Source organism: Chlamydotis macqueenii, chromosome 27 (genome assembly GCF_036417535.1).
Source record: "Chlamydotis macqueenii isolate bChlMac1 chromosome 27, bChlMac1.mat, whole genome shotgun sequence".
In the NCBI taxonomy this organism is placed as follows: Eukaryota; Metazoa; Chordata; class Aves; order Otidiformes; family Otididae; genus Chlamydotis; species Chlamydotis macqueenii.
Window position 1 is genome coordinate 3132312 of NC_141582.1, and position 144179 is coordinate 3276490.

A 144179-nucleotide genomic window follows, 5' to 3' on the forward strand; every position below is an offset into this window, starting at 1 on the left:
AACCCGGCTCTGGCGTTTGTTCCTGGTTTCATGGCTGGCTCTTATTCACGCAGTCTGTTTTCAGACTGACTGCTCACCCTTCTGTAAAAGGAAATTGATAACATGTGCTTCCCAGATTTGTTGTCAGACTTCCTTGATGCATGCAAAAAAAAAAAAAAAGTGATGATCAAAGAAACCAGAGCGCACTTCAAAGCAAAGCAAAATGGAATAAAGCAGGTGTATCACAAATAGTTTCGAGTAGAAGCATCCAGCTTATTATCTAGTCCTATGCAAACAGAAGAAGAAATGAGATTCTTTAAAATTCAGATAAGCAGGGATAGTTTGCAGCAAAAGATTCTGAGCACACTGCTTTTGTGTGATAATGTTTTAGATTTATTTCCACAACTTCTTGCACATTCATTTTTTGGAGTTTTCATTGCAGAAAATTGCCAGGAGGAATGGATTTTGTCTTCCTCAGCTGGCAGAACAATTTTCCACCTGTCGCCCAAATATTTGATGAGAAGGATTATGGTACAGCTGCTGGAAGTTTATATCCATAGGAAGCAAGAGGGTCTGATGAAACTAATACACTGATATCCAAAGTTGGTTTGCTGAGATGTATGTACAACACTCATGACTTTCAACGCGTGCTGCAAATTTGGGAGTCCGTCTGCTGAGATGTGAAATACAGAAATGATCGTGGTTGTGTTGTACGCTTTGAAGCAATCCCTGATTTCCCAGCAGTGCTCCCTTTTGTTCAAAGGAACACCTTTCCTTTCCAGTGCCTGACGTAGTTACTGAGGCGGGTGGGGTTGCACAGTCAAGTTTTCCCAGTGCAGCCGGGGCTCGGACCCTGCCAGCGTGGCAGATCTCATCGGCGCAGCGAGAGGAGCTGGAAGGGGTCCCTTCGCCCTGCGCTGCAGCTTTTGCTGCGCCGTCTCCACGAGATGGCATCCTGTGAGATGCCAGGTTTTAAGAGGGTGACTTAGAAACAGAACTGGTGACTACCTCAGATATGTAACTTAAAAGCAGTAGCGTAGATGTGAATATCCAGTTAAAGAAAGAAAGAAAAAAAAAAATGCATCATATTATTGGGTTGCAAAGGCATTTAAAATTCTCGCTGCTTTGCAGAATGCTATGAAACTGCTCAGTCTTTTTATGTTCTTAGTCTTCCTTACTCCTGGGTATAAAAACATCATCAAAAAGAGAGGTTTTTTCCTCACAAGCCTTTTTTGGTAGATACTTACACTTAAGCCATGAGTTTCAGTCCATTCTGGAAACTGAGTAGAAATAACTGAGCTGTAATATCAGCTTAGAATCTTCACTGTGCTGTTTGCCACCTTTATTCAGTAAAACAAAGTTGATAATAGAAAATTATTCTAGGTTTGAATTTCTTTGATTTTTAGGTTATCTGTGTTTCAGAACTCTGAAAACTGCAATTAGAATACACAGAAGCAGAGAGAACCAGGGCAAATATCCATTATTTTGATGTCTGCTACTGCCAAAGGTATTGTTTATTCAAAAGCAAGTTCATCTGCTTGGCGGTGCTCCGGCTGTCTCTGCCCTGGTGTCACAGGAGACCCAGAACGCTCCTGGTTCTGTGTGTCTCAGATCTAACTGGTAATTGTTTTGGGGTTCGGTTCGTGAGGCGCTGTTCGTTAGTGAAGCCCCGCTGGGCAGTTACCACATTGCAACGGGAAGTTTCCTTAAGTGCCTTGTCTTACACTGGAGTGTTAGGATGAGAAGTTTGTCCAGATTCTTAGATGTTCCTCTGGAAGGTTTCCCTTCGTGTGCAGTACACGCCTGCTCGGCCACGCCCTGGCCGATGCACAGGAATAGATCGGAGAGAGATGCTTTTGCAGAAATCACATTGATTGCCACTGACATTGCGCTGTTTCCTGTAGAGGAAATTGTTGTGAATGTAGACTGGCGTTAGCACTGATGTTTTTGAATTACTATTGTGTCACTTGCTCTACAGACATGCACTGAGACTGTTTTGTTTTGTTTTCATATCAGAGAGTCATTTCGGTTCAAACATCAGTGACATCTCTATGGTTTTCCACTTTGATATTTTATTATTGTCTTATACTCATGGGATATTGTCTTGGCAACCTAATTATGATTTCAGGCCCTACTGAAATGAGAAGTGAACAAACATCTCAGGGAGAAGGAAAAATGCCTCCATATATATGTACTTACGATGTATGTGCGTGCTTCAGTTCCCATTACCTGTTCCGTATGCCTGAAGGTGTTTCAGCTGTCTTACGACCTTTGGTTAGACACAGAAGTCACATTAGGAAGGGTTCTTAATTCCATACCTTTCACACGCAGTGAAGGTTCCTTCTAATGTTGTCTGGTTTCTTTATAACACGGTTCATTTACCACCGTAAAGTAGGCTTAATTCATAGTTACACAAATGTAAGCAAACAGAGCTACCCTTAATCAGATCATACCAACAGGAAAATATGATGCCAAAGATTCCTCCCAATCCATTATTGATTTAATTAAACCCAGATTTTATTAATCTATTAAATCTTATGTGGAAATTTTACAGGAATTGTGAGAAAACCTGTAATGAGAAAAGGTTTACCCACATTGTAGTTCTTACCTGCGAAAGCATAGTGTACTTACAGGTGTGTAAGCACATTTTCTTTCTGAAAACATTCTTCCCAAACTGTTTTTAATATATTCATGTACTGAATTAAATATTTATTATTTAAGCAAATCATTGTCATGTGGACTCTGCTGGCAGGAGAAACACTGGACATTGGATGTGTCTGAATGTAAGCGGTACGGCTTTCCGTACTCTCTCTTTTGCTGTAGCACATTCATACCACATCTTGGTGTTCTTTTGTTTTGTGGGAACTGCTAACAGGTAATGGTGTGGATTCTTCATTCCCGACTCCAGCCTCTCTTTCCCAACAGAACTAGGAATAAATGAGGGCTATTTGTGACATTTATGTTGAGAGTCACCAGTGGCCGAGGTGTTGGTACAAATATTTAAAGGCATCAAGGACAAAATCTTGGGAGTTCCCTTGGTAACAGAAATTATTTTGAAGCCCAAGTTACTGGAACAGTTTTGGAAATTTTACTGTGTAGCTCATGGGCACGTTCCTCAGCAGGACCGCGTGCTAGTAACCAGAGATGACTCCTGAGCACACCGTTCCCACATTGACTGTGATCATCTTAAATATTGAGGAACAGGAGGAAGAAAGTATTTTTCTATACGCAGTAGCTAATTGAAGTTTGGAATAGCAAAGACTATTTTTCTTAAGACCCAATCCAGTGAATCAAGTATTTAGTTTTTTGCCTTTACTAATTTTTCTTGAATTTGCTGAAAAGTAAGGGTCTTTGGGGAAGAGGAGGACCAACAGTGGAGTTTTCTGTTTGTGTGAAATTACGTCTCGGGTTACACAGATAAAATAGTTTGTATTGAAAGAAGCATGTAATGTAGACAACAAATGCAGTAACAGCATAGTCGTGGTCACACAACATGGGTGATGTATACAGAAACCTGCGCATTGCCACGGTGCTGGGGGTGCACGCAGATGTGTTCATTAATAAAACTGGATCTGGCTATAGAGTGGCCAGGAGAAAACAAGAATTCGGTTAAAAACATTAAAAATAAACTAAAGCATTTCTCTAAGTTTACAAATTTGGGGAATATACTGAAGAAGAAAAAGCAGAAAGCACTGACTCTGAGCTTGCAGTCTGGAACAGAGCGTCGCTTAGTGCCACTTTCCTTGCCCCATCCCTGGAAACGTTCAAGGCCAGGTTGGCCGGGGCTCTGAGCAACCTGATCTGGTTGGAGATGTCCCTGCTTCTTGCAGGGGGGTTGGGCTGGGTGGGCTTTAACAGTCCCTTTCAACCCAAACTATTCTATGATTCTACTGTGTCACACGTGGATTCGGATTGGCGAGGGAATGGAAAGGGCTGTACGGTAGGTGCTCTGTGTCAGTCACGGCAATTAAGCGGTTCTGTATCATTTACCAGGAGTGCTGAATAAGTAGTAATTGGCTTCCCCTTCAATGTATAGAGTTTAAGAAAAATTATGCGGTGAAACTCATCAGCATGCGTGTTTTATTACTGACCATTCTCGCCGCTCCTGTATTGTCAATCTTCGCTAAATACCACGTCCCTATAGGCTTTAGTAAATCTGTGTACTAGAGGAATAACAAAGGCATTAAAGGATTTCATGTGGGCAACAAAATCTCGTGTTTCCATCAATATTGGAGTGAGTTCCAGAAACCCTGCATCGTGGCAGGTGGGACGGGGTCGTCTGGTTAAAAGCATATAGGGAAATGGCTCTAAGTTGGTTTTCTGACTGAATAATGACTCAAATTTCATCATGAAAACTGTTCCACGCATAAGGAAATTATGTGTTCTGTAGTGTGAATTTCTTTCATCTCCTGAGTGTCCTGTAAAAAATGATCGTATGTGCAGAAGGCAGCTGGCATTAGTTTTGTAGAAATAATGGCAGCAGGAGGTTCAAAGTTCAGCAGGGATGGGCAGCATTAGATACGTGGAACAGGAAGAAAGGGAGCGTCTAGAACTTTGATCATCACTAATTGTATTTCAGCTAATGAGTAGCCTGACCAAAAAGAGTGATCAGGGTGTTTGCATCTGGGAAAAGTTGGGGTTTTTTTTTCTCCTGAATTGCCTACAGGGCAGTAAGGCTTGGATGCAGAAAATATCCAAAGGCTAATAAAGAAACCAAATGCTGATGCCAGTATTTATAAATTCAGGGGACTTGGGAGAAGGAAGCAGAAGGGGAGGAACTCCTGAGCAAGACAAGGAAGTAAGAGAGAGAGCTTTTGTGTCGGAATGGCTCTTGTGTCCCTGTGGGCACAGCTAACAGCGGAAGGAACTAAACTCGAAAAAAACTAAACCAAAAAAATCCCACAGGCAGAAAGGGAAAGCAGGGATCCTCTGATCTTAGGAATGCTAAATTAGAGTGGGAGGAAGCTAAGACAGAAAAATAATAATGCTTGTTACTTTGTCTAGAGCTTTGTACTACCAAAGCTGAAAAGGGTCGGTGTGTAGAAGCTTGCAAGAAGTTTCTGTGTCTGGATTTCCAGCTGTTGGACAGCTGTTTTCTGAGGAGACAGAGAGATGAAGGGAACAGAGAATACATCAGCTTATACTGGGTTCTATAATAATCTGAAAGTGGTGGTTATAATAGTGGAATTGTCCACGATGCGTAGCATTAGCGGATGTAGTAATCTTATGAGGATTGCGTAAAATACAAAGGATTCCAAAAGGATTATTTGTGTTTATGGCTTGTTTGGGATGCTTCTAAGTTTTGTTTTGCTTTGGGTTTTTTTTGTTGGTTTGTTGGTTTGTTTTTTTGGTGGTTTTTTTTTAATATAGAAAGTAATGCTGCTTTTACTCATTTTAAGTAATTCTTAATTTGGGGGAAAAAAGTTTAGTACTAATTTTTCACTGTTTTATTAAAATCTCAATTTAACATCTAAATTGTATACTAATCAGTTTTGAAATACTGAAGGATTCATGTCTGCTGCCATCAAGATTTTCTAATGTGATCTGACAGCCAACAGCAGTGTATTTACTGTGTAGAAGAATTTAGTGTTTGTTCCTGACTTTTTTTTTTTTCTTTCCTCCTTTCTTTTTTGTTTCTATTACTGTCCTAAAAAGATTTAAAGTCCCTATTGGACTAGTGTGCAGAACATAAAACACAAAGCGCTTCCTGAAAGGTAATTTTCCAGGAATGCAAAATACAAGAATGGTGTTTGATAGTTTGTCTTCTGTCATTCACTGTTGCATTAAAACAAACATTTTTCTGTAACTATGAATGGCCTGAATCTTGAACACTGACAGTTACAGATGAAAAAGCATAATAATTTGAAATCAAAGCCCTTACAGAGTTCCAGTAGGCTCTCAGATGAATTTGAATACAAGTTAGGGTACAAAAAAAGTTGATGCACAAAAGACAGATGCATTAGGTTAAAATTCCAAGTAAGACATGCACCTTAGGGGAGGGGCTTTGCTTTGGGCAGCAGCCACTGTCGTTATCTCAGCTAAAATGTTATTTATTGTATATTTATATAACATCAGTAATAGCTTTCTGAATGATATTTTTTAGGACTTCACCCTGGGATTTGTTCTACCTGATTAAGAACAGGCAGTATCTGGTTCTTAGAGTGTCAGGACATCAGTCTAGGCATTATCTTCCTGCAGCTTATCTAATTAGCACTGATGTGATTACAGTCTGTGACAGCTCCTGCTGTTTACATATTTAATTGCCTGTGTGTATACATATACTCATAGAGACATAAATATGGTGGGTTTATTTTATGTTCTGGAATGGCTGGATTCCGACGCGTGCTTCCAAGAATCATACTTCTGAACCAACAAATTGCTCGTATTGAATTTGGTCAAGTGATCAGATGGGATACAGAAAATCGTTCCTCCTCTTGTGTACGGTGATCTTTGGTTTGATTTTCAAGGGCACTTAATGAGTGCCAGTCACATTCAGGTGAAAAGATGCACCTTGACTTCCCTCTTCGTGTTAAATGTTCTTTTCAGGACTGAGCCACTTCCACAGCCCCAAACCGCTCTCCTGGTGATACCATCACACATCTTGGGCTTCACCCAGTTTAGCTGCTGGTGAGGCGGGCATGGCAATCCCATGAGAGGTGCAGAATCTGCTGTTTGCAGGTGCTCGTCGGTAACACTTAACTAGACTGTGAAGCTGTATCGTTAAATCCAGATGCCACTTGAGAGGAGAATTGTGCCCTTCATTTCAGTGGGGCTGGGATTTCATCCTTTGTGTCTCGCCCTAAATAGCAAATTTAGTGGAATAACAATGGGTCATTCTAAGTTCTCTAGCTGAATGGTCCTTATAAAATTGTCTGCTGTTCTTCACCAGCGCAGGCGCGTTGCTGCCTTGTGAAGCACTCAAAGCGTTGATGGGAGCATGGGATTTCGAAGCCTCTCCAAAATCTTATAATGGCATTTTTGTTATTTCCTATACAGCATGGATTTAATAGCGCCTGCAGGGACACAGTATTACTGAAGATTGACAAGATGGAAATTGGCATACGTGTTCAGTAGTAAAATGCTAAAAATCATGATAATATTTTATAAAGTACACTGCCAATGTAGTTTAAAACGTTGAGCTCGTTTGAAAATCATAATGATCTGACAGCACATGCACAGTGTATGTTTGCACACAGATACTCTGAGTACTGAGAGACATCCCTATTTTTAGTAGAAATAAAGATAAAGTAAGTTCTCATTATTCTGTAATCTACCAGACATGTGGAGGTTTTAGACTTATTTCATATCATCATAACTTCCCTTTCATCCATTTCAATTTCATTGGTTTTGGTTAAATCACGTATATATTGCCCTCAGCTATTCTCCTTTCTCTGATCCTGTGTTCCCTTCATCTGCACGGAGACTGTGTCCTCCTCTGTTATCGTTTGGCTACGCTGTGTGTATTCAGTACTTTCTAATCTCCCTTCATAAACTGATCTCTTCTGACTTATTTTGGTTGCTGTTCTCTTAATTTTCTCAGAGAACTGACAAACTACTGAAATAAATCCCAGTTCTGTGTTCATGTCTAGGACTGGAGTTCAGAGAATAAGACATCTGGGCTTGTGCACTGCTGAGCAAGCGTGCTTGGATCCCGCTGTCTGTGATCTGAGCTGCGAAAGCTCACTAGCTTGCACCTTCTGGCCCTGCAGAAACCACTTGTCCACTTTTATATCACCTTAAAGGGGCTTCAGTAAATGGGAACAGTGTAAAACATTGAGAATTTCCTCCAAGTGGGTATGAAATCAGGGTTTGCTTATGCCACTGTTGGGTGCTGCAGTAATGCTGTTCGTATCGATATATTGATGTCCCTTCCAACCCAAACTATGCTGTGATTTCTCTGTGGTTAACCCTCTGATCCCTGTTAAATCTGCAGCAGCTGTCAAAAGGAAATTAAATTCAGTGAAAGAGAGGAAGATTTGGTAGTTAAGGCACTGGGCTGTCACTCGAGAATAAGGTTTGGTTTCCACTTTCACAGACTTTGTGTGACCTTAGGTGACTCATTTAATCTTTCTGTGCTTCAGTTCCTCATCTATAAAATTGGCGATTGTGATTATGTGTTTTTTTGATGATTCTGATTCTTCTTTTCTGTCAATTTTCTTGACAGTTCTTACACTTAAATTATTTGGTGTTTTTGTATGTGTGTGTCAGATTCCTTGCAAAGCACAATCCTGACAGCTATTGAGTTCTACCGGTTTTTCTGTAGTAAAATTAGTTTTTAATAAAATCCAAAGCTATATTTAATCAATTAAATGAGATGATACAAAGGGTGCAACAAGATGAGAAATGTTTATTTTCCTTTCCTTCCCTTTCAGGAAATGATAACAGTGAAGCCCTTCCAGAGTCTGTCCCATCTGCTCCTGGAACACTGCCTCATTTTATGGAGGAACCAGACGATGCCTACATTATAAAAAGCAACCCCATTGTCTTACGCTGTAAAGCCATGCCAGCTATGCAGATCTTCTTCAAGTGCAATGGTGAATGGGTCCATCAAAATGAGCACGTGTCTGAGGAAAGCATGGATGAGACTACAGGTAAGGGCCGCTGCGTCCTTCGGGCAATGTAACGATACGCAGTGTCTGCTGACGATACACGAAGTAGAACGAAGAACAGGAGATCACATTCTGCGACTCACAAACAGGAGAATCATGTGGCTTAGCGGGTAGCTGCAGGCTGGCACTGAGCTGGAGGAGTGGGAACCAGCTCTCATTCAGAAATCACACGACGGTGTCGGCTCTGCCCTGCACGCAGCCAGTAAGCTGTGGTAGGAGGGCACAGCGTACCAGTATAAGCCTGCTGCTGCCGCAACTTGTCCAAAGGGAGACAAAGGGTCTGACCAAACACTACCATAGACAGTGAGCTTTCCAAAAGAAAATAACAGTTCTGAAGGGAACAGTAGTTCTGTGTATTCCGATGGTGTAATTTGTAGTAGCTTCTAGAAACAGACACAGGGATGCTTTTATGAAATCCCTATCAGGATGCGCCCTGAAAAACTGCGACGTGCTGGTTGAAATTTGCCTTCACCCTCAAGCAGGGATAGGCATTTGGTAGGTAATAAAGTTAAGCAGGAGAAATCCATTGTGTGAAAGTGTGTGTCTAAAATAAGAGAATGCGAAGGGAGAAAGTTGAAAATGATCAACAGATTTTATCATGCTCCCAGCACACCCTGTATCTTTTCTCATTTAGAAGCATCTTGATAAGTATTGCAAAGCAATTTAATGCTGCACCGTCTTGTAATTTCACAATTCTGTTTTGTTATTGCTTTCCTCTTCTTTTTAAATTCCAAGATTGCTAGGCAACTCCATGTCTTGGAAATAGCAGTGTAGGCATAATATACCCTCTATCAATACAAGAAATTCCTTTTTAGAGGAAAAAAACGCCATTTAAAAAGAAATTACATCTCCTAAAGTGGTGTTTGGCATTCTTTTTGAGTGACACGTTCTGAAGAAATTTCGTATTAAAGACTTTGTAAATGCTAATCTGGATGAATTTTAATTTTTACAGTTACCTTTTTGAAAATAATTTAATAGGCATAACCTTTACTTCTAAAGGCGTTGCTGAATCAATATAGAAGAAATGTCATCCCTAAATGTTTTTCTTCCGTATGGTTAATGAAAATCTGTCTTCTGAATTCTGCAATTACGTTTTCTAAGCCTTGGATTAATAACAGAATAAAAAAAGATAAAGTAACATGATGTGCTTTTTTTTTTTTTTAAATAACACCAGTAACATTGAGGTTTGAGACATGGAGGCTTAGCAAGTGAGATCTGGAATTTAAATGTTGCAGTTGGAATTTAGCCCAGGGATGGAGCTAACCCTCCAAGTATTCTTATTTAAACACCAGTGTGATCCAGGCAGTTCAGCGTGTCTTTTTTCCAAAAACCACCATAATGGTCCTTAGGACGCAGCAATGCAAGTAAAGGCTCTGCACAGTGTAATGTTGAAGGATGGGCGTGGATGTTCTCTCACCACGATGTATCCTTTCCCGTAAATCATTGTGGAACCCTTCCTTAGCCTTCAGCAAACAGGAGACGGCTCTTGGGTTTGGTCGGAATTGCTGTGCATGCTGGCAGTGCCCTCATTTCTGGAGTCAAATCTGGGGCATAAACACGTCCTTACCAGGCGTGCACAGTGTTCTGCGTACTGCGTGGGCTCCATCTGTGGAAAACTGCACTAGAATTGGTGCCAGGAATGGTGCCCCTGGCTAAAGGGGGGTGCTCGCTAAGGGAGGTTACGCTGTCGGAAAATGGGCCTGTCCTTTTCCATCCTTCCACTGTTTGTTACGTGATTAAAATTCTGAGAGGGCCTATAGAAAAGCGGTGAAAAATATCCACAAGAAACCCGAAGAAGAGGAAATTTAATGCTGAATATAAGAAATCTGTCTTGACATCTCTGTAAGTTCCTACCAGCAAGGAAGGAACCAGCAAGTTCCTACCAACAAGGAAGCCAGGCATGTGCAAGAGGGCTTGGCAGTGGCATCGAAGGCGCGCTTGCTGATGGATTTTACCGGCAGCACCGCACTGTGTACGTAGAACAGAACAGGAGGGACAGCTGCTAGTAGACAGTGAGTGTGTTTTGTCATTGTGATGAATCCAGTTTCGCATCATTTTGCAGGACAGAAATAAAAATCCTAGAGTAACACAGGAGTCACTGTTAATCTGAAGAGGAGGAGCAGCGAGAGAGGAAGGATTTTGTAGCTTTGTAAGCTTTGTAGTTACGGGCTGCAACACGTACTGGCTGCCTGAGAACATTGAGGGGTCCTGGTGGACTTGAAGTTTGCCCTGAAATCTCTCCTGTTGTGGATTTGCTGCTGGTTGTGCAGAAAATCACGGCAGGCAAGCCAACACGTGCTGCAGCTGCGATGGATGTGGGTTCCCACGCTCAACTGGTTGGTTAGAGACCGAGTTATTTCATCTTCTCCTGCCTTGTTTCCTGAGCTGCAGAAAAGAGGCAGTAATCCATGGTCTGCCCTTTCCGTTTGTTCCATAACCGCGGCAGAACAGTAACTTTGCTCCCTGACATACTCTTCCTCATAAGTGAGAGCCTGAGCTAGCAGAGGCTACTGTGATAAAAATGTAATTATTACAGTTTGATGAATTTCTTTCTGCTTTATTTCTCTTGCCTGAACATTGCAGCATGCACCGCAGAATTAGTTTACAAATATTTCAACTTTTGGTTTCAACAGAGGATCAGACCTGCGAAGAGTAACTGGAGTTTTCTTGCCTGATAAATAAAAGGATTACAGCAATAACCGCTGTCAGCGTTCTTCTCGTTTAAACAAATAAAGCTGACAAATGCTGAAGTTCTGCGCAGCTCTGTTATGTTTAGTACGTGGAGAGCAATTACTCATCTGCTGCCAGCATTAGTCTGTCTGCAGCGGAAGCATCCGACGGTGCAGAAAGCTGATTAGCGTATCAGCACCGTAGTTGTGATTCTGTATTCTGTAAGCCTGTGCTGGGTCACAGAAATGATGGTTATAATTTGCGCAATAATTTAAAGGGCTGGACTTGCAGTGCTTGTTAGAGTTATGCAAGTCGGATGAAATGTTTCTCTTGTTTATTACGTGCCTGTTTTTGTTTGCACGCTTTTCTGCTCTGTGTCATTTCCTATGAACAATTCTTCTGGCATTTCTTGGGATGCAGAGGGTAGATGAGTATATTTGTTGGTGAAATACAGTGAAGATAAATGAAGAATATACCTCTGTTCCCAATGGGCCTGCTTTCTGTAGTTGCTTCCAAAACAAATGAAAAGAGGTGTACTTTCTCCATAAACAAAACATAGCTTTCCCCAAAGACTCCGTGTTCTCCAGAGGTCCCTTCCAGCCTCAGCAATTCTGTGATTCTGCTGTTTTGGATGCATTTATTTTGTCTATTGGCAAATTGGGAGACCTTTCAAAGGACCTGAATTCCTCCCTGTCCCATTCTTGAAACGCTGAACCAGCAGCTTCCCAAAATCTGTGCTGTTTGTTTGCCTGATTCAAACCACATTAAATGTTGCTTCAGAAGATACAGGCTGATATATAAATTAATTAAATAATGTGCCAATGAAAGGAAGAGCTGGGCTGGAGAATATTCTACCTCAATAAATCTGAAGCTGTAAATGCCTGTATTCACTGATGACTACTCAGAATTTTACAGTTGCAACGAGCCTAAAAATGGCTTCTGCTTCTCAAAAAATGAATCACCATGTGAAGATCTTTTTGTTTGGTGTCAGTAAAGGTTCTGTCGTCATTAGCATGGGTGCACCAGTAAGCTGTACAATATGCAGTTCTTACAGCCTTGGTTCTGTTTGCTGCTTCCAGAAATTCCTAGAGTAGCTCAGAGATGGAGAGAGATCAGAAGATGGCGTGCCAGAACCAGGCGCTGAACGGCAGCGCTGGCAGCAAGGCTGCGGTTAGTGGCTGGTGACAGTGTTCTCTTCCCCAGGATGGTGCTGCTTAGAGGCCAGGGGTGGGAAAAGCTGGTGATGGGATGGGAGGATAGGTAGAGATACTGCGGTACAGCAAGAGGCTGTACCTTCCCGGCACCGTACAGAGCAGCGCTGCGCTCGCAGGCAGGTACAATGTGCGTGGCTACGCAGAAGCGCGTGTCGGTGAGGTGGATGCTGGATGAGTGACTCCTGACTGGAGACAGGCTGTCTTGGAAAGGACACTGTTTGTCAAGGACTTAATCATTTCACACGCTTGTCAAAGAAGTCTTCAAGTAGATGGATTGCAACCTTGTCAAACATGGCTGCAAAATTAGCTTGGATTTGGAGGCTCTGGAGCCCTTCAGGGACTGCACACAGCTTGGTTTGCCGGGGGTGAGTAACAAGAAGGTGGCGGTCTGTCAGCGCAGTACAGCGTGGTGGGTCGCCCGGTCTTCAGCCAGGTAAGACCTGCCGTGTCAGGTCACCAGGGCTCAGATGCTCTCTAATGGAACTTACTGTAGCTGCTCATATCTTTAGATAAAAACTTAATGAAGATCACTCTACAAAATGAGAATATCAGGATTTGTCAGAGCAGCTTGGATGTTTGGATTGGGACGGTGCGTTTCTGTCGTGGGTTCTGCAGTCAGTGTGGCAGCAGGGAGAGGAGGCTCTGCCGGCGCTGCGGAGCTCCGTGTGCTGTGTTTATATGGCTTGGTTTTACCGTGGTGGAAAATAAAGGGATGTTTGTGAACGGTTTTGTTGAAAACTGCATTGATATGTTTAAAAAACAAAATGCAAATAAAAGTGACCAGGAAACCTCTATTTGCTTACTACCGAGGGAATAAATATTTGAGTGACTGAAATGATTATTGAGACCACCTAGGAAGCTGTCGCAGGTTTGTCCATGACTTTAGGTATCACTGTGAAACATGGCAAGCCAAACAAGGTAAATTAAAAAAGTAAACATCTCCTTTGCCTGTTACTGAAAAAGTAGCAAAAACTTTGTACTGCTTTCTAGTGTTTAAAGCGTGTCTGACCGACCCACCCCTCCTCGCTGAGCATCCCCAGCGGGCCTCTTTTCTCCTGCTTACCAGGGGAACACATTGACTTCCCCGTGCCTTTCAGGAGTGAAGTACCCAGCTGTTAATGATGCCTGAGATTAAGTGGAAGCCAATTTTGATGGAGTTCAGGTTTAGAAATTTCTTGCTGCTTTATAAACTTCACAGGCATGAAATATTTTAAGATTGAGTTTTCATTCATTTCCAGTGAAGGGGAAATAAGTATCTTGGGGCGGCACAGGAGGAGAAAGAAGAAAATAGTAGGCATGAATGTTTTCTGTTTTCAAATTAATGTTTTTCTGACTAGCTCTTTCAGAGGATTCCTAACGCCTTTTAACCCAGATCTGGATTGCGTTGCCTCTCCCCGAGGCTGTCCTGCGAAGGTGTAGCTGCAGATATAGCAAACGTCCCAAGTATGAAATAAAGGGTCAGGTTTGTAAGGCTTCTTGATGTCTTGTATTTACCTTCAAACTTTGTCTGAAGGGCAATACCACTAACCTTCACCTGTGCCCAGGAGGTTAAGCTAATGATAGCAGGCAAAGAAAAAGCTAAACGAAGCTTTTGCCATCTTTACTTCTGGCTAGCCTTGGTTGTTCCCTAGATCCTTTTCTCAGCTCTTTAGGTGTAATGGGTTCCTGCCTCAGGAAAGAGATCTGCATTCATTTTGATAAACACCAAGCAGATTTGCAGTAGGCAGCGATGACGTCACACTACAGATTACTTTAGCAAAGTTATATGTTGGGAAACCATGTAAAATGAGCAAGGTAGACTTCAATTTCGTAGCTGGTTCACTCGCTTCCCAGAAAGGACAGGGTGGCGAAGAGGACCGTCTCCATTTGTGAGCTGTGACATTTATTCCCCTCTCTTTGTTTTCTCCTCCTTCCAGGCTGTAATTGCCTGAGCTCAGCTTTCTCTACTCTGCAGTATAAGACACAGCTTTTCTCTCCCGTGTGAGGAAACAGCTGCTGGGTGGAACTGCGGTGCTAGTGACTGGAGCAGACTGGGATTCAGTGGGGCGTTTGATTAGTTCCTGTTGGACACACGTAGTTCTGGCTGTTTGAATTGATGGAGGCCTGCTAGGATACTTCAGAAAGGTTTTCAAGGGCACTGTGATGTTAGATGGAAAGACAATTTTATTGTATATTATGTTATAAAATTCCAGATAAACATTCTGCGTGAAAAAGGCGCAAGAGAGAAGGTTTCTGAGGGAGGTGTTCTGTTCTTGCAAAAACAACAGTGGGTGGGTAGTTCTTGCAACTCAGTGCATTATGACCTACTCAGCTTTTAGAATTTAATTAGTGGCAATATATTATTGTCAAAGTGATTAAAGCTTTGCCTTGATTAACAATGGAATTCTTTAATTAAAAGAAAAGGTTTATCTACCCCTAGCTTTATGCCCAGGTAAGGTCGCCTGTATCAGGTAATCTGTGTCTTTCCCCTTCAGGACTGAAAGTTCGAGAGGTGTTCATCAATGTGACCAGACAGCAGGTGGAGGATTTCCATGGCCCAGAAGATTACTGGTGCCAGTGCGTTGCATGGAGCCACCTCGGGACCTCAAAGAGCAGGAAGGCGTCTGTCCGCATAGCTTGTGAGTAGAGTGAACGTTCTGCTGCTCTGGGTTTTGTAAGGTGTGGAAACGTGCTGTTCTTTAGGGTTAAACGTGAATGGTGCTGGTAAGGATGCTGTCTTGGCAAGCCCTCTCTATGCAATGCTGTCGGAATATCACGGAAAGCATGCCATGGTTTTTTTTTTTTTTTTTCAGAGCTCTCTTTTATTTTAGTGTGGATTGATTGATTTGCGTTTACACTTACCAAGTTTGGTTCAGAGATTCTGGATTGCATATGCACAGTGTCACAACAATGCAATGTAGTAAAAAAGGTTAATGCAAATGGAAAATACCCTGAAAAGTGCCCCTTTGCTCCATGTTGATCACAGGGGGATCTAAAAAATATGAAAAACCGTTAAACAATGTCTATACTTTGCATTTAAAAAAAAAAAAAAAACCCAAACAAAAAAAACCCAAACCAAGAATACATTAGAAGCTTTTGTAGCAATTCTTGATAAGTCTTTTAACAGGATAACTTAAAATAAACATTTGGGATAAGTAATAGGAGAATGTAACAACTCCTTGATTTTATAAACGATGGATTTTTTTTTGTTGGCTGATTTAGTCTGAATGTGTAAATATGCGTAATTTCAATTTTTTTTTATTTTAGTGCATTAGCTGTCATAATATTGAATGAGCTAATAATTCCCCTGTAGGGCTAAGCTGCAGAGGACTATTATTCTGAATTGAATTTTTATTGACTTTTCTCCGCACTGTGATTTCCCAGCCCCACGGCACGGCAATATGAGTAAAAATCAGAATGAGCAGAAGCAGGTGGAGCCGTGCGTTGGGACCTTTAAACCCATCAGTGTGGTACCACATCCCCGCTGCCGTCCCGAGCTGTGATGTTGTGTTAACCTAGCAGGCGCCCCAGAGAGCTCCCTTCGGTCCCGCTCCGCGCCGTGGGCTGCGTGGGGCTGGGTGTTCTGCCTGGGAACTGCGTTCCTGTACTGGCCGTTTGCTGTGCTGCTCTTACGTGAAGCTGTGTTTTTTTTTTTTTTATGAAAAGAAGGGCAATTCCTGAGTGCAGAGCTGATGGGACTTGTTATGACTCCAGACAGAAAAAAGGAATAGCTGCCAACAGATATGCGTAAACCACGCCCCGTGACTCTCCGGGGCTCGCCCGCTCGTGGACCGGTGTCATCCTCTCTGTGGTGACCAACCTGGCTACATCACTCAGGGCCTGGAGCTCTGGCTTAGGGAATTCCCTGTAGAGGACTTGAGATGAGAAGGTGTTGGTCCATTTTGTGGCAGCAAAGAGAACCCACAACTTTTTCACAGCAGCTGTCGTCGTGATGCATAGTAGTGTGAGTTTGTTTATTTATCTATTTATTTTGCACTTAAAGCCTAGAGGTGCTGAATTGTGAGTAGGTCCAAAGCATTACAGCACTCTGTATTTATCTGCAAAAGCAGGTAAGGATTTCTTTATCATAGTGTGGAAAGCATGGCTCTTACTCTATTTTTCATCCTAATAAAGGCATTTGTAGGCAGAACTGCAGCATCGCTGTTAATGAATGACTTTTTAAATAGGCTACTGGAAAAGATATTGATTATCTCTGTGGGGAGAAAAAAAATCACCATTAACAAAGAATCATAAAAAGGAGAATACATGCACTGCGTGCATCTTTCTCTAGTGACCGGCTTGCTAAAATAAGTCTTAGTGTATTTTATAAAATATATTGAAGTGTAACTGATTCAGAGCCTCTGCTGTTTAAGGGGGTGTATTTCATGAACTGTAAGCAATGGAGAAAATTAAATCAGTAAATCCACACTGTGGAGTCTGAGACACTATTTGAAGAAAATGAGTGTGTCTAATGGAGACATCCTAACTCTCAAAGCACGTGTAGTAAGTAACAATCCTTCTGTTTTGTTTTCCTGTCACAGCAAGCAAAACTTCACTTATCCACAGGCGTTTCTGGGTTAGGCTGATGGCATTGGGCACAGGTTTCCTTTGCGTCTGTTCTGCTTTACCAGACACTTGTACATGGAAGTGCTGCGGCCGCATCAGTGTGACTCTGAGCCAACGTGCCCTGTTCCTTATCCTGAATTATTAGCTTGGCCATGGTATCGGAAGTGAAGCAGCCTTGCAATCAGGCAGCTTGGAATGTGTGGAACTGCTCGCAGTCCTTTCCTTCCATTCCCTACAGCACGCACTACGTAGGCGATCTGAACAAAACACATCGCTTAGGACGTTTTATAAAGTATCCTGGCACTCATCTGAAGTAGCATGAACTAGGAAAATTATTCACCTAATCTTGGACACTAAGTTGGTTCTAACAGCACCCTAACACCACCACGTTGTTGCTCTTGCATTTAATTCTCCTGTTTTGGAAAGGCAATGGCTTGAGAGATTGAATACACAACTGGAACCAGAGAGTTTTGTGGGTTCTAACATTGATTGTCTCTGTAGTCATACACAGAGTGTTTCTTAAAGGTGGAGAAACCCAACTGAAGATGGTAGGATCTCTCTGCCTCTCGTCTGGGGAGGAATTAGTAGCTCTCGGTTGTCCATTACTTTACACAGACAGTTAAGAACTCAGCAAAGCGGTATTGTTGCTCACTTCTGCAGCCTACATAGCATTGTTTGGGGAGGAATGGCTTTTGGAGGTGTAATGAATTATTGCATTAAACTCTGCAGATTTACGGAAAAACTTTGAGCAAGACCCCCAAGGGAAGGAGGTTCCCATCGAAGGGATGATCGTTCTCCACTGTCGGCCGCCCGAGGGAGTCCCTGCAGCCGAGGTGAGGCTAAAACTGTGCTCTCCTCCTAACTGCACTCTGCTGCGTGCTCTGGGGCGTCTTTTTGGTGAGTAAGGCAAATGGTTTCACTCAGGAGTTGGTTTTGCCCCTTGTCTCCACTGTTGCTGTGGTATTATCTAGTTGAAGGAACAGAAGCAGCAAAGAAAAATGAACTCCAGAGAAACATGCATCCTTTTTAGTTAGGGAGAAGCCTGTTGAGCAGATTTAATTGAAAATAGAGGAGAAATGCAGCAAACTGGGGTGCAAAAGATGCTGAAAATCAGATAGAAGTGTTAAAGACCAAAAGGAAAATGAGTTAAAGATAAGAATGGTGAGCAGATTAATTTGTATCTTGGCATCTAATGTGCATTACACTGTCATTCAGCTTTCTGCTACTACATTCTCTTCAGCTGTGCATTATTTTACTCACGTTTAGCGTTATTAAAAAAATGAATACTGCATTGCAGAGAATTGCCGAAATTATAGAAATGTGTATTCTGGTAAACATCTATTTTGGAGACAAAACAGACTTCCAGAGGTGTAATTGCCTAAATATCCTTGGTGTGTGAGGGATTCTCTGCAGAAGCGCCGGTAATCACTGCCTGCAGAGACTCCCCAAGCCACCAGCCGCCCACCTCGGTGGCCTTTTTCTCTCAGCGTGCACTGCTGAACTGCTGAACCAGGTTTTCTGAATGCACGTACCTCCAGACTGCCAGTGTATCCCGTCTCAGATAAATTTGCTATCTCTGTGGTGAAAGTTTCCACTGTGCTTATTCCTTTCACCCTGGTTCTCCCTGTTCCACAAAACTTGACAGACTTCGTAGGAAAACAGGTGAATGTTTATTAAGAAAATGCCCAAAGTCCAGTGCAGAGTTAAGGGGAAAAAGGCTGGAAACAAGCAGTTACAAAGTGAAATGAAGTGTGATGTGGCAACTACTTGACTGCAAAACATCTTTCTTAGCTGTGGAAGTGTCTGACCTGCAGTCCTGGCGGCGTGCGTCACATGGGAGCTGGCAGCCCAGTTTTCAGGGAGGAACCCTGCCTTGTCTGGTGCCTTCAAATTCTGGTTGTCTTTCTCTTCCTTCCCTTTCCTTTTCACTCACTACCATTTTTTTCCTCTGTGCAGTTGCCTAATATGCGCTCTCAAAGCTTTGTAGGCTCAAGTACTCCCTGTGCCTTGCATTACACTGTATGTTCACTGAAGGAATGTTTTTTTTTTTTAATGTGATATGGATCCTAGCACCTTCCCGAAGAGATTATACTACGTTTTTCTACATTGACTGTTTTCATAGTCTGAAGAGGATGTGTGCCAGTTTGGTTTTGTTACTCATTCTTAAAATGCAGCGTTTAAAGGTGAGCAAAAGGTTTTCAAGTGGAAAAAAAAAAACTGTATAAAATCTATGTGTATTTTCTTTGAGACCTAAAGAAACAAATAATGATGGGTACACCTCTACCCACCAGGTATGGTTTGCTAACTGATCACATACATCTGACTGTTTTCCAGTTTCTGTATAGCTAAATAGCCCAAAATGCTACCGTTTTGGGATTCAGCCATTCGGGAAAACATGCTGACTCTTCTCTACGCTGTTTGAATTTTACTGAGAATTTGATTTGAACCACACTGCTTTACACGCAACAATTGGGATATCTGTCTTTTATGAAAGCTAGGAATTATATCCAATGAAAACCTGACACTTTAGTTGCTTTCTACAGATAAAAATTGTAGAGTTCTCAATAAACCCTAATTCACTGATGTTGATTGTAAAATGGTTATTGCTGCTAATAAAGCCTGTAAATCTTAACAGGTCATATTTGCTTTGGCCAATAAAATTTGACATACAGACTCAGGATGCAAGGCTAATTCAGCGCTCATCAAGGTAAACAGTCTACTGGAAATAATTCGGTGTCTTTAGAAACTGGGTACCAGATTCAAATAAGTAATGGCTCTGGTCTGTGGCAGTAAGTGTGAGGTTATAAACTCTTCCGGTATTTTCAAGTTAAAGATGACCTGCCCTGTTAAACATGTGGATGAGAAATAACTGAGATACCCAGTAAGTCTTGCTCAGTAATTGTTACGTGGGTACTGAGAAATGTAGAAGGTTTCCAAACTCAGTGCTGGCAACAAATATATGGTTCTGATCCAGGAATTTATTTCATTAGAGCTTGGATGAAGCCTTGGATGAAAACATAAGGCTTGAAATAACTATGGACAAAGAAGCTCGTCTTCTGTTTCATTAGATGCAAAATAGATGCTAATTGTGGCATTGTTGTTTGTTTGTTTGATCCATACTCTGCATGGACCTGGAAATGCAATCTGAAAACAAAATGGATGGGAGACTCCAGCCCCTTTCGTGTTACCATGCCCGTATCTGTCTGAATCCCTGGTGAAGATGTCGATTATTCCACCGAGTGCAGAAGTTCAGGAACATTATTTTCCCAAAGAGCACGCGTTTCCCGTGCTTGCCATAGTCACAAGTTAATCTAGTGAGTAGTTTCTGACAGTGGCTGTGAATGATACAGTCAAACCTCGAATCATGCCGTGCTGCTCAGTGAGAGGCAGACACTTTACAACTGGAATGAAATTTAAATTCAGCTCAATTATTTATGTGAGCCTGCCTCATTATGAAGAATATAAATCTTGATCTCTGAAATTGTTTTTCTGCGGCTTAGAGGTGCTGAAGATTTCTTAAATCTAAGGATAGAAGCATTAAAATTAAATGTTCTTGATCAATAGTATAGCTTAATCTGAAAATTCCTGTTGTAAGTCCTATAAGAAGTGGAAAACAGGGATATTTTTTAGTGATGGCTGACATCATAGTTTCCTCAGAATTACCAGGAGGGAGAGCCTCTTTTCCCCACTGTTCCTTACTGCATTTCTAGCCACTACTCAGATATTTTCCCCTAAGTGATGTTAGCCACTGCTAACGCTTCCTTGTTTGAAACGGAGTGAGTGGACCTCAGCAGTTCTTGAGAGGCAGAGGTACTTGTTCCTAAATACGTCAGCATTTCCCAGGCATGTTTGTGCTGTTATGTGACATCAGTGGCAACCCCTCACTGTGCTTTTGTGCAGAAAAAAAAGTAGCAGCATTAGGGGCCCACATCTGAGAACTCCTGAGCTGTCACCACAGTCAGCATCTTTGCCAATGGTGCCTCTCAGCAATAATCCTTTTTAAAATTTATTTTTTATAGAATCATAGAATCACATGGTTGGATGGGACCTATAAGATCATCTAGTCCAACCGTCTTCTCACTACCATTGCTGCCACAGCTACTAAACCATATCTTGTAGCTCCTCATCAAGCCGCCTCTTGAACACTGCCAGGGACGGCAACTCCACCACCTCCCTGCGCAGGCCATTCCAGTGCCTGACCACTCTTTGGGAGAAAAAGTTTTTCCTCACGTCCTCTGGTACAACTTGTGGCCATTTCCTCGGGTCCTGCTTGTTGCCTGGGAGAAGAGGCCAAACCCCCGCTCATCACAACCTGCCTTCAGGAAGCTATAGAGTGCAATGAGGTCTCCCCTGAGCCTCCTCTTCTCCAGACTAAACAATCCCAACTCTCTCAGCCGCTCCTCATAAGACTTGTGCTCCAGACCCCTCACCAGCTTTGTTGCCCTTCTCTGGACACGTTTCGGGGCTTCAATGTCTTTCTTGTAGTGAGGGGCCCAAAACTGAACACAATACTCAAGGTGCGGCCTCACCAGTGCCAAATACAGGGGGATGATCACCTCCCTGCTCCTGCTGGCCACACTATTTCTAATGCAGGCCAGGATGCCGTTGGCCCTCTTGGCCACCTGGGCACACTGTCGGCTCATGTTCAGCTGAGCATCAACCAACACCCCCAGGTCCCTTTCCTCTTCACAGTCCTCCAGCCACTCAGCTCCGAGCCTGTAGCGCTGCATGGGGTTATTGTGGCCAAAGTGCAGGACCCAACACTTGGCCTTGTTGAACCTCATCCCATTCAGCTCAGCTCAGCTGTTTTGGGGTGGGACAGCAGAGATGACACAGAGATCATACAGCGATCGAGACCAGACCTCACAGAGAGGTTCTCTAGAGAGAATTCCTCTAGATCAAGTTTAGTTTTCTTGGGGGAAATTTCTGTTTCTGCCGTCTGTTTAGAATGAGTAAGGCTTCATAGCTCATCACCAGTAGCAATGAAAATACTCAGATTAGGTTTGCTTATGTGTGTTAATTTCCACACACAATGTGTGGAAAAGGAATTAAGAGAATATAGATTAAAGGTTTGGATCCGTAGTTTAAATATATCTAAAGTATGTATGGCTTAAAATGTGACTTGTATAAATTAATTTACAAATAATGGAAACTCAATGCTGTGCGTGTTCGTCCAGTTCAGTTCTAGTAAATAGTCTTTAAGCTGAACGGCATATTAGTGACAGAACACAATCAAGGAGGATTACAAATAAAGAATGGCAGTATTCTGATTCGACTTTAATGTGATACAGGCATGAATCAGGAGACCAAATCCTGCTGAGGCAAGCACTGATTTTAGTGCTGCTCAGCAATGCGCTGTGCAGTCTGGATTCATTTAGCAGCCAATTTCAGTTGCTTGTGTCAGCTTAGTCTTAAGTAAAAGACATAAAGGAGCATCTCTAAATCTGCATTCTCTTTCCAAGAATTTGATTACACTCTTCATGGAGCCGAGGCCCATCTCTTGTGTGTGAAATACTATTATTTTACCATTAGTAAAACCTTACGTGGCAACAGCAGTCAAGAGAGCTGAGCAACGGAAGTGTTAGCTGTTGTTTTACCCTTTCCAGTAGTTTAGACAGCCTTAGCAAATTACAAAACCATTTTGAATTCTGTATGGGCAGCATAGGCGCCTACCTCTAAATGTGGCAGTCCTGCATCCCATCTCTTGGAGCACCATGGCTCTGCTCTAGAACGTGCAGGTCCACGTCAGCCGTCTTCGGTCACTGCGGCCCAGCCTGCTTTCTGTCCCTGCGGCCTTTGTTAGCAGGTTTCCATCTCCTGAGTTTGCTGCTATGAAGAAGGGAATGTGACAGTATTCTGCATGTCTCTGCTCTGGGAGGCTGCTGAGGGTTTGAGATGTTCTGGGTGCATTGCCACAGCAGAAAGAGAGTAAGAAACCAAATCCTGACACCAGGCAGGCTGGAAAAAGGTTTTAAATCCTCTTCTCATGCATTCACATGGCAAGCAAAACAGAGCTGGTGAGCAGCTGTGCTTGCAGGCGTCAGCACCCAACCCAAATAAATTCAGTTTTTTATGAGTTAAACATCAAAATAAAAAAGAAGATCCAGCATTTAATTAGAGCATCTGAAAATCCCCTGCTGCAGCAAATGTTGATTTAAATGTAAGAGAGTCTCTGCTGGCACAGGCTTGATGGGACCAGAGCCATTTCCTTCACTATTGATGCAGAGTTGGCCTAGGGAAGAGACAGTTCTGGCTTTCAATCCCCACAACAGATTCTCCCCATAGATGTGTTTATTAATTGTGTGCAATAGAGGCCTCATTTAGCTTGGAGTGTGTGCAATGAGGCGGCTGCTGTATAGTACAGGGATCTGCCAAGCTCTCTGAGGAGCCCTTGGCTGCTGGTCGTTTTTGTCAGACTGCCAGGTGGGTACCTTGGACTCGGATCTCCGAGCCCAATTTTTGTATTGCTGAGACTGTTTCACTCCATGGATATTAGAGGAAGTATTTCTGATTTTCATTGGCATGATGAAAATGAGAGGAAAGGGCCGAGTTCTCCTCTCGGAAAATGTGGAGCTGAGTATTGAGTTTGCCAGAGCAACCTCTTTGGCCTTGCTCCTGATGGTTGTCTGCATCCCTTCACCAGACTAACCTTGCTCATTGTGTACAGCTAGTTGTTTTGGGAACATTTTGAAGAAAATTGTGAAGGGAAGAAGGACTTCTCTATTAAAAAAAAAAAAAAACAAAAACAACCCTTTTAAAAAACACTTTATTTGACAGTGGCGTAATACACGATGCGCTTCTTCAAGCTACGTTGTCTACTAGTCTGGCTTCCTGGTGCCCTCCCTTCACACAAACTTCTGTTGTTAGAACGAAATCTTTACAGCAGCTTTAACAAATTCGGGGTCTGGTGCAGAGCAGCGTAGCTAGGCTGAGGTACTCCGTGCCTGTTCAGGCACAGCTGCGTGCCAGGCTCCGTGGGCTCCGACAGCCCGTCTCTAGAAATCCATCAGCTACATCTGCAGCTTCTCATCCTAGTGGGCAGCCATCCCCGTGTATCACTAGCTTCAGCTGCTGCTAAAAGCACATCGTGTTGTTGAGGTAAAATACTTGTCATACTTGGGTTGTATGATTTTTTTTCACAGTGCTATGTTTTCAATAAATGTGTTTTGCGCTTGTTTGTTGTTGTTCTGTAAGTTTATTTTATTACTTTGCATTGTTCCTAGGGAGCCACAGCAGTTGTTGTCTTACAACATTTGTCTTACACCAAGAAAGCATTACACTGCTTTTAGATGACTTTTAGAGCACATCCTTAACCTACAGCCTTGGATAAAATACACTCTGCATCCAGCTTATAAATGGCCACAGCTCAGCCTTGAAAAGGTGAAACGCAGACTGGCTGGGGCGATGAGCCGTAGCTTAGCCCGTTTCAAAAAGAGAGAACGTGTTGCATGGTGCCTGATGGAGTTCAGTAGTGTCTCTGTTTGCTTCGCTTCTCAAGTTCTCAGGCATTTTCCCTTCTTTCGTCCCAGTCCTGGAAAAAGGTTTCTCAAGAGGCAATTGCGCAGTCCATCCTGGGAGGACACAAGCGGGAATTCTCTGAAGTCAGAGCTTCAGTCTGTGGTTCAGTCAATAAGTGGTATAGATTGATTTTGCTTTCTCTTCATGTAAATCTGATGGGTTTTAAGCAGTTTTATAGAGTATAATGTGTAAGACCGTTTATTTCTTCTCTACATCTTCTCAAGGGAATTTCCTGACATACACTTTCTGTATCTTCTCAGCTGACTTTTACTTTTATACTTTTTTTAAAGAGTTTTTTCTCTAGTCTATGTTCTCTTCAGTTTCTTGAAACTCTTCTTTTTTGGGGTGGGCGAGGGGGAACACATCAGAAATAGATCCTTCCGTCTGCTGCGTTTGACAAGCTTGCTGCTGGTTGTGTATATGCTGAGTATAGCATTTCCAGTCTCTCCTTCATTCTGTTTAATACTTTCTCCTCCTTCCGAGTTTAATTCTTCTCTAAAGCGTGTCCTTGAAGTCCTTTTAATCTGTCCTGTATAATCTGGTGATAGGAGTTTTAAATGCCACCACAGTATCTAAGATTCTGTAACCCTTTGGATGTAGGTTCTGAAAGATGTTTAGAGGAGTTAAACGTGTCTGGACCCCTAAGCCAGCCAGCCAGGCGAGGTCCCCCAGCTGCTTTTTACAAATCTCAGCTCTGAATCGATACACAAAGTGCAACGCAATGGAGATGCAAGCTGTGGATTTCTAAAGAGGTATTAAGCCCTCATCCTTGAGAAATACATGTTGTACTGCTATTTTCTATGTATTACAGACCCGCCGTTAACATGATAGAGTGCTGTTTGTACCTATTACCTTGACTATATGAGGCAACTGTGGTAAGGTGTCATATCCATAACGCTGGCAGGTTGGTAACCCTAATCATACCTTAGTGCTTCCCTCTGCTCTTGCCAAAGGATATTTTTCTTTCTATTAATTTTAAGAACGTACTGAGCACCGGAGTCGCTGCCTCTCAGTGACACAATAATTTTCTTTCAAAGTGAAACAATGAAGAATGTGGACGACTTGATTCTGTCATTTTATGCAGCTCTGTACCAGCTTAGGTGTAGCATCTGGAATCGATATGACTAATAGATCCTGCTCGTTTGCAACAGAGTCAGCAAACAGAATAAATTATAACATCCTCTCTACTTCACTGGTGGTAATTCCTTCTTACTGTCTGGTTCTTGATAGCCGTGATTTTGCGCTCCATGGCTGTTGTCAACCTGGTCTTGGAACTGTAGCCTGGAAAATACTCAGTCAATACGCATTGAATTAAGTGCAGGATAGTCTCTCTTCTGTATGTTCTGCCTGATTAGTGCTTCAGAGAGTGAAATATTATGGTACAGGAGCAAAAAATGGCTTGCTTTTGTAGCTAGTAATCTTTTCAGACAACTAGTTTTAAGTTCCTTTCCCTCTTTTGGACAGGTGCTGTAGTATGTTGGAGGCATATTACTACTGAATCTTCTGTCAGTGACAAAGGGCTTTACATTTCTCAAGCTGTCGTAGGTTGTTCCTGTTTAATTCAGTGGACTGGACAGTCAGGTTTTTAAATGTTTCTTTAATTGAATAGTGAAATTCCATATTCTGTACTGAAATTAACCGTCAGAAGGAGTTTCAATCACCTTCTTGAGACCTGGGTTTAATGTGAACTTGGTACATCTTAGATTTGAAGAAGGGTGTGAAACCAGTAGTCCTGTAAAAGGGAGCACCTCCTAAAACTGCCACTGAAATGCACCCAGTCTGTCTGTGGTGAATTTAATAAATTCCAGGTGCTGTAGGTTTTTACTGTTTCTTAGAAATGTCAGTCCCTTTGTACTGAAGTGCCATATAAACCATGATATTAGAGAGAAGTGTTTATAAACGACTTTCAAATAAATAAAAGCAAAACAAAAAGTCTTTAGCTCGCTAGGCTCTGCTCATCTGTGCTAGCACAACGCGGCGGTGCTTGGTGTGTGACCGCTGGCTTTGTGTCGCGTATGGCGTTGGCTCGGGGCAGCCGATTCCCAGCTGGAATGCTTCATGGGTGACAGTACGGAGTCACTGCGATGCGCGAGGTGCAAATCTGAGCAGAAGTTGACCTTAAAATTTATACTAAATCCCTTTTGTTATAAATAAATACTCTGTGAGACTGAATCTCTGAATAGCTCATATTTGAGCATTAGTAGCAAATTGCAGCCCTTTCTACATCTACTGTCTGATTTTTGGGGGTTGTGGGGATACTGGGGGTTTTTGTAATAAAAGGGCAGCTGTTGTGCCAAACTATTGCTGCTGAGTGTGGACTTGTGCTGAGTGCTCTGCAGAGGCTTGTGCAATACTCGACAATATCTTTATCGTTCAATATTGCATCTATTTAAGTTTTCCATGTGCTGTATCCAGTGCTACTTTTTCAAATGTTTAACATGGCTTGTGACATTTTAATGGACTGCTGTGGATGTTCCAGAGAATATCTGCCTGAGTTCTGATGGTTTATTTACCGCTACAGCTTTTAATGTAAATGGAAAATCATTTCTCTTCTGGGCAGTACGCATTCCATTGCGAACACATCAACAAAATGTGAAACTCACATAAAATTCAAAAGCTGCAAGTATTCCAGAAGTAGCGAGAGTCGTTGCTGCCTATTTTACATGGGCGTTTGTATTTATGGGGCTTGCACGCATACAGTAAAATGTAATATGGCAGGATAATGGTATTGCAGTAAAACACCGTGGCAAAAGGGGCTGATGAATTACAGTCTTCAATGAATCTTGTTTGCAGTTACAGAAAACAGACTATGATTGCTAAATGCAAACAGCATGCATTTTATCCAGTCAGTTATAGATCCTGGGTCTCGTGTCTGGAATATCAATATTTGTTTTACTTTTAAAGTACGTTAGTTACAAATACAAGAAATGTGTTTCATTTTTCACCAAAGACATTTCACTTTCAAGACTGAGCTCAAGTATGCAGCATGTCTCGATGATTATTTGTCTACGTGTAAGCTCTTCCTATAGACTGGTTTTACTTTTAAGCAACCACTGTAGCCAACATTCACATCTTTAAATCATAAAGTTATGGGAAGCCGCAAGAAATTTAATAGTTAAGTTAGAAGTGACAGAATTAGATGACATTGCATTTGGAACAGTGAAATAAGTTCCTCTTGCTTTGTGAAGGAATTATGCAAATAGTTAACTCTTGCTGTTAGTAATGACAAGCAGGTCTCAACGTTTCGGGAGCCCTGACTGTCTGTAGCTGGTTGGCAGCGCCTGTGCCGCCGACGCTCTAAGGTCTCTTCGGCAGCCTGCTCCGCAGGAGGGAATGTTCTCTTCTGCCTCAGATGTTCAGCCTGGTACTGCACCCATTCCCAAACTTAATGAGCAGTGGTGTTTCTGGAAAAAAAATTTGGTCGTATTACAAATCCAAGTTTAATGGTAATTGGTAATGTCTCTAAACAGATACATTCACCTTGAAATTATGAAATTATGCCGTATTATAATGGTTAGCAGGTCAGACATTATAGAATCATAGAATGGTTAGGGTTGGAAGGGACCTTCAAAGGTCATCCAGTCCAACCCCCCTGCAAGGAGCAGGGACATCCCCGACTAGATCAGGCTGCTCAGAGCCTCATCCAGCCTGGCCTTGAACGTTTCCAGGGATGGGGCTTCCACCACCTTTCTGAGCAACCTGTTCCAGTGTTCTATAACTCACATTGTAAAAAATTTTGTCCTAATATCCAAGACTTCTAAGATATAAAGGTATTAAAATGATTATTAAGGACTTCTGAGGCCCTACACTTACGGTAGGGCATGTGTAACCTTCACCTCATTTAGGTGGCAGCCAGCTGGCAAATACACGATCTTAAAATTCTGGTTGGATGCTCTGTGGTATTGCTGTTTATGAATTATACCTTTAAAATACTGACATTAAAATTCTGGAAAGCAACATTTTAATATCCCACAGCATCTTCTGGAGATGTTAAGAACTGCACAGATATCTATTCTGAGAGTTTTCTGTGTAGGATTCTATACTAGATCAATTTTGGCATAAAGTAGTAAAGAGTTATGAAGTACAGACATCACTTTGGAAGTCACAACACACACATGAATGCTAGAAACATTTCCAGAATGAAGCCACATGGTGTGATCTTTGATCGTGATTTTTCATGGACTTGTGTAAGTCTGTCTTTGGGGAGTGAAGGTTCTGTTAACTCCAGCACCACTTGCAGACCAGAGGACCAATTATTCGGTTAGCTGGGGAAAAGAGGTAGTTCTTCCAGGTACGTACATCATTAGTGCTTTTTTTTCTGTTACTCCTCCAAGGCTCTGAAGAAATTCAGATTATTATTTTTTTTTATTAGCCACTATCCAGCACTGTACATACGGTGAAAAATGCTGCAGATTAAAGCAGCAATTACTAAGCAAATGAAATGGAATGGCTGGTGGGTGGACAAAGCAGTTTTGAACCTGCTTAGAACATAAAATCCTATTGAAGAGTCGTTACAGATTTTGGAAGTATCAAATTACCTTCCCTGTATCTCTGTTTATCAGTGCTTAACATACCTACCAAATGAAACACAACAACCTCTAAATGTTGATTCTGTTCTGCTGAAACCATGCTGCAGCTGCCTTGTAATTGCTCATTTAATTATTTGTGTAAACTCTTCTCCCATTTTATTTGCTCTGCATTTTAAAATTCTGCCATTTCCCTCTGTTGCATACAAACACACGCAGAGACCCAAACATGCCCTGCTCAGTGCAGATTTTTAGCTACTTCTAAGAGCAACATTGTCATTTTAATTTTTCATACTTTCTGCTCTTATTATGGGTAATACTTGACAGGCTGCTCTGAACTGATTGTGTTCAGAAAATGACACTGATAATATGTAGAGCCTGTTTATAAAATATCTGCTCAGTTAAAGCCTTTTTATTTTAAAGCCTGTGACTGCTTCATAGAAGCATGGACAACAGAAACACGGAATCGAGATTTAGTTTATTTTATATGCTGTTTCATCTTTGGTCAAATCCAGTGTTCGTTCCTTGCCCTTCATCACCTGTTGTCTTTGAGAGAAACGTCTGCTTCAGTGTTGCCTTTCTGTCTTTTTTCCTAAATTACTTCATCTTCAATTCTCTGAACTTTCCTCAGTGGAGATCGTGGATCAGGTATCACAACAGCGGTTGTAATACATGGAGTATAGAGCCCAGGGTAAAACTCTGCAGAGGCTCAGACAAAGACCGGGTTTCAAAGGCCAAAAAGGCTTGAGATTATCAGTGCTTGTAAAAACCGCTTCAATGCCATTGCTCAATGTGCTGAAATAAAAAGCCTTTTATTTCCTAGTTATTCTGTGTAAGTGGGGAATAAAAAGGACGCGGTTTTGCATAGAACTGGCAGTCTTTTAAATACCTTCCAAGACATGTCAGTGGGTTTTGTGAGCTGTGTGTATTTCACAGCAACACAACCGATCACGTAAACTGGGATATCTGGTTGTGCAACTTAGGTTGGTGGGGAGTTTATTTTTTTCTTTTTGCTTTGTTACAATCATGTTTTATTAAAACAAAAATTATTGTTAAGCTATTTAACGTTGAACTGGATGTATTTTGGGTGCTCTTTTTTAGGCATTGGCAACTCTGAAATAGTACGGAGAGCCTGTGTTGTCAATGCAATGCTTTTTTCCTAACGTTTGTCCCTGTTTCCACTGCAGACAGCTGACTAGCAAACAAACATCCCTTTTAAACATACCTGAGTGAGCAGCCAAGGTCAGGCAGGAGTGGCGCGCGAGTCACGCGTAGCTGGCTGGTGACCCTCTGCGCGTAATAACGTGTTTGGAGACTTTGCCTGTCTTAGATTGTTTTAAACTGTAGTGTTAACAAAGTGACGCTGGCAGGTAAAATAATGCCTTTTGAGTAGTTGAGTCAAGAGGAATTCCAAAGTCGCTTCTTGTAGGGGTGCCCTGAGCATTTTTCATGTATCCAGTGTTGCTGCCCGTTCCTCAGGCTCATCGTAGAAGACCTGCCGATCTCCATAGCCTCAGGTACAAAATCCAGTGTATTGTGTGCGAGCAATCTCAGGGAGTCATAGCTTGTGTAAGATCTGCGTGAGACTAACCTAGTTATTAGGCTCTGTGTGTTAGATCCACGCTTTGACTGTTACTGGTTTTGTAATAAACGCAGTTTCCACCCCTGTGCCTAGGAAGCAGTCTGTTGGACTGGACCAGTCGTTTCAGCACTGGCGCGTCCGCCCGCCAGAAGAAATACCAACACACCAGTGTTGTGGAAACCCTGCTTCTGATATGTGTTTGTCATTTAGCGAAAAGATAATTAAGTTCCAGGTAAGCGCGTTCTGTGATTTATCTCGGAAGCCAAGCTCAGGGGTATCTGATATGGTTTGAACTCGTGTGCTTTGCCGTCAGCGTGCGGGACTCTCCCGGCTGCAGTGAGAGCTGTGCCTTTAGCTGGAACCCACCACAGCCTTTTCATTCCTGTTCCGACCAGCTGCTAGAGAGAGGAGGAACACTCACACTCTACTTGTTGCCTTCTGCCATCCAAATACGCAGTTTGAGATGACACTCCTCTCTCCATTATTCTGCCACTGCATTGTTTGAATGTGTTAAATCTGTCACTTCATTTTTCACCTGTAGCCCTTCTGTACCTGTGCTGATTATTTGGAACACTGGTGTTTGTCAGCTTTCCTCTTGTCTCCTCAGCAATACCTGCAGGTGCCTCTTTTGTTTATTTTGTGCATTTTGCAGCTATTGGAAGCATCATAGTCCCTGCATGTACACCCTTTATTTGAAAAAATCTTTGGATGTTCTCTCCAAAATGAGTATATGTGCTGGTTTTCATGCAAGCAAGTGAACTCTGTACTGTATTTTCCTCCAGCAGAAAAAGATGTTTGTTTTCCTTCTGAGTTTTGGCTTGTTCTGAGTAAATCAGTACACCCAGGAGCTACTGAGATCATGAAATAGAAATGCTGGAGCAAAACACTTCTGAATTAGATTGCTAAAATGAGATGGGGGGGAAAAAGTGAGATAACTTTGTAGTTCTCCTGAATAGATAATTTCTTTTTATAAAGACATGTGCTTTGGGGCTTTTCTGTTTGATGTACTGTTTTGCAGTGGCAGATATTTTTCTGGTACTGTTTTCAGAACTGTTCTTAATTTTGAATGCTTGAACATGAAAGGATAAGTTTTATAAGACTTTATCCTTATGTTTATAAATATAAATAATAAAAGTAATTTTGTGAAAGAGTCCTACAAGGATTCAGAAACTTTACTACAGTGTACGTCTTGACCGAATGAGATAGCGGGCGGTTTTATCGATGCTGGCCTGTTGTTCTGGTCAGCAGGAGGAGTGGCTGATGTGATTGTTTACTGCTGCTGTGTCAGCACCTAGAGGTCTGGTTTGCTCTTTCTGTCCCTCATTCCTGAAGGTGAGATCTTCAGCACGTTTGGCAATCTGTTCTATTCCACGATTCTGTCTTCTCCTGATACTTAAAACTTCTGGTACGTACAATGAACCTGCTGTATTCCCGAGTCTGTGGAGAGCACGTTGCACTTCCACACAACACTTTCATGTGCAGCTGCTTTTATTCCCTTTTCAGTGGGATTCAGACTTCTGAGTTTGGGCACTGAAAGGAAAGGTTTGTGAGCAGAAAGATCAAATCTGTTTGGTAGAAGGCTGCATTATCCTCTGATTGTTGGTTACAAAGACCTGACAATGTCATATGCGCAACTAGAATTCGGAAACATCGTCTCTCTTGCTCAGGGAGCGGGCTGTTGTGCAAAGAAAACATACAAGGTTCGTTGAGAAAGAGAAGCACGGCAAAGCATTTCTCAAACCATCCTGATGTTATGCATTCAGAAACAGGCAGGAAGAATGTATATGATGTCTCCAAAGTACAGAGAAAACTTTTGTCCTAGTGTAGTTACTGGGAGCTCCACTTAGAGATACAAATGTAAGCTTCTAAGAAGAAAATTTACCACCTTAGAGATAGATTCCTTAACATCAAAGAGGGGGAAAACTTACATCCTTAAAAAAAAAAAAGGCACATTATGCTGTTTCAGAGGTGAAAAGATTGTTGATAGGTTGAAACATTCAGCCTACCCAGCCAGCCTGATACGAGAAAACACCCACTGGTAGATACCAGTTCCAGGATCTCTGATAACTTCAAAGTAGCAGTCGTTTTTTTTTTTTTTAATGCACCTTCTGGTTCCGTTTCTCTTTACAACATGCCTTTTATGTCTAATGTTGTGAGGGTTCTCTCTTCAGATTCTGCTGATGCAATCTACTTGTACTGATCCTTTTATAAGCTGGAATAAATATTAGAGTACTGTGAAACTGAAATGCTGTAACATTAAAGGTTTAGGGAATGTTTTACCTCTGTGGACATAGATTACACCACCCTTTGTAACTGCAAACAGTGTCATTAGAGAAAGCAGTGAAGTTGTGAATCTGGGGCTCAGCTGTATTTAATATCCATCTACTGATGTGATAGAGCATTATGCATTTGTTAACTGATAATTGTATTTCTTTAGAGAGTTTGAGTTTAAATACTTTTTCCAGTGTGTCGGGAAAGATGATTCACTAATGATCTAAAGGATGTTTCCGTTAGTAATATCTCACAGGTACTTTCTTGAAACTATCATCTCAGAAGGCTGCTTACAAAAAAGAGTAACGATATGTATTCATGATTCACCGTAACTCTTGCGAACAGTAAAATTATAGCCGCCTTTGCTGTGGTGTACCAGACAGGAGCGCAGACGGTGGTGTGATATTTGAGATGAGGAGGCCAGAAACCCCACCGCACGGATGAGAACTGCCCAGCTAATCCCAGGTGCGATCACTGACAGCATGGAACAGACTGTTGCTCTCAGCAGGATCGTATCCACGCGTACTGGTGTGCTATCTGAGCCGTGCTCCTGACATTCAGTTCCCAAAGCCTTGGACCTTTCTTCTAAATTTGCTTGAGACCAATTATCTGAAGCATGGGTAGAGATGCTACTGGGTTATTGTAACACTGCGCAGGGATGTTAAATCAGAAGCAGAAGTGCAAGAGCAGCGATCTCTTTATTTGCACTTTGTTTTCGATTACTATAAGCTTTCTGAGACAATTTTCTTATCTCTAAGAACTTGGTATAAATGCCTATCAGCATGCCATGTTAGCCAAACACTGCAAACCTCATTTCCAATAATCTTATCTAAAAATGTTTTTTTTTCAGTGTCAACTGTGCTTATAATTACTTTCCAAAGGTCTGTGCATCGAAGAACAAATAAAACATCACCGGTGTGGCCCCATGAACACCATCCCCGGAGCCCTTAGCCGTTTGCTTCTTTCTCACCATCCTAATTCACAGTACTGAGAATTGTATAGTGTGGATTGCATGCTCTTAAACAAGATCTGTGGATTACTGTGTATCCTTAGATTCTGAGTGCCTAGAAAAAGAGAAGCTCTAGATGAGTCTCGTCTGCTCATCTCTATTGCTGAGCTTTATAGCCAAGGGACTAAGATTTGAGTTTCAACTAGATAATTTATTTCTGCTTACCGTAAAATAATTGAAGTCATTTGTGTGCACTGCCCCACTGGAAAACTACCAGCTAAGCCCACATGATAACCTTCGGGTTTATTAATGCTGATTCATTCAGAATTTCTGCAGGGAGGTAAAAAAGCCGTATTCCCATTAATGTTAGTTAGCTATTCCTCCAAAAAGAGGCATAAAGATGAACTTATGTGGAGATCTGATTATATCTTTAACAGTCAGACAATGTACCGTTAGCTATGGCATATTCAGCAATGTATCTTTCTGACTGTTTTAAAATAGCATGTCTGAGTCAACTCCTTGCCCACCTTAGCGTTATAAATTGAGATATACGTAATATGCGTACAGGCTGTTACCTTTCCCATTATACTTATCCAAAAGCATATTTGAACTTCATTTTGACTCCCCCCCTCCCGCCCCCGACATTAGCCTTTTTCCCCTCCTCTGGATTTTTCAGCACTATGAGTTTTTGGCTGTGATTTTGAAGCATACAGACAAAAACGCTCACTGAATTGCGACCCAGACACGGCTCAGTCTGAGCGATGGTATGCAGGGTCCCGTGAGTGAGTATCCCGAGTATCCTCTCTCTTGGCTGCTCTGGCTGCTGGAGGTTTATGTAGCAAATACGCTAGCTGCGTGCCACGTGAAGTGAAATAATAAGAAAGAAAATGTGCATTAGCAGCCTGCAGCACTTGAGTTTTTGGGTGATGCCCCTTGCAATAACTGGGTGCATCTCTTCCAAGAGAAGATTCCTGTGCCGCTTTCCGCGGTGCAGCCAACAAAAGCCCAGGCTGATGTGTGAGTTAGTGTGTCGGATTTCTGTAATGACATTCTGTATTCGGTCTAATGAAGGAAAAGTATGCTTACCAGAGCAGCACAGCAGCGCTGTGATTAAACGATTCGGTAACAGTATTCCCTCAGTGGATTAATGTGGAAAAATGCAGCAGGTGCAGCTGACCTGCTTCTCGGGTGTTGCTAGCGATAGGCTGCTAGCGAGGAAGATTAATGTTTTCTGATTGTGTTGATAAAATAACTGTGAGATCATAAAGGTAGATACGAATGGCTTGTATCCACCAAACTGACTTTTGCTTTTTATTAATCTCCCGGTGATTTATGCTGATGGAGGCTTCTCCTACTTACTTGTTTGAGTCTGAGGGTGGAAAGCCAAATAAAACTGTAACAGAGAGATGCTGCCGTCCTAATGCATCACTGTAATTGGAGCACCTGCCTGCCCATACCCATCCATTCGAACTGTGACATCAAGGGCCGTTTCTCCAACTTAGACACACTTGAATTTTTAGAAACAGGAGTTTTCAGCTAGATCTGAAAGGAATTGAAATAAATGTATTTTGTTCTCTTCCGCTAAACACCACAGGTCACTGAAAAAGCCATTTTTAATAAGGCTTTTAAAGATTGGGGAATAGGAGACCTAAATCAACGCTAAGGTAGAATAAACTTTTTCTAGCCGGAGGCCTGAGCTGCTCCGTGGCGGGGGGATATTCAGATTAGTGGCATAGTCAGGATGTCGGGATGTTCCTATTAGTGGCAGGGGTAATATTCAGAAAAGGCAGTGTTAGCCTGGTGACACAGCCTCCCTGGGCTCGCACTGCAGTCAGCGGAGAAAGTCTCAGAAGCCTGATACACCCGCTGTTAATCATGATGTGGAGGACAATCTATTGCAAACATTTTATATTAAAAGAAACTTTTGTAGAAAAGAAACCAGCCTCAAACATGTTTTCTTCTCTGGTTAAAAAATACCTCTTCCTCTAGAAATGAGATACTATGAGTTTTAGAATATCTCAGCCTTTTTCTTCCTTCGTTTTAAATGTAAAGTCAGATTCTACAGGGGGAAGTATGGTATTGTCTAGTTTTTTTGTGTATATAACAGTATTTTTGTTCTTAAGGAACTAAGAGCTCAACTAGAGATGACTTCTGTATTATTTATAGTGAATTAATTAACTGCCTTCATGGGCACCAGCAAAAATGGTATTGGGATCTGCTTCAAGATAACGTTCACTGTTCTGCCGTTGTCTTTACAGCAGTGCAAGGAGAATTAAGATCCAAAGAGGTGTCTCTAGGAGACCTATTTTAATGACTTTTTGTCAGTTTGGGTAGCTTGGTTCTGTCAGGTCAAAATTTCATGTGCAAACCTTATTTCTCTCTATTGAAAGTTGCGGGGGACGATTGTTTAATTAAAAAACAGATTATGTATATGTCAAACAGGTATTGCAGACAAAGGACACGGACATAAAAATGCACCTATGTTCCCGATTATTTCCTGTTACATTTTCTTTAAATGATCTACGTGTCGAGACAGATCTCTCTCTCTTTCCCTTTCAGCTCTGCGACACACGGGTTTTTTTGTCCTCTGTATCATAGGAATCTTTACATTTATCTTTAACATATATAGGTATTTTTAACAGCTTCACACTAAACATGTATTTCTGCTAGCGTTTATTACCAGATACAGAGTTCTGATCCGTGCGAGGTTAGAGCCGATGTCAGTAATGACAAGCCAGTGTGTAGGTAATGACAAGCCTCAGCTGCAGCAGGCAGATGTGTGGAGGAGAAGGAGAAATTTGAGAAGAAAGAAATCAGAACAAAAGAATGCTTGAGAAATATGTGAGTCACTGACAAAATGTGGGGTCACAGAGCACTTCATCTCAGGTCAATGGTTTTAAATTAATGTCTCTTTCTGTCTGGTTCACAAAAAGGCAGTCGCTGCCTCGCTACAAGGGAAGCGTGAGGTACCAGAGAAGAGAGGTGCATTTACTGTACTTGTCTGCAGTCTCATGAGCAGCAACATAGCTATTTATTCATTGCGTTCTCTACCGTACTTTCTAAACACTAGTCTGTTGTACTTATATTTAAAATATTAAATGAATCTGGGACTGACCAAAGAGTTATCCAAAAGATACAAATATTGGCTTGTTTTCTAAGAACATAATGAACAGTGGTATTGGCTTAAAGGAAGGTTAAGGATGTATTTGTTACTTTCTGAGAGAAAGAATATTTAAAATCCTGCATTGACTATGCTACAGGAAACATTTGTGCTGCTGTAAGTCAGGTGTTGACCTTTCTGACCTTAAAATCATGAAGCGTTTATCCTGCATTGAGAAAGCAATTGATTCTCTCTTCAGGAGAAGCCAACACTGTAACTAAAATATCTTTGATCTGTGTGTACTCTGGTTATTGCCCACTTGAGAAAGTCAGGTGTTGTATTTAAAGGGCAGGATAGTATTGTACAAAAGCAGGAGTGCTAAGGTCTTCTGTCTTCTGACCTACAAAATTACCATGTGTGCCCACAGGAACTCAGAGTTGTGTTGTTCCTGTTTGGTACTGAATCTCTTCATATTTTCAGACAAGATACACTACAAATAATAGAAAATTCCGTCATGGGCAGCCGGCTCTCACGATGTTTAAATTAGATCACGCTACTGCTGAGGAACTCCTAGCGCGTCAAACCATTTAAGGTCTGCAACTGAGATCTGACCTACTCTGATCTTCCAGGTTTGAGTAACAACTTCGATATTAAAACCAACCAAACAAAAAAGTAATTTCTGTTACTGCAAAGAAGAATATTCTTTAGTCTTACAGGAGGTTTAACAGCTCTATAGCCACCCTCTCAAATTTGGCAAAGGAGGAGCAAGGCTTAGCCGGAAGAATGTTACTGCCTCACCTGGAACCGGTCAGCTTTTCTCCCTGAATTACGCAGGTGAATGTCCGTGCAAAGGCCTAACACAGTGCCTGTCAGTGCGAAAGAAAATGTTCCCAGTGACATTGCTATCAGGCTCAAAAACTGCTGAGGTTTTGGGGCACAATGTTATGTTCCCGCAGAAGCCACGGCTGTAACCCATAACACGGGATGAATTTTAAGGGAACTGCAGCAACCTTTGCGGACCCTTCCTACAGTTCCTGCCTCCGTCGATATTCCCATGGGTTTTTGCGAGTCCCCAGCGTGTCTGAGTTTGCTATATGGCAGCTTGGAAGATGGATGTCCGTGGTATCTGTATGGGTACATAGGCAAATCAGGCTGCCACGCGCGCATGGCTTATTTTGCACATACGAAGCGCAGTGAGACTCCATCACCTGCAGCACCTCAAACAGCGGTGGTGTTCCCGTGATGTGGCGCGGACCGGCTGCTTTAGCGCCGTATCCATAGACAGAATTACGGATGAGTTGGGATAAGCTTTATTTTTAAAGAAAAGGAGTTTTCTAACTGACATTGTAATCTACCTAGGATACGGTGTCTTTAACTGATTTTACTTTGATAATTGCTTTCTGTAATTGGAACAAATTTATGATTATGCTAATTCCTCTGCTGGCACCCAATATGTAGTAGCTGAGTTAATCCATATCCACCCCTGCATTTCTTCTGTAGATCATTCATTATTAGCCCTTGTTAGAAATTGATGGAGGTATTTTAATTCTGAGCAGATTTAATTTCAAAGTAAAAAAAAAATCAGATATCTTTATATAAACTTATGGCATATGATAACAGTTTTTAAGTGTAGTTCAAGATAGAAACATTTAAGATCTTCAGACAGACTGATTCTTAAAAAGAAATGTATTTCATTGCGTTACAAGCAGCTGTATGACCTCCGCTGATGATAACGCAAGAGACGTTAAATGCGAATGAGATTTGAGCCCGCTCCTCAGGCATGGCAGGCTGGCAGTTCAGAACACCATGCCTCATCTCGGTGTGGAGGCGTTGGGGGTCTTTCTGCCTGTATTTTGCTTGGTTGCTTTGTACGCGTGTGTGCTGAACCCTTCCAAAGGTTGCATCACTGCAAGTGGCAACAGCCTTTTGTAACCAGGACCTCCTTTTACCTTTATCAGTTTATTCTATAAATTCATCCCTTAGTTCTACATCTTTGAAAGCATTTGTCTGCTGAGGCAAAGGCAGTGAAGGGGTTTGAAGCAGTCTGGTTTTTCTGCAAGGGAAGGAGAGGCTGGAATTAGAGATGAGTGTTCGCAGTGTCATCGAGCCTCCAGACATGCAGAAGGCAATGCGTGCCCTCACTTACAAATCATCTCTTGATCGCACATCTCTCAACGCTTCCATGTTTATGTTCTGTCTGTTTAATGTTCTCCCTTCACTGTGATCATCATTCTTTTAAACGCTTTGCATTAATGTAAATGTTTCTCATTCACCACGCCTCGCAGTCCGACTCAGCAAACAGCAGATCAGTGCACAGTCTCTGCTGAAAGCGTTACCTGCAGGACAAATATCCAAAGTGCTGCCGTAACCGTAAGGAGGACCTTGAACCCTCCTGCGCACCCCCCGTCACCCCGCAAAAGCACCTGAGCTGATGAGAGTCAAAATGCAAAATTTATGTATTTACTTTTGAAATAATGAGCTCTAGTAATCCTAGACGTGTTTGTTGTTTCTTCAAACGTTACTGTGTTGGTCATTACACTGCACCTAAGTGAGTTCAGTGCTCACTGTGGCCATTGAATTTCTGTCGCTTGATTTATGCTCGGGCTGCCGTTCCGTAATTTAAATTACATTCCTAGTTTCTTTGCTGAAACCCACACTGGTAATTAGTATTACAGTTAACTGCAGATGGGAAACTGCGTAGAAAATGGGTTGGTTCACTGCTCCTTGTCTCGCTTAGACCGGGGCGAAATGTAACACAATCCAAGAGGTGTTCCTGAGGAAGGAGTTCAGGCTGTGCGGTTACTGCTCCAGCGTGGTGCTTGGCCGTCTGCGGTCACAGAGGTGGAAGCGGCAGCCACGTCACTTAGCGCGGGGACTGGAGGGCACCGAGTACACGTGCTACCCGTGTGATCTCCTGGGGTGCTTCTGGCAGTGGGAACGAGGATGCCTAAGCTACTGGGCTGTGTTTTGTTCATCACAGAACGTTATTGCATCTCTTAACAACGCTAAGGGAAGAAAATTCAAGGAGTGAGACTTTTGGTGAAAAGTGCCCTCTGGGTTTAACTAAATAAGCGTACCTCCTTTGATGCCACGGCGTGTGCTGTAGAAACTCGCTGTCTTGAAATTTGCTCTAAATGTTCATTCTGGTGTGTACTGTAGCATATGAAGTCATGTGGTCCCAAAATTCTTCAAACTTTTGTGAAAGAGATTGTTTAACAAATTTTTTTTAAAAAATTAAGATTTGAGAGGAAAGCCAAAACAAAACAGCCTGATGACAGAGCTTTGTAAGAATGCAGAAACAGGCAGGTGTGTCTTAAATGCTTAATGTAAGCTTTGATGGTGATGTTCTGTCTTTGTTATCATTTTTTATTAACTTCATTTTGAGGAAGAGAAAATAAAGCTAAAATCTTTTAACTGCTTTTGGTATGAAATGTGTAATGTATTTAGTGCTCAGGTAATGCCTCTTTTGACAGATGTGTAAAGTAATCACTTTATTTAATTCGATAGTCACCATGTAGGATAACAGACCTAGGTTCTCCTCAAGGTGAGTTTCCAGCTGGCTCTGCAGAGCAGGGGCAGGAGAAGCTGTGGATGTCAGTCACGCACCTTGGGGCCCCAGCTCACCAAAATGACTGATGCTACTGGAAGGGGAACCTGCTGTCTGGCACGAAATCTAATTGGCTTTGATGGTCAGCTTTTGCAGATTTGTTTATAAACTGGAAAATCTACAAATTGCAGACCATCTGCACTGAACAGTGTGCTAATGAATGCCTGTAGCTAGCAAATCCATAAGCTCATTACCGCAAGGTTCCAAGTCCTTCCACGAGTTCCTCAACGAGGTTATTCATCTGAACTGAGATGAGAAGGGCATTTGACTTCAGGGTACAGCCATGCCTCCTTCAGGTCTAGAAAAGCTATTAAAACAACTCACATTTATTCAGTCTTTTAATAGTATCTTTTCATTCTGCTTCTATTTTTAATTTTTCACTTCTGTGACAGCACCTTACTATACCTTAATTTTTTTTTTTAATGTTGCAAGTAGAGAAATGCCTTGCAGATAATTCCTGGGTCTCCTCAGAGGTAAACTGGTTGGTAAACTAGGGAAGATGTATTGAAATGTATTATACACCACATCTCACAGTATTTATGTACCTTGGCAACACATACTAATGGCCTCTGGTTTCAGAATGTTTATGTAAATTGGGAATCTGTTGTGATGACTTGGCTCTTCCACTCTGTGTGAGGTCAAGCGATTTCATCCTTCTGTCTGTTTCTCGCTCAGAAAAAGTGGAATTAATACTTGTTACACCTCATCCCAATGTATTACAAAGCTCAGCTGATCGTTGTCAAATTGTTTGAACGTGCAAAGCCCTGTATATCGAGAGCAGTATTTTTAAACATTTCTTGTTCTCTCTTGGTGGAGATTTTCTTCCATTTTCTTTGAATAAAAATCAGCCTTTCTAAGTTACCAGCCCGTACCACCTTCCTCAGAGGTTTTGGGGTAGAGGAGGAAACAAAAAAAAAAAAAAAAAACAAAAAAAAACCAACCACCAAACCCAAAACAAAAACCACCAAAAAAAACCCCAGTGGCAACCATTAGCCATTAAGATCATTAGCCAAAGGCATGAAGTGCTTTCGTTTGGCTTTTCAGGTTTACAGACTTTTCCCCTGGTTTTTCATTTTCTTAGGGAAGCCAAAAGGACTCTCCTAAGAGGACAATAATTGAATAAATGAATAGTAACAATAAAAGCAAAATGCACGTATAGATTCAAGAACAAATATAGATGGAATCATAACATGGTTAAAATTGTTTCATGTTCAAGCTCTAATACTTATGGCGTAGAGAACCAGGAGGTAAATGAAATATATTCAACTAGAACGATCCGGTATTTTTAATCATCACTTCTTGATTCCTTCGATTAAGTATTAAAGCCTCCTAACTACCTAATACCACAAGGAAAAGTGTGATTAATGATTCTCCTCCTTTTTTTTTCCTACCCTCATCTTTCCTTCCTTTTCGCCCAGTAGAACAAAAATAACTTTCCCTTAGAATCCACCCCTTGCAGCTCTGAAAAGCTCTTTGCTGTTTTCTTTTTGTTATTGTCTTTTTATTATGTATTATTTTAGGATTCTAGCATTTCACTTGGTGTGCCTTTGTTAATAACTCCAGGGTCTTCAGAATAGCAATAGTTTATTTTCTGAATTTCTGAATGTCTACCTTTTTGGGAATCCTATCCTAATTAATTTTTATTTTAGTGTTTATAATAAAGATTGCAGTGATATTTATTCATGAAATATTGAAATACAATTTTTCAGACTTTCCACTCCCATCTTTTCTTTTCCTGCTTCATGTTCTCCTCTTCTCCATCCCTCTCCAGGTGGAATGGCTAAAGAACGAGGAGCCCATAGATTCCAACCTGGATGAGAACATTGACACCAGAGCAGACCATAACCTCATCATCCGACAGGCGCGTCTCTCTGACTCTGGGAACTACACCTGCATGGCCGCCAACATTGTCGCCAAGAGAAGGAGCATGTCTGCGACGGTTGTGGTGTACGGTCAGTGAAAACATGATAATTTTGGAAAAACTTAATGTCTGTGCTTTTACTGCTGGAGTACTTTGTATTTTTAACATCCAGCTGATTCTAAACCAAATGGCTAACGTCCTTCCTGTTATGAGGAATTTGAATTCCGTTGCTCAAGGCTGAGGTCGTGCCTGCTTTTAGAGTGGTCAGAGTTATGAGGTTTTTGTTCGTGATGGATTCCCAGAAGTTATGTCAATAACAACAATCCTTGCTCCAGATATTAAGAAGATCCAGTTGTAAGCTGAGCCAGGTAAATAACCTTTCCTGTATCAGGAGACCCTGCAGCACGCGCCTAGGGAGGGACGTAGAGGGCAGCTGTACTGGGATTGGTGGGACTGCAGTGTCCACGCACTAACTGGTGAATCTGGATGTTACCCAGCGTGCTTTATTGCCATCCTGTGTTGCTCTCCATGTTTATTACTGTAGATGACATTTTATTGGCAGAGGCAGAGCATTCCTAAATCACTGTTTTTAAAATAAAGAGGTCTTATTTATGACTGAAGCAAAGCATATTTTATGAGAATTGAGATGCCTGCTTTTTATCTCCCTCCCAGACTCTATCAGTCATTGCACTTCTTAGCATATTACTCTTCCAAAACAAACATCTGTGTTCTTTGACACCACGGCCTTTATGCGGTTGTGTACTGATAGGTAGCAATGCTCCTGCTTCAGCTTGGAATTTACCTGGAGAATGTAAAACCAAAATTCTGCCTTTGAGTGAAATGATCTGATCAGATTTGTTGCTTGATATCTCTTAGCACACCTACCGCAACCTGAAGGCCCTTTGTGTTTTGCAGTTAATGGAGGCTGGTCGTCATGGACTGAGTGGTCAAACTGCAATGCACGGTGTGGCCGGGGCTGGCAGAAGCGATCACGGACCTGTACCAACCCCGCTCCGCTCAACGGAGGTGCATTTTGTGAAGGAATGTCGGTGCAGAAGATTACCTGCACTTCTCTTTGCCCCGGTGAGATATGCACAGCCTACTTAGGAGTAACTCTGGGTGTCATATTTTTGGGAGAGCTCTTTCAGTCTGAAATGCCAGATAGACAGTTGTGTTTGAAGAGCCCACTGAGGTAAAAAAGGAAATTGGAAATACTTGCAACCTTGTTTAGACTGGGGTTTAGAGCCTTGTGTAGGGTCTGAGCAGTAGTCACAAGCACCTTGTGGCCTGATCTGCCAGGTTTGTCAGTGCTTTAAGTTGCACTGAAGTGAACTAAATACTGAAAAACCAGAACTGGTTCAATATGAAAAATCCTGCAAGTGGATGGGGGTGTAGGGAAAGGGGCGGGGGCCGGTGATGTTCGTAATGCTAGAAACACAGAAACGTAAGCTGAGAACTTCACTTGAAGGTATTATTTACCTTGCAAAAGTTTGCTTTCAAGTATATGACCCGATGAAATTGAGCTTATGCTTTACGTGGGGCATGGTGTGACATCCCTGGCCACTGGACTGTTCCTTTGTTCACCTGAAACCTCCCTTGCCGGATTGTGGAATGGATGTTCCACGTACACCGCTAAAGGAGGTCCGTGGGGTTGTACACAGGTCTGGTTTAACAGATTGCATTTGCCTGCGGTCACAGCGTAACTTGTCTGGATTCTGGCAAATCTCTCCTCTAGCTTTTGTGAGGTTTTAGTTGTAACATGTACTGAACTGGGATTTAAATAACTTAGTATTATTTATATATTTCTCTGTGTTCATCTGACTGTTCTTCCATCTGATTTATCCCTGAAAAAGAAAGGAACTGTGGAAACCCTTCTCATTTGGGACAGGGTCAGTCAGGGGTAAATCAGTCAGCAAAGCATCCCCTTGATCCCTTGTCTTGCCCAGGGCATTAGCCAGAAGTCTAGCAGGCCAGCTATGCTCTTTCTGTAAATGTCAGCATCATTGCTCTGGTAGGAAAGCGTGTGGCTTCTCTGCCTCAGCCTGTTTTAAGGTAGAATTTGTGTTGAAACATTAGAAGCTAATAGCGAGGTGGCAAAGGAAGTGTTTCCTCCTGCAATTGAATTGACTGCATTTGCAGAACGTTACAGGCCGGTGCTCTTTTAAAAGCTTCCAGATTGCAGGCCTGAGGTGGTACATTCTGATGTTGGACTTTAACTTCACATCTGATGGAAGTATATTTATTTCTCCTGAGAATTATACTGTGTTTTACTTGCTGTGACCTGAGGAGAGATATGAAACAAGTATTCTTGGTAGGACCTCTTGACTACACCAGTTTGATATGCAGTGATGGTGCTTTTTTCTTCTTCCTCCCTATTCAGTGGACGGAAGCTGGGAGGTGTGGAGCGAGTGGTCTGTGTGCAGTCCGGAGTGCGAGCATTTGAGAGTTCGGGAGTGCATCGCGCCACCTCCACGGAACGGAGGGAAGTACTGCGAGGGCTTGAGCCAAGAGTCAGAGAACTGCACTGAAGGGCTTTGCGTCCAAGGTGAGTAACAGTTGGCACTGGATTGCTTTTAGGAGGTACGGCCGAAAACGTCTGCTGTGATCCAGGTAGCGTAGCACCTCTGCCACACGCTCATGTCAGTAGAACTCTTCTGGCTGAAATATGACTCTGGAAAAAATAGATTGTTTTCAGAGGGTTGCACGTGTGAAGCTGGAAATCCACAGTGGTTTCTGAGTCACTGGATTTGTGTAGCATGTACTTACCTATTAATTGTCAGATTATTCTAAAAATCCAAAGAAAGGGGTTTTGCAGTGTGTAATTACGACCACCTGCTACAGTGTATTCCCCAGAATGTACTACTTGGCCTTCTACCTTTTCTTGCAAGTAAATTGGCAAAGCACCAATGTGATTGCTCTTGGTGCAAGAGCTGTTCAAGGTCAAAGTTTACTCCATTTGTTGCAGGCAAATCTATTTCATAGTGAGTTCCCTGCGAAAGGATTTGCCCTTGATAAATCTCTGGAAAGCATCTGACATTTGGTAGTTGCTACTATCAACAAACAACAAGGAGCCAAGAAAATCAGCCCCGCAGCTGTAGAGTTGCAGAACACCTGGGGACAGCTGCGTAGTTTCAAAACCAAGAAAAATTCAGAAGTTTCTTCTTACACTGATTGCTGCTCCCTACCCATGAAGTGATGCTGTCACCTCATTGCTTTTAAGCGATGAAATGGCAGCTGCGGGAGCAGTCAGGAATGCTAGGGCTGAAAGATGTAAACTGAAATAAGTTACCTTTAAATTTATATTTAAATAGTCTTTCTCTGTTTCTATCATAGTGCATTACCTTTCCTTCTTGATCTTTTGCATGTATGTGTTCACGTTATGCCTAGCAGTCATTTTCTTCTTCCACCATGATGCACACAGTAGAAGGAACGTGGCTATAAATCCCTAAGCTTTGTGCTCGAACCGTCACGTACATGCTCACGGCAGTGTAAGTGCCTGTGGCCGTCCCCACGTGCGCCTCCCAAACGGTTGGCTGTTTCAGAGGGAAGGAAACGGTCACCATGCCCATCCAGTCCTTCAGTGAAGTACATCTGGTGACATGAGGAAAATAATTTTCTAAACAAAATGAACTCTGGTTTTTGCCCTGAGGTTTCAGTAATTTCTTAATGGCAGATAGCACTCTGTGTATCTCTTCGGCCTTCAGAAATACGTGTACCTCAGCTGAGACATTAAATTATATTTTGTTTGGATTTGGAGGGAGGGAGTACCCAGTCTTGCTATCTGTGTCTAACTGCTTGAAGTTTCCTGGGTTACAGAACAGCTCTCTGGCTCCAAGGTGCCAGGCAGGCAAGCTTAAAGGGACATAAATGAAATTTAGACTTCTTTCCATCCCTGTGTTTTAAAAAAGAGTAACTACTGAGAATTTGTGAGCACCGCAATTCATTCAGCTTTTGAGGACCAACACGGTGATCACATGATGCTTTCTGAGGTCTTTTTTCTTCCTGTACACAAAACGAATGCCCTTCCCTGCAGATGGCTTAATAAATCCAGAATCCATCCATGTGTGCGGATTGACATATCCGTTGGAAGACTGGCAGGAGGATGCACTGGAGTGCATGAAAACATCCAGCTGAGGTCTGCACAGTGGCCATTGTTTGTGACAGTCATGAGTTGACTTACCATCTAGTTGGCTCCTGTGATTTTCAGCAGTTAATAGAAGGGAGCCCCATTCAGGGCGCTGCCTCCGAGGAAAGCCTTAACGACGCTGCAGGGCGCCGCAGGTTACCTGGGCTACCCTGGGATAAAATCCTTTCTTACTGCGCAGTGACCTGTCAGTGCTGCGTGTCATCTCCCATGCTGCGCTTGTGCTTCAGAGGAAGAAATATGGATTATGCTTATTTTGGTAGTTTGAAGGTGGTGTCCACCTTTTATTACCTCTGGTGAAACCCACAGAAGGAGCACGTTGGATTTCTCAAGCCATCTGTCAGTGTGCCCTGTTAAGAACTCCAACAGCAAGCGCTGAGTGAAAGCCCTGACCGCCAAATTATTTGAGAGATGGGCTGTTGGAATAGTTACAACATGGCAACTAACTTATTTTTAATTACTTTCTGATTTTTTTACTATTATGGGTTTTTTTAATCTGTCTCATGCTTCGTATAAAATCAGGCTCTTTGGATGAGGTGCTGTCTCTCTGCTTTATGTTTGTACAGCACCTGGCACAAAGAATATTGTTATTAATGATCCACTCACTTATCTGACTAATGGCACTGCAGTAAAACAGAAAAATGCCCCAACGAGTTGAAATCCAACTAGCACAGGATTTCATCAGCGCCTTTTCAGAAGAATTTTAATTTTTCTTTGCTGTGACATTTAGAATCACTTTATAGATGCAGTTTTAAGAAAATGTAATTATTTTGCACAACCATGTGCAAACAGAAGTGAAGTAAGCAGGGTATGGCTGGAATACAAAAGCTCTCTCTTTCAAAAGTGAATCACTTTTCTATACTTGGGACTTAAAATGCTCTTAATAGGCGTAAAGGGTTCTTAATACATTATCTGTAAAGAACTAGCCTTCTTTACAATAAGTAAATTTATCATTGTGGGTAAAAAGATCCAAAAAGCATTTTTTTTAAAGTATGACTGTTGTACAGATTTAATCAACTTAGTGTCAGCTCTGAAAAACAAAGTCTGTAAAATATAACTTTGATGTTGAAAATGAACTATCAAAATCATTTTACAATGGATAAGTGGCATAAGTAATAAAAACTCAATTTTGTTATTGAAATGAAAAGCCATTTAAAATCTAAGCCTACTAGAGATGCGTATGTTGACATCAAAGCAATGCTATTTAAAATTTACAAAATTAAATTCTCAGCTTATGCTGAATATTGGGAGGGAGGGAGGAGACGGGAAGTCAGCTGCTGCTGGATTTTCCGTGGAGAAATCTCATTTCTGTTCCTTCTATAAGGTGACATGGCAGTTAGCGGAACTGTGAACTAACAACAATACTCTAAAATTAATGGAAGATTTCTCTCTGCACACCAGCTATTCTTCTCCTAACATTAGAATCAGAAACTGATCTCCAGGTATTTTCTCAGGGGAAAAAAAAAAAAAAAATGTACTCTAGTATAATTTGGAGGTGGATGTGTTGTCAATATTCTCCTTCCAATATGTGAGTTCTTCAGTGGAGCGGAGTGAGCAGAGTAGTGAAAGAGGAAGCGGAAGCCCAGTGCTGTAGAAGCCGTTGCTGGTGGGCCGCGAGCGGAGCCGAGGTCAGCTCTGGCCAGCGCGGTCTCTGTTTGCCATAAGCCCGGCTCCTCCTCTGGCTGCGGCGGCAGCGCAGGGAGCGCGTCCCGGTTCTGAAAGCTGCATTTCCGTTTGCATTCAGGTAGTCCGAAGGAGTACGTGCCCCTTGCTCCTTTCATCGTGGAGCATGGTACCATTGCTCCTTTATGGGTTGTGCTGTAGGTATATACTTAAGTCAAATTATTTTTAGGACTGTAACTGTGTTCTCAGCCAATAGGAATTGATGCAATTACCCTATTTTAAAAAATCTTTTTCCCTTGTTCATCTTCCAATATGTGCCTTTTCTGCTCTGCTTTTCCTCCCATGGGGAACAGTGAAGAGAATGCAGTACTGTGCTACAGAAAACCAATCTCTTGGAGGTTATTTATCAGGCGCAACTTGTTAACTTTGTTCCTTTCGCAAGGCAAAAATAGAAATGAAACATTTCTTTGGTTAACAAATAAGAACTTAAATGAAAGTAAGGGTGAGAACATAAGATGCCAGGAAAGTGTAGGTCTGCTTCTAAACTGGCAGAAAAAATACCAATCCTTAGCATGCTTTTTCAAATTTGGGTCAGTAAATGAAACGGTGATAAAACAGGGTCTGCTCTCAGGTTCTTTATTCGGTCCCTGACAGGAGAGGCTGGGAATGGCACCCTTTCATTCACAGCAACATCGGGTTCATCACTTTGGTTTTGGTTTTCTGGGTGGATCCAGATAGTGCAGTCCTTAACTGAGGAGCAACTGAAAGTGCCTCTCTTTCAGGGAATTTCTTCCAGGACTTGTTACAATTACATAGCTAGAAACTTATACGCAAAGGAAAGGTGGAATTATTTTTTGTTTTGATAGATATGAGAGATTGCCAGGCCTGCCAAGTTGGGAGAAACCAGAGGTTGACTCAATCTGAATGAGGAGTTCATGGTCCCTGCAGACAGCCCTGATAACTGCGTCGTTCCTTGCATATTTGTTCTTTCATGGTTTATTCCCCACCAGTATTCTCGGTAGTGTACTTTTCCATGGTGGATTTCTCTCTGTCTTGCAGAGGTGAAAGCTTTTATTTTGCTCAATAAAATAGAGGAGTTCGTAGAGGTTTTTTTGTTATACTTTTATCTATTTGCTTTAAAGTTATTTTTTTAGAACTTCAAACACTATCGATTTCTTTTCCCAGTGCCCAAAGAAGAAACAAACATGTAGGCCAGAAGCACAGGAACTACAAACATGTTTTTACTAATGCATCATTAATCACAAGTAATTTTGTTTTTCATTTTTCAACCAGCTGTGATACTGAATATTGCCAAGAGGCTGCTGGATCTAGCAATCTCACCAGTTTATATGGCAGAGGCATTTCAGTTCTATTGCATTTTTCTGTAGATAGCAGTGTATGGCAGCAGCATGAAAATGTTTGTTCCAATTGCAATTCTCAAGTCTGCAACTGGTCATTTGATGTTTATGTACATAATTCCCTAGCAAAAATAAAAACAACCTCATGAAGAAAAAAAACCCACACCTAGCTTTTTTGGCAAAGCCAAAATCCAAGAATCTCTTGGGTTAAGTATTATTAAACCGATGATTTTTACAAATAGTAAAAGTAATAGAAGGCACCTCATAATTAATTTCTTACACGGGATTGTGCCAATAACCAGCCTCTAGAAGTAACGGGTACCAGATCCTTCATACAAAAGGAAATCCAAAAGCTAAATCAGGGAACAGCTCAGAGGGAATTTCCTTACAACGCAAAGCATCTACAAAATGGATATAATCTTTCCTGCATCAGGATGTCTGTCCCACATTTTATTCTATTAGATTAGTCTAATTCTGCTGAACTGCTAGCCTCCATCGAATTTTATAGCAATAAGTAAGTTGCATGTTGTCTTGTTGTTTTCTTCAGACAAGCGTTCAACAAGAGCTATTGGGGTAGTGGCTTAAGTCAGGCAGACAGTCCGGGAAACTGAGGAGTGGCAGAACCGATCCGAGCTGCGCTGGCAGAGCATGCGGGGCACAGCCTTGAGACAGCGCTGGCAGCCCCACGTTGAACCTCAACTCTGTGCGGGGTCTGGGAAATGGCGTCGCGTTCCCCAGCCGCTGCACTGGGGCTGCGTGTGCACCCACGGAGTCTGCACGCACGCAGCGCGGGCGCTGCGCAGGCCCAGGTCTCCTGTTGTCTGAAGATTCCTTTTTCAAGTGTGAGGCTATAAAGGATAACTCAGCTGCTTCCTGCAGGGGAGGCAGAGAAGCCTCATTTTTGGGAGATGCACTGCTGAATAAAACCTAATTTATAATATATTTGCATATGTACGGTAGTACATTCATTCTGTATGTTCTTCATAGATGCATACAGATGCCATTATCAGTGTATGTTTACATACATAACTATGAATATATTGTACACTTTGATAATTTATAAATTACTTCTTAAATTTCCATCACTAACCTTTCCATATATCAAATATACAAAGAAATAATTAATTCTTAACTGACTTTCTTTGGCAAGTGATCTACTTCAAAGTATTGAGCTTCCTTATTGCTGAGATGTGTGGTAGTCTAAATGAAAGCATCCAGAAAAGCTAGCAAGTACTTGAATTAACCAAGTGAGAAGTTATTGCAAAGAAACATCCTGAAAGAGATTTAGAAAAAAAAAAAATTAAGTGAAAAATATCGGCAACATAAAATACTCATATTGTCAGCAAACAAGGAGAAAATGTTTCATTGATAGAGCCAGACAGAAGCAATATAGGAAATGGATATGCTCCATGTAAATTTATTAAGTGCAACTCTCTCTCTCTCTCTCTCTCTCTCTCTCTCTCTCTCTCAGATAAAAAACCTCTTCATGAAATAAAACCCCAAAGTAAGTTGGTTTGTTGTTTTTTTTTTTTTTCCTTCTTGTAAATATTATTTTTCTCATCTTGTCTGCCACTCTGGTTTATTTGTTTAGGAGCTAACTAAACCTGAAGGTTATACGAAAGGCTTTCACATCTGCTGAAAGCACCTTTGCAGCAGCTGTGTGATCGTAGGTGTCGGACTGAAACTAGAGAAGTGACCGTTCCGTAGTGCTGTGTGTCCGACTGAGAGCCCTTTCCACAGCACTGCTGGTCCCGAAACTCATCTCTTGAGGGCTTGTAAATAGAAATAAGGAAATTAAAATAGGAGTTTGGCGTTCTGGGTTCAAAGCTCATTGTGCTACTGACGGTGTGATCCTGTTCAGCTCCTTTGGCCGTGATCTGTCACCTGGGAAGGGCCTTTACATGCTTCATGCTGTAAAGGGTACGTTCGTCTGCTGCTCGGTGGGGCTTCTGTCCTGCACTCTGAGTCTTCCCTTGACTTCAGTGGAATTTTGGTTTAGAGCAGCACATTTGGAGTGAATTAACTAACTGAAAAATTTCATTAAAAAAAAAAAAATCAAACAACAAACGGCACACTTCTCAACAAAACCGCAGTTTCCATGAGGTCTGTCTGCTTTAAAGCTAAGACACTAGTTTTTGTTTTATAATCCATACACAAAGTTTTGAGGATTTTTGATTGCATAAATTTCAGCCAAAATTTTCCTTTTAATTTTGACAAATACAGTTATAAACACATTTTTGGCTTAATTCCTTTGAAGGACTTAAAACAAGAACCCAGGCATACAATTGTTTATATCTTGTTTGCAGATACATATTTTGTAATACATAGCAGAAGAATCTAGGTTTTAAGTCTGACTATTCCTCCAGGATACAGGAGCATAGGGTGATCAGATTATTTGAAATTTTATGCAAGTTGGGCCCTAAATCAGTAGGAAAACATTCGGAAATTGAACAGTTCCAAATGTGTAGGAAGCTTGCATGGGAATATTCCTCTTTCACATTTCTAGTTCTTAAGTGTTTCTAATGATACACAAAGTCAACTTTAGGTAGTTCAAAAATGTGCTGTTGTTGCCTGGCTGCTTAACTTTTTAAATTTTGTCTTCTGCTTGTCTCACTGGAACCATCTCTTAACTGGTCTGTGTCATAACTTAGCTCAGGCGATTGATATGGTTTTGTTTGTTTATCTGTACAGTTTCCATTTAATTGGAGAATCCTGAAAGAATATCAGTCAAATTGCTTCTTTTTTTTTTTTTTCTGATTTATTAAAAAAGTAACTTTAATGGAAGTGATTTTAGCATATAAGATACCTAGGAGAATTACAGAGTTTATAGCTATGGGATTAAAAACTTCGAATACAGCTCGTTGCTATTCAGCGGAACAGGAACTTAGCTGAAGACTGCACGAGTCATCATTGATGCAAAATCCAAGTCAATTATGAAGATAATTGAGAAACAACCTGTTCTACTAAATAACCTCTTACAGGATTCGCTGACTTTTGATCCTTGTATAGAGAGATGGACTTCAGATCGCTAAGGGGTACCAAGAGAGTGAGAGTGACGGAAAACTGGGGGAGGATGGGAAGCTGGAAAATCTTTGAAATCTCCTAGCAAACTCTGACGGTAGAGGGGAGGGAATGTATGCCCTGCATAGCTTCTGGGAAGCACTTATTGTAAATGAGATAATTTAATCAATTACATTTCCTAATGTACTAAACCAAATGTTTCATTTTCTGCTCCTGCACATCTTAAATTATCTTCAGGTGCTTTATGAAACTTAATCATAGTTAATAGAAACTTCATTACCATCAAATGTGCTTTCAATAAATGTTGTGTAACAGTGTCAGGAGGTGGAGTGAAATACAGGCTACGATTACCACAAACACGTGTCCTGTAACGGCACGCATGAAAATCATGGTGCTTCAGCAGCACCTCTGGGCTGGCAGGATGCAGTTCATTCAATAGTAATGGCTGACTAGAAACATTTTCTTTTCTAGTTTGTTTGGTTTTCAGTTTGTTCCCTTCTGGGAAAAAAAAAATAAAAGCAGAAAATTACCCCATTCCCCAAATTTGCCATGCTTTTCTTTTTTCCTTATTTTCTAGTCTCTCATAAAAGGAATTATCCATAAGAAAAGAAAGAAAGGGAATAAATTAAAATTACTTCAAAAAACCCAGTACTTGTTTCTAAAGAAACACATCCTAAATAACAATGAAAGTCCCCTTTCTTAAGCAGTTGTGTTCCATAGGAACTCTTCTAAGATCAAGCTATTGAAAAATCTACTAAATTCTGGAAAGGAGATAATTTTCCCCTGAACTCATGGTAGTTCCTTTGGCTTTGTGGGTGGTTTTTCCCTTGCAATGGAATTGTTATGGGAACACGTGAATAACTCTTCCAAGTCTTCTGTGGAACAGAACAATGGCCATTTTATTAAAGACAAGGAAACTCAGAAAGAATAACTGCAAGAGTTCTTCATAATTTAATTTATAGAAAAGTGTCAAATTCATGTTACAGGGATACTTAAAAACATTAACTGAAAACAAAATTATTCTCTCTAGAAAAATTTTACTTGAGTCAAACTGTTCTCATTTTTTAAAAATTGTCTGCTTGCTCTCATCTTTAACCCCCCATGTACAACAGTCCTCTGCAGTTAGAGAAATGCAAAACTTAAATTATCTGACATCTGAATCAATTGAAAGCAGCAGCTAAACTATTTAAGTAGATTGAGAGTAATAAATTACAGTTACTTACAGGTGAGAACTTGAGGTGTGGTTTATGTTCTGGGTTGGATGGTGAAAGATTAAGTCCTACATTGGCTACCTGTTGCTGTTACGGTGGCAGTAATTTTTTACTGATAGATTACTTCTGCATGTTTCAGACTTTATTATCCCAAGAAGGCAGAAGAGATAATTCAAATTCTCAGCACTTTTCTGTTTTAAAGTAATGTTCAAATGGAAGACTTAAAGATGCTTTCTGGTGAAATAGCTGTCAGCTCACTGCCCTTCTCTGGAAAGGACAGGAACCCACTCGCTGTTAGGTTTCTTCTGCCAGTGGAGATACGCAGAATTCCTTCTCTTGGCTTACTCATTGTACTCATCACCCACAAAAATTAAGTCAGCAATAGAGTTCCATAATTAATTCCCTGCAACAACAAAATCACTTGGGAATAGAAAATTGGAAGGAATAGAAGTGTAATTAGTAGTTTTCTTTGTGCACCTGATTGTAGGGAATAAAATGGAAGTAAACCAGTATGTGATTAAGGCATCGGACTGGGATTCAGGTAGACTTGGTTTGATTTGAGGTATTTCTGTAGTCGTCCTTCGTGACTCTGTCTTTTTGCATTTACCTTTTGCATCTGAGATAAGAGAATATGGGCATCTCCCATTGCCAACTAACAGCTTACTTTCTAGAATTCCTGACTATGAACAGAAAATGCTTAAAATTATCTTTACAACATTTTTCAAGGGGGCATCTCATGGAAAAAAATGGGTAAAAAGGCCTCAGAAAAAAATCTTTTTCTCTAGTAATTGATTTAGTAGAGCTGTGTGGCAATTGTAATGTTCTAAGAAGCTGGATAAGAGTTACAAGTTGATTCAGTTGTGATTACCTGCTGTGATGTGCCACAGAAAATGGATTTCTTCTGAAAGCTGATATTGGCGTGGAAACTTTGTGGGTTTGTTTTGTTTTTTTGTTTTTTCTTCTCAGCAAATTCTAAATGTGTTAAAAATGGAAACCTTTTTCAGTATGAGGTTATTTGAAAATTCAGCAGAATTTTTGCAGAAGTATTTTCTGGGATAAATCCGAAAACTGATTTCAAAAGGTTCATTTTGGGTTGGAGTGTTGTCTTTGGGGCTGACTGAGAGAGTGGAGATGGAAGGGGTGTTTTCTGTTAAGGAAGTGTGAGCCAAACAGTTCGTTTTACTTTTGATTCAACTGCCCAACTAAAAAAAAAAAAAAATCTGTTGCATTGCCTTATTCGCAGCAGATCTCCCACGTGCCGCAGCCCACTTAAAGCAGCGTTTATGTAGGCGGTTTCCTCGCTGATGCAGTTCATACGGCATTCCAGATCTGTCGGAGAACGGCCGGTCCTCAGCCACGGCGGGGGCAGCTGCGGGGCCTTCCCAGAAGTTCAGCTGCTTGCACTGGTAGTTGTCAGACAGTTCGTTTGTGTAGGAAACTGGTGAGCCAGGAAAATTAGCTTTTTTGATGCTGCCCGTAGGTACTCATTTAATTTATCTCAGTGGTCTGAAGTTTCATGTTAATTTTAAAAATTCAGCTAAAATAAAGTTATCTGCCTTTCTGTGGAAAAACATATGCACAACAGAAGGCTTGTCCCAGATATTAAGTAAGTAATTTTGGTAACTGGCTATTTATTAAATGCTGACTATATCTCCCTACCCTGTTTCTGTATATTGCAGTTTATTTATTGCTACTGAGTAGTCTGGATTTCCTAGTTGTTTTTTGTCACTGTTATTTGTTACAAATAAATGCATTCTCTGTACCAAGCGCTTCTCACTTGATAGCAGAAGCGCCCTATAGTGGGACAAGAGATGACGTATGGGGCCAATACACGATTGTCTCTTCCTCTAAGCTGGAGTTTGGCGTTCAGGAACTATCTAAGGACCCACTAAGTGTACGCGCCAAGTAATCTAATTTCATGATACGTGGTCCCAAATCCAAGATGATCTAGAATAGCGGGACTGGATAATTAAATTACATAATACTGCAGTTTTCATTTGGATTCGTTCTTTCAAAGCAATGAATTATTCTTCTCTGCTGTAAAAGTTTGAAGTCTTAAAAAACTTGGCTGTAGGCTCAATGCATGGGTGTGATCAGAAGGAAGGTTTGGTTTCCGACCTGTTTTTAAGGACCAAACGTGCTTGTAGGACTCCAAGAAGATCTGTGGGATCTCCTCAGCTGCTTTCTGAGCTGTTCCTTCTTATACCAAAGCTCACACAGAAAACAAAGAGGGAGGAAGGGGAAATCATTAAGATTTTTTGGAGGACTCATGACGTCCTGTATTAGCTCCAGAATTCCAGCCTAAAACTCCCTGGCCATGCCTGCAGCCCCCTGTAACACCCTGTGCTCACGGCCAGCCAGCAGCAGTCAGAGCCTTTTCATGTGCTACTGACTTGGTGTCTCCGCTTTCTCTCCTTCCAGATATCGAGGCTGCCAGTGACATTGCCCTGTACTCCGGGCTGGGAGCGGCAGTCATTGCTGTAGCCGTGCTGGTGGTCGGCGTTACCCTTTACAGACGGAGTCAGAGTGAGTACGGCGTGGATGTGATTGATTCATCTGCACTGACAGGAGGCTTCCAGACATTTAATTTTAAAACAGTCAGACAAGGTTAGTGGTGTGATTTCATTTTCTTCTCTCCAGAGCTGCTGCTGCAGAGATGCTGAGCGCTCGCTCAGCGCCTGGCTGCGGGAGGCGTGCCAGCTAACGCTGAGCAGAGCCGGGGAAGGGCGGCTGCAGGGCGAGGAATGGGACCTGGTGGTCAGGGCTCTCTCGCTGTCTCTCTACTGATTTGCCGTGGCAGCTTGGACAAATACTTCATTGTTCTTGACCACGCTCTTAAGTGCTTTAGAAATACTGTCACTAGCTGCTACACTGACATTTCTGACTTACAAACCAAAACAAACTCAGAAAGCATGTCTGTGTTCCTTCCTTCAGTTACAGATCTGTTTTCTTTACTCCAAAAGAAGTGATTAGTTTTTTACTGTTAATTTGAGAAACCCGACTTTAAGTATTTTTCGAAGCTGCAGGTAGCGTGCAAGCATCCACGTTCTGAGGTCTGCAGGAAGTAAATGTGTGTAAACATCTATTGACTTAAACAAACCCAAACAAACAAACAAAAAACTTCTGAGAGGCACCGATACGCTAAGATATGGAAGCAATATTTCCTTTGACTGAAAACAGCACTCGTGTTTTCTGGAATGTTATTTCCTTTGGGTGGAATGGTGGAGAGGAACACAAATGGTGATGACTTAAAAATACAGTGGTTTTTTAATTCCATACTGACATTCTGACGTCGGGACCGCCTGATTGTGGGTGGGGTGTGAAAGTACCCCCAGGTCTCTTCTCTCTTTGGCAAAGTGAAATATGTTGTGGAGTTTTGTTTGGTGGGGGGTGTTGTTATTTTTTATTGTTGTTTTTACAGTTACTTTATTTTCAGGGAGATGTTCCTCATCCAAGCTTAAATTGCAAGAAATTGGAAAAAGGGTGTGGTAGACAAAGGTTTCTGAAGGATGTTTTACTCATTCATTAACAGATCCAGGCTTTTAATTAGCATCATGTAATTCCTAATGACAGTCTCAAATAGTAACCTTTTCCTTTGTCATGCAGTTTCCCGTGAAAGTTTGTTTTGACCCTGGGGAGTTGTTTGTTTGACTGAATGTTTCTAAACATGGCTTCTGGCCACTGAGAATACCCGAGTGCGCCTGTTCCCCTTACATCAGGACACTGTTAGCTCGGTTTCAGTTGGAGCTTTTTAAATAAGAGCATTTGCAAACTAAACAATCCAGCTGAAAAAAAAAAAAAAAAAGCTAGTTCTCTGTTTGGTTTGCTGAGAAAAGAGAGCACAGTATTGATCTACAGACAATGGATTAGAGTGATCCAAATTTTATTCGTTGGAGAAATGTGTTTATAATGTTAGCACCCAGCCTGCAGTCCCTCAAAGTGATCCCATTTTCAAGGATGCAGTACAGATAATTACCAGAAAATCAGTTACTTCAGAAAAGTTTTATTTACTGCAAACCAAGCAATGAAACAAACAAACCCTACAAAAACAAATTAAAAAAGACTGCACCAGCTAAATCTTTCCATTCCTTTTCTTTTTTCCAGAGTGTTTTCTGAACTGAAATGCTCCCAAACGAATACCTGTGGTATTTTTCCCTCTGTTACTTGTCCCATTTTCTTTTCAACCCAGTTTCCCTCAGGCCTGAGCTATCATTTTGTGGAAGCTCATGGAAAAGCTCTACAGGAAGATGTTTTCACCCAATGGGTTTTTATTTAAAAAAAAAAACAAGAAAAGAGGAAAAAGAGAAAACAAACAAACAAAAAAGGCATCCACACAAACCTGAATCCAGAACAAAAAGGAAACTCCTTCTTGGATTTATGCAATCTGGAGTTGCCTGAAGCGCAGAAAGCATAGTAACCTGTTAAATCTATCGCATCGTTTCTGTTTTTTAACATTACCTTATGTGATTTTTGAGCTCTGAGACTCAGGAAGAGCAAGTAAAAAGAAAATGGTGGATAGGTCAGAAAGAGATTTCTGATTTAAGACCTTAATACAGAACTAACTCCCTGATCTGCTTCATTCTGCCAGGTAACTCCCTGCTTTTGAACTCCTCCATGCAGCCTGACCTGACGGTGAGCAGAACGTACAGCGGACCCATCTGCCTGCAGGACCCCATGGACAAGGAGCTAATGACGGAGTCTTCGCTCTTCAACCCGCTGTCAGACATCAAAGTCAAAGTTCAGAGTTCCTTCATGGTGTCCCTGGGAGTGACAGAGAGGGCTGAATATCACGGAAAGGCACATTCTGGAACTTTTCCTCATGGGAATAATAGAGCTTTTGGTACCATACAGGCTAGAAATAAGGCTATGTATATTCAGAACCTGTCTTCTCTTTCAACACGGAGTGAACTGAAGACAGCTGCCATCTTTGGACACCTGGGTGGCCGTTTAGTGGTTCCAAACACAGGTGGGTAGGTCCTTTCTCACTAAAGGCATATAAAATAATTTTAGATTTAACTTATTTTGTCTGATGGTAGTGTTCTATAACCAAATAAACAAAAAGAAAAAGTAGGGGCTCTCTTAATGCAAATTTTGGGAAGTAGAGCATGTTGCCCACCCAGGAGATTACTGATCAGAACAAAGCCTGGGATGAGTAGTGAAGAGGCATTATGCCTATTTGAAGTGTTATAAATTGCTGCCTCTATTGATGTCTTCAGCATGAAAGTCGTATTAATCAAAGCTGTTGCTTACTTGGATCCTGGTCCAAAAGAACGGCACCCCAGAAAGTAGGTCGATAATGGATCAGCATCTTATATAATGGGGTCATATTCAAAGCAGAATCTACACACATCAACATCTGACTGCGTTAACGTTGTCAGACGCGATTACGTTATTGAAGTCTGCAGCGTGTAAGAAACAGACGCCTCTGGAGAGCAGCTTCCACTCTCAATGAAAACTCTAGTGCAGCTTTCATTAGCATTTACTCCTGGCTTGCCGTTTCTCTTTCTTTTGGGTAACAGCTTGACAGATTCCTGTAGTGGGGCACTTCAAAGTCAACTGGCATTTCAAGATTGGGCTATGCACTGAAACATCGCAGCAGAAATGCTCAATTTGCATTGTTTAAGAAGTAGAGTTTGTTTTATGACTTCAGACTTTTGAGAGGCATATTTTAGACTTAAGACATTGTTTGTTAAATTAGCTGAAAATATATGGCACCAAATTAGAATCAAATAAAGGATGTTAAAGTCATCGTCCTGCAGTATGTTGCACTGCATCACAATGTTCATACCATGATAAAGAAAATTCCTTCTGTTGGATACTCTCTTCTTCAACATGGCTGATGGAGCAGAAGTCACCAGACACCGCCACTGCTAGCTAAGAGGGTATCTTTCGACCTCTGGTGACCTTTATTTGAAGTCTCCTTTAAATTCAACTTTGATTTCATGACTAGTGTGTCCAAGCTTATCTCTTAGTGTCTAGCTGAACCAAATGCTTTAGAGCTTTGTCTTTCATGTTTCATAAAATGGGTACTTTAAAGTTTACCATAAAACGTGGTCTGTATTTAGACAAGATTGATAACAGTATATAACTCAGGGATATAATATTTAGTGTACAGTCACATACAGCACATGGATTTCTCACAGATTGTTATCATGTTCAGGAACTAAAATCACAAAGGCGGAGGCACTAAGTCAGGTCATGAATGAAGCAGTCCCTCGTACCATATATTTAGCTACTTTATATAATAATAGTCCCATCAATTATCTTATTTAAATACACATTTGGTCTGCTTACGATTTATGTACTTCCTTCTTCCTATTCATCTAAGATCAAATTAGCTAGCCAACTGTAAATTATAGCACAGTCACGTTACTACTTAGCAGAGGTTCTGCACTGTGTGACACATGCCAAGCAAAACACAGTCTGTATCCAGTATGCTGTACAGCAGTTTAATTCCACTGGTACTCAGCAGTCTGCCTGAACCCAAGGATGAAGAGAAGCCTTCACTTACATCTGGACTGTGAATCCCGTGTCATTTAGTGACACAAAACAATGGGAAGTCAACTATTTAAAAGTTCTGTTGGAGCAAGAAGTTTTTAGGCACATGAGTCTGTATAATTCCAGGCTTTATAAGACAGTTAAATATTATTAACGGTGCATCATATTAATAATATATTTTCCTTTCGTCTGAGAATGCTGTAGTCAGAGCCACTATCTCAGAGGAGCACTCTTCTGCTCTAGTAGATGGTCCTTCTAGGTCTTGTAAATAAGAGGCCAGCTGTGCATTGTTCTTTACATCAGTGCCTCTCCCAAAGGTAAGTTCTGCCTTTGCTCTTTCGTAGGAGTCAGTTTGTTGATACCACATGGAGCTATTCCTGAAGACAGTTCCTGGGAAATCTATCTTGCCGTCACCCAAAAGGAGTCCAAGTAAGAAGCACATTAAAAAACCACACTTGATCCGTAGGGGGTTTTTTTCAACATTGCGTTTGGTGGGACAGGAAGGTGATGTTTCAAATGCTGGTGGATTTTCAAAAATAGACAAGTTACTTCTCTGAGGTTCTCAAGGTTTCAGCTGTGTCTTACTTATTTCAAAGACAAGATGAGAAAAAAGGAAACAAACAGAAGAACTATGGCAAATACAAGTCAGAGGGGTTTTTTTTATGTTGGTGCAGCATGTATGTTGCAAATGTCTGTCATACAAAAGAAACTTAGCTCATTTCTAGACGCTTTAAAAACTTTTAAAATGTTCTCTTAGATGCACAGCACTAGATGCTGTTGCCAGCTGCACATGTGAGTCTTTTCATCGATTCCACTGTAATGACTTCAGTTGCCATTATTCTGCATTAGAAAGACAATGGAATTTGGCCCAAAGTCACTTGCTTTAGAATGGATTTTCCCCTTTTTTAATAAATAAACATGGCCAGAGAAAGAGATGGGTTTAGCAGATTTTGATAGCTGTTCCCATAAGAAGACTTCCTAGCAGCTTTAATTTTCACACATGGATCGTAAAGAATCCAAGCGCTCTGCGCTCTTGTTCCCCTGAGCCTGACAGCCACACATCAGCAGAACCCAAGTTTAGTTCAGTTTGCTTGGTTCACTCGCTTTCAGGCAGAAAATGATGAAACCCGACAAGAGAGTAAAATGACAAAACTGGTCTGTAATCGAGGGTAACTCAGGAAATGAGGAGAGCTCCTTTAGGCTTTGTATCATTCTCAATAAAGCAATACCTGGATTCAGAGGGAAGGCAAAGCTTATGAAATGCTAGCTCTAGTGATGAACTGCAAGACTGGTAGAACGTATTCTTTGTTTTTAGACAGTTGTTTTTTCTTCCCTGAAACCATGTTTTGGTGTTTGTGGTGGGGTTTTTTTAATGAGGTAAAAGTTTGCATTGTTTAGTTTCTAAGGTAAGCTTATTCTAAAGTGAAAACTTTAGAAAACTGCTCCGTTTGGTTCTTGGCAAGTTCCCTGTGAATTGAAGGGACTTGGGAGATACTTGCACTGCTCTCTAAGGCCTGAGGTGAAAAGTGCTAGAAGGGCTTGGCGTAAAAAACTGTCTAGTTGCCAGACTGAGATACGACAGTGCCAGTAGTGGGTCAGGATGCCTCAAGTTGCACTTGAAGAACTAAAATGCATCTGAAGTTGAGTCTTAAACATCTTGTCTGAAATTACAGTAGTAGAAGAATGGGAGAGAAAAACAGGAATTTGATGTCAAGTTACTGTCTAGACACTAAGCACTATTTAAGATACCTCTGAAATGACTACACCGTTCAGTGTCAGTGAGTCGTGCTGTCTGCTGTCAGCATCAAACCTCCACCTGCTGTTATAAATACTTTTCCCAGTTCCTCTCTACTGTTTACAATAGGTTTTCTTAATTTTGTGACCGTGTCGAATCTAGGCAGAGACAGTCTAGTGCCTGGATGAGACTCTCAGGAACACACTCATGTTGCAGGCAGCAGCAACGGCAGTTTACATCTCTTCTGTTGGGCTGTTCACCTTGGCGTCCCTCCCCTTTCCCGTGCTAGGTAGAGCTCTACTGCTGCAGGTAGACTAAACAAAACTTCTTGCTTCCTGCTGTCAGTAATGATGGTTTTAAATAAAAAAATCAATAACCCAGAGTCTTTCCCTATTTAAACCTAGGGGAACATCTAGGTGCCTGACGTCAGCATCTAAAGTAGCAAGGTATTCTGTGTCCTTAACTGCCACACGCTGCTCTTCCACGCTTCTCAACAACTGTGCTTTAGCTGGGGACAAAGCAATCTCTCTACTGCGCTTGCCTGGAGGATGAACCACTGCTAAATCTTTTGAGATTGTCAGATGAAAAGTGACAGGGATAATCAAATTGTATTTAATTGAAATAAGCTACTGAAGAGCACTCTGCAGTCCCCCTTGTTGAGGTGTTGCCACAGTCAGCTGCTGCGTCTTGTGTGCATCTCTGTGCGTACAAGACCGCGTCTTCCTCCAGTGAAAAGTGTCAGTGGTGCTTTAAACTCACTGAGGATCAGGTATGTGCAGATTGTCTAACAGGGCTCGTTATTCTGGAGTGCAGCTTTGCTCCACTGAGGGTTTTCAGTTAAATTTTCTGACCTTTTTTTCTTGCTGTAATCTAAACTTCTCTTGAGTTCATGTCTTCTGTTTTTGACGTTGAGTCTTTCTGCTGCTCCTAACTCTGCATGAGGTTGGCAAACTGTTCCGTTCAGCTTGTGCACGGACAGAATTTATTGGTCCTACCTTCACACCCAGTCTTACAAGCTGCAGTGAGGCACTCCTAACAGTATTTTTGCAAAAAAAAAAAAAAGTTCTTAAATTCTTAAATAACTTCCTTAGTTTTCTCAAACTACCTTTCATAATTTACATTCCAGACATAGCTAAGTGAACAATTTGTATTGTATGCTCTGATTGAGTAATTTCAGGATGATTTCAGAAGGCATCGGTCCCAGGCGGGGAGTGGTTCACTGATTAAGCTCGTTCTGAGTGCTTGTGGGAGGGACACTTTCTAGAAGCAGTAATCAAGGGCAGGTTTGTACAACTGGTTATAGTTCTCTACAGCAGTTATTTCTCTCATCTCGCTCACCTTAAACATACATTCAGCTAAAAGCACTGAAAAATTGGTGAGTATATCAAAGAAGAGGAGATGTGGAAAGAAGAAAATAACAGCGTGTACAGTAAATATTTACTTACAGTAACTTACAGCCAAATTATTGCTGGAATTTCCCTTTAAGAACTGAAAGATGCAGAGCTGCCTAGAAATTTTAAAGCCTAAATTTTTTTTCAAAACTTAAAGTGAAATCTGTTTTAATTTTTTTCTCCTCTGATATCTGTAAAAGGAAGGCAGAAGGAAAAAAAAAAAAGCCCAGCTGTTTTATCTGCAGAAATGAATTAAAATAGGTTAATTAAAAGCAAGCAGCAAATTTTGCCTACTGTTTTCCTTTTTTGTAGGCAGAAGCAGAGGTAGCAAGCCAAACCAAAGATTATCACAGGGAGATTTTTCCTTCCTTCTTTAAAGTGAAATTCTGTAAAGTGAGACAAAAGCAAACATTCTTCCCCCCCCCCATCAAAATACTGTATTACTATATTACTGTATTACTGGGTGTAATAAATCTGACTGTTGCACAGACGTGCAGGGAGCCTCCTCCGTTCTTGCCCCTGGGCTTCCCTGTCCTGAGGGCGGGAGGAACTGCCCGCAGCTCAGAACTGGAACCTGCGTGTACGTGTGCGGGGCAGACAGCAGAGCAACACTGAACCACGCTGCAGACCTGCTGTGGGAGCGCGTGGTCTGTCACGCAGGTAGCCCTGAAATGTAGGTGATTGCTCGTGTGGCCAGGCACAAGGCGAAGGGAAAAATAAGGGATTAGGGAAAGAGCATAGTTTGGGGGGGGGTTTATTTATTTCACAAGTTTAAGCTGTATCACCATTAAAAATTAAGTAGCTCAAGTTGTAATTTCTGAATGAAATCTTGTCCACATCATATGGTGGTCAGTGGAATTTAATTTAATACAAGAGTTCAGCAGATGGGTAGATGCAGACAAGAAGGACGTCCTGTGCTCTTGCAGAGTTTTTTACTCACCACAATAGGTACCTTGTGCATCTTAAATGTGTGTGAGAGAACAAGGATCGTGGTGTTTAGCTTATCTAGGACTAGTGGGATAGCTAGCACTTCTAATCTTCGTTTAGCTGTTGAGGTAGATTGGTATGAAGTACACTTTAAAAGACACAGAGGAACAGAGATGATTGGGGATCTGATAGAGCTGTGCTGAATTCACTGTTACTGTGTAGTGGGAAAATACTACAGATACTGTGATGGGATTATCAGCTGGTTTTGCTGTAAATTGATACAATTCTCTGTGGAATGAACTCACTCGCTGTATCCTAAAGAGAAATCAAATTCAAATTCGAAAATTCTACTGTGACACGTGTAACTAAACAAATCAGTGATGGAACTGGTGGTCCCTCCAAAAAGACACCCAACCAAAAGGTCTCTGGGGCACATACACATGGGCTTCACTGCACGGATCGTCTAGGATGATTCTTGCAGCTAGAATTTCCTAAAGAACCGCAGACAAAACCAGCTAAACTCAACCTTCAAACACCATACGCATGCTTTGATGCTGGTAGAAAGTAGGGGTTATTGATGTGTGAAAGAAACAACAAAGCTATTGATTCTGGACCAAGCGAGAATTAGAGTGTGAAACGTCTCTTGCCTGCTTGCATAATTCTGGCATTGTGCTTAAGCCAGAAGGACTAAGCAGAGCCACGCTGGAACAGAGGTCACCATCGACTGCTTTGCTCCTGGAACTAGAATGCCTCAAGATGCATCGCTGAAGTCAGTTACAGGAATTACAGCTAGTGAGTGGTTCAGGGCAGTTAGCAATTGTCACCTGGTTAACGGGACTGGGATCTGCAAGTCTCCGCACTGCTGGCTGGAGATGATCTTGCTGGTTCGCTCCAGCCAAGGATCGGCCAGAGCCTGTAGGTAACTTAGATGGAAGGACTCGCCCCTAGGCCACGGTTAACATCCCCCGCTTACCCGATTTGTCACCGACTCTGCACAGGGATTGTAAGGAAAACACATTTATGTGGGACAGGGTTAAATTTAGGTTTGAATGCAAGAGAAGAAAAGAAGATTCTTGTCAGATGCTTTATCTTTACAGTTTATCAAGCCGTTAATCTACGCAAACCTAGGTGATTACATTCCGATTAGCTGAATCCCTAGACTTCAGCTGTGCTGGTGGGATCTCCATGCGCTGTAATGGAGCCCCCATGCACGTACCTGCTCTGCAGAGGTCTGCATTCCAGCAAAAAACTTCTGTTCCTGATATCTGCTCTAAGTTACCCAGCTTGTTCATTCTGCAGCATATAAATATGTGTTCAGTCCAGGGAGATCAGACTCAATCTGGAAAGATTTATGAGACTGTGTTTTTTAACCATAATTTGTTTTATCCTCACTCCTGTGAAAATATTGTTGATGACAGTCTTTGAAGACAGAATTAGATGGTAATACTGCCAGCTGGTGCATAAAGCAAGGCTTACTTGCATAGAGAAATTTTAGTGTTGTGTTTGTTTAAGCAAATTGAAATGTATTTTCAAGACCAGAATCCTAAACTGACCAGCCAATGGTTTGAGTAGATGTCGCCTAATGGTTTTGGTTTATCTCCAGCTACTGCTTCTACATGAAAATTAGCACAGTAATTGGCTTGCTTATCCTTTCTGTAACAGATGAACGAGGTACTTAGATTTTCATATTTTTTAGATTTAATATTAGATTTAAAATATTTTAAAATCTGCAGTTAAGTGAATTTTCACTATTTATTAAAAAAGAGCCTGACGGACGTTATTGTCTTCCCCGCCACACGAAGCCTACAGCCAGAAGGCACAGAAGTTCTTCTGGGACCAGAAGTAACCTGTGGGCCCTCAGATTTGTCTGTCAGCACTCCGTTTGCCCTGACGATACCACACTGCGCAGAAGTAAATTTGGAGCACTGGAATATTCACTTGAAAAAAAGGACACAGCAAGGAAAATGGGAGGTAAGTGTCTACTTCCACTCCTAGTTTAAAGCTTGTACTAACGATGGAACATAATTGCTCTTATTCATGCAGGCGCCAAAGATTATGTAAGTGATAGCATCAGACATCTTAAAGAAATAATAATAATAAAAAAAAGATTCTGCATTCTGTTAAGAAGCAGCTAAACTATTTTTAACTAGTGCAAAGATGTGCAAAAAGGGTCAGCTTTTTGAAATAGCCCATGTGACACGAGAAAGTATTCATTTTCTCAGATCATTTAACGATGGAGCCAGCAGCCATTTATTTTTTAAAACATTGTTTTGATAGATGATAGCTCCGAAAGAGACTCACCTCAGAGCATATCATTATATCCACACAAGAATCTATCGTGGTGTAAAGAAAGTTATGGAACTGGTTAAAAATAAACACTTCAAGTTTAACTTTTTTTTTAACCTATAAGTATCCTGCTGATTTTAAAATCTTGTCTCTTTGTATTCAGTGATCACTCTGTGCTCATAACCTCTGAAGGATTAGTGTACATTAAATGAAATATTTTGCTTTTTCAGTTAAATGTGTATTTTCTGCTCCTGATTTACTGGGGAAATTAAGCTTTGTGCGTTCCTTACATGGGCATTTGATCATTTGTGGCCGTCCACCTGCATTTTTTAAGGCCACTCACCCTCTTCAGCTGAAACTGCTTGGCAGGCAGCAATCTCAAACATACTAAACTGTCTGTCTGCATCACTTGCAGAGACAGTCTACTAATAATGCTCCTGAAGGGATGGTTAGAGCGTGAATCGAACTGTTACTCAGCATTACAGAGTCCACACTGGCTAGGAAGGTGCTGAATTTCCCAACGATGAAGTGTTCTGTACATGTTAGCGTAGCCGCAGAACCCAGTAACCAGACACAAACCCGTAGTCAACCAGGTTTTATTGCGCTGCTGATGATGAACTGTTCGGGTCATTGCACTGTGAGGGGGAAAACCCAGTAGTTAAAGCATTCCTGGATGCCATAACTCGCTCTATCCTTTCCTCCTCTAAACCACCACATTGTTTGTTGCCCTCATTTAAACATTTGAAGTTCACCTGAGTTCTCCTACTGTAGATGCGCTCAGTGCCTGCTCAGCTCCATGGGTGTTGGTTACAAACACTCTGGAGTTAATGAGGAGCATAACACCAGGCTGCAGGCGGCTCAATACCTCATCTAACGATGCTGTAATGCAGAGCTGAGCGTGAAAGGCTAAAGAGTGGGATAGGTAGTTTTTTGATGAAGGTAAACATAATGGTAATGGATGTTCTGAAAGGAAGTCAAATACCAGCTGTTGTTCAAGGTTTGCTTATTGACTTTAATCTTCCAGGTAATTTCTTAACTTGACATTGGGAAAAAAAATAGCTAGAAAGTCAAAAGCACTTGAAAAAAGATGCTAAGATTGCTTACATATCATCATTATTCTGTACACGTTGAATTCTGCGCACTATATAGCCATAAATCCAATTGCTGACTCAGGGGTAAATTGGGAATAAAGGAACGTTGGTATTCTACGTGTTGGAGCATTTACTCCAACATGTAGTCTACCTTCTCCCCTTCTCTGAGGTCAGCATGAGTAAAGAGCGTGCAGACTGGCTCTCAGAAATACTTTCCATCTCAGTTGAACAATAAACAAATAATGTCATGACTCCTATTGTCAAGGCCTGTTGCTTTTATTATTTTATTTTTGTTTAAACTTGAATTTCATTTTGCAGGAAGTGATGTCTGTGGAAGAGGAAACTACTTCTTGCTACTGCCTGTTGGATCCTTATGCCTGTCACATTCTCTTAAACAGCTTTGGAACTTATGCTCTTATTGGAGAGCCGATCTCCGACTGTGCCGTTCGACAGCTGAAAGTCGCGGTTTTTGGCTGCCTCTCTTGCAATTCTCTGGATTACAATCTGAGAGTATATTGCATGGATAACACACCTTGTGCGTTTCAGGTAAATGGTTTCACTTTGTTAATTTGGTTTTAGTTATTTTTCCATAGAATACCAACATTCCTTTATTCCTGGGCGACAGCAATAGTCCAGAACTCCAAGGACTGAATACAGAGCACTGTATATTGTGTGTCACTGCTGCATGACTTATTTGAAGTCCCCTGATTTCCCTGCACTGTTGTTTGGCTTGTGGACTTAAACTACACACCTTTAGGACAGCCAGACTGGCTTTTCATTTTTTTGCCAGGCAGATGGGAACCCGCTCTGCCCACGCTCCAGACTAACCAAACATCGCGTAGCCGCGGTTAACGCAGCACAAAGCAGCGTGCTAGGCTGGGCTCCGTGCCGCGGCCACTGCAGGGCACGGCAGCGCGTGCTTGCGCCCGGAGCCGAGTGCTCCTCTGCTGCAAGCAGAAAATGTGAGCCATTACCATTTGATGTACAGTATCTATCAAGCTCGTTACTCTCACACTGTCATCAGCCAGTTCAGGATTTCCTCTGCTTTTTACAATTTTGAACAAGATTGCCTCACCATCTTTTCAAACAAAAATTAAATTATAATTGTGCATTTCCCCTTAAAAAAAAAAACCCCACAAAACAATCCCCAAGTGGCAATTAGAATTAACATGATTTTTCTACACGGTATTCCAAGACAAAACATTGAAATTCACTGATTTTTGCAGCTTTAGTAAACTCAGAAGCTTTAACAAAATGGTTTTCTTTTGGGAACTGAGATGAAGACAGTTGTGACAGATGAATTTTTTCCTTCCTTTTCCTGTCGTACAGAATAGAAACGTGAATCCTAATGAAGCACACGCTGATGTCTGTGTGCTTCTAAGAAAAGCAAAGCCTCTGAAAGGATTGTTAAAGACTTACCACAGCTTTGTAACTCTACCCTTCATAACACTCTCACAATCCGTGGGCTACCGGTGTTTTCCAGGATGAGTCTTCCTGAAACCGAGTCCCACATTCCTCCTCAGGCATTTGTGAGCGCGTGCAGGCAGCCCAGAGTCACCCCCTCGGTTACCAGAAACCCGTGCTGGCTGGTGCCTTTAGCGGCTCTGTGTCGGTTGTGCCCTGTCCGTATGCCTGTAGTGTTGTGCAGCAGGTTTGTAAAAAATGTACAAAAATTTTTAACTTCTGAATATGGAGAAAAAAATCCCACAAAATTGTGCAACACAACTAAGAAAGACACCCACATGATGGCAATGAGATTAATCTTATTCAGACCAACCTTTTTTTTTTTTTTCCCACACTGCTTCTTACAGTATGGGGCAGCCTCTTTCAACGATTCATTCATGCTGAATTTTACCTTCAGGATATTAAACTTAAAAACCAACAAAAGCCCTCGCCCACAGCAGCCTGATTTGACTATACCATCTTGTTTCTCAAATTATTGTAACATTCAGCAAAACAATGAAGGAGACTGGCTTATTTCTTTCTTAACGCACATTCAAATAAATAAGATTTCAAAGTTACTTGTTGCTTTTCTGTAGAAAATTGTTAGAAGAATAATGACCAGCTTTCCACGTTCACAGAAATTGGAACAGGGTGTCTGGTCATAATGAGACAACTGTCTATTTATGAAATTGTACTTCCTTAAAAGCATGCTGCATCAGCTTCATGCTGGTGTAAATATTAAGTGGTGAACACAGAAAATACAGATTTATTTTTTTTATAAAATATCAGAGTTGGGCTTACCAAGTTTTGATGCTGTTAATCCTTCACAGCGCAATCCTATGTAAGATACACAGTCCTTGATGTTTCACTTTGTCACTGTGTGAACACTTACCTTACTTCTCTGACACCTGACTTGCCCTTTGTGCAGTTCCTGGTGTGCTGGGAAACTCCTGCCTCTCAAAAGATGAGAACCAAGTCCTTTGGACTTTGTAGATTGCCATGGTCCTGCTGACGTTCGTGGCATTGAGGACCATGTGTGTTATTACAGGTAGAGCATACAATTATGGTACATTAAAAAAAAAAGTTCCAGCACATTCTGGGAATTTTGAAATCAGTTATGAAATAAGTTGCTCCCTTTGCAGTTGAAAATAAAAAAGGAAAGTCGTCTTTCTTATTTGATCTTCTCTATAAACCCAGCCACCAGGAGTTAAAACAAACTGAGCACTTGTAATTGCTTTACAATAGAAATCCGTTATTATAGCTTGAGAACACTCCAGCCGTTGTCATACTTTCAGAAGGTCACAGTGATCCTAGCAGCTCTTCTAACAATAACTTTTCTATTGACAAGCACTAAACCTCTTTGATGTACACAGATTTTATATAATTTATGTGGACAAAAAAGGTAATCTTGAAAGACTGCCTGCTAGCTGATTTGTAAAGACTCCTGCAAGCTTTCCTTCCTCACTAGTATTCTTACTGTAACAGCACAGGAATAAACATTGTTTATAAGTACAGGCAGGGGTGATTTTTTTTTTTTTACTATTATGTTTTAAATTCACAGAATTATATAAAAATTTAGGTTAGAACAGACCTCTAGAGGGCTGTAGTGCAAATTCCTGCTCAAAATCAGCCCTTCCAAGAGCGCTCAAGGTCTTGTCCAGTAACTCTGAAAATGCCCAAGAGAGGAGAAGTGAAACTCAAGAATTTTGTCTAATGCGTAAACTTGGCGTGTTGCTTTCCGTGCCCTTTTAAGTCCTGAGAGGACCTTCTCACCAAAACTGCAGTTGACTTCAGCTCTATCTGAGCAGACTCTTCACCAAGCTTGCCTTACGCTGTCTGTCCTTCTTCTTGTCCATTAAGTAAAAGTCTTGCTAAGGCTTGTATGTCAGGTGTTTGAGGAATACCAAACACAACCCGTAGGGGTTTTGTATTCAAAAGCTTAATTACAATACCAAGGATAGCTGTGTTATTCCAGAACCAAAGAGGGACTAAATTACAATTCTGCCACAGTCTAACCAGTTTCCGTTTTCCTCTTTGGAGGGAAGCAGCTTTACCTGGAAATGGGCCTTGCTTCCCTCTTCATGCTGATGTTGGAGAGCGCTCTGGGTAGTGAACTGCTGGTAAACCTCTCCTTTGTAATAGTGACCCTGTGGGATGCAATAACATAGTAACAATCAAACACGGGTAACTGTCAATAAAAAATAAACCTGGCTAGCTTTGACCTGAAACCCCAAAACATGAGGACAGCCGCTACTGCATTGCATCACCCTTACAGTTCCCTTCCCAAGTACTGTGCTCCCACTCTGAAGTTGTGTGGGTGTTGACACTGGGATAGCCAACAAGAAAACTCTGTGTCACAAGTACCATCGGTACGTACAGGGAAATCGAGCTGACAGTGTCCAAACCATCCTTTTAACTCCAGTGGTGACGTATAAATGCCAGCGCCCATCATCTGGTCCATGAGAGAAGTACTCCACCGCTGTACCATGATGTGCTGCAGGTGAACTAGGCACCTGACATAAAGATGAATTTTTAGATTTGGTATTTGTTCCTAATACTGAAAAAATTCTCTCCTCTTCTGCCATTGCAGGAAGTGGTTTCAGATGAAAGGCTCCAAGGAGGACAATTACTGGAGGAACCAAAGCTTTTGCATTTCAAAGGGAATACCTTCAGTCTTCAGATATCCGTCCTTGATATCCCTCCATTCCTTTGGAGAATTAAACCATTTACTGCGTGTCAGGTAACTGTCCATTTTATCTGTTTACGTTTTCATTCAGAGGAAGTAAGAACTTTCACTGGTGTAGGCATAACCAAAACAAGACTATTATCCATTCTGCTTTTGAAAGGTGCAGTTTTAATCTTTTGAGTATGGAACAAAAGTGCATTGCTTTATGGTTTTTACAAACACAGATTTCATATCTAACAGAATGCTTTAAATTTTTAGTTTTACAAAAACGCAAGCTTGTACTCTCCCTCATTTCGGTTCCCTCCAACAGAAGGCCTGTATTCTTGTTGAAATGTATCACTCATGAAGATGTTTGTGATGTATCTTTGTCATTCTGATTTCACTGTAACTATGAATATATGGCTGAAAATGCCATTTAAATGTAAGCTTTGAAATGTCATGAGTTCAAATTACAGCACACACACTAAGAATTAGAACTAAGGAACAGCAGGTTACTTTTTCTGTACTAAATTAATTAAGAGGCTGCTGAGGATGGGAAAGTAAAAATCAAAACAAAAGAAGGATTTCTAATTATATTGGTTACTGGAAATTATAAGCAACGTGCTGGCACATAGAGTGGGCTCGTCTTTTAAAATACAGAACTTAATTAAAGTAGATAATCTCCCTTTTCCCAGAGCGTATAGAGAGACAGTTAGCTATCATTCAGTATTTTAGCAAAAAAAAAAATTGTTGTAAATGCATTGCCATGTTCTCCAAAACATGAGTGTAATGGACTCTGAAACTTATAAACCCAGATCTATATCTAAATACATTCTTATATCATTAAGAATGTAATGATAATTTTGCTACAAAAAGAAACCACATCATTTTCAGCTCCGTATGAGTACAGCTTGCTTTGAAGTGTTTTGTTTATTCTGCTCTCTCGATTGCATTTTGAAAGCCAAACCCATCAGTATCAGGATGCTCCACTACTACACATCAAATACCGATCAGAACTGGCACCTCCTGGGCAGTAAAAAAAATCATGGGAGTTTTCTCTTAACACAACAAATAGCGTTTTGCCTCACACCCCATTATAAACACAGCTCCATGCTTTGGTTAATTTATTGTCTCCTGATCCCTTGTCCAGTCCTGGAGAATAGATCTGCACGACAGACTGAAATTGACCCTCAAAACACATTTACAAAGCATCTGTTTTCTGAAAAGTGCTTTTCAAATTCCGTAGATTTGAACTAAATATATGTGGGATTATCTTACATCGATCTCTCCTAATTGCTTTAGGAGGCAGACAAAACGCCTTCCACAGGCCCATCGTGTGTGTGAAATGTCCCATGTGCAAGAGGGAAAAAAAAAAAAAAAAAAAAAAAAAAATCAGGAAAATTTTAATTGAACTTGTCCTGGCATGGTGACTGCTTGAAAAACGCCACATCACTTGGTGAAAAATCCCCTAGACTTTTCATGTAATAGAAAGTCACACTGCCCAGAGGTGAACATTTTCTCTGCCCTGTGTTGGACGCAGTAGAAATTCTGCTCCTATTGTTTAAGATTATTGCAGAAAGGCATTGCAGCTACGTGAGGAGAAACAGACCCCAGAACCCAACTAACACTCCGGTATGATAAGTGAGAAAGATGGCCTGCAGGAAACAATAGTTACTGTACTGGCTGCAAACCGCTTTGCTGATAAGCAAAGTAAGAGCTTTTGCTGCTCTAGCCTCCGTGTTTCTGTGTAGTTAAGAGTTTGGGGAGGATTATTTCTGCCCGGTAATTTCTGCGAAGCTGCTATTTCTTTGGGACATTGCCTCCCCTGCTGTGGTGGGTCCCTGGTGCATGCAGATGTCTGAGAGCGACTCGGAGGCCTCAAAATATTTTGTGTGCGGTTCAGCACTTTTCTTAATGCTGGGAACAATGTCTATGAATAAATATATTGCTTATGGTATATTAGACTCGGGTATTTTTGTTTTCGGTTGGCAAGCAATAGCCTAGAGTTTCCAGAAGCGCAGGGTGCTGTTACAAGGAGACATGATAGCAAACGCCTGTTTCTCGGTGTTAATCTTCATGCATTGCAAGGACCTTACTTTGCTGAATCTAGCACAAGTGGCACAGTCCAAAGTAGCTATTAAATTTATTGCTGCAAGATAAAAACAAAAAATACAAAGTCAGACGAGGGAGCTATAGCCCACAGAGGAACGCTCGAGTGCTGTGCATGCTTTGAGGAAGGCGCGAAGCGGCTGGAGGGTTGGCCATAGCAGGTGTGGTACGCGTTTCCTCGGCAGCCGCTTTGGGTTTAAAAGCAGCACGTGCAAAAACCCTGCTGCCAGAATGGGCTGCCACAGCGCTGATACTGAAACCAACTGAATATTTACATTTTATAATTGAGTGTGGTTTGGATGACTTGGACAGCTGAGAACTAGAGTAATTGTTTCTAACAGAAACTGCAGAACAACTTACACTGGTTTTGTATTTCCCTCAGTGAAATGTTTTGTGAAATGTCCTAGCTCTGTTGACAGCTCTGGTGATGGTCCACCAAGTGAAACCAGTATCAGATAGTACAATGAGGAACGATTTATGTTAATGATTTCTCAGATAAGTGAAGGTCCCACTTCATCATCATGTAAAACTGTGGCATAAAGCAGTTCATGGCAGGTGGCAGTCAGAATTTCTCTAGACTGTGCTAAGTGCATTTGTTTGTCCTGGCCATCCTGCAGGAACAGATGCCAAGTACTCAGCGTCCCTCCCACCGCGTTCCCAAGTAACGAGGGGGAACCCTTAAAAACCGGGTGGGTGTAGAGCAGGAAGAGGCTGTGGCAAGTGTGTTAGCGAGGTGGACGGGCACCTTGGGGCTAAAAGCAGCTGTCTGCCTAGCATCTTCTGTCTCTTGGGGCACGCAGTGTCTGTAGCTGAGAGAAGATTTACATTCCCTCTGTCTGCTAGGAACTTAATTATAAAGGGAGAATAAAACTGAAAGCATTTCTGGAATACCCACTCATTGTACCACCACGCTTTGCCCCTGTATTCTGTTTCACATTATTCTTTGCAGCTCAGTGATTCTTCCACTCTGAATGAAAGCAAAGATGATTACTCTGGAAAAAAAAAAAAAAACAAAACTAATTACAGTTGTTCTGCTTCTAAAATTGCTAATGTTTTCTTTATTGCTGTCGGTATCTCGCTGCTGCTCCCAGCTCAGGATCTAAACGCAGAGCTTATGGTGGTCACTTAGTGCATCACTGCTGAGAGCCTGAGCCGCTCCAAAGCAGCAGGGAACTGCGTGGCAGCAACGAGGACAGTGATACTCTCCCGCCTTTAGTCTTATCTGTACTTCAAAGAATGGGCTGAGGCTGATCTTTGAAGCTGTGTGTTCTCAGATGACCGGTGTGTAGCTTGTTTCTTCAGGGACATAGAGAAGATTGCAACCTAAGTCCAATAAAAATTGCTTCTAGGAAGGCAAGAATGCAGAAATGCCTGTTTTCTGAGCTGTACTCTTCAGTGACCTTCCACATCCAAACTGATCACTGGAGTTAAGTGCGTGGTTTACTTGATTTAAACAAGTGACGAGTTGGTTGGTCCCTCGGTTTTAACCGTCAGTATTAAACACTGACGGCATTGTAGCTGCCTAGAGGCAGCACATTTTATGTCCTTGTCTGTGTCATTTATTAACCCTTTATGCAGCGCTGAAAAAACCGCAAGCAGAATGCATGCCCAGACTACATTTGCATATAGTAATTATTGTATTTTCTTTGAAGGATCAGCTTCACATGCCATTGAAATCAATTCTAGAATTTGAAAAATAGTGCATGAAAAAGGGACAGAGTAATGTGAAAATCCATCATCCTCCTCTAGGAAAAGTAATGTAAAAATCTTTAAACTAGTTTTCTCGTGTTAGAGTAATTGCTCATTGAAGCTGTTTCATCCTGTCCCATAATCACACGGATGAATGCTAAGATAGAATAGAATGAAATATGAATATCAGTCTTTTTTCCCCCTTTACATTATTCTCCAGGTTGCCAATTCGCCAGTATTTTCCAGTATTTTGAAATTAATGGAGAACATGTTTGGTTTAATTGTTTTTACTGTTTACATGCCTTAATGGCTACACTGTAGAACACCATAGTCGGTTTACAGCTGGTGTTAGTTTGGAAATTAAAAATAAGTATGTATTCTGAAAGCGTAAAGAGAGTAGACTAGGAACAGACCTTTGGTATTCAGAAAATGACATCAAGCTGCTCCCTGTGTGCGTCTCCTGTCTATTTCCCTACGTTTTTAGAGTCTCATGGCAACCAGAGATGCCAGAAATCTCTGATTAAGACAGTTGTGTGTATAGCATTTCATGGGACATTCATCCCATAAACTGTCCCTGGCTGAGGCAGAGGAGTCTCTGAAAGCAGTCACAGAACAGAACAGGATGGAAGAGCGGTAAAACTGAGAATGGCCAGTGAAGTGCAGGTGGGTGTTTCTGAATTCAGCTGGAACATAAGTACAGAAGGGATGCTGCCGCGCTCTGTGCTGCATTAGCCTACAGCAGAAGTACAGTTCTTGATGGTAAGTTCCTTGGTTTGGGTTCTGTAGTACAAGGTGATGGCAAGGAGAGACAAATTAGAGTTCGAGTTCTGATCCCTGCCTGGGAGGAGTAAGTAAAGTGCATCTTCAGTTTCATTTTAGATGAGTCTCTCATCATTGGTGTCACTGAATGAAATGAAATACAAGCTTTCAGTAAATGTAACATCTTAGTATTTATCAATTGAGTCAACATTTATTAGTTTTGTCCTGCTTTGAGTTTGCAGGGATGTTAGTAAAAAAGCAATTGCACTGAAAAAGCAGGGGTTGGGTTTGTTTTTTTTTACCTTACTTTGCGATTGTCACAACTTCTCTCTCTCTCTCTTTCTCACGCTGCTTCCCCGTTCCCATGGGACACGTTTCTCCCGCAGGAGGTCCCGTTCTCCCGCGTGTGGTGCAGCAGCCCGACACCGCTGCACTGCGCCTTTTCGCTGGAGCGCTACACCCCCGCCACCACCCAGCTGTCCTGCAAGGTCTGCGTCCGCCAAGTCAAGGGTCATGAGCAAATCCTGCAAATCCAGACCTCCATTCTAGAGGTAAAGTGTTCTCTCTCGCTTTGTTCTAAGCTGCCGTGTAGTAAGAGACATGGTCCCTCCCCATATTTCTCCTTTCTATCTCTGTGTAGTTTCTTACGCTCTGTTCAAAACTGTAAGAAGTCTGTAAAGCCCTAGAGATTCCATTTCCAGCAGGAATCAAAGCACAGAGATTCCACAACACTAAAAATAATTTATATTTCAGTTGGTGGTAATCGTTTTCTTGCAGAAAGTTTTGAAATAGTTTGCAGAGCACTGAGAGCTGAAAATAGATGGGTTGCCTGTACGCTGTTAGGGCACTGGCTCAGAACATTTCTGGCTACGTGTCGTAGTTCAGCCCTGATTGGGACCAGACTACGCAGTCTCTCTCTCACTCCCCCCACCTTCCAAGAGAACAGGGGGAGAAAATATAAGGAAAAACGGCTCGAGGTTTGAGATAAGGACAGGGAGAAATCCTTAAAGTTACCGTCACGGGCAAAACAGACTCCTCTTGGGGAAAACTATTCATTTATTACTACAAACAGCAAGATAATGAGACAGAGAACAAGATAACCTCCCTCCACCCCTCCCTCTTCCCAAGCTTAACATTATCTCTACTACCTTCCCCTCCCGAGTGGCACAGGGGGGAAGAGGGAATGGGGGTTGCGGTCAGTTCATCATACGTTGTTTCACACCGCTGCTTCATGGTCGGGGGAAGAACTCCTCACATTCCTCCCCTGCTCTGTTGTGGGGTCCCTCCCACGGGCCACAGTCCTCCGTGAAACTGCTCCGGCGTGGGTCATCTCTTCCACGGGTGCAGTCTCTCCAGAACGGCTGTCCCAGCGGGCCCTCCATGGGCCACAGCTGCCTTCAGGCATCCACCTCCCCCAGTACGGGATCCTTCATGGGCTCCAAGTGGATCTCTGCTCCTCTGTGGGCCTCCATGGGCTGCAGGGGGACAACCTGCTCCACCATGGTCGTCACCACGAGTTGCAGAGGAATCTTGGCCAGGAGCCGCATTACTCCTCCCCCTCCTTCTGAACTGACCTTGGCGTCTGCAGCCGTTCCTCACAACAGGCTGGCAGATGTCTCTCAGGATCTTTTTTTACATCTTATTCACTTCTCATCTCCTCTCCACTTCTTGCAGCCAGGCCGGGCCGAGTCGGGCCCAGTCGGCTGCCCAGCGAGAGCCCAGAGGGTGAGGCCTGCAAGGCCCATGAGGCCTGCGCCTCCCCCTCTGCACCTCTGCCCCCGCTCAGCTTCTTCACATCTTCTCTCCTCTTTTTTTTTCCTGTTTTCCCTTTCTTAAATACGTTATCGCAGAGGCGTTATCACGGGACATTCTGCTACCAATTGGCTCGGCCTTGGCCAGCAGCAGGTCCGCCCTAGGCCCGGCCGAGTCCACTGAACAAAGGGGAGCGACTTCTAGCAGTTTCCTACAGAAGCTGCCACCTGAGGCCCCCCCTCACTAACAAAACCACGACAATACACGAGCGTCTTGCAAGGGCTGTAGCTTTGCTCACAGGTGGAAGAAGTCAAATGTAGTCAAGCAGGCTGGTGAGGTGCAACGAAAACAGCTCCTTTTTTACCACATTAATACTCCTGGATTAAAGATATTTGCCCATTGCTAAATGCACTGTGCAGAGAACGCAGCAACTAGATAAGAAAATTGCAATTACCAGTCTGTATAAAAAAATCCTCGGAATACAGCCAAGTGTTTTTCTGGTTATTTCTTGTTGTTTCATAAAAAAAACTTCTTTCATTCTGTATATATCTCAATACAGTGTTGCTGCTGCTCCCCTTTCTTTTTTTTTTGGTTTTTTTTTTTGTTTTTTTTAAGGGATCTGTCCACAAGTCCCCAGAGCATGTTGCAATTCTGTGTTCAAATAGGTTTGCTAGTGTGGAAGGCTTTCTCATGCCTATCTCAAGAAGTGATTGAAGAGTGAGGATCATTTGGTTATAAAATAAATATATAAATAACAACTGCATACTTGAGTTGCTCATTGCTTTACAATTCCTTGAACTAACCAGGGAGCAGTGGCTTATCTCACATGTGCAGGGTAGGAAGATCTACCATTGTTCTGCATATTTAATTTAAATAGTCAGACCACGCACTACAGCTACAGCACCACTACTACTTTGCATGGATGACTTTTGGAATGTGTCATAAATGTTATATGAAGGGACTATAGCATCGTTATTTAATATTTATGCTGCACTGCACTGAAACGAATAACACATGGAAATGTGACACTCTTACACAAGACTGGTGTAATCTCATAGGATAAGAATCTACACAACGACCTGGATTCCAAAGGGATTTTTAATATGGAAGAACTGAGGTACTTAATAGAATTTAGGTGTTTGTTTAAAAAAAAAAAAAATCACAAGTGAGAGATTTGTGTCCATATTTTAAGCTTCAGCAATTTAGATGCAGAAGATTTAGAAAGCCATGTGCTTTTGTGGCGTTCCCTCTACCAATCACTGCTCTGCTGGACTTCTTCTGTAACACAGAAACAAACAAAAAGAGGAAGCTTGTAGAAGGAAAGCACCACTATTTTAAATGGTTTTATACATAAGTGCTTGTGATGTCCTAGAAGTTCCCGCTTAAATCAGAAAAATAGCTCTTAGCTATTTCATGTTCTGTTGTCAGTTCTACAAACTACAGCTGGAACCTCAGGCTCAGGTTTTGATTTTTCTCCTCCAAAAGCAGACCTGGCACCCAGGCAGCCCGGCTCGCTGCAGGTGCGTCCCTGCACGCTGAGGCAGTGCAGAGAGGAACTGCCTGCGCTTGTTGCCGCACTCCCTCCAATGCGGCTGTGCAGAAACCATGACCGGGTTCCCCGCTCCTGGACAGCCGCGTGTGGTGGGACGCTGGCGTTACTCCTGTAGAACAGACCCAGGGCTGACAGAAAGCCCTGCGCCCTGACTGACTGCTGTGCTTTTATGTTCTGTGTAGAATGAAAGAGAAACCATCGCTTTCTTTGCGCATGATGACAGCAACTTCCCGGCACAGATGGGTCCGCAAGCGTTCAAAATCCCCTACTCCATCAGACAACGGATCTGTGCGACGTTTGACACGCCCAACGCCAAAGGCAAAGACTGGCAGATGTTAGCACAAAAAAACAGCATTAACAGGTAATGGGAGGCAGTTTTGAAAGGTGAACATTTACATATGCAATGGGAATAATTTGCTGCGTTATGGTTTTTTTGTTTGTTTGCTGATATTAAAGATGAGTGCACAGTAATGAACTACCTTACTCTCCTGGATAAACTGTAGTTCCTCCATTCTTCTGTGTATGACTGGCTGCTGGAAACAGGAACTGCTTTCTCCTCCGAATAAACCCGTGGGCCCTGTCCCACCTGGTGTTTGCTCCTTTGTTCTGGCCTGGCCCTTGTCTTTGTGCACCCACAGGAGTGGGGTCTGGGTGAAGTCCAGGACAGCAGACGGATTTTGGCACTGCTGTGTGCTGTGAAAGCAGCGGCTCAAAGGGCTTAGGAGGATCCATGTTCTCTCAGAAAAATCGTACAGCCCGTTGCCTTGGCTTCTATCTACATGTTTTGTATTCCAAAATGAATTACACGTTTTGCAGATTTATTTTTTTTAAAGGAAAATGCATATTTTTTAAAAAGTCATGGTCTACTGTTAGGAGTAATAATATTATGATTATTAAAACTGAAAGATGCTGTAAAAACTACTTTACTACTTTTTTTGCCTTTTCCGCTTGGCTAAATTAAATTGGTGGAGGCAGTTCACTCGCAGAAATATTTTCTGATTGTCACAAACACCATAAATATGTTCCCAAGAGGGTAGAGGAACACTTAAGTCAAGTCAAGCAAATTAACTTTTCATTGACTTGTTGCTTTGCATGGGAATCTCAATAAACCATATCTGAACGAAAGAAAAAAAGTAATTTGTAATCTTGCAGCAGTGAGAGAGTGAGAAAATTCTGCTTTACTTATCAGCATTTACTACCTGTTGTTAGGCACGTTAATCTCCCCTGGCTTCCGTTCCTCATGCATGGAGGCAGCTGGAGGAGATTTCTTCTTCCTCAGGAAACAGAGAGCAGTGTGCTAAGGAGACTGCACTGACCTGTGTAAGACCTTGGTAGCCCTTTAGCTTTGGGTCCTGTCTTGGAGATACCTGGTAGGGTCTTTTCAATATCTGTTTTTATAAAATCTAATTCATAGATAGAAAAAGGAAGTTGTTGGCCAGTTTAAACAACCAAAATGTAGTTATAAAACCAGACAGTAGAGCATAAGTACTTGACTTCATGAAGGTAATTCGTGAAGCTTGAGAACTTTTACTGATGAGTAACAGTCCAAAAATGGTCAGCAGCAAATACTCAGTTGTCTTGGAGTTGGTTTAAAAAAAACAGAGCAGCATTCAAGTCCAAATGTCCTTTTTTGCACTACAAGTTTTTTCTGTTTCTTCACTTATTTATAGATCTGTATCTATATGTAATACAAATGCTATAAATAACATCCATGCTTTTGAATGTGAAGTTAGTGTATTTATTCAGATGATTGTGTCCAAAGCTCATAAATAGAAGGAGTTATAGGGTAATGTGTTTAAGAGAAACACTTTGTTTTACGAAATTCTTTGCAAATATCACCCCTGCAAAGTCTTAACTAAATATAAATTTCCAAATTGAAAGATGTCATATCTTCACATAATCACAAGCATCAATTTAAGTTACAAAATTCCTCTCCCTGAAACCTGCCAAGTTTACTAGTGATGCTTTCCAGAACTGACTTGTTTTCTAAATTATACTGGGTGGTACTGCTGGCCAGCATTCACGTACCTCAGAACATGCAAGTCCCTTGTTCATTCTCCTTCTGCTAAACTGAGCCACTGACATTTGAAGAATAAACGCATCCATGTGTGTCCTCTGGAGGTTTCCCTCCACTCAGCTCATCTAGGTCTTGCTGAAGGTTTTTTTTGTTTGTTTTTAAACACAAGTACAGAGCTAGGCAGAACAGAGGGCACATTCACCTTCATGGTAGCTACAGTATTTACTGGTCCTCATCCTTTTGTTTCCCCTTTTTCTCCCCTCCTTTAGGAATCTCTCCTATTTTGCTACGCAGAGCAGCCCATCCGCCGTCATTCTGGACCTCTGGGAAGCCCGGCATCAGCACGACGGTGACCTCGACTCCCTAGCCTGTGCCCTGGAGGAGATAGGAAGGACACACTCCAAAATCTCTGACATAACAGACACTGAGATTGAGGAGCCTGACTTCACCTACAGCAGACAAAATGGACTTTAGTCTCTTTTCTTCATTCCAGAACTGATGGCCAGCTTTGACTCTGACACTAGAGGTTCTCTTTGGCAGGGAGGAAATAAGGGTTTCTGGAGACAGACACTCCTTCCACAGTGCCGTTGCAGCTGGAGGAGCAGAAGCAGCCCTATTAAAAATCATGTCGGTGATATGGAAAACACGAGCTTCTCCCTGTCCTCTCTCATTTAAAATTCATGTTTTCATGGCAAAACCAATCCTGCACATCTGCCATTCCCGGGGCAGGAAGGAGTGAGACGCAGATTCAGAAAAGGTAAATATTATAACATCATGTATTTAGGAAACAGTAACGCTAATATAATGCCTAGTGAAAATCAACAAATGTGACACTGACTATTTAGAGCCACTGGAGGTTAATCCTTGTTCAAAGGTTTGTCTCCTCAGGGCCTCGAGTGCCCGTTCCCTGCACCTCGAACTCACCACATAGAGCGGGTTTAAAATGTCGTCTGATAGCATCACGTTGTCACAGTGTGTCTGCACAGGAAAACTGACAATCTGGCCTTGTCCTGTCCAGATATTTGAGGAATTAGAAGATCTCTTAACTATTTAATGGATAGCATGTGTATTCCAAACAATTTATTTTAAAAATTCAATCACTTAATGAATGTACATTTGCTACAGAGCTTTCCTGCCTGCTACTTACGTTAACAAAATAACAGAACAAACCCCTTCTCTGTGAAATTAGTGTGTGTGTGAGAGAGAGAAATTTTCTAAAGTTCTCAGTCTGCAAACTTTCTCTTGAGTCAAAAAATGTTTATTTGGGGGTGGATTTAAATAACCAGATAAAATGCAGGAAATTGCCAGCCCTATTTTAGCAAGTTTACAGATTTTTTATTACTTCGTGTTCTCAGACTAAAGTCAATCAGCATAGCTTAATTTTGGTTTAGTTTCAGATTGAAACAATAAACCCCACATGCTCCTGCCAAAAACTGGCCTGATTTCACTGTACAATTTGGAAATTTCACAGGATATAAAGCTGGCTGTGTTACACTTGGTTTAGTTACAAGCATACTGCGTTTACCGCTAAACCCAGAATCTAGCTAGAGAATTCTCCTCATTTTTTATCCATTTCATACAAAAATAGTTTATAATTTTAACTGAACCAAAAAGAGAGCTGTCACTGTGAGGGGGTGTCTGAGTTGGAACTGGTACTGAGCCAAATGGACCCATTATTTTTACTCTCGTATTCTTTACAATTAGCCACGGTGCTCGTTAGCTCTGCCCCATGGCTCTGAGTTTTGGCCGCAGGAACACAATGGGTATAAAGCAGGAACATCAACAAGACTTCAGGAGCTTTATAGAAATGCCAGAAATTGAAAACAAGTGTGCCGGGTTGGTTTTGTTTTTTTTTTTTTCACTCCTGTATTTGGCCGAGAGCAGCATGATAGGCAAGAGGGTAGGTACTTGGTGTGCAAATCTGTGATCACCTGAAACTATTTCTTTACCCAGGATTACAGTTCTGAAAAGTACGATAAACAACTCTTTGATGTAAGACTTTACTTGTCTCACTGATCTGAAATTGCAAATTTCATTGCTTTCCCAGCTCAGCAGGCTGGAATAGTCTTAGACTTATAAATACTTAGACTTCCCCAAACGTTTTCTGCACTTTAGTATTTCATGCATCCTGACATGAGCGTCCCTGTTTGCAACGGGAAATCATAATGGCTGCAAGCATATTTAAGACTGAGACAAAAATAACAGCTTATTTGGCAGCAAGCTGTCACTGTTTTCAGCAGCACGCGGTTCTATCTGTGTTTGACTTATATTTCTAGTGACTTCCAGTCCTCCTCCTCAGAAACCTGTTCTTCATTGGACAAAATGTCATAAATTAAAAAAAAAAATAGAGAATGGCATCCAGAGTTTTCGTGAGCTGTCGTTGTCAGGGAAACCAGCTACAGGCACTCTCCAGCAGTTAATTTGTTCTCAGTTTCTCCTCAGATGCAGTTTTAATTTTCAGACTAGCTGAGGGTAGCTACCCCAGCAAAGACCAGAGCGCTACCCTGCAGGTGCCGGAACGTGTTGATGTCATTCCCAAGAGCTGTATGTATTTTGTCCTCTTATTTTCCCAATACATGTGAGCTGCACGCAGTATATGGGGTCAAAAAAAAAGCTGCTGTATGGAGCATAGACCTTAAAGGTGCTTCTCAGGAAAAGCAGTGTGTTTACTTTCGAGGCTTGGGTAGCTTTGAAAAACCTCTTTGTGCAGCGACAGCCAGCTCTGCCTACTGCTCGGTAAAGCCTGGAGTGAGAGAAACCAGCAGCTGTGCAGACTGACTCCTCCGAAGTACATCTGAAAGGCTTCAGACTGAGGGGGTCTGGGTTGTACACCAGAATCAAAGTTAGATCTAAAATCCAGGGAAGTCTAGTGTCAGAATTAATGGACTGAAAAGGAATAAATGTCAAAGTTTCTTACAATGCCAGGAAAAAAAAAAAAACCTGTTCAGTTTTGGGCCAGAGGTAAGATCTGAATTTTACATTGCTCAGTAGAGTGGTGGTGTTTCCCTTCAGGTTTTGTTTCCTGGTTTTTCTTCGCTTTTGCTAAAGCAGCTTCTTTGTTACAGATCTTACTTTTGTATACCTGAGTCAAGAACTCTGACTTTTTCTAACCTGTTATTCTTTTGAAGTTCTTGTATTGTTTAAGTGGACTAGAAATGCCACAACACTTCCTATTGACCTTTCTCCCACTGGAATGGGGTTTGAAACAGTAACCAAAGCACCAGCGTTTCTAATGTGAGCCTATCTAGCTGAACATCCGCATCTTGTATGAACTGTGCCAGCTGAAGATCCGATGACTCGTGTGGTGTCTCTAATAGTGACCAAGACTGAAAGTTCAGGGAAGCAGTGTAAGAAATGTGCCCTGCACCAAGGGCTTCCTCAGCAGGGGCTTGCACCCGAACCACTGTGTCTAAGAATCACCGATACTGTCCTTCAAAAAATTGATTAATCCCTTTTGGACCCACTGAGAGACATGGCCTTCATGAACGATATCTGGCAGAAACAAGTGCCACAATCATCTTCTCATTTTCTAAACTGCTCTTCCTTTCCAAGCTTTTCTTTTAACATGTGCTGCCTACCAATAGCAATGGGCTCCCCAAATTCTGTGTAACAAGGAATACTGCGGAAGCGTTACCAAATCACCTTGTCCATATTATGCATTCTCTTACAGGCTTCTCACACTCTTCTCTAGGCTGAAAACCCCTCATTTATTCTACTGCTTTGAACATCCTTTCTGTATTCTCTGTATCATCTCTAGTTCTGTATCTTTTCTGGAGATGGAGCGACCAATAACCTGCTTTTCAACAGGTACACAGGCTAAACCATGTGATTCCTCCATTTCCTCAATTTCTTGCTGTTCCCACATTCAGTATCAATCACAGAGCATTAAGATCTTGCTACAGCATAAAGCCACCAGAAACACCTGCGAGAGAGTGCAGAACGCCTGTGAACACAGTAACTGTCATTACTACACAGATTGCTCGAGCTAATACACACTGAACAGCCAGGAAATAAAACCTGTGAGCGAAAAATGTGTAGCTGGGAAAAAAAAAAAGACTGAGGTGACAGAGAAGATGTGAAAACCATTTTTAAAAATCATAGAAAGGAAATTATTTATGATAATGCTGGATATTGGTAGGGAGTAACTGGACAATAAGAAGTTAAGTAAGACTTTTGAGTGGAAAAATAGGCTACAGGGTTTTTTTGTGTTCCTGTTCTCCCACTGCATCTGCTGATTACCTGATATGTCTGGTACAGACATGCCTCTTTTCAGCTGCTCCCTTTCTGTTGTTTTGTGTTAGCATCAGGGGATGATATTAATAGCACCTAGCACTTTCACTTAGAGGGGCTTATGCCAGCTCTCCTCCCTTTTTTATGCACAGTCCTGTTTTTAGAGATAGAGAAATTAAAACTGTTTTTAGGTAAATGCTTCTGCTAAAATAGAAATGAGGCAGCAACATGGATTGTGTTACCATTAAGAAAATGTTTCCTTCCTATTTTCCACAGCAGAGAGCAGCTGACTTGCCAGCTCCCCCCCAGCCTGCTGCAAGTGTGCTTTGCAACGTAGTCTCTCAGAATAAATTAGCATTTGTATGCAAATGCTATACAAATAGATATGTTGAATATTATTAGCAATCTTAAAATTCCAGAAGCACATTTTAACATCTATGTTAAAAAGATTTCTTTGAAATCTGTGCACGTGGATGTATGATTTGAGCCAGAATACAGACATAAAGGAGTCTGAAGCAAGATTAGAGGCCAGAAATCAAACAGTTATTCTTTTCCTCTATTTTATAAATTATGAATGTTGAAAAATAACTTTAAAAAATCTCTTCACAAACTAGAAGGTAAAAGAAAGGGAAATGTGCTGTTAGACCCTAAGATTCCAGCTGGCTGCCGCGAGTCTGAGATGGTGAAATAGCCAGTTTGGTGTGCCATCACCAAAGGCTCTGCTCCGGTGTACTCCCATCTTCCTAAGCGCCCTTCCCAGAAGGTTCTGTGCTGGGAGTCGTTTACGACTAATAGTTGCATTTTAAAAATGGCTTACAGCTTTGTCACCAAAATGGTGCACTTCACGGCTCCGCCACGCTGCAGCGCCCTGAAGCTGATGCACAGTTCTACAGCACTGCTTTTGCTGTCTCGCGAGGTCACATGAAACCCTTTAAGCCACAAGGAAAGGAACTCAGCTCTGCTGATTTCAATTCAAACTTCATTTACCAGGGCAAGTCTCATAAACCCAGGATGTACTCCCACAAAAATTTTATTGGGCTTTTTGTAATAGTTGAAAAGATACCAGCACAAGTCTCTTCAAATACAGAGAACTGTTGTTGTTATTATTTTTGTCTCTGGCACCAGCTGGTCTGCTCCTCTACGGGCCTGCGCACGGCTTGCTTTCAGCAGGTTAAGACAGCTTAGTCAGCATAAATCACTAAAACAGGGGTCTTGTTGCAGGACTACATGGTATTAACATCATACTAAAGGTCTGTTTTCTGGGGGCTGGTTTGGTTTTTTTTGTTTGGTCAGTTGGTTTTTTTTCACTTGTAACATAGTACTATATGAAAATCTTAAAACATTCAGTGACTGATCAATTCCAGACAATATTTTCCACTACAAAAAATACAGTATATGTATTCAGTGAAGCTGAACCAAGTGAGGAACTATTGTGGATTTCTGTTCATGTGACTTTTTTTTCCAGTCTATTTCTGACTAGCTATAAGCAAAGGGCTGCATTATTTCTTGGGTGGTAATTAACTGAGTGGAAAACGGGAAATTATTCCTCAAGTCCTTAACAACTGTGAATGATCTGAAGTTTTGTCTTTCTAGCCTTTCTTTTACTGATATGAATTATACCTAGGAAGTTCTCCCACTTTTTCCACAGCAGCAGGTGGTTAACATTATTAACTGAGAACCTTTTTCATGTTAAACCTGCTGAAGCGTGTTTTCTATGGATTGTTCATTTGTGGTAGATGCTTTGGTAACATTACTCCCTTGAGGCTATTCCTGCTTCAGAAGAGGCTGGCGGTTTTCTGCAGCAGCATGTGAAGTGGCACATATATCCTTTCTCAGATATATAATGATGGTCTAGTTAAAAATTACTTAAAACTTAAAGGATTCCTGAGCAAGCAAAGTTACCAAAAATGCTAGATATCTAACACAATACCTGTAGCAACAAAGAAAACTCAACATGCTGGTAAAAGCTCATGAATCATTTTCTAGTAACGCACAGCCTAGCTCTTTTCTCTCATTGCAAATACCAGCATAAATGGTGGCAAAAATCTCCTTTTCAACGTGGACAAAAATAAATAAATCACTCTAAGATTAAAGAATCACTTAGAGAATCATTCGATAGTAACAGCATCTGCAACGCAGCAACAAACTGATCTTCTCATTGCCACAAGTAAAAGAAAAACCTGTCACTATCCACGTTCTTCGCGGTTCTGTCCAAAAATAAAATCAGTGTTTAGGACTTTGCCACTATATTTTTTGTATTAGAGGTGAATAGTACAGATTCTACTAGTGTTTCTTGTCTGGGGTTGGGTGGGTAGGGGTGTATTGTAATTTTCAAGCTATTGCAAAAGCTGCTTTTAAATAAGCTGTTGTTTGAGTAACTGGTTTGTGCTTTACGAGGGAACCCGGGCGAGCCGGGACTCAATGGGCAGCCTCCTTGCCTTGCTGTCACGGGGTAACTAGAGCTGAAGTCACTTGTGAAAATTTAGCTAAGGGATAGGGAGATTAGCTGCCCCATCCCTGATCTGTGCTGTAGTGTGCTGTAATCTAAGAGATTAGACACTCACCTCCTGTAGAGCCGTGGTTTTGTCAGCAGCTCCTTAGTTTGTCTGCCCCTGGTGTGATAACCTTGGTTGAGAATGTACTTCTGCGGATTTAAGATGATGTCAAACCCCTGTGTTATCTGGTCTCTGTATATAAATCTTATTGTCTAATCCCAAAAGGAAATGTGTAGCACAAAATGACGTTAAGGGTGTTCTGCACCAAACCTGGTTAAAGGGTTTTTTTCTGATACAGCAGGAGGGGGAAGACATGGATCTAACAGCAGGTATATTTGCTACAGAGAAGAATGTTTCCTAACAAACCCTCACTTAGAAATGACAAGCTTTGTTTTTTTGCAGTTTAAAAAAAAACCTAAGACCTGGTATTTCCCATACTGAAATTTGGAATATTAACCTTATTGTGATGTTATCTTTTCAAGCAATTCCTTCAGTTTTCTCCCATTTGTGCACTGAAGTTGGAGGGGGAGGGAGGAATATTTTTACATGAAGTAGTAGACTTTTGCATTCTTTCCACTTTCAATCTAAAACCAGGTACCATTACCGGTACTAACCTCACGAAGTTCCCTGGTGCATCAGTAAGCAGTACACACGCATATATGCACCTCATGGGGGATATGGCATAGATATATACAGCAGAAGTGTGCATATATTTGGGAACAACAAACTGATCTCATAGAATTTGTGATGGGAGATGCAGCTGCCTCCTCCCACTTCTTCATCAAATTCTTGCCCACTGTGACTCTGCTGCTCCCAGTTTATCTATGGGTACAAAAACTTGAAGTGTACAACTGTTGTTAATTGGGATGATGTAAACCACGATGCTGCTCAGTCCGGTGACACTTAAAACAGTGTTACGCGTGGCTGGAGCTAACTGAAAATTTACCATGGCATTTTCAACTTTCAAAACTTCTGACCAGCCTTTTGGTGAAAAGGGGAGGAGGAACTTCAATCTAATCAAATACAAAAAAAATAATTAAGTTTTTAAAAAGAGGAAAACCCACAAGCATTCCTCTAGAGTGACCTATTTTCTCTTCTGCTCCTTTATTTTTGCAATGAATAGCTTCTGAAAATGTTGGTTCTTGCTCATTTGGCTGAGCATTCTCCCCTCCCCTGGGTTTCAGTGTGTTCAGAACTGAAAAAAGAGCAGAGGTTTGAATGCTTTCTATAGTATGAAGCTGAAGGAGTAGGGAAGAGAGACAGAACATCATTCAATAAAAAGCATGGCCTTGGCTTCATACCACACTTTCTGTGCCTTGTTCTATCAATGTAAATTCTGAATGTTGTACAGTAAAATACTTGGGAAAGACTCCTTGGAAAAGGCTGCACTGGCTTCTTTTTTCAGCACATGTACATATATAAATATATATACATATATATTTGGTAATGCCAAACAGCTGTGTTATATTGTACTGAAAAGGTAATAATGGACAGTTTGGATGTTTTATGTAGAGTTTGCAAAAATTGTATGGCTCTAGCCTTTTGAAGATAAATGTACAGACATAAATTACTGCATATCAGTTATTTATGAATAAAGAGTCTTTTACTGACAAATTATTGTATGAGTGGCACACAGTTTCTGCGATGTTCTGAGAGGATGTTCTGAGGATGTTCTGAGAGGAGTACTTCGGGTGCCTCCCTGGTTGTGTAGTGAGCCTTGTATGGGAGTTCATGCTGGAAAATTGGACACTGGGCACCTTTTTTTCCAGAAAACCTGCAAAATCTCCAACAGTAGTCCAGAACTGAAGTTCACCCTTTACTGAAAACATCAAAACAATTCAAGAATATCATCCTGCTTTCACGCAAGCCTTAACCACAACCCAGAGACTGGGACTGAAGGATTTCACGGAAATGCCCTAGTTGTTGGAACACGGGCACAAGCCCTGCTCCAGAACCAGGAGAGCTGTGTCCTTTGCGCTGCAAAGGCAGCATCCATCATTCTGCTTTCTGCAAGAGGGAAGAGGAAAACCTCTTTGCATGTCTCTATACATGCACATTTCTACAAGCGCTTCCGCACACATCTATACACATTTTTGCACACATCTATACGCATTTTCATACATGTACACACACCCACCCCCCGGCCAACACTTCCCTCTAGATCACTCCGTTGCTACATTCAACAAGTGCTTGTTTCTTGAATCCCGTATCACTGGGAACAAAGCTGTGAGTTCTGTTCCATTTCCCCAGTTGCGTGCCAGCTTTTGCTTTGTAAGACCCTGGACTGAGATGCCCCCATAAGAACTCCTTGTCCTGGTGAATCCTCGCCCTACAGCTGAGCTCACCCCTTGGCTCCCACTCTCAGGCACAGCCATACCCCAGCACACAGCGCTCAACGCCGCTGATGACGCCATAGCTCTCACCCGTGCATTGCAAGGTGGCAGGTGCCCACATGAATCATCTGTGCTTCCCTCTTTCACATGCACAGCTGTGTGCCTGTCCCCAGCTGTGGGCAGCTGACACTGGGAATGATGGGCAGTCCCTTGGATGAAGCCAGTGCAACCCTGTGGGTTTAGGTTTGTTTTTAATTATTTAGCTATTGTCAGCATTATGTCACTGTCTCAGAAATAGTGATATACACCTCTTAAAATTCTTACCATGGCCATCCTATCCAGGTAGTCTTTGTTTAATGCAGAGATACCAAAAAGTGAAATAAAACCTTCATCTTTCTGCTAGACCTAGTACACAGCCCTTTTCTGGCTGGATGTGATTTACACTCCAGTTACCACTGTGTCACATTAGCACATACAATTAAGCATCAACCACAAATAGGTTAGCCTGAAAAAAAAAAAAAAAAAAAGAGAATCTGGCTATGGCACTCACCTTAGGTGAGCTGTTATGCACTGTATTATTAATACATACCATAGCAGAGGATGCTGGGACAAGCTGCTATAAATCAAGATATCCTTCAAACATTTTACTACTTGCATTTAAGTTGTTATCAGCTGAGATACCACACACCATATAACGTAATGGCCACCCTTTATAATAAATAGGACTATCATGTTAACTGCCTTTGACATTCATTGCAAAATTATTCATGATTAATTATGTTTGCACAGAGATAATGTATGTTATAGTAAGAAGTAAGTTCATTGCATTGTGATTTAATGAACAGCCACTTAGACATCATACTGCAAGTAGAGGCTGCTGTCCGATTCTTTCGGAACAGAATGATGGTCTCCAGTGAACACAGAAGCAGCATGGCCTTCGCGTTATTTATCTGCCACAGTCCCTCCGGTATACATAGCTCCCCAGTCCACATCTAACGTCCTGCTGCACCCAGGTACATTGGAAATGGAGGCAGCACCCAAAAATACAAGGACATTTTGCATTAATGAAATGATTTTGCTTTTTTTACTCCGATTATAAAATTGCTGTAATAAGATATGGCTCCTTTGTTCTTGGTGGACAAATAAATTGCTCTCTGTCCTTCAGAAAGTTTTTGATTACTTGAGCACCAGATTATTACTCTGTAAAAGGCCCCACCTCCCCTCCTACCATCCTCTTCTGGCATTATGCAGTCATCTGACCATAGATTAAAGATCCTCCTCTTTCTCGCCAAACTGGCATCAGTAGTACACTTCAATAAAAACCTCTTTCTTTCTTTAAATTCCTCACTGTGTGTCTTCTGATATATGCAAATATTAAAACCCTAACAACTGGAATGCAGGTTTCACCATTTTTAACCTGTACTGCTTCCCAGTACACAGCCCGTACTGTAACTTGTCAATGAAGTCATGAAGCATGACCGCTGGGGAATTCAGAAAAAGGTGTGCCTAAGATTAAGCAACTGCCCCTCCACTCAAGTGGAGTGCTGAAAAACAAACACACCCCCCCCCCATTTATTGTACACTTTATTTATAGCATGCTAAAACCCAGCCATTACTAAAGTGACTGGAGACTACTGGTGTTCCACCACAGCTCTTGTTCCCAACTCTGCACTCAGCTGCACAGGGACTGGACAAGCTTCCCTCTGCTCACCTTCTCCTTCGTTTCATCCATCTGTCTCTATAGGGCTACAGGACAAAGCACAGGGGAGCACTGGCAGAGCCCTTGATCTTAAAAAAAAAAAAAAATACCCTTTTGCTTTAGTGCAAATGACTACTTAGGGCATCGTGCGACTGCAAGTACTCCCCGCCGCGCCAGCCTCTTTCCTCCCCTGCCACAGCGTCTCCGTGAACGCTCAGATCAGCAAAGAACCTCAGTATTACTATTACCACTCTGAGGTTAATTCATTCTCTTTTAAAGCCAGCTACCTAACCCACTGTTAGAATCAGTATCTTCCCCCTGCCAGAGTCAGGAGGTAATCTTCACTGATGCAATTAAAATTATAATTACTCTCATTCCCCTCATCCTGTACATACTTAGGGATTTTTGAGGAATTAAGGCTTATTAAAACATGTGCTATTCGTAGATACCTGTTCTAAACGCAGGTCGAATGTCAGCTCACAAGCCCAAGTACAATAAAACACTGAACTATCTTTGAAGATAGTGAAAGCTGGGTCATACTGCTTGAAGAAGATAAAACCTAAAATTGAAAAACAGTGGAGAACTCAACTGTAATGCAAACAGCTAATAAATGTTATATAATACAGCGAGGGTCGCATCTATTCTGATTAGTAAAGTCATTTTGGTCTCAGAAATCAAATAGTCTGGCTTAGAATGAGTTCTATAATGCCCTGCAGAGAGATGTGCTTTGAGGACATTTGGTCAAAACCACATAGCTCTCAAGTTCAAGTGGGGAAGACCAAGAAGAAGAGAGGAGTTTATGCAGCCATTGAACATACAAAGTTTCCTTATTCTGACACTGCTTAACAGGTGAGATTTAGACAGAATGTCACCTAAAGAATCATAGGACCTAGCAAAACTATTGGCTTAGTCTAAAACCTGGTCCTGTAAGAACTGCTTCTCCAACACCACTAAGCAGGCTGTCACGCTCCATCCAGAACTACGGCTTAACCCTGCTGTCCCACTTTCCCTGCAGTCATTTGTTCACCAAGAAAAGCGTAACAAACGCCGCTTCCTTCTGCGGAGCGCACCAGTCACAAAGCCGGGGAGCCCATGTTTCACCAGCCTAACGCCCAGTTCCTGCCGCTGGCAAAAGTGTGGGACGTTACAGGAAGGGGAGCCACTCTAAAAAACCCAAAATCCGAAGGCAGTGTTTACAACACAAAGGAAGGACCAAAGCTCACCTATTGTCAAGCATATTGGAAATTATTATGTAAAATGGCTTCCATTTCCAAACAATTCTGAGACTGCTTTTGACAAATTACCACTTCAAAAGACTTTTCATCTGCTTCAAGCCTAAATACACCAGCAATAATTGAACAACTGACACCACTTAAATGAGACCTTGAAAGTCAAAAAAGAAAGCAGCTGTTCAGTTCCAAAAATTAATCTCAAATTATCGTAGCATTATGAAGTTTAATGTAATTGCAAAAATACGTCATTTCCTGTAACTTTTAACATCCTCCTACAGACTAAAGGCTTTTCGTGAAGCAAACGTAATAAAACAAGCATGTGGTCACTTAACGTATACCAGCTCATCTGAAGAGTGCTCAAGTGCTTCAGCTCAACGTACAACACGTACCATTGTCTCATTTTCAGTCCTGTTCTATATCTTCACAGAGTTTAAAAGGGCTAATTACAGAAGCTGTGAGGAATAACGAAGCCGTGAGCTGCCTTCACGGCTACAGTCGTGGCTGGTCACTTCAACAGGTCACAGACTTGTTCAGTGACACCAAACTTCCCCAGGGCCCTGTTGTATGGACCACAAGATTTTGTTCCAGTATGTTCCCAACAGCTGTTAATGGCGCTAATACAGAATAGGTGGTAGGAGAGAGCTAGCTTTGGCTGGTAGATAGAGAAAAGATAAGGAGAGAGATTTATTTTCTCCCTGTATCTGTTTATTTTTTTGTTTTGTTTTAAGGCCATTTGGTTGCTTACTCAAATCCTCGAATCCTTCTGTTGTGACAGGAGGCAACACTGGAGAGAACTACTCCTGGTTACAAACAGCACAGACTAATTTAAACTAAACTGAATAAATCCCAATCTGTCCTCTGCTGAGGCGGTTTGTGCTTTTTTGCAATTTTTTTTTATTCTACTTATGTGATATTGGCTTGATTTTCTGTAGTTAGTGTTCCAATATTTACCAGCTTCAAGGCTATTTTCCCTTATTTTGTTTTTGTTTCTCTCCCCCTCCTCGCCACTCAATCATCAGCTTTATTTCCTAAATAACAGCAGCCACTAGCAGATTCAAACCTCAAGTAGTAGTCCATGCCTAAAGAAGTCCTACAGGAAGCTTTGTTAGTGTGAAAAAGGAAAAAACAAAAAAAAAAACCAAAAAAAACACCACACACCACACCCCCAAAACCCAACCCCAAGCAAGCCCAATGACTGAGGCGTTGCTCTGTTTTGCGGAGATTACCGATGTCTGACATTGCAATTACCCAGCAATTAGACAGCCTAGCATTTCCCATGGTTGAAGCAGCTGTAATGCTATGTTTCTTCCCCTAATAAGAAAGGGAATGTTACTACAGACTTTTTTACCTATTTTAATTAAACTTTCATAACACAGCACTGCCCCCCAGCAACCCAGGAGAGCTGTCAGAGGGCCGTGAAGCCCTGCCACTGTGCTGCACCTCCAAAGAGAAGATCTGCTGGCTAGGAATTGTTACAATCAACTCCACGCTTCAGGTGCCATCAGAACTATCTGCCCTGAAATAAATTCATTGTGTTTTTCACAAGAAAAATCTGATAGGCTTTATAAAAGACGCAGCCCTACCACCGTCACATCAGCAAGTCCTACTCTGACTCCAAAAGCCATGCTGAAAATACTCAGCGTATTGGTTAGTGTTTGATCAAGATCCTCCGTCCTCTCAAAGGAAAAAGTACTACACGGTGAAGCATGAACTCTGCTACGATGAGTTGTTTGACTCCTACCCTTGATTTCAAAACATGTGATTGATAACACAAAGAAAACAGCACTCCTCTACGGTCTCCTCAACCTGCTTCAAAGCGCACCGTGTAACATCTCACAGATCAAAGCAGAGGGACCTACAGGGCCGATCAGCTGGCACATCTCGAGCGCTTTGAACTGCTGTGTTGGCTGCTGTTTTCTTTAGTGGAGAATTGCTGAAAGACATCTTTACCGAATACAATCCCTTACCGGTGGCTGCAAAGGGCCAAACTGTGCAATGTTAATTCCCCGATGGAATGGCATTACACTGCTAGCCTAGAAAAGTAAGCTGACCTTGCTTAAGGTAGTAAAACCTACAGGAAAAGAGAGAAACACAGCACAGACACACTCAACTGGCACTCACGGCAGCTGGGGGTAATCCTGTGCACATTTTGTGTGTGACATCAGGTATCTGTGATTTTGGGGTCCTTAGATTTTTCTCTCTAAACTGGATACAGCAATACTTCTAAATCCTGTACAGCCCAAAAGGAAAAAAAAAAAAAACAAAAAAAACCCCCACAACACAAAAAACCCTATGTCTTAGTATTTTAACTCTTCAGAGCACAATCTTTCTTATACAGCGGCTAGTACCTCGGGGGCTGGATCCGTAACTGGAATATAATTATTGTCTCAGTATTTACCAGTACTGCTATGCCAGGCTCCCTGTAAAAACTATGCACTATTTTTCTTAGGGGGATAAAGTGGCTGAAAAAACCCAGTATGGCTAAGCCGTGTTTTGTGATTGCATTTATAAGAAAAAGGGCCACGACAAGTGCCCCTATAGCGTGGCAGAGAGTTATGTATTGTAATAGCAAAACACATTATTAGCGTGGCTATTTAACATGAATGAATCATTAGCTCTTAAAAATGCCTTCCGATGAACCCAGAGTTCAAAATAAGCTTTAAAGGAGGTCCTTTAAAAAGTTCTGTTCCTTATATCAGATGTATTAAAATACTTTGCTGTGAATGAAGGCTCGTAGTTGTTAATCACGTGTGCTACAAGGATTTTTTTTTCTACAGAATTAATGAGAAGGGTAACTGAAAAGTAACTACTGAAATCAATGCAAGAGTTAAGAAATTCTCATGATGGGAAAAAAGTGACACTGGCTTTCTAGGAGTATATAAAAATAAAAGTTGTAATTTACTGAAGTATTTTAGTCTCACTGTACCATTGTAGAGAGCGCGTAAGTTTTGTTCTGCCTGCAGAACAGACATTTCTGTACGGGGTTGATTTTAGAGGCAGAAGCATCATACTAATAAGGAGAGAGGCTGTATGTCGGGTATGCACGTGCCCCCACACACACCAACCCTCCCGTCTTGCCTTGGTTGTGCCCAAGATCCCTGGGATAGGCAGGGATGGACCATATTTTCCTCCTTCTTTAGTGGGATAACCAGCTCATTAAATCTTAGCACGAAGGTTATTTTATTATGAAGTGACAGATCTAAAGATTTACTTCTCCATTCTTCACCTGCCTTCTCCCTTCTGCTTATTCCTTTGTATTTGTTAATGGTCTTTCTCTTGTTATATAATCCTGTCAAGAGAGTAAAAATACCTCTCAGGATTGCTCATTTGGTCTAAATCATCCAGCCCGTACCAGTGACAAAAGGAAGTGTACCTGCCACGGCTGATGCCCATACTCCAGTAATTGTCACTGCGTGATAGGGAAGTGTAAGATTTAATAAGGTCATAAAATAGAATGGCACGAGCTGGTGTGATAGGTACTTTTTTCATTAACATTCAGAAAATCTGGATTCAGTGGCACAATAAATTACAGCAATTGAGCAGAAATGACCCATCTGATTATTCAACGCTTTCCAGTAAACCAGTGAAAGCAGCAGGGCTGGGAGCAACAACAGCAAAAGGAGGTACCTTCAGCAGCAATAAAGCCATTATTCCCTATGCCACCAAGCTGCCTCTGGTCATTTCAAGAACTAGAATCATATTCTAAAGTAGTAAGAAAACTGAGTCTTTGCAACTAGTTGAGTTTTTAATGTAATTAATGTAACGAAACCAAGTATTTCTATAAAACTTGATGTGCATCCACTTTCAAGTGCTGCGTGCTGACTATCGATTGTCTGGTTATGGCAGGTTTCCAGTGCAGATGCCTACATCAACACTGGGGTAAAATAAAAATAATTTTAAAAGAAAAATAAAGATACTTCAGTGGATTTTCCCTTTCACCTATTTCCAACTCAATAATACAGTCCCCTCAAATGTACCAGTGCTGGAGGTTGCAAGACTGGAGTTAAAAATTCTTAGCCAAAGTGGAAAAGAAGCTGAAGGACTGAAGACAGATGCACAGAGATTCCTAAGCAGAGAAACCTAAATCTATTACTGCTTATTACTACCTCTCCTGCCAGCTCTTCAGCTTCCTCTGCTGACCACACATGTCATGCTTATCCAAAGTCCCCTGTGTGTTTGCTCTGTGTGGTGTCACTCAGCTCCCTTTTCCCGTGATTCTGGGACATTATAACTTCTATTTCAGCAGCTGGAATTTGCATTGTTTTCACTCCAGCCATGAGACTTTCTAAAGATTAAGCCATATGAAAAGACTGAGCAGATACCCGATTCTCTCTGGTTTATTACTCTCTGCAAGAAGGACCAAAGCAGTTGCTCTTCCTTCAAACTGAAAAGGCGATCCAACAGATTGCTAGCAAAAGCAGACCAAACTCCGCAACACTTTTGCTATAGATAGGTAGAAGATACGCTACGCTGCTCAACTCTGACAGTCCATTGATATTTAAGAACCAACTTTTAAAACAAAGGAAACCACTTCAGCTTCTCTAATATTTGAATGAGTTGAAGATAACATTTGAAAATCTATTATCAAAGACGACACCATTCTACGCCGACACATTTCTCCTTTGTGCATATTGCAGGGCTCTTGCTTCTTCTCCCTTCACTGTTGTTTTTATTATTTCTGAATAATATTTGCATAAAGATTGGGGTCTGTTGCTAGAAAAGTGAGGACACTCTATTGAAAAGAAAAGTAAAAATGAACATGTCATTTTACATTGTGCTTCTTGTAATGAAGTAAAAATAAAAGAAAATTATCATTTAAATAAAATATGAATGAAAAAAAATCATGATTCTATATAACAGCACATAAAGATGGACATACATTACATGAACTATGTAACTCCCATAGAGAGAGGAGGAGGACGGTTTTATGCTGAAGTTACAAACCTGGGAATATGAAGATCAAATAAATTCTCAAATCTATGATACTTGGAACAGTGTCCTTGCACTGCCTTTCCCTATCTTCTATACACACGACTATCATATTTCCCTAATGCAGACAGAGCTACCCTAGAAAGAGAAGCCCACTAGGAAACATGGCATTTTCACTCTCACAATCGTACCATTACTTCCCTCCTCCTGTTATCCCTATTTCCCTGACCAGTCAGGCATCATCTTTCTTGACCAGCTCTGCTCTGATTTCACCTTTTCCCCCAAAGCAAATTTCTTCTTTCACACTCCCTTAAAACAAAGTAAAAACATAAAACATTTTAATACTTTTTTCCCCAGCATTCCCTTCCCCACACAAATATTCTTCTCATTAAAACAGTAACAACCGGACTGCTGTTACTTCCTTTGCTTTATCCTATTGCCTCATCATAGCCATGCGCAGCTCCTGAAGCCACTTGTAACGGGAAAGATACAAACATACCTTAAAACCACACTCACTCTTTCTCCCTGTATGAAAATACAGCTTTCCCTAACACCCTGTGAGGTACCTAGAACATCCCTTGAAAAAGCACCCAAGCCTTCCCCCACGAGACATACACAACTGAAAATACATGAAGAATTGTTAGTGCTCTTGTGAGTAACGGGAGTTGCTGGGACGCACAGGTCTTTTTAAAGGTGCTAATTAGTAGCTGAGGTCTTTTGAGAAATGTCATACCATTTGTGGGTGATGAACAGTTTTGAAAGTAGGACCCTCACTTTCTTTATCCCCATTTCATATATGGATTCCTTCTCATTACCCGGAAACATTTGGTTTTGCTTCTTAGATGCTTGCCTGCGTCTAGCAATTATTTACTACTCATTATCATGATCTTCTGCTTACCACAGCCATCTACAAAAGTGTCAGATTCTGGGACAGAGACTGAGTAGGAAACAGGCAACAGAGATCCTCGTTGTCTGAAAAGGCCAATAATATTAAAATACAAAGGAAAAAAAAGTACATTAATCTTAGGCTTGATTTACAAACCTTTTGAGGAAGCAACAGTTGTTCTTTAAAGGATGTGTTATGATCAAACTAATTTATGCGGCTGTAATAGAGTGGTGAATCCTCTGCACTTAACATTTATGGGGAAAAAGAACTTAACAGTTTTGCTTCACAGAAATGCAATTAAAATTTCACTTAGGAAAAGGTGCTGTGATTTTTTTCCTTGGATTTTGTCCTTCACTAATTACTTTTTCTTATTAATATTCTCTGCCATCTAATACACTTGGAGAAAGATCTTTGCAAATAGCAGCCTCATTAAAATCCTGCAACATAGTTTACAGAGATTACAGGTATGTACAAAAAACAGATGCTGGTCTTTAAAAAGTACGTTTCCCCCCAGTGCTCCTTGAAGAATGTTACATGCTGAACAGATTGTCATTTTTCTGAACAGGTGAAGAAACATTATAAAATATTCCGGACAAGCATGCACCATTTTTATCCATGCTTATTTTAATCCCATAGTACACGGTGCTATTATGCATGCAAAAAGGTAATGAGGCAGACAAAGGTTATTACTAGGGACACTACTGGAATGACGAGGGGCTGCCAATGCAGAAGACTAACCTCAGGCTATCTGAAATTGAAATTTTTGGTTAAATTAATAACTCAACATGAGACCAGACGGTAATGCTGTCTGTCCCCTGCAGGGCTGGAAATGTCTTTTGACATTAATAAAAAAAAAGGGACGGGTGTTACCTGTGAAGACATATAGAGAAGCAATCCACTCAGCTGTGTTAATGCTGTAGAAATGCGGGAGGTGGGAAACAAATGGAATAAGACAGTGCCCTTCCTTCACTACCTGGCAAGCCAAGTGATGCTCCTGCCGACTTTGGATAAGTTGCAAGAGGAAGCTAATAACTCCCTCCATCCTTCCCAATACTTTCAGGGTTTTTTTTTTAATCACTAACAAGGGAAATTGCCTCATTATCCTCATTATTATTCATAAGGGCACCAGATATTTTCTGAGGTATTTTACAGAGCGGTTTCAAAAAAGCTCTACCCCAGAGCTGAAGAGTTTACAGTCTAATTTACACATGCGGCTCTAGGCCAGCACAAGCAGTGTCTACAAAGACAGGTGAGGAAAGACAAAGACTGGAGTAATAACATCACACAGTTAATTTGCTGTTTCTGTGTGCAAAGCCAGGACAGGTGTTTGGCTGAACTGCTGACAGATACCTAGATACCCAAGACAGACCTCTCTTCTTTGAAAGAGATGAGGAAGGTAAGGGGGGGGGAGGGGAGGAGAGAAGAGGGGGAATATATTCATAAACAACATGGAGAAATCTAATAATACTGCAATATTAAGCTGGCAGCAATTCTAAACTGGTTAACACTTGCAAAATCTGTAGGTTTGCCTACCGTCCCTTGTCCAGTGAGAAAGGTCAAATGACACAGTACATAGACATCAGTAAGGACAGACTTGTGATAAATCAGAGCAAAGCTGAAACAGGTTTTATTTGTTCTTTTTGAAAGGAAAATGAGAAACAAAGAGAAGACTAAAATAACTCATAGCGAATGTTAGAAGACCGTGATCTAGCTGAAGACCCCTGCACTGGAGCAAATGTGAGTAGCCAGGAGAAAACTAGATGAGAAATCACTGCATGAGTGACAGGAGGAGGGAGTCACTGGGAGAAGGCATAGTGCATCTTATTAATTTTCTTTGGGAAGAAATCTGTGGGTGTATCTACCTTCTCTTGTATTGGTCAGACTGGTCCCAAAGCTGTGCATGGCCATGGCTGCTCTACACACCCTGTTTCTACTACAACTCTCTTACACCATCTGGCTTACACTAGCAAAAATCTGGGCTGTGGATTTTCAGAGGTAATTTACCAACTTAAGCGTCTAAGTCTTTATCATGGCAAAAGCAGGGGTCACATTCTCATTACAGTCAGCAAAGGGCTTGCTGCTTTACAGACGCTCCGCTGCTGTTTGTGCATTTCAGTATTGCAGCATAGCCCGCTGCCTTCTGCGGCACAGTATGCGTGTGTGGTCTCTGAAGTCTCGGTGTTCTATTAGACTTTAACGGTGCTCAGAGGTTGTTTAGGATTAATGAGGCAAAAGTCCTTAATCAAGAAGCAATTTAAGAGTACATTGCTAATTCCACAGAGTTCTGTAAATGAACTAATTCAATACTAGTTGACCTTTTTATTTTGGGGGATGATTTGTGTCTGTATTTTCCCTGAGCAGTGCCCTTAAGCAGTGACAATTTGGAAGGGCATTTCTGGCCCAATGACTGAAATCAATCATGTTACAAGTGAGATGAACACACAAGTCAGGAGCCATGCACTTTAAAAACACACTGGCATGCAGCCCAGTGGCGTGAGGATTATGGCAGCATCTGTCTGTTTAAGCAAGGAACACAGTTCCTTCAGGTGGACAGAATGGAAGGCAAAACAACCCAACGGATTCACTCCTAAGATGGTGCGTCAGGAATGTTCTGCAACGGGTCTTTTCTTGCTCAATGTTGAATGAGGCTGTCTTATGGTTGTCGTTGGCAGAAGCGGGCAGCATTCAGACCCCGGCCCTTTTCATTATGCCTGGGGCCATGGCAACAGCAAGTGCATCGTTTGATCATTTCAGAACAGGCTCACTGTTGGGAAAATGGACAGAGAACTTGCAGCTTATTTTCTCGTTGGTACAGCATCACCACAGGACACTACCTGCAACCAGCCAGACCACCGACTGTGATCCCTAATTTACCTTAACTTATGATTTTTCTATCATCAAAAGATGTTATCATTTTTGGCAGGATGGTAACATTTGGTTGCTCTTCAGATCATTACATCAAACATCACAGTAAGGACAGAGCACTAGACAGATATTTGGAGACGCATGTTGACTAGAACTTATTAGAAAATGAAAACAATTCTCTTTTAAAACAATGAGATAAATACTTATAAACACTTACAGATAAACTCTGCTGTGCAACTACATACTACTATTTAGAAAAACCCATTAAGCAAGTAATAATGTTAGACTAAAATAACACTTAGATTTGGAGAAACCTTGCTACATTATCACTCTGTGAAGCTAAGTCAGATGTAAGGAATTGCTGAGTACCGATGTCCCTAGCAGTATGTTCACCCGCACACGAAGGTTGGAAGGACAGAAAACAATAAAACAAGCTCCAGAAAGAACTAATATTAGGAAGCTTAGGGAAGCAACAGTTTTGTCTAATCTGAAATTACTCTTATTCTCTGTGTTTCTCATTGTAATTAAGATGAGATCTGCTGAAATAACAGCAATGGATAACCAGCATTTGCATTAGTTTCCAAGAATACAAAGCAGATTATTACTTTGTTCACATTTTTTTTTTCGTACAATAGTGGTGAGGTTGCGAATTAAACACAATTAAGGCTTCTCCTTTCTTCATTCATTTTTTAATATGATAAACCTTCACAAATATTCATTATTCTGTTAGCAGAAGGTTCCTAATTTTACTCTACATTAATGTATTCCTGTTGTGATGTAGATTATGTTTCACAATGCAATTTAGCTAGCTTCCTCCTTCCCTCCTTTCTGCACTGATTTCAACAGCCTTTGTAGATAACGTCATTCAAGTAAGTAATAAACAGGACGATCTTGCAACTGAAGATACGCACTTCTCCCTACTGACAAACACTTAGCATTATGTCTTCACCTCTCATTTAGCAACCAGAAAGCCAAAGCTTTAAGTATGGGGTTCTGCTCTGCAGACCTAACACCTTTTCAGGTTTTGTACCAGTGCAAAGCAGCTGCAAACACTGGCTGGTGTTTGAAATGGAGCAAAGCCAGGAGAGTCCAGCTACCAGAAAGGATTTTAAAAATCTTACTAACATGAACTGAAATCTACAGTGGCAGGGAGTGCAAAAACAGTTTTCATCTTCCAGCTCCAAAAACTATACATTATACCAACCAACCAACTTCTGAATAGAAGCCTTTTTGAGCAGTGACCCCAAAGCACTAGGCGACTCCACTCAGAATGAACAGTTCAGTCCCACTTCTGTGGTGCTTTGTATGAAGATGTTTTCTCACAGTACCATTTCACTAGATTGCCTAATACAGAGGGAAAAAAAACACCTCCTACCTCAAGACAAATCATCCACTGAATGAGTCGACAAAGGCATGAGATCGCATTTCAAACAACAAGCACTTTTCCAGGAATTCTACCCATAAACTAAATGTGAAATCAGATGTAAAATCCCATCACAAATAAAAGTTAATGCACCAAAATAGTTGCACTAGGCAATGCAAACACTCTGGATATCTATTTGCTGGTAATGACTCAAGATCACAACTGAGCAACTCCAGATATATACACACACACATCTATATAGAGTATGTCTTTCTCAAATTTTCCTTCTTTCCCTGACCTCCAGGAGTGGCACCCTGATGTCAGCCAGACCTATTAATTCCTGTTGCAAGTGCAAGCAGCGAAAATCCCAGAACTGAGAGATGGCTAGTCTGACAATCTAAGAGCTCAGATTAAATTGAACAGAATTTCACAGGAAAAGGAAGAGAAACCTGTGTAAAACATCAAACAAGAAAAGAGATTTTTCAGGAAGCTCGAAGTACAGTAACCATACTACAGAATCATACTGGTTTACCCAGTAAGTGGTTAAATGTAGTTGGCTTTTACGTGCTTACTTGCTTTGCAAACCTTACACAGTTTGTACTTAGTTTGTGGAACTCAGTAGATGAAAAAACATTTTTTAAATTGAGAGGAGATTTTAAAGCTATTAACCCTATTTTTCATTCTTTTTATAAGACAAAATATATCTAATGTCAAGCTTCACAGCCTGAGTGACTGTGGGCTGGAATGGGAAGAATTGTTGGCCTATCCCATTTCGCACATTTACACAGCTGGACAAACCTGTAAGAGCTACATGAAGAAAATTCACAGGACCTGGGACTCAAAATATGTTATTTCACTTCAGCTACAGAATGTGTGACTTGAGCAACTTTCTTCTAAAAGAGGGAACATTCTCCTGCATCACCAAAGTTCAACAAGCCAAGACAGTTTTTTTAACCTCATCTCATCCATATATGTAAAAGAATAACTATACATCCCTCCTTTCACGCAAAGCTTAAATTAGACTGAATGCAGTTATTAGTTCAGAACTTTTCAGCCCATCCATCCAGCTAAGAAATACTAGCTAAAAGTTAAAATGAATAGTTTTTATTCACTTGCTCATCGTTACGTTCTCTGGGAAGCCTTTATTAGACCTAATCAGAGAGCAGCCGCTTGCAGTACACAGTCACATCAGATTACTGCTCCTTGAAGACTTATGTAATGAAACAGCCACCTCTTCTCCTGCTTTCCTTCAACGTTCCTGCTTTAATTATACACATTGTCTGTTATGAAACCTTGTCATGTTGTCACAAGTGGCCTCTGCGCTGAACTTTGCCTTGTCAAGATAGCTTTATCATTCATAAATATTTCAATGAGAACCAAAGACTGCTTATGAAAGATTGATTTCTTACAGTTCACTGACCCTTCCTTTGAGGCCTTTTATTAAAATTAGAGTAAACCCATCCTAGAAATCTGAGCATTAATTGTTAATATTACAGGCTACTGAAACAGAGAGTCCTCCAGGAAAAGAGATACACTACCGGTTAAAGTGAGACATCACTGCGCAAATTAAAGGCAATCAACAGAGTTTAAATATGTTAATTTCCACATTCAAAACCAAACTGAGATCTTTAATGGACTTTAAATTAAATCAGGCAGGTTGAGTGCTTTGGAGGTCTCTTGTCAAAATTTGGTTTGGAAAATTGAACAGCAACCAGCGAGATGTTTGGGCACTCAGGAGATTTGGCTGAGTCATCTGCCTGCTGTGTTGTCCAGATACCTCAGTTAACCGTGCTGCTAGAAAACTGTATTTCTGCCTTTAAATCAGCCAGAGGCACAAGATTAGAAACTGGAAGCAGTGCAGGTAGATCCTCTTTAAGATCTGACTTTATCAGCTGTTTCCGTCCATACCTGGTGCCTCAGGCACGTCAGCATTTTTAGTAGCTGCAACGTGACCAAGAAAGCATGGATGAAATTATTTCCAGAGGTAAATTTACTGCAGAGAGAAAATATAAAAAAAAAAAAAACAACAGAAAAAGGAAAAGGAAAAAAACAGAAAGGCCAACAGGAGGCTCTCAAGTCTGTAAGCGTCTCGGACACAGGGTTCTGTCTTCCAAATTGCACTATGCATACAGGCAATGCTACTGAAATAACGAATCATTTAGCTGACTACAACAGCAAAGGTCTGCCTCTTTCCTTCACATTAATAACATCTTGCTACGATCTTGGCTCTATTTCTCCAGGATGTTTTCCTTTTCCAAGAAAACCTCTGCTATCATTCTATGAATATGCACAAACCTCAAGGACAAGCCTCAGCAACATACTTACATAAATATCTTCTTTTGGATATATTTCTGATCTATTGGGACATGTTTATGATCATCAACTGATCCCTCTTTTTATTTTGTTATCAGGAAACACAACTAGGAGCTTCACAAAGGGCATTCAGTGTTGTATTTATAATTTGTGTGCCACACACAAGGAAGATATATAAACTACAAATTAATCTGATATTACTCTATTCCTAGACATCATATTTCATCATTGCAGGGGCAATTGCTAATTTAAATAAAAATGCTATCAAGACCTTAAATCCAAATGATCAATTACTTGTGATCCTTTGCTGTTAAGTGGGGTTAGAGAAAGACAGGGACATCATTACCAGTTTAAACGTCTTTTATTTACTCAAAGTCATACTTTAACGCAATTCTGCGAAGAATGCAGACCTGTCCTTATATTCAGTCTTATCTACTACAGATATGCCAGATGGCTTGAAAGCCAGTTGAGAAGCTTTTTATGCCAGTGTGCTCACCTGCAGGAACTAAAGACAGCAGGGATGAGAATTTTCTGCCCACTTTCACTTTTAAAGAGAGTCGAGTGTCAACCACCCAATTCAAGACGGGATGCCAAAGAACTGGGGGGAAAAAGCTTCCAGGTGCTTTGCACCCAAGCCCACAGGTGCTTCCTTGTCAGCAGGTGGGAAAGTTCATAAATAAAATTAGGAATGGTCGACAATTAATTTTGCTTCCACTCTAATTCCAATCTACGCTATAGCAGAAAAATCAACATATCTCCACACTATATTTATCCCCAGCCTGTGATTCCACTTTTTTCTTTTTTTTTTCTCCTTTTGAATAACAGTTCTTTCTCATTTAAGGCTGCATAACCGGTCCCTTCAAATAAAAATGTTGACATTACTGTCGGTCCCTAAAGGTCACAGTGAGATGGCTCCTGTATGTAATAACATACCAGTCTTTTCTAAAGAGCTTGAAAGAGGAGGCCCGATTCTGCAACAAGCTCCACACGAACAGCACTGCCTCCCGGTGTTGTGAGTGGGAAGGATGCTCAGTCTCAATGAGAATTGCCACTCCGCGTGTAATCTCAGAGTCCAAAACAACACTGAACCCAGAAAGGAGAGAAAATAAGCTTCTTGTACCCATTTAAATGGAGGCAGATACATCAGAGATGTGATGTGGACTTGCTAAGAGCACACAAAGGACAAAAATGATGGTCTCCAAAGTCCTCATTTTTGTCTGTTTTCCTCCTCCTACCTACTTCTCTCTAAGGTATGGGATGCAGTGAGAGCAATCATCATTGGAAAAGCTTTGCACACACACCTTAGACATGCAAAATGTCACTTATTAATGACAGGAAAAAGGGTCTAATTTTTGTTGGCTGCTTTAGCAGCTCCTGAGCTCTTTGTAGTTCCTGGGAGCACAGACAATCTTGACCTCAAGACAACACTATCTTCTGCTCGTACTCAGATTTTCTGTACAGACAAAATAACATTAATGTTCAGAATCTAAAGTATGTCATATTCCTAGAGGTATAATTCCAATGGTTCATTCAACATGGTTAAAAACCCAAAAAACCAAAACCACCCCAAACCCCACATCACTCTCAGCAGTTAACCAAGGATCTTGGTGAAACACAGACTTTATAAGACTCCAAATTTACTTGCAATACTCATGTTTAACTCTGTGCAAGAAATAAAACTATATTCAACATATTGATTGGTATGTACTGATTTCACCAATAAAAACCCTCAGGTTTGGGGAGAGGGTTAAGCTAGCTACTGTACTGAACCTGTCAGCTTTGACATTCTGAAATCCAGATGAACGCAAACAGATTTTTTTTTTCCTGTTTTAAATCACACAATGTAACTTTCCAACCTGGACCAGAAGTTTCCTTTCAGGTGGATAAACAAACATGGGCACTTCCCACTTTTCAATTATGCATAAAATTTCATTTCCAGAAGAACTGTGAAAGCCTGAGCTTTTATGATGAGAAGCAAATTGACACTTGAAAGTCTTGATTATGGTGAAGTTCTGATTTCACTGAGAGAATATAAATAAATTGCACAGCCTGGCATTATTAGTACGTAGCTCATCTCGGGGGAAGAGATTGCACCATGAAGATCAATCTGAGTTGCACTCCAAGTTTTCAGCCTCCCTGTAGTGTAGAGGAAGCTGGTCCTCTTGTTTCTGAGCCTGAACTCTGAATGCCATAGCAAGAAATTCAGAACAAGTAATTTTTTTTTTTTTTTAAAGAGAGAGAGGGGCTTACAATAAGTTACCATTGTTAATTGCACTAGGGCCTTTTCTCACCATTTTCTTCTTAGATTAAGGCAGACGTAAAGCACTCTTTGTCTCTTTGGTGCGCTATCCACAAAACACATGAACACATTAATTAAATTACTATGGGGGCTTCTGGTGAATTCAGGGCACAGTTTATCAGCACAGGGCTGCACATAGTTCACTGTCTGCTGGCCTATTAAGTACACTTCCCTTGTCCTAACTTCTATTACATCCTGTCATAAGCACATCACAAATATTAGTTAATTGAACATTGCTAACCTGGAAAGCAGGGCTACCAGATGAATGATCCAACAGTCAGAGCGCTAATTTGAGACTTGGACAGACTATTTCCATGTCCTTGCTCCCTCTTGCCCTGTGGCTGTTTTATTAACTCCTAAGCAAGTTACATGGCCTTTCATCAGCTCTGCAAAACAGCAGCACCACAGGTAAGCTTCCAAGGTAAATACTTCAAATGATGCAAAGCATTCAGAGCTGCTCAGAGTAGGTCATACCAAGGGTCATTTAAATATTTTAGACAGCTAGTTACTACATATGTCTTTACAGACAGTGATCTCAAACATGAAGATATTAAAATGATTTGCCAAAGGTGACACAGAAAGTACCTTCTCTAACTAGCAACAGAAACCTCTTCTCCTGAGCCTCATCCCTTTGCAAAAACAAATTTAAAAGCACATAATTCAGGGGAAGAAGTTTGTATGCTTCTCTAGAAGAAAAAAAAAATCCACAAACCAAAAAAACCCACTAAACTTACAGCAAAAAAAATAGACAGTATCTTACTTCTAACCATTTTTAGAACTACATAGTGTAGTTGCAAACTACAACAGATACAGAAGAAAATCAGATAACCCCCTAGCAAACTCCAGGGTGCTCAGCAGGTGCTCTTCCATCATTTCAGTCACAGTTAAAACTCTGCTGCCAGACCTCTGGAACCAATGCACTCAGCATTTTCCAGTATTGCAATTAATTCAACTGAGTGAACTTCAAAAGGTGTGTTAAATGGTAATAACTTGGGTCATTAACTTTAGCAATGTCACTGTGTTCGCACCATCATATTTACTATAATTAGCGTGCATATTATTTAATAGTACGCTACAGACAAAGAAAAGTCTTTTCATGTACAACCAACAGTACAATCCTGAAAAATATCAGTGATTCAAAGTCAGATGCCTACCTGTGTGCTTCCCCCTCAGACACACACAATAATTCCTCTGAACTGCGTACTAGTCTACCTCCTTTTGGAGGAGGTGAAAAAAGCAGCAGAGCTTTAGAAAACGGGCTACTCAGAAGTTAAAGAGGGTATTTTTAACAGGAATGACAGAAACTTGAGAAGTAACAATTTAAGGCAACTTCTCTATTGCATGTGCAAACTACGCTCTCCTGCGCCCCCCACCTTTTTTTTTTTTTACGCAGAGCACTTAGCATTCAGTACCTCCACTGCAGTAAGACCGCAGGTAGCAAATCATCTCTATTGTTAGAGCTTAACCTCTAAGGAACTGCAGGATTTTCTAGCTGGGATAGCTAAGTTAAGCTAAGGAAACAACCCTCACAATGGCATCTATATATGAGTAGATCTTTTTTCTCTGACTTGGAGCAATTTCAAGAAGGAATATCACACTTAGGCTGAGCCACTCTAGCAGTAGACAGATCACGGAGGGGAGGCAGGGAAAGAGTAGTAACACAAGGAACTCTGAGGCAGACAGCAGAGGTTACAGATTATTACCTTTCTTACAATTGGTTGGTCTTGGTATCTGGGGGACTATACTGTATATACTACTCTGTGTGACTGACCCAGCACCTAGAGCCTGAAACATCAAGCCCTGCCCCTTCTTGTATAAACATCAACTATACATGAGTTACAAATGTTCTTGCAGTCACAATTTGTCAGTGTTCCCATGTCCTAGCATCTCCCATTTGCCTGTCAGCATCCTCCAAATGCCAGTGCTGCTCAGAGCTCGTCTGTTGTCTTAGTTTCTAAATTGTGTGGCGGCTGAACACATGGAACACACTCAAGGTACTGCTGTGGGTGAAGATTCAGTTTTTTCCCTGCATAGGAAAGTGCTACCATGCCAGAGAATAAGTGCAACACCGAGAACACAACCCGCAATGTGGTCAGCGTGTCCCTGGATCTGAGGAAAGAATCCTATGTACTGCAAAATGGCTTAAGCTGAGTCAACTCGGTGAATCAACACGTTCCCTCCAGACACAGAACAGCTGGCAGAAGCTTGCTCGCTGCCGTCTTTGCCCATGGCATTCCACGGTTATCTTGTCAGCAGTGCAGGAGTAACAAACTGCAGCAGCTTACTTCTGCTGCTGTCTTTAAGGTGGCTGCAGATTATTGTTTAAACCTGAATTCTCTTCTCCCTGCAAGTACATTTGAGCACATGCATGCACATTTTGGATCTGTATTTGCAAGGAACTTTGGCATTGTAAAACATATTGTGGATGCCATGACAAATCAAACAGGATTCCCTCAAGCCACTTATGAAGACAACTAGCAGATGGGCAGATGTCATAGTCTCAAAGTTTGCTGTATTTTCCTTTGTGACTTCAAATGTGTAAAGTTTAAAATGCGTAAATTTTATTTAATTTTTTAAAATAAATTCATTCAGTGATTATTAAAATCCCTGCCCCTCCTACCAAATAAGAAAGTGGCTTTACTCAAAGATATGACTTTCAGCTCAAGTCCACAGGCTACATCTTAAATGGCAGAGAACAAGTACACTATAATACACTTTTAATCTGTCATTGAGAAGGTTACATGTTGAGAGAACCCAGAAAGGGCAGCCAAGGACTAAGAATGACAGAGAAATTTGGAATAACTTAAGTGGCATGTGCTAAACTCCTGATCCTAGGCAAGACAGATTCAGGTCAAGTTAAAGAAAAGTCAACAAATTCATGATTGCAGGAGAGCCTTGTTGCAGCGACTATCAATGAAATGGACAGACTTGTCCAAAGAAAAATGCATCAAGACCCATTTCCCACAAGCCCCCAATCAGCTATGACAGGTTATATACATTAGCAATTGGACAAGATTTTACCTAGTGACTAATAGGCAAAATAATCTTACAAAGAGCCCCTGACCAAATCGTCTCTCTGCTCTGGGTTCCTGTGTGTTGCTCGCTGATTAGCTTGTTTCACAGTCATGAGAAAAAGCAATATAAAATATGTTGAGGGACTTTTCTTTTCCTTTTCCCAAAGTAACAAGTAGTTGACACCCATTTAAATATTCAGCAGTGCAAGTGTTCTGCCATTTAGTCTCATCACGTCGCTACACTGTGGAAACACTGGCTCAGTTCACCTCTTAGATTTCCCAGCAGAAATAACACAAGTGTGGTGTGAACTGAACATTTGTGATAAGCAAACTTCTTCCTGCTGTTCAGAAACTGAAACCTGAACACAGTCAGCAATGCACAGCCTCCTCATTGTCCAAATGGCTGTTGCTTCCATGCCATTGTAGGGATCAAAAGCTTAATGCCCCGGCACTTGCACTCTCATTTCCTAAATTCTGCTCCTCACAGCTACTAAGAAATACCCTAAGAATACTCATCCCTTTAGACTTGCAACCAAAAGTTGGATTGAGGTGGGGGGCAGAAGGCAGGAAAGCTATTTCTAACTATTCTAAATGACAAAGAACAAAGAAAATCTCTAGGATCTAGAACAAGACTTGTTGGCTGGATGGCCGCACTCAGAGAGTGGTGGTCAACGGCTCAATGTCCATGTGGAGACCGGTCACGAGTGGCGTCCCTCAGGGGTCCGTGCTGGGCCCGGCCCTGTTCAACATCTTTGTCGGCGACATGGACAGTGGGATAGAGTGCACCCTCAGCAAGTTCGCCGATGACACCAAGTTGTGTGGTGCCGTCGACACGCTGGAAGGGAGGGATGCCATCCAGAGGGACCTGGACAGGCTGGAGAGGTGGGCCCATGCCAACCTCATGAAGTTCCAGCAGGCCAAGTGCAAGGTCCTGCACCTGGGTCAGGGCAATCCCAGGCACAAATACAGGCTGGGCGGGGATTGGATTGAGAGCAGCCCTGAGGAGAAGGACTTGGGAGTGCTGGTGGATGAGAAGCTCAACATGAACAGGCGATGTGCCCTCGTGGCCCAGAAGGCCAACCGCATCCTGGGCTGCATCAAGAGGAGCGTGGCCAGCAGGTCGAGGGAGGTGATTCTCCCCCTCTACTCTGCCCTGGTGAGACCCCACCTGGAGTACTGTGTCCAGTTCTGGAGCCCCCAACACAAGAAGGACATGGACCAGTTGGAGAAGGTCCAGAGGAGGGCCACGAAGATGATAAAAGGGCTGGAGCACCTCTCGTATGAGGACAGGCTGAGAGAGTTGGGGCTGTTCAGCCTGCAGAAGAGGAGGCTCCGGGCAGACCTGATAGCGGTCTTCCAGTACCTCAAGGGGGCCTACAAGAAAGACACGGAAAGGCTGTTCAGTAGGGCCTGTTGTAATAGGACGAGGGGTAATGGTTTTAAAATAGAGGGGGGTAGATTTAGATTGGAAATCAGGAACAAATTTTTTACGATGCGGGTTATAGAACACTGGGACAGGTTGCCCAGAGAGGTGGTGGAGGCCCCATCCCTGGAAGCGTTCAAGGCCAGGCTGGATGAGGCTCTGAGCAACCTGACCTAGTCAGGGATGTCCCTGCTCCTTGCAGGGGGGTTGGGCTAGATGACCTTTGAAGGTCCCTTCCAACCCTAACCATTCTATGATTCTATGATTCTATGATTCTAAGACACAGTGATACTGTTTATATGCAAGTACAGGAAAGCACCATTTCTGCTCTTAGAAACATTTATCACTTCCAGTTTCACCAGCAGCGATTGCCATTGGTGCATTGCTGACATCAGGCTGAGAGGCTGGGATAAAGGGGAAATGGAGAAGGGTCGAGTGAGAAGTTGTCAAGAAGATGTAATAAATTCATTTCTCTGACACAGGACCAAGCTTGTCATTAAATGTCAAGTGCCGGATTAACAGCTGTAAAGAACCCAATCTGTTTCAACCTCTAGGTTCTCAGCAATATACGGTAAAAATCCTCCCCTAGAAACATTGCCTCTAAATGGCAAAGTATTTTTGCTCCGGTTTCAGTGTGGAGCTGGACTGACAGTGGACCTGCAGATAATCATACATTGCTGGTACCTGAACAATCACGTGTAACAGAATTGGAAATGCCAGTTTGCATTTTGACAAGCATGAGCCAAAATAACGCAGTGTATCACCAGTAGCTAACATATGAAACTAAGCAAGGCCTGGCTTTAGATGCCAAATGAGGTATTCCTGACTTGGGTATGAAGTGTTCAAATCTAAAGCCTGCCCAAGTCAGTCCTAGATCAATCCTTTTGGCCTTAAATTGAGACAAGAAAACAGAAAAGAAAATTAACAGTTGATTGAGCTAAAGAAAAGGCTGAAGGAGATAGCACCTGGAAGTGAATACATAAAGGATTTCCCCTGTTTTTTCGAGATCCTACTCCCCTGTCCCCATTAGATTCAGGTAAAAATTTTGCCCACTGCCCTACAGACAGTCAGCTGGGTCCCTTCTGTCTTTGTTCCTTCTCTGTCCTTGTATTTTCTTCTAGGTGAAATGAATAAACAATGTATGAACATGTTCAACCTTCCAGAGTCTATCTTCCTCTATTCGTAGTCCAGACACTGAGGCCAGCCTGAGGCAATGCTCCTGAACATGCAGCAAATGCCAAGAAAATTAACATTAACTTTTTCTTTCTTTCTCTCTTCCTTAATCTTTTTTTTAAATTTTTTTTCAACAAGGTACCCCACTGAAATTCCACACACGTTTTAGTAAAGCTCTTAGATGCTGGGTGACCTTTGTGTGACATTTTCTTTGCATATGTGCACCAGGAGAGACCAATCCACCCTTTAACGACTCCATAACATAGCACGATAGCCATGGCAGGGAATGATAAAGACTGCTGTGATGAGTGTTAATTCTTGTGATACTGGAAGGCTCCTTAAATCAAAGCACCGAAACTGCGAAGTGAGCTGCGTAACCACAGGGTTTATTGATCATGGTTACTACATGAGCATAACTCTACCCTGGGAGCACTCCTCAAAGTCCCTGAATTTATGCTATCAGAGCACCTACCAATTGTTACTAAATAAAGGTAACACCTCTTTAGCACAATTGACAAAAAGAGAAAGAAAGATATAGCCTTAGAGGCTACTAGCTTTGCATATTTAATATACTTAACCTTTACCTTGCTGTTTACTTCCCAACTAGTCTTAATGCTAACAAGCAAGTGATTCTCCCTGCTTAAAACAGGAAGGTGAGATACACAAGCAGAGAAGACTGGTACAGCAAACCTCAAAATACCCATCTGTGAAACAGTAGAGAGAATAATTTGAAAGAATTCAGTTGCTAAAACTGTTATAAATCATAAATGGGTCACTGGATCAGTTCTGCAGGATGCTTGACTTAAAAACAATAAAGATAATTAGAAAAAGAAACCTTTATAGCAAGCTCTTACGGTTTGTTTGGCTTTTTAAACACATTTTTGTAAGTAGAATTATCTGCTTCAGAGACATTAAATCCACCAGTGAAAACTCCTGTTTGTTACCACATTGTGAACAGCTGACCTCCAGCACTGGGAAATAATGAAAAATTAATGGATCCAGATGTGCCAATCCTGCCAATGGACAGATGTTCATTTTACACACCATTTAGAAATCCCCAGTGCATTTAACTACATTATGATAAAATTACTAAATAATAGGAAGAAATAGAATAGTGTTTATAAAGTGAAATCTGCACTTTTCCAATGTATGAAGATGCACAGAGACAGCATGCAAAAGATTACACACTGCGTGTATGGCAGCAGCTTTAATTCAGGAATTTCTAATAGGACAACTAGTAACTGCCACAACTAGGGACAGCCCTAACAACTTCATCCAAGTAATACTTAAATATTCCAGCACAGAAGAAGTGATAATGTGAAGAAACACAAAACACGCTCAAGTCATCCCTTCATTAGGTATTTGACCAGCCTGAATCTATTCCTCTGCCATTAACTAGGATCTACCTCTTATTCCCCTCATTGCTTGCGGAGCTCTTCTGTCTTCCTGGAGATTATTTTTTCTTCTATTACACTTGTCCAACATGGCACTTACCCTTTAATGAGATACAGATAAAACTGTCACTTGTCAGTCTGTGCCTGTCACGCCCAGAGAGGATTTTACTATGTCATAAAACCACAAAAAGCCCCAGTATTCAAGGGAGATCTATCATTCCGTCATTAAGTCACCTAGGTTCTGCACCCAGTTCTCTGCAATACAACAACAGATCCCTGAGCAGAGAAGCAATGGAAATCGCTCCTGTTGCATGTTCGTACGTGTTTCACCCTTTCACGTGAAGTACTGAATGCTGACAGCTTATTACTGGCTACACCTGCAGACTGCGTTAGTTTTCATCTAACTGCTGCTGCAGGGTTTGGTTGTGAGGCTGCGCACCCTGCACAATTTTTATGTGCCAGCTGCGTGGGGCCAACGCGACTTTCCCGTGATTGCTGCTTTGCCCGCGATTCCTAACACCCTTCCATCTACATTGCAGCCACCATCATCTCTCATCCTCATCAGAGAAACTTTCAGTCTGCAAAAGAGCATCTGTTCATGTGATACCGAACAATTTGTTACATTACATTCTGAAAGCATTTTACTAAGGAGCTTATTTATGCTCAGTGCTTTGATAATGACTCTGATGAACAAAGTTCCAGGAGCAGAGAGAGAAAATGGAAGTTGATGGTATTTGAACAGCGTTTCAATGCTGACTGCACAAAGCTCAGCCTTTCAGTAGCAATTCTGCCTTTGTTCCTTTGATTTTGCAAGCAGTTGACAAAGGCAATTCTATTGACCAGGTAGATTTGGTTAAAATATTGTATTAAAACATTTGATGGGGCTCTCATACCGTCCTTCACCTATATCTCAGTCAGACAGCACAGATTCATCTTGGTACTGAAATACAGACCAACTCCTTGCTACACCTTGTTTACTATCCATCTCGTCTCTCATGTTGACTGGTTCTAAGTACTTCAAAGAAAGAACATATCAGCAAGTTCTCAAAAAATCTCTCAGCTGCTAGTGTAAAGAATACATACATCAGACCATAAATAACACGCACAGGAAAGTTTCTCCTCAGTCCAACACAGCCAATGATTGTCCTTCAGAGTGAAAAGCAGAAAAAGCAATATTGTCATTGAAAGGCAAAGAAACAAAGTCTGATTTCAGTGGTTTCAGAGGGATACTAAGACTCACACATTTCATTTTCAGCTCTAAGTGCAAGTTACAGAGGAAATGCCTTGTCTTGCTCTATATAATTTTCCTCCTTTGTAAAATGCAGAACAAAATAAAGATCTAAAGGCAGAGTATCATCCCAGGCAAGGTCATGTGCTTACGTTACTTCCATCATCAGTGCTACTGCCTTCACATTTCAGATGCCCCTTTACATAAAAGCACCGCAGCAGAGAATAATTCCCTGATATCTGGTACCTGTTAATGGTCCAGGAATACAGAGTGAAAATAAAAAAGACTTGAGCCCCTTTTCATTAGGCGATGACTTACATCTAGAACTGTCCAGCTGTCTACAATAGCATAAGTTGTTGGGCAGCAAAGACTCTGATCCTGCATTGAACACAAATGGTGTTTCTGTACAAACAATACTGATAAGCAAATTTTGTTTGGAGGGAATTAATAATTATTAACATCATCCTACAGAGCAAGCCAGTCATCAGTCTCCTGTTGATAGACCTGGGAGCAAGAATACAGAAAAAAAAACCCTATACAAGAACAAGCAATTTAACAAGCTCCAGAAAAAGAGCCTTGTATTTTCTGGCCTTTCCATTTCCTTATCACACATGAAACCTGCAGCTCTCCACATCTGACCAGTGACTCTCCATGGAAGCGTCACCTTCACCTTGTCCACACTTGCTGCTGTACTCACTCACCACACTGCGTACACATTGCATTCTGTCTAACACTTATAGTTGACAAAAAGTAACCACTTCCAATAGAAAATTAAACAGGAGGAAAAGTACCTCTCCCTCCAAAAAACAGAGATCAGAAAAGATAACTCATTAGCAGGCCTTGCTTATTAGAATGTCCCCCTTTTTTTCTTTTAAATCTTAGAGAATGAAACTTCCAGTTGTTGACAACAGCCCACAAAAGATGCAGAACTGTTACACCACCAGCATCTGTTACTGATGGACTCAGGGGTCCGCTGTCACTCATCCACACTGACAGGACGCGCAGCCAGCTAGGATCGCAGGACAACTGCAATTGCCTTGTCCAAGGTCACACGTTGAGCTTGTGGCAGAGCAGGGAACAGGCTGACAAGAGGCTACTTGGTGGTTTATTTTGTTAGAGGGGAACTGCAGACCCCATAAGACAGAAGAATATGCAGCATGTCTACGTTACGTTACCACAGGGTAAGAGAAGATCGGCATAGACAGTGGCCCAGTTTGCTGTCCTCGCAGCCCTGAAAACACTCACTCCAACAAAGAGTGCAATGCTCTGCTTCTCACTTAGCATTCATCAGGTCTTCGGTGGTCGTTAATTGCAAAGACTTATTTGCACAGTTTACGGGGAATAACACAATGATTTATCAATCCCCCAAAGAAAAAAAAGCCCAATTTCTCAGCTGAGATTGGAAAAAAGAGGGAAGGGACCAATCCTTCGAGCATAAACAGATTGCACTATTTATACACGAAAATGTTTTCTGCATCTATAAACTTACCATGCCCAAGTACTTTAATTAATCGCAGTGGTTGCTATGGTTACCTTCCTAACTCAATTATAAATCTACAAAGAGGTGCAGTGTATTTATGACAGAGAAGCAGGTAACTCTTACCCTGAAACTGAAGTAGAGAGCAGATACCACAAAAATAAAAACATTGTGCGGTCACTATGAGAAGGTACACAGCAGATGCAATGGATTTTTGCTTAACCACATCTAACCCCCCAGGTCCCTATCAACTTAAATTATCCTGTGATTCCACCCACTCTGTCGCCTCTTGAGGGATGATATGACATGAGAGCATCATCAACAAATTTGTTCCAAAGTAACTGACTAAACAAAGCTGATTTCACTGGCTCCATCGTAAGCCGAGCAGAACGGCTACGTGACAGGTGGACAGTTCAAAGATTTTGGTGAGAGAACTGTAGCTTCTGACAGGATGAGTGAACTTCATAGGGCCTCCAGCTACTGAAGAAGACAGCTTTCATGGGAGGCTGAACAGCATGACCTTAACAGGTAGAGCTCAACTACTTGACCCTAACGATAGCATTCTGCTCTCCTACAGATTTTTGCTCTGACACTGCAGAAATCACAATCTCTGTTGTTTGTACCTCAGTTCCCCACCTGTAAAATCAGGACTATACCTCCTGATTTCTAAACAACTTAAAGAGCCAAAAATTATTATCAGCTGCTCAAACTCAGAATGGATAAGGTCTGTTTCAAGGTTACTAGCAGATTAATGATGCTAAAGGTTGATAGTTCAGGGCCAGCTCTTTCTCCCACCGCATACGCTAGGAGTACTACTCAGCTGCTGAAGCTGGGCACTAGAGGAGACTCAGAAGTCCCACAAAAGCTTAATTACTTTCCTGCATTAGAGCAGACAAACAGTCCACATCACAATCAGTATTCTGCCTCCAGAAGTGAGGCAGATGTTTCAAAAGTTTATGCAATGTTCCCTATTTGGGCCACAGCACTGAATGACCATCAGAAAAGGAGACACAGAAAAAAAACAGAGAGAAGAAAAATGGCACTCCCTCTTTGCCGTATCGTCTGAAGTCTGAGCACTGACAGCTTTTCATCTACTGTGAAAAATCATCTTGCCATGTGAACTGGGTTCTGTTCTCTTCTATACCTGCATTGGTCGTATCTTCATTTCTCTGACATCTTTTTCAGGAATGGACTGACATGACAAAACAGACACTACTCTGTCAGCTCATGTGTCTGTCATCTATCGTCCCAGATGTGACTTTAAGTAACTGTGGCAAGATATTTTTTTGTCCCTCTACAGATCTTGTCACTTACATTAAGTGTCCTTTTCTCCCATTTTAGATTAAATGCCTTGTTAGATATTTCTAAAGGTGTCTTTAGTGAGATGCAGTGGTATCTCTTACCCTCTCTGCCCCCATCCTTCAAGGTCACAGAGAAAGACTTCAGCTTGTTTCTTAAAGGTTAAATGAAAGTTCCAGAAGAGCAATTTGAACTTTGGAGAGCTGAAGTAGAAAAAAATCAAAACCTTCAGAGAATACAATATCGTTGTGTGAGCAGCAGTGAATATGAATGATAAACTAGCAGTTGGAGAAACTGGATAGAAAATAGCAGCTCCCTTTCTGAACAACTTTATCTGTTGCTGCAAACCAACTGTTACTTTTTCATACATTTTTTTCAAGCCTGCCCTGCTCTGAAGAACATTGCAGCCTGCAGAGCAGGAGGTTGCCAGAGGCTTTTTATTTCAGCAAAGCCCCCCACCAGCTGTGACTGCACTCCCTGAAGGATACACAATGTTAACTCTTCAGAGATGGGCATTTTCCAGTCTGTCAGGCAAATAGATGCTTGCTCAAAGTCAGGAGTGTTCACAGGTTGAACAAATTTTGCTGTGCTCTTCACCAAGCACTTTAAATCATAAATTCCTGCTTAGCTTTCTACACCCATATGACTCTCTTAGGGCTGAAATTAGCCCAATTCAAAGGATCTTATCCTTTAGGAAATATTTTTACTTTTTTTTTCTTTCCGTACTTCTTTCTATGCCCATCATTTTTAGCACTGGCCCTTCCAATCTACTGGGTTTACGATAGATAACTGCATAAATCTATATGGTTTGCATGCACACGACAATTCAGACAAGGTAATATTATAATCGCTGCAGGCCTTCAACTCATTCAACTAAACAACAGTTACAGCACACCGCTTAGCTGTGCAACGCCTATAATTCAAACCTTTGCAGGAAAATCTGAATATCAATCCAGACTCAGAAAATCAGAATCTCAGTCCGATGCATTGATCCCACGTGCATCGTGACCACCGACAGCAATTTGTACATTTTCCATCAGCTTCCCATCAGGATCTTGCAGTATTTCACAGTTGTAAAAGACACAGAATATCAGAACTACCAGTGTACTGACTCAGTGGTGGGCAGCCATTCTTAGTTCTAGCATACCTGACCTGCAGAAGGATCTTGGTCCAGTCCAGTCTAGACTGTTTGGATTCATGTTCTTAAGACACAAAGCCTTGCAAATGGAAACTACTTGAAAAACTACTTTAATTTTGAGTCTCACAACCGAAAGTTTGTTTTCCCCAAGCGCCTGCTGGTGTTACGTCACCCTATTTCATGTTCTTCCACTCTGGAGAAATCCTACCTGCAGTCCAATTTTATTACAGACAGATCTGCCACACTTGTACAAATGCCCTGTCAAATGAGAGCCTGGAGCAACAAAAATCACAAAGTTCTACTGTTAAATCAACAAGAAAACAACAGGCTTTATAGTGAGAAATTGGCCAACCAGCTCTAAGTAACGTAGTATCACAAGCAGTCACAAGGGTTTATATACATCCAGAATTTTCTTCAGGCTCCATCTTTAAAAGTATTTTTTTGCTCTTTGGCTTTTGTACTCATACAGTTCTTGTAATTGGACGTGATTTCTACCTTGGCAGCATTTGTGGAAGCAGAGTCTGACGTGGAATTAATCCGCGCCTCGCTAGCACTGTGGCAGTCTCTAAGGGCCTGGATTAGCAGGGTTAGTTTAGCAGCTAGCTCTGCTGTAGCACATTATACATGACTGGACATCTCCAAGGGCCAGAAAGCACTGCTGAGGAATTCCAAAAACATCTTACTGAAAACACAGCAAGAGAAAGGCGCTGTTTCCTTCATCACAGTGCGGTTTAAGCAGTTAAAGACACAGAGCTAACCTGTTGTAGGTGTCAGCTATGGTGTTCAGTTATTTTTGCAAGTTCAGGTATGACTACAGGTTTACAGCTTTTTTATTAAACTACATGAGATCTCTCCTTATCAGCAAGTTGATGATTACACTAGGATCGTCAGTGAAAGGAGTTGCAGACACTGGGACCTTTCTGTATATATTTATATGTGTAAACATAAATATAAAAGAGATACTGGGTTAAAATATATAAGAAAATGGTAGATCAGACACTTCAATTTCCAGTTCTCATTATTCAAGAGCAAGGGAGATCAGTGGACCAGAAACAAAGACAACTTACAAAATGTAGGAAATGTTCCGTCATGCCATCTGCTATTTGCTGAGAAGCACTAATCTGATACCAAAATTCTAAATAGGTTAAAAAAGCAAAACCAAGCTGCTTAACATAGGCACACTGAGAAAATTCTACCTTTGCACAGATTTAAGAAAAGGAAAGAAAACTTGACCTTGCTTCAAGGCACAAATCGACCTCTAATGGATTAGGATTTTTTCCGCAAGCAGGTCTTAATTAAAAAGTGCACAAAATCACTTTGCAACATAATTGTTAGTGGTAGCCACTATTGGAGAGGTTATTAAATTAAGTACTACCAGACTTGACAGTGCCATATGGCCATTCCCATGCCACTAAAGAAATAATTTTTACACATCCAGTGTGTAAGTCAATTACAATAACTAGTTGCTATGCTGCCTAGAAAAAAATATCTGGACAAAACCCACCTAACTACATATATTACACATATATTCCCCATGGAAACTGGCATTCCCAGAACGAGCTAGAGCTATGCAGTTCACAGAATTATACAAATAATAAGGAGTGACTGGGTGCAGGACACTCATAATGGTAGTAGCTGTAAGGCTTGGTTTGGAACCAAACCCAGATATTCACACGAGTTACGAGCGATCCTTGCCATTCAACAACTCTGGCTATGGATTTAACAAGAGACATACTAGCAGTACCCACAGAAGCCCAGTCGCAATCACTTCTGCTATTCACAGCTTATCTTTTCAGATTTCCTTTCTTCCTATTCCTCCGGTTTTTCTCCCAAGGGAGAATCAATGTGGAAAACAGCAGGCTGACCTTTAACACTGCTCTAACGCTTCACCCTCTTCAAATCCTTTACAAAACAGCTAATTAAACCTATTGTTCCCATCAATACAATCCAGAAAGCACTATCCCTAGCACTGGAGATCCAATTCTCCTCCTAATTGCAACCTGTACAGTACTTTCTAATAGATCAGACTAAATCAGCACTGCTTCCCTGAAGCGAAAGGAGCGTTGCCAATTTACACCAGTTGAGGTCACAGCTGTAAGTGGGGCAAAGGTATTCCCTGGAAGTATGTACAAAAAGGACTATTACTATATGAAGTATTGAACATCTTTCATATTTTACCAGGAAACTTGGAGAAGCAAATACAGAGATACTGAGAACCCAGGTGATGCCACTAAAAAAGGTCACGTAGGAGATCACCACCCACATTAGCATTATTCCTCTTCCATCTCCATTTCAGTTCTGTTTTTCAAGAAAACAAAGGCTGTGAGAACTTGAAGCTTAATACTTGATGTAAAAGTAGAAGCTCGTCTACATCAACAACACTGCTTTTATAGTATCAATCTTTGACTATAAACCTAACACTTGACCCCACGCTTTGATTTAGCAGAGAATTATATGCACAGCATCACCTGCAGATTTAAACAGGTTCTGTTAAGGGGATTTTAAGCAAAGGCAGTAAATAGCTATGCAGAAATTTCTCAAACTCAGGTAAAACAAAAGCTTGTGTTGCTAAGATCCTGTAACAAAGGCTAATAACTGGGAGAGTATTTGCCCTGTATGAGCTGACCTTATTATGTGCTAACAGTTTATCTATAATGCATTAACTAAAGTTCTTCCTGTTCTAATGAATTAACTGCACACTCGTGGACTGCCACTGAGAACTTGTTTGGGAAAATAGCTCCAATAAAAATCACATCAATAATAACACCTCCAAACTATTTAACAGTCAGGAAATGCTTAAACAATTATTTCCTTTCCCTTCTTTTGTCAGAACATCTTCAGAAGATATAAACATTCCATTATAATCTTTTGTAAATTAAGTGCCAGCAATGCTCTTTTATAATAATAATTTAAAAAAATCAATAAATAAGAAAAAATAGGCCCACAATGGGGTGCAATTTCTTCTTCAGGCTTGGAACATGATATCCTTACACCACTTAATTACTCCACAAGAGTAAATTCTCTCTTAATGACTGCTGCCAACAGATGACATTTGCATTATAAGTTTTTTCAAAACTTTTGAGAGGTACTCAGATTTCTTAAAGGTAATACTAAGCTGGTATTTAGATGATACTATCTAAAATGATGGCACTGTCTAACTGTTTTCATGAAATCACCCAGTGAGATTCTAATGTATTATTTATATTACTGGATGGGCAAACCATTGTGCTAAGTGCTACGAATATATAACTGACGTTCCCTGTCCTAGGTAAATTGGCAGGACTTCAAGTGGAGAAAGTGTTTAAAACATATGCTTAATGCTAAAAGCATATTTTAAAACTCGTTGAAGTCAGTCTTCCTTTTGTAAAGCATATTAGTCATCCATCATACAAGATACATATTATGTAGTATCTGAGAGAACTGCAAGCTCCTACATATTTTGCTGGCTACTAATTGCTGTACTGTAATTGTATGTTGCCCAGGATACAATACCTGTTCTAGTATATATGTCTGCACATAAAAGGGGAGGGGGAAGGGAATCTTAGCCCACTAGATTAAGTCTTGCTAAAGGAATCACTACAATTATTCAAACAGGCAGGCAGAGATCCAAAAGCTTCACTGCCTTGCATTCAATACTCTAAGATGGATGAATTGCACAAGACTGTCAGTTCCTGAAACTCCATGAAGCTTGCAGAGACCTCCTCCCACTGTCCATCCACTAATTCATTTGCTTCCTGTGCAGTGGAGAAATCAGGAGGGGTTCTGGGTGGGCTCACTGGAGAGCAGCTCTTTAAGGCACTGGACAACAAAACTATGGATTGGCAAGGCTCCTGCCAGGCACAAGACCCACCCACCACCATGGGCTATACAGTAATCAAACTGCTGCCTGTATGGACAATGACATCAGTAGCCAGCTGTTCAGGATTTCTTGCCTAAATTTTGGGAATATGTGGACTCTCGCCAGCACTCATGCAATACCTGCACAAAAGATTTCCTCAAAGCAGTAGGACAAGAGAAACACAGTGAACCTGATGATCACAGCTCCTTACCACAGCTTACTGAGTCTGGTTCAGTTTCACCCAGATTGCTGCAGTGAAAGAGTGAACTATAAAACAAGGATCATCATTAGTCACTAAAAAGAACTAAATGCAGTGCATAAGCCAGAAAGCATGGGGGTGGCAGAGCAACTGGTGAATAAACTTGGCAAGAACAGACATGGATTTCATAGTTATTTCTCTCTCACACACACCCACCCCAAAGCTGGGAGATTACAGAAACAGATGTAGAGTTCTAGAAAGCCAATGAATCAATGCACAGCTGAATTACACAACGCATAAAAATCAATGGAACCACAAGATGTTAACACTACGATATAAAAATCCTGCAAACAGTAAATAAAGCAAAGCCATATTTAGGGACCATCTTGCTATCTATGTCTGAAGCAGAGCTTGGGCACTTTTTCAGAACCTTAGCAAATTACTATCAAAAACAATGCAGCTGTCCAGATCTCACATGTTCTCATTTTCCCCTTAAACGTCAAATATCCCCAAATTTACAGTCATTTCCTTTATATACCTTAGAGTTTCTGAATGCAGCACACCTTTTCCCCAGAAAGGCCATCGTAGCATAACTACCATTTCCATTAGGATCAGTATTTGAGAGGACTGGATATGTCTGGCAATCAAATCAGACCACACTCAAGAGATGCATGCACTTTCAACTGTAACATCTCAAACACTTCCAGATTTCTATTTTAAATTCCACTTTTTCTTAGTTCCCATTTATTTTTCAAGTCAAAAGGAGAGAAAAGAGAATTGCAGTCAAATTAATGGATATTTATAGAATGCATTGATTGCACTGTTTGCTCATACTGCTTCTGGAAACCAAAATTGGACCCTATGTCCTTAAGGGGCTTGATTTCCTCTTCACTGGTTCACCTGTAACAGTTTACTTAACTGTGTCTCTAAGCATCTCTGTGGTCACATTGACTGCAGTGGGACAACTTATTTCCACACACATTAATTCTTATCTGCCTCTCAGAGCTACTGCAGAAGCCATGGGTTTCCAATATGACATGAAAAGATTTTAATATATTCTTCATCTTCACAAAGCTCATATTCAGAGCCTAAATCCTAAATAACAGTAAAAATTCAATAAAGCAACGAGGTGTATGTGCACGTCACGTCATCTGGATGAGGATGTGCATTCGTCCTGTGGAAACAGTGAGCACTGGTGCACAGAAATGGATTGGAACTCACATTAAAGGTCAGTGGGGTGGTTTCACTCCCTCTGCTCTTCTCTGAAAAAGCAGCCTAATTCACAATGCTCCAGCCTACGCCGTGAGGATGTGAAACCTGGATGTAAAGTGCCTGGCACTAAACATTTGGCCACTTTTCCTCAAGCATTGTCACCACAGCAAAAATGAGGCCTGGAAAAACATATTAACAAAATTTTAGAGAAGTCAACAGAATGCCATCCAGAATTTGAATGCTGGTCAGCAATACCTGTCTGTTCTGTGCCTGCCACAGTAACGGCTGGCTCCTCAGCACAACCGCTTCAACAGCACTGCTGGCCCAGCTCACTGAATCCACAATTAAATAACTAATGCCTTTCTCACCACTGACACTCACAAGACATAACAGTAGACAAAAGAAAGAAAGCTCAAAACTGATCTAGCCACCTTCCCGTTCTCAAACTGACCACAGTTGTCCATTCCACAGAGAACAGCAAACTGGAGGTTCAGCTTTCCTGGCTACTTCTTCCCAGCCAGGAAGACGACTTCAGATTAAAGCAAGATCAGGTATATTTTTCCTATATCTGTACAAAAAAAATGTTCATTTTACAACACATTCAGAGACCTCTAGAATCCCAACTGTGTTGCCAGAGGGTGGCAGGCATGGCAGTTTCAAACAATTCTGTTTCAGGCCCCCAGTCAGTACTGCAGTGTGACAGCAACTACGCAGCCCCATCCTGTTACAAGAAGGTAGCAGAGCAGGATCCCAATTTTCTTCGACTCCTAAGACCTAGCCCCACAAAAATTTTATATAACACAAAAATGAAGAGCTAAAGATTAGTAATATGGAATGGCCCTGATGCCTACATTCAGCTCCTGGCAACCTTTCCACTCCTTCACAAGTTTCCTGTTGCGTACATTGCATTTGCGCTTACGTACTCCTATTCAGACAGGCATCTTTCATGAACACAACAGAAATTCTAGATTCTTTTCTCATTATCATTTCATAAGTTGCAGGATTTAAGGCTTGTTTGTGTTATAGTTGTTGATGTTAAAGTAACACTTACCCTGAAGCTTTCATAAAATTTTCAGAACTGCTATTATTTTTAACCTACTGCCAGAGGCAAGTCTTCCAGCAGAAGGCAGCTATAAGAGGTCATCTGTTTTCTCCTAGTAAGCAAACTCAATTTCCTTATCAGGGCAATAAATATTACCACCAATAATCTAAGTGCAAAACACTTCCCACTTCCATTGCCACCATGGTAGAACATTGTTTCAATGCTGATTTAGTAAAAACTGCACTTACCCTTACCAATCTCAGTTTTTAAGGAAAAAGAAACTACAGTAAAATTAAACTTAAGCTTAAATTAAGCTTCCCATTCAACAGTGGGATTTTTTCTTACATACATTCTAGGTTAACACTTCCTGTTCTTGTTATGAGATACACTCAAATCCTCAGAATTTGTCATTTAATTCAAATTGGTCTACAGAAATAGTAGGTTCTTTGGTTCTTTTGAAAGCCATAACATATGTCGTAGTTCAGCCCCGACCGGGACCAGACTACGCAGTCTCTCTCTCGCTCCCCCCACCCTCCGAGAGAACAGGGGGAGATGATATAAGAAAAACGGCTCAAGGTTTGAGATAAGGACGGGGAGAAATCCTTAAAGTTACCGTTACAGGCAAAACAGACTCGACTTGGGGAAAAACACTCATTTATTTCTAAAATTAGCAGGAGAATGAGACAGGGAACAAGATAACCTCCCCCCACCCCTCCCTCTTCCCGGGCTTAACATTATCTCTACTACCTTCCCCTCCCGAGCGGCACGGGGGGGGAAAAGGGAATGGGGGTCGCGGTCAGTTCATCACACGTTGTTTTACGCCGCTGTATCATTGTCGGGGGAAGAACTCCTTGCATTCCTCCTCTGCTCCAGCGTGGGGTCCCTCCCACGGGCCACAGTCCTTCGTGAAACTGCTCCGGCGTGGGTCATCTCTTCCACGGGTGCAGTCCCTCTAGAACAGCTGTCCCAGCGGGCCCTCCACGGGCCACAGCCTCCTTCAGGCCTCCACCTGCTCCGGCGTGGGGTCCTCCATGGGCTGCAGGTGGATCTCTGCCCCTCCGTGGACCTCCATGGGCTGCAGGAGGACAACCTGCTCCACCATGGTCGTCACCACGAGTTGCAGAGGAATCTTGGCCAGGAGCCGCATTACTCCTCCCCCCCCTTCTTCACTGACCTTGGTGTCTGCAGCCGTTCCTCACAACAGGCCGGCAGACGCCTCTCGGGATCCTTTTTACATCTTATTCACTTCAACTGCTCAACTCCTCTCCACCTCTTGCAGCCAGGCCGGGCCGAGTTAGGCCCAGTCGGCTGCCCATCGGGAGGCCAGAGGGTGAGGCCTGCAAGGCCCACAAGGCTCGCACCTCCCCCTCTCTGCCCCCCGCTCAGCTGCTTCACATCTCCTCCTTTTTTTTTTCCTGTTTTCCCCTACTTAAATACGTTATCGCAGAGGCGTTATCACGGACATTCTGCTACCAATTGGCTCAGTCTTGGCCAGCAGCAGGTCCGCCCTAGGACTGGCCGAGTCCACTGAACAAAGGGGAGCGACTTCTAGCAGTTTCCTACAGAAGCTGCCACCTTAGGCCCCCCCTCACTAAACAAAACCAGAACACATAAGACCATTAAAAACAAACAAAAGACTTCATCAGTTAAAGGAAAAAATGCATACACAGGAGGGGGGAAGAGGAGATCTCAAACACAGGAAAATGACAGTATTTTCTACCTTAACCTCTTCAGCTATAGTTGCTAAGTAACCACGACACACCACTGGGTGTTCTCTGCAGCGGCTGGTCTGCAGCCCGGCAGTTTGATTAATTCTTCTGAATACCAAATCTGCGTGGTGAATATTTTAAATACTTAAGGAGGGGCGGGAGAAAAAAAAAATCATTTTCTATGATTTATAAATTAAGTTTTATTACTAGGCTGCCATATCTGGAGGGGAAATTAAAATGCTCTTCCAAAAGAGGAAGGTGATATGTGTAGTGGCTTTTTCCTCTAACATTTTTGCCTAACATACCAGTAAATATGTTTCTCCATCCTCAAAAGCATGCATGTTTAATTATGGATCCTTGTACCAATGTTCGTAAAGAAACAGTGAAAGAAAAGAACCCTACATTGTCATTGTGTTGTCCTTTAAATGTCTACATTTCTACATGAGAAATTTAAAAAAAAAAAAAATACCACCAACAAATATTACTGTGTCAGTGTATACATAAAACAAAACTCTGGATCTTACCTGTTTATACCAACTCTAGCTTCAAGATTTCCACACTTTGTATTACAGCTCATCAGGAGATTAATTAATACAGATTTTTAAAATCATTTTACCTCTAAAAGTTTCAAGCATTTATGAAACTACGCCTGCCTTCCCCACTCCCCTCCATTTGTTCAGGCTGGTTTGGGAAACATAAAGGGAGAAAAAGTGCAGTGCTAGGTTAGAGAAGCTTTAATTGCAGCGTAACACCATGCAATCCATCACCACACCAACTACTTGAGAGAGCCAGCCCTGGGGAGAGGCATCGCAGAAAGGCATGGCCATATGCAGAATAGTGTAGGAAGAAGAAACCTCTGCCCATCTGAAAACACAGAGGGGATTTACAAAGCCAGAAATTAATTGTTTTCAAAGTAGAGTTCAAGCAGGGCACTGGGATCGAAGCAGGGGTCTTTGCTTGATCTTCAGCAAAGGAGACTCCCAGGCCGTGCTCTCTGGATGACTAACAGCACACAACCACCGCAGGTTATGAGGTGTTTGCTCTTCTCCTTTGTTGCCAGTGGTTCTATCCAACTTTAGGCAGACAGAGCAGTTATAAAATATTCTCTTACGTGTTATGCCACTGTTTAAAGAAGTTATGAATGGAAAGAAAAGACATTTATAAAATAAACCTTTTGCTAACTAATGCAGCAAATACTAAAGAACTATTTCAGAACTCCCACCTCATATTTTCCAGAGAAACCATTGTGTTTCTTCTGAGCCGCTGACCTCCTGTATGGTAATAAAAACTTAATTCCTTTTATGTTTCCATTGTAATGTAATTGTGTCATTCTTGCTAAATACAATTTTACTTTATTGACTAATTAGGCACTGTAGATTACCATTCTTTGAGCAATCAATCTGTCTGGTCACATAAAATATTTCCTCTGATAACTAAGGAACTTTATAGAGGCTAGAGTGTATTCTCCACCAGTAGGAAATGCTTTCCTAATAGAGGATTTTAAACATACCATGGGATTTGCTAAAAACAGACAGGGATCTTGACACATTCTTACTAGGAACCTAATGCTCATTTTATCCAATTCTCAAAAAGATTCCTTCTGATGCAGTAGTTAGCCAAGATAACATGCCTCCCAGAACGGTTCTACAAGTCATTCTTGCTCAGCCCTTCGTTCTTTCCTTGTGACAGCTCAGTGGTGGGTTTTGGGTTTTTTTTCCTCTCTCCCTCTGCAGCTCTGTTTTGTTATGTTTATTGCAAAGGTGTTTTACTTTGGTTTTCATCATTGATTTTCTGAAAATAACTCAATCATACATCTCTGGGATGCTTGCTAATTCTAAGAGCTATTTCTGCTCACTCTGATTTCTCAGGGTAGAAAAAAAAGGCAAAAAAAAAGCAAGCAATGAAATTCTACTGAGGAATAGCTGAGTTCTGCCACGCAAAACAACGTAATCCAAGAATATACACAGAGAGAAACAGCAGCTTACTAACAATAGCCGACTGTTTTGTAGTAGGGTAAATAAACCAAAGGTTTCAAAGTATTCTCAGTAGAGTGTTTTTAAATCATATTTGCCCCTAAATGGAAGAATGATACCTACTTTGGTCAAGCTTGCTTTCTTCTACCTGAGCACTGGAGCGCAAGATTGCAATGACTACTTTGAAAGTTGCTGCACAGGCACTATTGATATGGTTTACTTCTCTTGGTCCCAGATTGCCAGACTTGCAATAGAATCTCAAATGTACTATTTTGGATGTTCTTGAAATTAATCCAGATTGAAATGTGACTTCCTGCCACAGAACACAGTTCTCCGTAGCAAAATTAGTCATTCTTTGTGGTTTTCCCCTAGACAAAGATATCAGATTTAGTTTTTGTACATCAAGTTGTAAACATTAAAGTGAGTTTTCAGAAGGAAAAAAGTTTCCGTATTAATCAATAAAGACAACTTTACAGAAAATTTATTTTATCAACTAAACGCTTTTTACTTGTACATTACTGGCAGTTAGAATTTTCTTGCCTATTTCTAGTTAGGAGCCTTTATTAAACTCCAATTTAGGAACCTTTCTACAAACTACATTCTAAACTGAGTTCTAGCTGTACCATAACTTTTTGCTCATTACCTACTTTACAGGCATCCTAGAATTACACTTGCATTGCAGTTTTCACTCCCACTAGCTCTTCATTTTGTAAACATTCCTCCTGCACTACATGCTTCAGCTTAAAATCTGTCTCCAAAACTGAGTGCTTCAGTTCCTTATTATTCAAAAGAACACTTTCCATTTACGTCACTTTTCAACAGAACACCTTATGTCACTTTGCGAACACTGAACTACACAGCAGCTGTTCAAGATTATTACAAGTTTTCCAAAGACCGGTAAACGGAGTTTAAAGGGCCGGTATGTCCTACACAGCAAGGGTTAGAATGCAAATTTTCTTTACTATGTTTTATTGGTGTACAATCTTCAGCCACAAATCAAGATGCCATTATGATTGGTGGCACACAAACAAATTAAAACCAGGCATCTACTGTTTCTCCACTCCCAAAGTTGAATGTCTAAATGTTATTCAGGATACAACTGCAGAAAGCTACAGGAATGTGTGGGCATATGCGCTAATAGTGTTTAATTCAAATTAAACAGGTTTAGGATTTAGCAATCCTTAACTTCAGCCTCTCCAGTTAAAGGCACACTCCTCAATGAACAAGCATGCAAATCGCTGTTAGGGATTTAATAGAGAAAGTATCTAAGCTTTATCATTTAATTCCAAAAGTAACTTTCCAGTGTACTACAATTTCAGTCCAGTTATAGTGTCAAGTGTTTAACTTTCATCCATTGACTTATTGAGCAGAACGCTCCATGCTTATCTGTTACCTGTTTTTGATCAAAGCATGACTTTATGTTTGCTTCTGTAACTGCATGCTAAATTATTAATAACTTCCTGGCCTCACTACGATTTAACACAACAGAGCTGATGACATTTATGAGCAGTGACATGTTTAAATGCATGTAACTCTGAGTTCTTCTTTCCTCTTTAAATCGATCATGATGAAGGCATCTGTTGCACTGGGCAAAGAATTACTTTAGCATAACATGATCAAAAGCTGTGGAAGAACACAAAGCCATAAAAATCTCCAGAAAGAACGAAATTATTAGCTTTGTAGGCAGATTTATCTCCTGATTATTGTTAGCAGCCTACTCCAAAGAAAGGGCAATGTCACAGGTATCATATGATGATCTTTATCTGTTCTTGTAAAACATACGATAAGAGCAGCTAAGGTAACGTTACACACCTTTCCTCACTCTTCTCTCTGGCACCTATGGACTGGTTACACGTATTAATGCTGCAGCTGAGCTGGTGCGGGCAGTTCGCTTCATCTCTGTAATTTCTCATTTCCCTCTCTGTTGAGAGCAAATATACTTCTCAGCCACATAAAAAAAACCCCTTATTTCTAGACTAAAAATTGACCTTCTGGCTTGCTTTATTGTACAATTGGAATTGAATGGATGAATATTTACCTTCTGTATATTTTACTCTGTTTGCTCCCCCTCAACACATGCTTCACAGCTCTTTTGATAATATGAAGGCGCTTTGCCTTCATATATGAAGGCATATGCCTATGCTGGAAGTGAGCGGATCTGAATGATTACTCTCCTGTAAACATTTATTTCTCATTGACTTTTTGGCACATTGGGCTTCCCTGCCCTCTCCAGCTGAGGTTTGATCTTCCCCTACAGCTAGGAAGAGGTCACCTATCACCACCGCAAATGCTATTGCTTATGCTGCAAGTCATTCCAAACTTTGTCTATGAGACTGGCATACACTAAGCATTGCTACAATACCTTGTCACCCCTCTTTAACTGATTATTAACACTTTATAAGCTTTGAACAATTGTATTACATCTTTATAATGCTTTTTAGGCAGATAATAGCTTACACTCCCATATACTGAGAAATTACAGGCTTGTTTCAACAAGGACCACAGTGTATTGATGACGTGCTAACACAAACACAAGAGCTTTCAGTGGTTCAGACTGAGGGAAGAGCAAGCACAAGTCACGCCATCAATTGCCATGTAGACATATTCTGTGATTGCACATTGACTCCTTTTTTTATTATTTATTTAGATCCTCTACTTGGTCTACAGAGAATGCACAAACTCACAAGGAGGACTTACACTTCCCTCACGCTAAAGGGAAATGCATCAGGCCATGGTTTAGGCTAAGCCATGAAGCTGTATCCCCGTTACTAATTATATTTGCGGGTATCTTGGATATACTCCATCTTTATTTAGATTACTCCAAAACACTTGAACAAAATTTGGTTGAATAATACATTTTACTACCAGACCTGCTCTCTAACTTACATTATTCATTAACCTTAATGAAATTGCTCCAGGCTTGAGGGTGTTAATGAGAACCAAATTCAACTCAGTACTTATATTATTTGTTTTATCTCAAGGGATGGACAAACAATTTTGGGCTGAAAGACAAAAAAACAAATCCAAAAGCAAGAAACCATACTCATACTACATTTTCATTCTTTCCTCAGTGTTTGCTCTTAAGTCAAAATCTGACATTATAAAAAAAAAAAAAAGTTTAAATGCTCCCAGCCACTGTATTTTTCACCTAGACTGGCAGTAGTTCTTCAAGCAATTGGTAAGCAAGTCTTCTCTGTGATTCTTAGGTTAATGCGCATACATCTACATCTATCCATACTGCCTGTTTCATCCAGACTTAAAACAAGAAAGGTTGGGGGCGGGGGGGGAAGTACCTCCACCTCCATGTTGTGAAGTTTACAGATAATAGTAATATTATCAAAATAATCATAGGGAACAGACACAGAAACAACAGATTCTTGCCTGGGGAGTTCTGTCAGGGATATGTACCTAGTGAAACAGAACCTCATCCCTTCACTGTCCCAACACACTTATAAAGCATCCCAATCATGCTTCCACGGACTAAGCCAGTAGTGCTTTATAGCTGCAGCCAAGATCTTCTGGTTTGCATTAAATAGATTTTTCCCTGTAACAAACCTCCTACCTGACAAGCTTCTTAGTTGTCTGCCATTTAATTATGCTAATACATGTATTGAAATTCTCACTGGTTAGATTAATCAAGTACATTATCAGCAAACAGAAATTTCAAATGCATGAGGTGGGGATTATCAAATTGCAGTTTTATTCCAAGAAATTGACAGGATCAGCATGAATACTGTTCACGCTGGAGCATCGTGTAACCCGCTCCTCTGATTAATGAGGTGACAGTTTTATGCTGTGAAATAGCAAAAGGACTTGACAAGACTCACAGTTTTGCTCATTGACTCTAACAGCTGGAATGATGTTTCCTAACATTCTCTCAAGGTTTGTCAGTAATATATTGTCCTTATCACAATCTTCTCTGAATGGATTCTCTCACTGGAGCAAGCAGCAGCAAGGTGAACTCCAGCAAAGCAACAGAGAGCAGAACTGGAGACATGGTCAGCCAACACAGTGCATCTTCTCACCAACACGATCAGTTGAGCTATTATTGGTTTAGGTCATAGTGCACACATTTGTCTTTATTTTCTTGATATAAAGCAGGGTATAAGCAAACAAATGTACTGTACATTTTAAAATGTAAGAATTTTAAGAGGTACAGTACAGGGACAAAACTTTTTTTTTAAATGTAAGAGACTGTGTCAGATTATGTTCCTATCATGATTTCTAGAAGGTTTCTGCATCTTTGTACAGCAGATTTCAATCCCAGATTGGTGTAAAACTTCTATATAGTTTTTCATAAGTTTAAGCCTAATAAACAATATACTAGTACATATACATTCGATTTATACCTCCAGTTGGATTCAATAGGGCAGTTCATCTTCCAGATGAAACAGTGTACAAACGAATAAGGAAAATAAAAGAGCTGTAAAAGCAAACCCTGTCTGTAACACCACAATGAACGATCTTTAGCTGACTTGCTGCAGCAACATAAAAGTGACAAGAGTCCTTGAAAGTCTTCTGCATGAGGAAACATTAACAAAATTATAATTGGTTATTTCAGAGAGAAGATGGGAGCGAAAAAAGCATAGCAAGGGAGATGAAGGAAGTGTCACATTATTTAGCAAAATAAAGCTTGTTCACTCATCTTTACTCTCAAATTTCATGTAGAGGGGCACATAGTTTTAAAAAGACATTTAAGGATTATTAATAAACATTTGTGCATGGAACAATCTGGGCAATTCAGGACACAAGGCATTACAAAGTTCATCCTAGGATTACTCAAAGAAGAGCTACACATTTGTGTGTGCAAGAAACACAGCATTACATTAGATTCACAATCAGCAGGTAAAATGTTCAGGCTGCAAGGCAAAAAGGCACCCACAAACTGACAGGGATCAGGACACCAATCCCAGCAGTGCTGATTATTCTATAATAGCGTATTGTAAAGTTTTCATTTCACTTCTGCAAAATACCTGATGTTACCAGGCTGAAATACTGCATTACGTTTTGCTGGAGACTCCTTTAACCCCTTTGATCTGGTTTTTAAGGACAATGGTCAGCAAGGCTTTCTGACCAGTTACTGGTGCTACACGCATCGTTGTGCTGTGGACTACACTATCAGGGAACTAGAGAGCCAAAGCAGTCCAAAAATTAGGAAACCCTGACTTCTCCTCACTGACAAATAGATGCTTGTCCAGGACTAGTGACTTTAACACTTTTTTGATATAGATTTATTGAAGCTGTCATTCCCTGGCAGTTTGTAATCTGATCTAATTAATAGAATCAAAGGAATATTTATTAAACTTTCTGACACCAACAATTCTAAAGCTTTCTCCACCAATCCAGCAGTGTCAATTGATTGATAGACAATCAGGGTTTCTGGAACACAACCTGATAACAAGTTGTCCATGACTTCTAGATAATACTAATGTCACCCTTCAACGGGAGACCTATTCACTAATAAAAATTTATCATTTGTTAATGCTACCGATCCAAACACAACATAAATCTGAGCATGTGCTTTTTTTCAAGGCAGAAGACACTTAAGTAGTGAACTATACATTTCCACCTGTACATCATGCAATAAATGATAAATGCAGATACAAGTTATGCAGGCACAAGTAATATGTTACTTCAGCTGCTTTAGGAGATTCAAACTCAGTCCCCCGCTTTGCACTTCTCTTAGTTACTCTCTTTGTGCATTTAATTATGTTGATGTTTTTCTATCTGCTTTTGTGACTCCAGAACTTAATGCTTACAGGACTAGCTTGCTCCAAGCCCTGGAGAATAAAGTCCAGAAAAATCACAACGAAGTGATGTTGGCAAAAGGGTTTCTCATTGCCCCCTTTCAATTCATTTCATCCCAGAGTGGAAGACAGTATATTAGAAAGCATCTCCATGTTCTTTATTTCTTGTGTATTAATTCCTTAGAGAGAAGAGCAGCAAGGCTTTTAGTAAAGATAAGACTGCAAGACAGCTTTTAGCAAGCAGAGAGCCAGCCTGTCCGATACCAGGTCCTTCAGTTACTTGACTTTATAGGTGACTTCTAGAAACATGTGAGTATTGCTTACTTGAGACTCCAGGTAATCTCAAGTCAGCGGCTTTCACTGGTCAGTGATCTAACAGATTATTTTAGCCCTTGTTACAATAACAACAAACAATAGAGTTACCCTACACTGGCATCTTCAACTTAAGTCATTTAATCACTCATACATTTAAAGATGAGATGCAGCACTTCATACAAGAAGAAACAACACTGAGGGGATGGGTGATACATGGACTATGTATGTGGAAAGTCTGACTCCGGGTATCATCTGCTGCAGCAAGCACTTGACCTTGAGGTATCTCCACACGACAAACTTGTTGCTACCATATCACCAGGAGACATTCTCACATCTTGCTAGTGAACTTGTGAAACTTCAGTGCCTACTATGTATGAATTTCCTACTTTTTAATCTATATTAAATTTATATCAAATATGCACAAAACCTGATTAAAATATTGTTCTGTTATTTCTCATACTAAGTATACTGCTTAGCTGAAAGGCTCCCAAGCAATTAATCTAATGCCTTACACTTGTTTTAACTGATGCCCCCCATGTTTTATCCTTGAAAACATAGAGTACATTATATTAAATCTTAACCACAGATGCTACAAATCATCTTCGCTCCAGTGTGTTTCTGTGCATTTCCTCGGGGTAATGAAGGTAGCTTAGAAAAGAAGTAATTCATTTACAACAGCTGCGGGTAAAAACCACAAGGTGCCTTTAACTAAGAAGAGCTGAGGTATATACAGGTAGCAAACTGTAGTGCTGAATATGCTGCAGTCCTTGAATTCTTTAATGTTAAATGAATTAATCAAAAAATAATTAAACATCCTGGACATACTTGTGTTCAATAAGTGGGACATGCTTAGTTTTCCTCCACGTGAATTCCTACTGATTAAGCACTTTCTGCTGCGACACAGAAATAAAGCGATGTCTCTTGGTGATTCAATGCAGATCCAGCAATTAATTCCACTTCTCTGGGATTTTGTTTTAGAAGTTCAGTTTTAACAAAAAAAAAAAAAATAAAAATCTTAATTTATATATCTGTGCAAAAACTGATAATGATCGTCTTCTACTCCCACTGGGGTAGGATGGTGAATGTATTTTAGGAGAAAATCAGAGTAGTTAATCTAAATAGTTTCACTGCTTTAAATCTTTTTTGTGAAGGTTGCAGATGTATTTGGGAGGATCAGCTTTCTGACTGGGCTCCTGATTGTTGCAAAGTTGCTCGCAGCCTCTATCCTGTGTGAAGCACATTGTTTTATTTGTTACTCTAACAGTTCCTAGGCACGCATTTTCCTTTTTTCTGGATTTAAAAAGGTAAAAGCTGCAAACCAGAGAAGCATAGTTGGAGAGAAGTCTAGTTCTAGACAACTTACGATCAGAACAAGCAAGGCAGACCAAAGTGGATCAAACACAGTTGGATGAGGGAAAGGAATGTAAAATAATCAAATTATTAGCCCAGTCACCTACATGAGCTGTTGCTAACCAGTTGGTGGTACAAAACACAATCAGAACTTACCGCTTACACAGCTCCTCATACTTATCTGCCATAACAGATAAGGCACAAATGATTTTTGTGTCTCAGATGTCAGGTCAGTAACTATGTTAAAGACTGCCATAAAGGGTAATCAGAAACGGGAAATGCCCGTCTGTTGCATCTGGTTTTCATCTGCTTTTCTACAACACTTAAATCTCCTAGTCCTTTTAAAAAGTCCTGATTATAGGCAATGTATCAGAGCGCTCAGTTTTGCTTTAACTGCCTGACTAACTGCAACGAGTCACAAGTCCTTAAGTTTTGTGACAATCCAGGCTGGGATACCTGCAGTTTCACATCCATAGACAGGATGGACATAGACTCTGCTTTTATAATTGAGTTGTGGCAGTACTAGGACCCTTTGCAAAGAAGTTACTGTTTTCATATTTTTGACTGAACCAACCAAGGTCTGTAAAACACTGAGGCACTGGAGGAAAAGGTACTGGAGAAGTGGAAGGTATTTTTTCGACTTCTATAGATCTTCTCTTTCCAGTAATTGAGAAAACCAAGCATCTAAAGTTTGTCCCCATTTGAAAACAATGTTGCTGGAAAAGAGCTAACCTTCTATTTCTAACACATACTTGGTTCTGATAAATATAGTTCTTGACCTTTAGCAGACATTAAAGTGAAAAAAAAAAAACAAACAAAAATTGGACATGCTGTGAGGGCTAAAGTGTATTGTGTAAAGCATCCCATTGTATCGATTTGCTGCACACTAATACCAGCAACAGCTGCTTTGCTGCTTCTTAATAAACTTATTTCATTTTTCCTTCAAGGACCCCACACAAGGCATTAACAGCAGCACCTCAGAAGAGCCAATAGTCTTGGGACAAATGGACAACAGGGAACCATGTGTGCTTTTGTACACACTACTCATTTTTTTGCTCCTCTGCTTCCTTGGCTCCCTGCGTGGATCAAACTAATACAGACTCAACCCGACCCAGACAAAAGGATCTACCGTAGAGCTGACCAATATACCACATCTTCTAGAAGAAAATGTATTCTCTTTGAAAAGACCAAAAAGCAAACGTAAGCCAAGATTTTTGCATTAGTTTTTGCCTAAATTTAACTTGTTCAGCAGCCACCAGTGATTTGTTTAAAACTGCAGTAGAGAACTGAAGTATTTAGAAACTTTTACCTTTCCCCTCTCCTTCCTAATAACAAAAGCTTTCCAATCTGAACAAATTCGGCTTCATCCTCCCCTAAAAATGCACAACTGCTCTCCCTCTCACTGTAAGAAAGCCTTTACCCACTGCACTGTGGGGTAAACATGTAATTGTGACTTTCAGGAAAAGAGATACACCATTGTGGGAGAACTGGTTCCTTCATACAAGGTCAGATACTTTAATTTGTATCAATGGTGTTAAGTGGCTCGTAATTTTCTTTTTTTTTTTTTTTTTTTTTTGGCCATTAAACACTTGATGTAGCCAAAGTGATAATTACACAGCTTTCTGCAGAAAACAACTTTGTTTCTTATTTGCTACATACTGCACCAATGGCAGGCTTCAGGTAACCAGCTGCAGTACCAGGCAGCGCTTCAGGTCTGTAAATACCATCAGAAACAGGGGTAGGAGAATCCAAATGGTTAAGGGGTTCCAAAGGTTGAAAGAACACCTCTAGGCGATGGAGAGCTCTGACTGCTACTCTAGACCGGCAGTCAAGGCTCCTGCCTTCATATAAATCCTGTATGCTGCAGATTCTCCATCTGCACACGGGGTTTAGAATAACAACACAATGTACAAAGCATATTTCAACTGAAGATCACTTACGAGTGAAGAAATATCTCCTAGTTAGTGGTAGAATGCTGACTGAAATTCTTTTTAATTGCAGTTGGGGAAACCAAGGGGCAAGCATGGTAAAGGACTGAGCTTTAAAATATCTTTTAAGTTCGCTCACACTGCATTGCAATTTCAGTAACAGCAGGATGACTAGTGGAAAATGAGAGACAGGGAGTGAGTTGGTCATTTCAGACGGGAAGACATCATGGGATGGTTGGGGTTTTCAGGCAAAAAGAATGACAGCAGGGCAAAACCTACTCCTACACATACCAACAAGAAGGATTCTACTGAACATTTAGTATTTTACTAAGGCATTTGGGAAAAGGGGGAGGGTAGGAGGAGAAAGATTTATCCAGTAAGCACTACCAGAACATTCTAACACCTTTCCCTGTGAAAGGGATTTAGCAGAGGTATCCATTTGTTTAACTCTGTTCTCCACTACAATCACCTTTTCCCAGAATCATAGTGTGTTCATTATGAAATAAGTCCTGACAGCAGCTTTATTATAATCCTAAATCTCCATATCAGCTTCTCATTAACTATTTCCTATTTTTCCATTTCAGGTTCTGTCATTCCCCTGGTTCTTAGAAACAAAGGTTCAGATGCAGCTGTCTATTGTTGGAAGCCGAGAGAATGGACCAGAGGATCATTAAATACTTTATCTCCTGTAACCCTTTCCATCCACATCTACTTCTTGCAGTTCCAAGAGTCAAGATACTGACTGGAAGAGATCTCTGATCCGATCTAGTAACATTTTACAGAATTAGAAAAGCAAATGTCTGAAAGGAACTTCAAAAAGTCATTTTCATAGGTATCTAAAGCACCTTACTGAAGGTTGGATCAGCTCTATCAGCATGTGCTCACCTGGCTATCAAATCTCTCCACTGCCGGATGTGTCACAGCTCCTCCAGGACATATCCCTTTACAGGTAGAAGTTTAATCCTCATTTCTAAACCAAATTTTTTGTTTGATGAAATTTAAATCTGCGACTTCTTGTGCTGGTTTCCAAGGAGAATGAATTATAGTTTCTTTCTGAAGAAGCCTTTTATGTATTTGAAGACTCAACACAACTTGTGCTGCAAGTGCAACTCCAGTGCCCTTCAAGGTCTGCGTCAGACCAAGCCAGACCAAGCCATCTCCAGCCATTCAGTCCTTCCTTATAGCTCATTTTCCACATCTGTGTTCTTACAGCGTCTCAGAATTAAGTGCAGCCCTATGCAGCTAGGCAAGCGCACATATACAAAAGAATGAGCTGGCTGCCTAAATTACTTTGTGCATCAGTCTGCAAGTAGTTACATTACGGTAGAGGTGAACATAAAAAAAACGGATACATGTACCTAACTCACTTTTACACTGTTTTTTGATCAGTACACCACTTTTGAAATCAGTGCTTTTGCCCTGGTATATACAAATAATAAACAAAGCATGCTCAGAACCCATAGTTCACAAGCCTTTAAGCTGAGGCAGCTTCAGAAAATCTAATATATACGCAATTCTTTTAGCTAACTACAGAGTTCCAGATTTAACATTCAAAAAGAAAAGAAAAAATATTTTCAGTTCCAACAGGGAAAAGAGGCAGAGAAAAATAAAAGGTATTGCTCTAATTCCAGCAAGTGTGTGCAGCTGTATCTACGTTTGTATCCAAAAAAAAAGCTAAAGTGGGAGTAAAAAGACTTGCCTTGCATTAAATTTATGTAAATAACAAAGTAAAAAGAATGAATATTCATATCCAGCATGCTGCTCGATAGGCTACCACAGTACATCCCATGAGCTCTCACTCCGAGATGGGTAGTTTGAAATCTAATGCATTTGTAACTGTTGAGGTCTCACTGATGCAGCTGAAGTCTCCTGCTGGCGCTAACGGGAGGGACAAAAACCTTTCAAAATCCTGGTGGCATGAGAAACACTTGAACACAAGCATTTGCTTCCTCTGTTGTCACGTCTGCATTAAAGTAGCATTGTGCTTAGGAAAACATGGGCTTTGCCACAGGATACAGCTGGCACGAAGCTCTGTTTCACAGTGTCCAACATTTGTGTGACCTAAACAAGCACTGCAGTGGTGGCCTGTGGCTTCTAGCTACAGCTGCAACGCTGTTTCTGACGACACGAGAGCACCAGTGCCAGCCTTACCTTATTAAACCAAGGCACCTTCACAAGCCTGATTAGATGTCGGGTCAATGACCAACCAGAAATGACACTGAAGGCAGAGGAATTCTCACCTGACCTTTTGTGTCTAATTTGACAGTGAATTCAGCAGAGCTAAGGATAGACAGACTGGATCAAAAACTTGGATGGAAGGACCTCCAAGGAGAGAGAAAAAAGGAAAAAAAATCATTACACTGCAGCAAGTGAATCATCACCACTTCAGGTGCTGACATTTTTCCTTCCACTGCAGTAGTTTATCAACAGCAACTGGTGGCACTATGCAATGTTATACACAAAAAATGATTTTCAGTTCATCTCAAACTGTAGCAGCTTGGCACCTCAGCAACTTTCAACATGTAACTGAACACCTATGAAACTCTTAACTTACTACTTCACATAGTCATTACTGCAGCCATGCAGCCTGACAAAAAAGCCAGCTATGGCAACCAGTAATTTTTTCCACACTAAATAAGAGAACAGGAAAGGGATACTCATGTTTGCTATCAGAGTAATCACAAAAGGCCAGAAGAGCAAGGAAAACAGCAGAGAACATGAATTTAGACTAGCTAATCACAAACATATTCAATGCACTCAAAACTCATGATTATCAGGACAAGTGCTGGAGTAACTAATGCATACACAGGCTCAATTAACCCTAATTAGTTCAAAGCCATGCTACAAAAGACTTAATTAGCAGTTACTGGATACAGCTAAGAAAAGAAGCATAAATAACATTTGGTTGCAAGCTATATTTAAGAATCTCACAACTAACTGACACTGAAAGAAGAGAGGAAAAGGAAATTAACCTGTTTCTTTGCGGGGACCAAACAGGAACTAATGCAAGCCTTACTTCAATGCTGTAAATACTTTTCAGACAGGGGGTACAGAACATTAAAGGTCTGCAAGATATTATCTAGAAACTTAATTTGCTAATTTTATTTTTGTAATTTGCTACCTGCTTTGCACTTTACACGAAGCTCTGTACTTTGAAAGTCCTGCTTATTTCACGTGTATTGAAATGGCTTGACTTAACTTCTTTTGCCAAAAATCTCTATTCGCATGCCTGATTGCACTAGCAGGGCCTTGAGGGTCCCCTACTTTTAAAAGGCTGCTACTCATCTTAGCACAAACATATGCCTGGGCTCTACAAAATAAATGAAAATTGATTCTCTGCCCAGGAAAGCTTACAGTCTAACGTCCTTGTTGTATATCAAAATAAGCCACCACTCAGCATGTTTTTATAGGAAAACACATGGAGACAGAGACTTGCAGCAGGTTCTTTAACATCTCCAAAGAGTATTCCTTTAGTTTCACTCTTTAGAAGCTATCAACATGTGTTTATTTCCTGGCAGAATAGAAAAACAATACAATGTAAAAGTTTTCCAGTACAGAAACTGTTTTTCAGCCTGCTCAACTGATACTCCTCCCTTTCCAGCAGTGGTTTTGTTGCTATTGTGTACACTGAAGAGATTATGCACCCATCCTCTCTGAAACGGTTTATTTTTTTAAAAAGTTGCAAGAATAGAGGTTTTCTTTATTGTGTTATTATATCTGTTAAGAGTTCAGATTTCTAAGCTTTGCCCTGCAAGTTGAATTGATAGGTGCCTCTGTTACAAAGAAAACGAAGAGGAAACACCGTTTGTCACCAGTTAGCAACATCAGAATAAGAATGCTTTTCTATAGCAGAGCACATTATTTGTAAAATCTTTCCAGCCTCAAAAGATCCTCTTTTCTGCATTTAGCTTGACCTGATATATTGGTTTCCTCCATATTCATCCACCATATTCTTATTACCTTATATTAAGCTGTCTGAACATAATTTTAAGATATAAAAAAGCTTTTCACGAGATGGAGAGACATCATCTGCAAAACCCCTTGCTGATATGGCTGTGCTCTGTTCATCCTGATGCCCTTTCTTTATCCTATTCAAGGCTTTTGCAGATCTTCTGAAGGCAGCAAATGAAGGGTTTTGAGATAAATTTGCTTTCACCAGCTTTAGATTTCAGCTTGATCTTTTCTGCCTCTTTTGTAGAGTTTCAAGTGGTTAGCATGCTTGCTAACTGTCAGGAAGTTTTTCCAGGTGTCAATCTTCCTTTCAACATTCTTAATGTTCTGGAGTCTTCTTTTAAAGACCTCCTCAATTCACATTGAACGGATGGCTAGTTTGAAATTCCCTTAGACCCACACTTTAGGGTGATAACCAAGGAC

General features: G+C 41.2%; 1 protein-coding gene across 1 annotated transcript; it reads left to right on the plus strand.

Annotated features, from left to right (window-relative positions):
- The first annotated feature begins 8293 nt into the window (after positions 1–8293).
- UNC5D (unc-5 netrin receptor D) lies at positions 8294–82702 on the plus strand. Its single transcript, XM_086767728.1, has 16 exons — positions 8294–8570; positions 14947–15090; positions 17747–17850; positions 42342–42522; positions 43347–43514; positions 44812–44976; positions 51028–51060; positions 56210–56395; positions 58377–58754; positions 60631–60715; positions 66142–66310; positions 68035–68262; positions 71750–71899; positions 76768–76932; positions 79868–80046; positions 81972–82702. Exons 1-16 carry the CDS (start codon positions 8294–8296, stop codon positions 82174–82176), a joined length of 2817 nt encoding a protein of 938 aa, XP_086623854.1. The 3' UTR covers positions 82177–82702.
- Positions 82703–144179: the final 61477 nt, after the last annotated feature.

Bases quoted from the DNA above. Each gene is read 5' to 3' on its own strand.
- UNC5D (XM_086767728.1), top strand. From the start codon at position 8,294: ATGATACAAAGGGTGCAACAAGATGAGAAATGTTTATTTTCCTTTCCT. The intron at 58,755-60,630 runs GTGGGTAGGTCC...GCTCTTTCGTAG, and splicing joins TTTAGTGGTTCCAAACACAG to GAGTCAGTTTGTTGATACCA. The intron at 80,047-81,971 runs GTAATGGGAGGC...CCCCTCCTTTAG, and splicing joins CAAAAAAACAGCATTAACAG to GAATCTCTCCTATTTTGCTA.